At 44.6% G+C, this 144,179-nt stretch overlaps 1 protein-coding gene and 2 long non-coding RNA genes across 3 annotated transcripts in view; all 3 read left to right on the top strand.

Moving 5' to 3' along the window:
• The first annotated feature begins 34,954 nt into the window (after positions 1–34,954).
• Positions 34,955–109,411, top strand: LOC142564850 (uncharacterized). The gene is made up of 8 exons (XM_075676031.1): positions 34,955–35,092; positions 54,429–54,547; positions 61,367–61,429; positions 75,010–75,146; positions 82,391–82,428; positions 99,647–99,755; positions 103,628–103,693; positions 109,270–109,411. Exons 1-8 carry the CDS (start codon positions 35,014–35,016, stop codon positions 109,289–109,291), a joined length of 633 nt encoding a protein of 210 aa, XP_075532146.1. The 5' UTR covers positions 34,955–35,013; the 3' UTR covers positions 109,292–109,411.
• A 721-nt stretch (positions 109,412–110,132) lies between these two features.
• Positions 110,133–120,140, top strand: LOC142564322 (uncharacterized). Its single transcript, XR_012824546.1, has 3 exons — positions 110,133–110,901; positions 114,955–115,095; positions 119,378–120,140. It is a non-coding gene; the product is annotated as an uncharacterized LOC142564322 (long non-coding RNA).
• A 21,554-nt stretch (positions 120,141–141,694) lies between these two features.
• Positions 141,695–144,179, top strand: part of LOC142563704 (uncharacterized) — a 20,089-nt gene continuing 17,604 nt past the window's right edge. Inside the window, exon 1 of the long non-coding RNA XR_012824388.1 lies at positions 141,695–141,809. This is a non-coding gene — a long non-coding RNA (uncharacterized LOC142563704). The remainder of the gene's footprint in view (positions 141,810–144,179) is intronic.

Here is a 144,179-nt window from a genome sequence, read left to right as displayed (position 1 = left end):
AGAGTCGAGGAAAGGGGAGGTCATTCTTATTGTCTTTCCTTGTTTCTCAGAGTGGAATACATGATAGCCGAGAAAGTTCTCAGTGCTTCAACGAAAAAAGATGAACACTCCCTCGGTGCACAATATTTTCTCAGGGAGATCAAGTAGTAGTGTGAAGGAAATACCCATGTATGTGTAGACGTGCAGTTTGCGACAGACACGCCAAACACCCACCATTGAGTGCGACAAATTGACGCTGCGGGGCGTGCAAAAACAGGGTCTGCAAACGGCAATTGTACATTGTCACAACAGCCAAATATGACATAATATTCGTTGCTTACTCAAGCAAGGTTAACAGTTTCTGCCAGGAAGCTCGGAAGTAACAAAGAAATAAGATGGAGCCAGGAAAGATGAAAGTGAGAGAAAGATGAAGGTTGGAGGGAGAGAGAGACAGGAAAACGCAACTACCGATTCACCCCGGGCGGGTCAATCCGCGGTTGCCATCTACGTGAAGCCGAGGCCGAAGTGGGGAGTTGGCTACGCAGAGGCGCCTTAGAGGTGCTGGTAATCGGCGTCAGCTCAAACCCCAGGATGCCCTTTTCCCTGGACATTAGAAAGCCACGCACGGTTAAACGCATGAGGGTCCAATCATCATGTGCTTGGGTACGTGGTGTCGCAACATACCAAACGCCTGCTGACGCAAACACTCCTGCCTGGGGCAAGGAGGCTATTTCGCCGTTCTAGCTTAAGCAATTGCAACGCGAGCGCTTTGTTAGGGTCAGCCAACGCTTGCATGCTTACTCGGCTTACTTTACAACCGAAATAAACACTTTTATATTCATATTTTATATCTTCGGTCTCTGCGGTGCAAAACTACGACGTCGCTATGAAATACGCGGAAGTGCATGACTCCGGAATAATATTTACCATCTAAGAATCTTTAACTTCCACCTAACTATAAGTACTGCAGGATTTCCTTTTTTTTGCACGTCACCTCATCTAACCGCACCTCCTGCGGGTGGGATTAGACCGATGATCTCGAGGTTATCACTAAAATGTCATGGCAACTAACCTACTCCAGGGGTCACCCTAACGTTTGCAAGTACAGGTTTTTAGTTCAGGATCAACAGAATAAGCGATAACGTTTCCTTACACCCGTGCAGTAATCAGTCGAATTTGGTATTGATAAATAGATTTCACTTTTCATATTTTCCCCAAGTCAATAGGGGTGCACAATTGTGAAGCTGTGGAACCAGGTTCCGTAACATTTGCCCAGAAAGCAACACTGCCAGGCGTTTTGCATTTCATCCTATTTCCACTCTCTAAAGCAGAAATTTGTCAAATACTATTATCAAGAAAGTAATGCAAAGCATCCGATTTTCTACGCCTCTGCGAACATTGACAGCCGAATAACTATGTGTCATTCCTCTTCATTATCACCTGTAACTGAGCTGTACATGCATATTCCTTATGTCCCTTCCGCAAAGAATTTATTCTTAAAGTTAATTTAAATGTTAAACTATGTCTCCAATGCAAGGTCCTCGTGTCAGGGTGCAGAGCTGATGACATTTCCGAAGGAGCGAAAGGCATGCAGTGCTGCTGCCAAAAGCGGTGACATTTCAAACTGAAGTGGATGTACTTAATTATTTTGATGAGCTCCTGCATAGAATATTTCACTTAATTATTGGCGTAATTGCTCTGCTACACGGAGACGCGTTCCTCTATTGCTAAATTGCTTGCGTGACACGGGCGAATATGTATTTTACTATAAGTTTTCTAATGCTTTATCTAAGTATGTGTCGGCAGGTAAATTGCAGCCTTTCAATGAAACCATGTCAAATCCTCAGCTACCATCGAATCTTTTTAGTTCAGCTCATTTTATTCTTATCTGCTTCAATTACACCATTACTACTACTTCTACTACACACAGTATGAAGCAGTACGGAAACGTTAGAAATGAAGTCCAATCAATATGATGAAATGAACAATCATCTCTGTAACCCAGGTACCGATATTACAGGTATAACGAACAGAGCGCACACAACAAAAAACCACGCAGCGAAGCTTGAATCAAATTATGTCGGACAAAAGATACATGAAATCGAGCGGTAAAGCAGAAAGTAAGACTAATTTCCACAGTATTCCAGTAGCTCAGTATTAAAATATTTTACAAAAGCTCAATGAAATAGCTCAAAAAATCTGTTTGCCAAAACTCACCGATCCGGACATCTTGTCGATACAAAGGCTTGAAGCTGTGTGTGAGACAGTGCGCGAACTTATAGTTAATTTCGAGAAGCAGTCAGTACAGAAACATTTTTGTAGCAAAAGACTTATGCTGAGAGAATATGTCATACAATGTTGCATTCTTAAGAATTTGGCACAGGCTAACACAATTTTTCTTGGAACTTCGAGAACTTCGGCCCAGGACCATGGCTACACGCATGCGCGGCAGAATACTGGAAAGGTATTCAACCGGAAAAAAGGATGGAAACAGAGCACTTTTTGTGTGCAAGCATGCTGAATTCGATAAAATATATTAATGGCCTGGGCTCCGTATGAGTAACTGCGCTCAATTTCAATCATGGTGTATCCTGTTTACACAAGAATGGAAGTATTCGGAAGATTATGTAAACATGAGCGTTCATATTCTATGAAAATGTTGCATTTGAATAAACAATTTTCTGTACATAGAGGGACACAATCATAGGTACATTTAGGTCAGCTAGACCACAGATTAGATGTTATTATGTTGACGGAAACGCGGTATGTGGAAAAAATCAATGTTTATGTTTCCTCGGTATGAGAGGTTTGTTCAAAATAGAACAGCTAGTCGGAGGAGATGTATGAATAATGGTGAATGGTCAGATTGCTTGTCAAGTGCTACCCGATTTTTGTCGCACTAACACTGATCATTAATGTTCATAACAAATATACAGCCTCCAGAGCCATAAAATATATATTATAATAGTATGAGCTATGCGTACATAAGTATACACTAAGGACAACAAAAACACAATCGGGGTCCTTTCAAGAAATAAGACCTCGCACAATGAAAATATTCTGAGCGAAAATTGAAAATTTTAATTTGGTTAGAATACTTAAAGAAAGCGATCTATACTGCACGTATGAGAGGCTTGTAAATTATTTTTCTCGCGACACAGCGCTTCATTCCCAGGGAAGTTGCGTCGAACGTAAAAACATCGGAAGCCATGCATTACATCGGAATATTTATGCAAGATTAAAATTAAGCATAGGATGTTTAACAAATTCTTAAAACTCATGACGTTGACTTACTCAGACGATACCAAGCGTTTCGGAAAGGCCTAACGCAATAATTTCTTATGGCAAAAGACCCCTATATCTGCGAGCTCGTTGCTGAACTTAAATCGTATGAACATAACATGAAAAAATCAAAATATCACACTAATTCGCTCAACGCGTTCGAATAATTTATCAAAGATAGGTTAGAATTGTGGGTTCATTCGGAAAGCAATCAGATTTAGTCAACGTTTGTATGGTCAATCTGGACACCGGCGAAGCGCTATATACCACTCTGCTCGGAACAATGCGATGAGAAAACTTTTTTCTTTACCCAGTATCAACGCTAATCTTCACTTTTATCAACACACAGCAGTGCTGGCAGCTATGTAGATAATAATAAAATAGAGCCCGTCAAATACGTTATAGACCATTTTGCAGCTTGCCTAAGACATTTTTCTTTATTTATTTAGTGATACGCGCTTTTCTGAAACAAATGGATGCAGCAAAGTTAATCGGGTTCTGTAAAACGGAGAAAAAAATATGATCGTTAACTAGAGGCGAGTGTCCGTATTAAAAAATTGTTGAAAAGGCTTGAAATAAGTAACATTGTCAAGATTGTCTAGCTCGTGCAATAAGTATGAGAATACATACGGCACAAATTAGCTTCATCAAAAAGCACTCAACACAACTCGCTTTACTCAAGCAGAATGAGTTCAATGTTTGTTGAATGCTTCCGAGAAATAACAATACGCCCTGAAGATATATATGTAAATATTGCAAACGCCTTCGAATATATTAGTTATACCTTGTTATTAAAAGAACTAGAAAAGCATGTATTTTTTCTGAAACACCTGGCCCGTCTCCGCTCGTAGATAGGTTGTAGGCACCAGTGATAAATATAACTTGCAATTTATGAGATGTTAGATGAAATTTGTCTGGTGTTCCACAAGGAAGTATTCTAGGTCCACATCTATTTAACCCGTACTTATGTGACATTGCATATACTGATACGTAAAAAGCTTTAATTCTCCAGCATATCGTTATCAGATAATATAAATAAGGGAAACAGAAATATATTGCAGCAAGGTAACTGGACTAATTACAATGCACTAAACATTATTACTACCAAAACACAAGCTTCATACTTTCTAGGGGCCTGATAAGGGCGGCGTATCGGCAAGGTAGAGTGTTGTCGGCTACTATCGCTACTTCGCCAGAGGTGTTAGCCTTGTCACCGTCCTTTTGGAAGATGAAGTAATTGCGAAGAAAATGAGTGTTTGTTGGTTTGAGATGTGTTTCATGACAACACACCAAGTTTGGATTGTGTGTATGCAGCAGTCCTGTAATGTCGTCGTGCTTATGAAGTTCTCTGACATTCCACTGTCGTATTCGTGCCTCCTTATTGATAAATGTGTTTAGTGCAGTTTCTCTAAGAGATAAAGATTAGCTCACGCGCCCATTCCAGGCGCCGTTAAATGTAGTTTGTCTTTTTGGGATATATAGCGAGGATGTCGTCGCTCCTTTGGCGCTTACGGCGTCGTCTGGCTGGTCGTTGTATGCATTGTCATTTGCGAGGCTCTGTGTCTCATTTAAAGTTATAGGGGCGTTGGGCGACACCTTTGAGGCCACGCGCCCTGAAGCCGACGGCCCGTTCTGCGGCGTTGGCGGAGCAGCGCTAGCTGCAACCACATAGGGGGGGGGGGGGGGTGGATTGCTCTACTGCCGACTCACCGCGTGTGGACCGGACAGCCCCCGAAAGCAGTTGTGTCTGCGCCCCCTGACGTGTCACATCGGCAAAGCTGTACTTGGGCAGGTATTGATCCTGCCTGCATGGTTCCTTGAGCGGTAGATTCTCTTTTATTTTGATTGCGATAATTTCTTTCTTTCTATTCCAGGATGGGCAGCACCGCAAGTATGCGGTGTGCTTCCCATCACAGTTAACATAAGATACAGCGTTTTCGCTGGATTCAGCGGAATGTTTGTGTGCACCACATTTTGCCCAGCTCAGACAGCCATGGCAGTTCTGGAACTGCCGTTGCCGTCTGGCCTTCCTCGAAGGGTAATGTAACCCGTATTGACGGTTTTTGGCAGCACACTATAAGTGAATGTGAATATTAGGTGTTTATTGTCAATTTCTTTGGCATCACGGCTCATATTGATTTGTTTAACGTTGGTAATATTTTGTTCTTTCGATTCTTCTAGAAGTTCAGTGGCGCTAATTTCCATCAAATCATCGTCAAACATCGCACCGCAGATGGTGATCTTGGTGCGATGTGGGGTAACTGAAACAGGCTTCCAGTTTCTGAACAAGACAAGGTTGCATAGTATATTGTACTGGCTTTTTGTCATGCAGTTCCAGGAAGAGGTCTACACTTGCTACTTTAGTTGCTTTGTAGCAGGGCCAAATAATTTCAATTAGACATTTAAAGACCGGGAATAGGGAGGTCATTCTTATTGTCTCTCCTTGTTTCTCAGAGTGGACTTCTTGGTAGCCGAGAAAGTTCTCAGGGCCTCGACCAAAAAATTGAAACACTCTCTCGCTACGCCCTCTTTTCTCAGGGCGATCAGGTAGCGGAGGGAAGGAAGTACCCATGTATGTGCAGACGTGCAGTTTTCGGCAGCAACGCCAGCCCGCCATGGCGTCCTACAAATGGACGCTGTAGGGCCTGCAAAAACGGGGCCTGTAAATGCCAGCTGTACGTTGCCACGATAACGAAATATGACATAATATTGGTTGCTTGCTCGAGCAAGGATAACATTTGCTGCCAGGAAACTGGGAAGTAAGTAAGTTAGTTAAATGGGGTTTAATGGCGCAAAAGCGGCTTAGGCTATGCTGCGCCAAACACGAGGTGTTTTAAAATCTAGTTTATGAAGGAAAAGGCTTTGTTAATCTATATTTTATGTAAAAAACCAGTGTCAGTAAGAAATTTGCAAACGTCACATAATGGTACTAGTGGGTCATCACCTAAAATTAGAGCAGGGTGTAAAGTTATGTGTAGTTGATATAGGATAGGATAGGATAGGAATCACTTTAATAAAGTGCCGGCAAACGACGATTTAACGAGTCGTGACGCTGGCCAAGCGTCGACCCGGGGTTATACCCTACACTGCACTAGCCCAGTTGGGCCCGTGTGTAGTGGGTCATGAGGCTTGTGCTTTTCGAGCGCACCCCGGGCCTGCTGGACGGCCCATAGTTGTGGGTTCTTGTCTGCAGACTGCAGTGCACTTTGAAGTTCTGGCGGGTAAGTCCTGGAGGTAGCTGCCGTCGGAAACCTGGTACAGTCCCACATGATGTGCCATTGGTTGATATAATTTGTGGAAAAGTGTTCGTCTGTGTGTTTCAGTCTCCGTACATGTGAGTAATATGTGCATAACTGTTAGTGGCTGTTGACATTTCTCGCATGTTGGTGTGTCTTCTTTCGTAAGTAAGTAATTGTGTGTAAGGTGTGTGTGCCCAATGCGTAGTCGGCATAAAACTACTTCGGTGAACCGCTCCTGATGATAGCATGACTTCCACTCGCCAACTATGGGTTTCGTGAGATGTAGCTTGTTGTCGGCACAACGGTCCCACTCGCGTTGCCATTTTACCGTTAAGGCTTTTCTAATGGCACGTATGCTATCTTTATATGGGAGTGTTGTGTCTGTAATGTCTTTGTGTGCTGCCATCAATGCATATCTATCAGCTGCTTCGACACCCGGTATCCCAACAAGGCTTGGGACCCAGCAGAAACGAATTGACCTCTCGTATTCGTTAAGCACCACCATGTTTAAAATGTCTCCAATCAAGGGTTCACCCTCAGATTTAAAATGTAGAGCCTTTAGTGTGCTTAAAGAATCTGTGTATATGACTGCATTTTTGTGTTTATCAGCGATAATCTTTTCTACAACAATAAATATAGCGAAAACTTCGGCCGTGAAGACCGAGGCGTGTTGTGGCAATCGAATACTTTTTTCCCAATTTTCCGTTACCACACCCACGTGCTCTTTCGTTTTAGAGCCATCAGTAAAATATTGCATGTTATTTTAGTATTTGTCCTCAAGTGTACGGAATTCTTGTGTGATGTGTTCGTGTGGGGTGTCTTTCTTCTTTAAATGTGTCAATGTCCAGTCGCATAGCGGTTCAAGATCGTACCACGGGGGCAAACGCTGTGGCTTTCTGGCAACCTGTAGGACTTCGCAAGGAATGTTATAATCTTGAACATATTCCTCATATCGCAGGACAAGCGGTTTAATCATGTTCGGTTTACTTGTGTAGTGTAGGCGTGAGTTGCAATGTGTGAGGATTTTGTAGCATATGTGTTCTGGTGATGACTGAATTCTTAGTACGTAGGAGAAAGTTAGTAATGCTCTGCGCTGATGTAATGAGGGTTCATTATACTCAACATAAAAACTTTGGACAGGTGACGTTATGTAGGCGCCACTTGCCAGTCGCAGTCCAAGGTTATGTACTGGATCAAGTCGCTTGATGTAGGACTGCCTGGCTGAGCCGTAAAACACGGAGCCGTAGTCTAAAAGGCTACGCACAAGAGACCGGTAAACACGTAAAAGGCACGTTCGGTCGGAACCGCTGTGCTTATGACACAAGATTTTAAGGATATTTAGAGCTTTATTTGCTTTAATCTTTAGTGCTTTTATGAGAGTTAGGAAATTAAGTTTGGTGTCAAAGGCTACTCCTAAAAACTTATGATCTTGTTTCACAGGCAATATGGTGTCGTCCAATTTTAGGACTGGATCGCTGTGTAGCCCTCGTTTCTGAGAGAACAAAACAGTAACTGCCTTCTGTGCGGAGAAACGGAAACCATTTTTGTTAGCCCATTGTGTAAGTTTATTTATTGTCATTTGAAGCTGCCTTTCACAGGTTGGCAAACTTTAGGCGCGGCAAGCTACTTGGAGATCGTCTACGTAAACAGAGTGCATAAAAGATGACGTTATAATCTTATTAATTGAATTCATCTTTACTATAAACAGCGTCGTGCTGAGAACACAGCCTTTCGGAACGCCATTTTCCTGTGTAAATGTATTAGAATGAACTGAACCCAGACGTACCTGAAATGTTCTGTTAGACATAAAATCAGCTAGGCAATTCAGCATTTTACCACGGATGCCGAGGTCAGCCAGGTCTCTTAAAATTGCATATCTCCATGTGGTATCATAGGCTTTTTCTAAATCGAAGAAAACTGCAAGACAGTGTTGTTTCTGTAGAAATGCATGTCGAATTTCATGTTCAAGACGGACAAGATGGTCGGTGGTTGAACAACCCTTTTTATATCCACACTGATGGGGGTCTATGAGGTTTCTTCATTCTAAAATAAATGAGAGTCTTATATTTATAATGCTTTCATATGATTTTGCCTAACAGCTCGTGAGGGCAATGGGTCTGTAGCTGCTTGCGGATGTTGGGGATTTACCGGCTTTTAGAAATGGAACTACTATTGCTTTTTTTCCACTCTTCGGGCATTATACCAGATTCCCATATTATGTTGAAAAATTTAAAGAGAGCGTCTACAGATGCCTGAGATAGATGGGCCACCATGGCGTAGTGAATACGATCGTGACCTGGCGCTGTTGTTTTCCCTGAAAAAAGGACTCTGTTTATTTCTTGTTGTGTCAGGGGGGAATTGTACTGTTCATTCGACGCGCCAGTAGTGGGCAGCTTCTGTTTTTCAGCCGACTGTTTGTATTGTAAAAAATTCTCTGTATAATTCCCTGAACTGGATACATCACGGAAATGTTCGCCAAGGATATCTGCCTGTTCTTGTATTGTTGTTTGTGTGCCTGAACATGTAAGTAGGGGAATTGTGTACGATGAGTACTCTCCTCTAAATTTCCTGACCTGGTCCCACATTCGTTTTGATGTTACTGTACTGTTGATTGAAGATATGTATTTTTGCCATAAAGATTTTTCAGCCTGTCTTCTAATGAATCGCGCTTTGCCTTTGGCTTGTTTGAAGTTTAAGAGGTTGCAATAGTAGGGTACCTCCGTAGGATTCCCCAGGCCATATTTTGTTCTTTTTTGGCGTTGGTACACTCCTTCGTCCACCAGGCGTTTAGCCTTTTGCTCACAATTCCCGATGACTGGGGTATCGCCTTTTCTGCCGCTGAGATTATTACCTCAGTGAATTTTTTGTTCAGTTCATGAACGCTTAGGTCTGGCGAAAAGACATCTTCCAGTTTCGAATTTTCCGTAAAGAGCGGCCAATTAGCGAGCTTTAGTTTCCATCGGCGTGGCCTAGTGGTTAAGGTTGGTGGTGATGATAGGAGTTTAATGACTGCTGGTAAGTGATCACTACCATATGGCGTGTCGAGGGCCTCCCAACTAAGATCATTAAAAAGAGATGGTGAGCAAAAAGCTAAATCTAAACAGCTAAAACTGCGGGCAGTTGGTGAAAAGTACGTTGGGGCACCTGAATTTAAAAGGCAGATATCATTGGATAAGATAAAATCTTAAACCAGCTGTCCTCTTTGGTCAGTTTTGATGCTGCCCCAAAGAGTACAATGAGCATTAAAATCCCCTACTAAAACAAATGGTTCCGGTAATTGATGTGTTAAATTTTCTAATTGTTTAGTAGTGAAGTGGGTGTGGGGTGGAATATACAGTGTGCAAATGGTGATGATTTTGTAAGATAGAATGGGGACAGCCACGGCTTCTAAAGATGTATTCAATTGGACGTTTCGGGTAGGAGTGCCGCCTTGCATGACTATAGCCACTCCGCCTGACAAACGGGTGGAACATTCGCGGTCCCTTTGGATAACGGTGAAACCTTTGAGAATTTGACTATTTTTTGGACCGAGATTTGTTTCCTAAAGACATACAGCAACTGGTGAAAAGATGTTGATGATGTCTTTGATGTCGCCTAGATTGTGCATGAGAGCTCTACAATTCCAATGAATTATGAAAGCCATTTTGAAATTAAAAGGTAAGAATTACCACTACGGAAACAACAAGAGGTGAGATGTTAGGTGACATAGATTTAAAAAGGCTTATACAAATGAGCGATAACCTTTAGGTTATCGCTTTCTTATTTTGAGTGCTTATTGGGATTTTGTCCCTTTTACCGCGCTCAACAGAGCGCTTGTCCTTTGGTGTCGATGACACCGGAGTTTTTGCGTCGAGCTCCATCGCTCTCTCTGAGGCACTGGAGGATCGAGAGTTAGGCGCCGAGACACGTGTCTCGGGCCTTGGGGTTCGCTTGATCTTAGGGCCCTGGGGAACTGGTGTCTACAGGGCGTTTGAAGAGGATGGAGCAGCGTCGGCTGCTTCCATCACGGGGGCGGGAAGGGTCACTGCGGGACCACTACGCGTGGGCACGGAGGAATCCTGAAACCTCTGTGACGCTGCCCCCATCTGCGTCACATCGGTGTAACTTCTTCGCGGAAGGTACGATAGCCGCTTTTTGGCTTCATGGAACGAGATTTTTTTCTGTGACTGTTAAAGCAATTACTTCTTTTTCTTTTTTCCAGCAAGGGCAACTCCGTGAGTAAGCTGGATGATCGCCCTTTCAATTTACACATTTCGCGGGAGCATTGTAGTTATCAGAATGATGGTCATTGGCACTATATTTCGCACATGTTTCTTTGCCTCAGCATGATTGTGATCCATGCCCAAACCTCTGGCACTTGAAACACCGCCTTGGGTTCGGTATATACGGCCTCACGTTGATTTTCAAATATCCTGCGTCGAGTGAACTAGGGACTGTGCTGCTACCAAATGTCAATATCACATGTTTCGTCGGAATCAGTTGGTCATTGCGTCGCAGTGTGATTCTCTGTACCTTAATTACGTTTTGCTCCTGAAATCCTTCGAGGAGCTCTTCATCACTGAGGTTGAGGAAGTCTTCTTCAGATATAACTCCTCTGCTTGTGTTCAGTGAGCGGTGTGGAGCGGTTGTCACTTTGATGTAACCGATAGTGGTAAGTTCGGCGAGTTTTTCTAGTTGATCTTTTTTGGTCAGTTCGAGGTGGAGGTCTCCGCTAGTCATCTTCGAGGCTTTGTAACCAGCTCCAATTGTGTTTGCTAGGCATTTCGAAACTGGGAATGGTGACAGTTTTCTTACGGTTGTGTTGCCTTCACTGTGAAGAACGTGGTATTTTGGAAATGAGTTTTCGGTTGGTTTTAAAAAGAAGTGGAAAGTTGCTTCGGTGCGACCTCTTTTCAGAGGCCGATCTAAAAGTCGCGGGAACGCTTCTGCCATAGGATAGTTTGAAAATTCGGCAGCGGTGGTAGCCAGCCACCACCGTGCCCAACAAGGGGACGCTGCAGGTTCCAAGAAACCTGCAGACGCCAGTTATACACCGCCACTATAACCTAATGTATATACCCAAGGTTGAATATATGACACACGGTTAACCCTTGACGCCCGGAAATACGGAAGTAAGAATAAGTGAGTAGAAGACAGGAAAGATTGAAAGCGAGAGAGAAAGACGAAGAATGGAGAGAGGGAAAGGAAGAGGCAACTGCCGATTTACCCCTGGTGGGTCAGTCAGGGGGTGCCGTCTACGTGAAGCAGAGGCCAAAGAGGTCTGTTGCCTCCACCGGGGGGCCTTAAAGGTCCGAACACCCGGCATTGGCTCAACCCCCAGGATCCCCCTTTCCCCGGACACGGCTCAGCCGCGCACGGCTACACGCGGGAGGGTCCAACCCTCGTGTGCTCGGGTACGTGGTGTCGCCACACACCAAACGCCTGCTGACGCAGACGCCCCTGCGGGGGGATGCGTTGCCTCTGCCGTGGGGCCTCAAATGTCCTTACACTTTGCACCGGCTCAACCCCCAGGATCCCCTTTTCCCCGCGCTCGGCTAAGCCACGCACGGTTAAACGCGGAAGAGTCCAACCCTCATGTGCTCGGGTACGTGTCGCAATACACCAAACGGCTGCTGACGCAGACGCCCCTGCGGGGAAACTGGGAAGTAATAAACAAATGAGAAGGAGATAGGAAAGATAGAAAATGAGAGAAACACGAAGGTTGGAGGGAGAGAGAGGCAGGAAAACGCAACAACCAATTTCCCCCGTGCGGGTCTGTCCGGGGTTGCCGTCTACGTGAAGCCAAGGCCGAAATGGTGTGTTGCCTCCACTGAGACGCCTTAAAGGTGCTGACATGCAGCATCGGCTCAAACACCAGGATCCTATTTTCCCCGAACACGACAAAGCCACGCACTGTTAAACGCATGAAGGTCCAACCAACTTCTGCTTGGGTGCGTGGTGTCGCAATGCACCAAACGCCTGCTGAGGTAGACACCGCTGCAGAAGGAAAGGACGCTGTTTCGCCGTTCTACCTTAAGCTATTGCAACACGACTCCGGAATAATATTGTCCACCTAAGAATCTTTTACTTCCACCTGAATTTAGGTACTGCCGCATTTCCTTTTTTTTGTTGCACTTAACCTCATCTAACCGCACCTCCTGCGGTGGGATCAGACTGATGACCTTGAGGTTATTACTGAAATGCCATGGCAACTAACCTACCCCGGGGTCACCCAAACTTTTCAAAATACAGCTATTCATTGCAGGATCAGCAGAACAAGCGAGTAGGTTTCATTACTCCAGTGCAGTAATCAGCCAAATTTGGTAATGATAAATAAGTTGTACTTTTAATATCTTCCACAAGTCAATAGGAGTGCACAATTGTGAAGCTGAGGGAACAGGTTCCGTAACTTGTGTCCTGAAAGCAACGCTGCCAGGCATTTCGCATTTCATCCTATTTCCACTCTCCAAAGCAGAAATTTGTCAAATATTATTATGAAGAAAGTAATGCAAAGCATTCAATTTCCTGCGCCACTGGGAACATTAACAGACGAATAACTATGTGTCATTCCTCTTCATTATCACCTTTAACTGAGCTGTACATGCAAATTCTTTATGTCCCTTCAGCGAAGAAGTTATTCTTCCAGTTAATTTAAATGTTAAACTATGTCTCCAATGCATGTTCCTCGTGTTAGGGTAAGAGCTGATGACATTTCTTGAGGAATGAAAGGTATGCAGTGCTACTGGCAAAAGCGATGACATTGAAAACTTAAGTGTATGTACCTAATTTTTTTATGTGCTCCTGCAGGGAATATTTCACTTAATTATTGGTGTAATTACTCTGCTACATGGAGACATGTTGCTCCATTGCTTGTTTGCATGCGTGCCACGGGAGATGTGTTTTACTAGAATTTTTTGTAAGCTTTATCTAAGTATGTGTCGGCACATATATTACACCTTTCCAACCGAGCCATGTCAAATCGTTAGCTACTATCGAATCGTTTTCTTCAGCTTATCTTATTCTTAACGGCTTCTACTGCACCATTAAAGAAGGGAATATCAGACAGCCACCCGATCGTAGCAAATGCTACAAAGGAAACGCATACGGGTTCATCGAAAAAAAAAGCCTCGAAGTAGACGAAAAATTCGTTGAGGCCCGGGACTCGAACCAGGAACCACCGCCTTACCGGGGCAGCCGTTCTGCCATTGTATCTAACCAGGCGGCTAGCAGATGACAGGGCAAAGTCGAATTTGGGGACCACACGAAGCAAAGGCAAGAGTGACGTAATCGTTCTGCGGAAAACCGCAAGGTGGAGAGAAATAATTAATGAATGGAAAATCAGACATCCATCCGTTCGTAGCCAATGCTTCAAAGGAAACCCGTACGGGTTCCTCGAAAGAAAAGCCTCGCAATTGAGCAAAAATTCGTCATGGTATTCCCGGGTTCTTGTCCCGGACCAGGACGCGTTGTCGACAAATTTGACTTCGCCCTGCCATCTGCTAGCCGCCTGGTTAGCTCAGATGGTACAGCGGCTGCTACGGAAAGGCGATGGTCCCGGGTTCGAGTCCCTGACCAGGACAAATTTTTCTTCAACTGCGAGGCTTTTCTTTCGAGGAACCCGCACGGATTTCCTTAGTAGCATTTTCTACGAACGGACGGATGTCTGACTTTCCCTTCCTTAATTATTTCTCTCCACCCTGCGGGTTTCCGCAGAACTATTAAATCAAACTCAGCTCCAAAGACTCATCGCATTTAGTGTTGTGTAGCCTTTAAGCGAACTGCTTGCGTTATTTGGCACACCATGGCAGCGGCGATAGCCTGTGGCTGCACGCGTACATTAGCTTTTAGCGTGAATTTTTCAGTTTACTCATCTACAGAACGGCTCGGTGGCGCTCGTACCTCGAGTTCCTAGGGTTATCATGACCGACGGTCGGTGGCGTGGTATCTGCATAATTCCGTGTGACCTATTCCTGCGGCTTCTTTCTTGGTTCAAGTTTCTCACACTTTGGCAAAAGCGGCAGCCTGTGCGTACACGCCTAGTGATAACGTTACTGCCACCTGCGTCTGGGCACCCGCGTTGAGATCTTTGTAGGCAGTTATCAGACTCTCCACTGATATGCCTGCCATTGAAACTGAGATCAGTCCCTGTTACATATGTTCGGGCTCGAGTTAATAAAGCCTTGATCGGTCAAGGGTGTTGCTGTCTACCACTTTGGAATATGTTCCATAGCTCTAAATACTTACAAGTTAAAGCGGGAAGTGTGGCTCAAATCGTGTCGATGTCCGACTGGTAAGTGAACCAAGTTTAGAGATGTTCAGGGTTTCAAGTATAACAGTGACGATGTAGACTTCGCAAGCCTGTTGCTGACTGTTAATAAAATACTTGATGGATTCTGGAGACTTAAGGACACGGAGGAAAGAAGCCAGGTATTGTTAAAAATATTGCCTATTGAATATGATGAAATCGACAATCATATCTGTCACCAGGATACAGAAATTTCAGATATAAAGAACAGAGTGCGGAAAATGCAAAAAAAACATGCAGCGAACCTTGCATCAAGTTATGTCAAACAGAATAGTAATAAACTCGAGCGGCATAGTACAAAAAACACCTTCATTTCCACAGGATTCCAGCTGCTAAAAATGAAAACATTTTACTTATGCCCAATGAAATAGCTTCAGAAATTTGTTTACCTCAACACACCGACAAGCACATCGCGTTGATACATAGACTGTGAGCTGTTGGAGACAGAGTGCTAGGATGAATAGTTCATTTCGTGAAGCAGCCAGTGAAGAAAAATTTTTTTAGCAAAAGACATTGGGCTGAGAGAATCTACGGACCAATGTTACATTCTTAAGAATTTGGCAAATGCTAATAGAATTTTCCTCAACGATGAGAACTTGGGCCTAGGACCATGGCTACAGGCATGCGCGGCACAAGAATGGAAAAATATACTTAAAGAAAGGGACAGAAACAGAGAACCACTGTGTGCAAGGTTGCCGAATTAGGTAAAATAGAATAATGTCCCGGGCTTTGCATGAGTTACTGGGCTGAATTTCAAGCGTGGTGTCTCCTGATTACATGAGACGGGAAGAATTCGAAAGAATATGTAAACATGGGTGTTGACGTTCTATGAAAATGTTTGATTTGAATGCACAATCTGCTTTATATAAGGGGACGCAATTATAGGTACTTTTCGGTCAGCCGGAATACGCATTGGATTTATTATGTCAACTGAAACGTGGTATAAGCAAAAAATCAATGTTTATGTTTCCTGGGTATGAGAACTTTGTTCCAAATAGAACATCTAATAGAGGAGGAGATGTATCTATAATGGTGGATGATCAGGTTGCTTGCGAACTGTTACCCGATTTCTCTCCCATGAACACTGATTAATAATCTTCACAACAAATATACAAATTTCTCGTTCATAATGGTATAAATTATATTCGTGTGAGATATGTTTACATATAAATGCTCTAAAGACAACAAAAACAGAACTGGGTCCTCTCAAGAAATAAGACCACGCAGAGGGAAAACTTTCCCAGGGAAAATTCAAAATTTTCACTTGAGCGGAATATTTCAATAGAGCGATCTTTACTACGCGTATGCTATACTCGTAAATTATTTTATTCGCGATACAGCACTTCATTTCCACACAAGTTCTTGTGAACATCAAGATCATCTGTAAGTCATGGTTTACACCGGAATTGTTACGGAACACTTAGATTAAGGATAGAAAGCTTAAGAAATTCCTAAAACTTCTGATGTTAACTTCCTCAGAGGTTATAAAGTAAGCCTCTCGGAACCACCTCACGGAAGAATTCCTAAAAGAAAAGATAACCATCACTGTAAGCTCGTTTCTATGTCAGCGTGAACAACAGACATAACATAGAAAAAGCAAAATACCACACTAAATCCGTCAACGCTAAATCCACTAAATCCTTCAATGAAAGATAGGTCACAACAATTAAATCACTGGGAAACGACAATCAGATTTAGACAACGAATTTGTCAATCTCGATACCGGAGAAGCGTGCCTGACCCCGTTGCTTGGAACATTGCAATGACAAAGCTTGTTTTTCTTAACCCTTTATCAACGCTGATCTCCGTCTTTTCACAACTTACGTCAGTGCCAGCAGCGACGCAGACACTTTTAAAATAGAGCTCGTCAAATACGTTATAGACCCTTTAGCACCTTGCCTAACGTATTCTTTGAATGTCTATTTAGCGAAACGCTTTTTTCTGAAACAAATGGAAGTCGCAGAGGTAACCGTGTTACATAAAAAAGGAGAAAAGAATGGTATCGTTAACTGCAGGCCAGCGTCACTATTACAAATATTTAAAAGACTCGAAAAAGGTAACATTGTCAACAGATTCATGCTTTTGCAATAAGCCCGGGGTAATACATACTGCACAAATGAGCTCCATGAGAACGTGCTCAACAGATTTAGCTCTACTAAAACAGAAGGAGTTCATTGATGAAAGTTTCTGCGACACAACATTTGGTCCTGAGAATCTATGTAGATATTACAAAAGCATTCGACTTCCTTAATCATAGCTTGTCATTAAAAGAACTACAAAAGCATGGATTTCGTCTCAAACGCGTGCACCTTCTCCGCTTGTATATGCTGTATGCATGCACGAGTTCATAAATATAACTTGCAATGGATCCGATATTAGAACAATGTTATATGGTGTTCCACAAGGAAGTATTCATGGTCTACATCTATTTACCTTGTCCATATATTGTCACGTATACCCTGCTGTAGTATACACGATTAACGAGGATCCAGGCGTTTGCAATTGACGAAACGTAAGCGTCGACGCGCTAAGCCGAGACGAAACTCGTTCTCTTCATCAGTCCCTTCGCTGTGCCACACAGCGTGGCATTACGCACTCTTCAAATAAAGAAGGAAAACATTCATAGTTTCACGTGAGAGTGCCGAGATGGCCAAGGACGAACACATATGGAATAGTCACAATCACTGTGCTGTGCGATATCGTTACAAGGCACTGAGGGACGAGCAATAAAAACTAACCTAAGCGGCTGAAAACGTCGAATATTAGGGGCTATAGTACGGTTTCACAGCACAACATGCACAACTTCAGATTGCGGTTGTCGACGTCGGGGAGGCTGGCTTCCGTCAGGAAGGACTTCGTAATTCACGTCACTAATTCGGTGCAAGACTCTCTAAAGTCCGAACTACCGACTCGAAAGCTGCTCGGAGAGTCCTTTTCGGCACACGGAAGTCCATACCAAAAGTTGATCACCAGATTGGAACTCGACTTGTCGATGGCGGAGTTTGTAACGGTGCGCATCGATGCTCTCTTGTTTCTTTATGTACACTCGGGCAAGCTGAAGGGCTTCTTCCGCGCGTTGCACGAAAATTCGGCATCTTGTACGAGGTCGAGATGATCGATCTTGTCACACGGTAGCACTGCTTATAACATAATGTGCAGTTCACGGTCGTAAACGAGGTGAAGCGTGTTGTTTCTTGCTTAGCAGTGTTACAGGCGACCGTTCGTAAAAGAGTATCTCGTCCCACGTCTTGTGCTGTACGTCTATGTACATAGACAGCATGTCAGTCATCGTTTTGTTCAGTCGTTCGGTCAAGCCGTTTGTGTGCGGTTGATAGCCAGTTGTCCTTCGACGAGTCGTGCAGATGATTTTAAAAACATCTTCAATGAGCTGTGCTGTAAACCCTTTGCCTCGGTCTGTGATGACGTGCGATGGGGTGCCATGCTGCAGGACGATACTCTGTGTGAAAAACTGGGAAACCTCGGAAGCTGTGCCTAGAGGCAGCGCCTTTGCATCAGCATACCGCTATATATCATCTGTGGTGACGATTATCCCCCTTGTTGCCAGAAGATGACAGTGAAACGGGGCCAGGAGATGCATGCCGAACTGGTCGAAAGGTTTGACAGGTTGGTCAGTCCGATTCAGAAATCCCGCAAGCTTCCCAGCTGACGACTTTCGGCGCTAGCATTCACGGCAGGGTTGGACGTACCGCTTAACACACTCGGCAAATTTCGGCCAGTAGTAAGATTAGCGCACTCTATCAAGCGTTCGTGTAAACCCCAAATGGCCAGATGGACACTTGTCATAACAGTCGCACAATACTTCAGCACGGAGGTCTGTTGGAACCACGAAAAGGTAGGTCTTGTTGGTGGCAGCGGAGTTCTTCTTATACAAGCCGCCATGTCGTAGACAAAAGGATGACAATTTTCGAGCGATATACCGCGGTATTGGTGGGTTTCGTCCTTCCAGATGTTCGAATATAGGCCGTAGTGCGCCGTCTACGCGCTGCCATGTGGAGAAATCAGTAAAGCTTACGGCCCCAAAAAACGCGCCGTCGTCCTCAATGTCTTGGTTGGTAGTGTGGATAGGGGCACGCGAGAGTGCGTCAGTGTCTTCGTGTGTGCGGCCCGATTTATACACGATGGTCACGTCGTACTCCTGCAAACGTAGACTCCACCTTGCCAGTCGTCCAGAAGGGTCCCGCAGATTTGCAAGCCAGCGTAACGAGTGATGATCGGTTAGAACTTCGAATGGGGGCCGTTGAGGTATGGTCGAAATTTGGCTAGCGGCCCTACGACAGCAAGAAACTCTTTTTCAGTGGTGGTGCAGTTTGTCTCTGCACGCGATGGTGTGCGAGTGCCACAGGCGATCACTCTTTCAATACATTCCTGCTGTTGTACAAGCACCGCACCAAGACCAACGTTATTGGCGTCTTTATGAACTTCCGTGTCCGCCTCCTCGCCAATGTGGGCCATAACTGGTGCTGACACCAGACGCTGTCGAAGCTCGGCGAAAGGAGTGCCTTGCTCTGAGGCCCAGACGAACAATACACCTTTTCTCGTGAGACGAGTCAGCGGCTCCGCCATCTTCGAAAGATCTTCGGTGAAACGCAGGTAGTATTTGCTAAGGTCCAGGAAGCGCCGTACCCCTTTCTTGTTGGTCAGCGTTGGAAACGTGGCTACGGCGGCAGTTTTCGCGGGTTCGGGGCTAACGCCTTCCGCGCTGACCACGTGTCGCAGAAACATCTGCTCCTTGTAGCCGAAATGATACTTCTGGGGCTTAAGGGTGAGGTTAGCCGATCGAATGGCTTCGAGAACTAGCCGCACTCCTTTCAGGTGCTCGTCCAATGTCGCCGAAAAAACAACCACGTCGTCGAGGTAGACGAGGCAGCTTTGCCACTTCAGACCAGCGAGAACGGTGTCCGTCATTCGCTGGAAAGTCGCTGGTGCCGAACAGAGACCGAAAGGAGGTACTCTGAATTCGTAAAGGCTATCTGGAGTGACGACAGCAGTTGTTTCGCGATCTCTTTCATCTACCTCAATTTTCCAGTAACCGCTCTTTAGATCGAAATAGGAAAATTACTTAGCTCACCGCAACCTGTCTAAAGAGTCATCAATACGTGGTAGTGGGTACACGTCCTTCTTGGTAACATCGTTGAGGCGTCAATAATGAACGCAGAAACGAAGCGTTCCATCTTTTTGCTTGACCAGAACGACCGGGGAGGACCACGGACTGTGCGAAAACTGAATGACATCATCTAGCATCTCCTTGACTTTGGAATTAATGGCCTCACGTTCTTTTGGCGAGACACTTTAGGGCTGTTTTTTGATGGGGCGTGCGTCGGCGGATGTCGTTATTCGGTGCTTCGTGATTGGCGTTTGGCCCACCTTAGTACGCCAAGCGGAGCGCGCGCGGAATTCGTTCAAGTGTTCCCGCAGTGCGCTCTTTTGGTCGTCCATAACCTCGGAGTTTACATCGATGTCTCTCAGCAAGCCGTCGTCTGTGTCCACTTCAGAAGCAAAGCACTCGACGATGTCCGTTGATGGTTCGGCGTAGGCGACGGCAGTGCCACGAAAAATGTGCCGATGTTCAAAGGTAAAGTTGGTAACGGGAACCGCTGTCTGGCTATCCCGAAGTTTCACATGGCTGCGCGCTACACAAATACCTTAGGTAAGCAACACAGAAATGTTGCCTTCTACAATGGTTTCACCGTCTTGTAGCTCGTCGGACTTGACCGGAACCGTAACACTCGCACGAGTGTTACGGTATCCTAATCCTAATGCAGTGTCACATGGCGTCGGCCTGTGTTGTTGCGCTTCGCGTCGAGAAAGTGATGCAGCGCTCGCGGAGTTCAATAATGATGCCATATTCCCGGAGAAAGTCCATCCGAAGAATTAAATCGCAGGGACAGTCGCGTAGAACCACAGAAGTGGCGAGTAAAGGAGCACCGCGACTTTCGACTCTGGCCGTGCATAAGCCGAGCGGTGTGACGAGGGGGCCGCCTGCCGTACGAACTGGTGCGCCATTCCAGTGCAACGTAACTGTTTTCAGAACGGTCGCCAGTTTCCCACAAAGAATGAGTAATTTGCGCCGGTATCTACAAGTGCATTTTTATTCTGCTGTCGATCGACACTGGTATGTCCAGTGAAATCTTGTTCGCAGAAACTGGTTCCCGCGTTATCGTGTTTTCGTCGTTCAGCGGTAGGCACGATCCGAGGTCTTCAACGCATCGAGTATCAGCGGCCCCACCTCGGAAGGTCCCCGGTGTCAGTTTTCCCGGCGTGGACTCGGTGATCTCCCTTGTGTAGTCCTCGAGGTGGTATCACCAGCAGGGAAATGTCGCCGCGGTAAGGGTAAGCGTGACTGCCGTTGTGATGTGTCCGGCCTGCGCTGCTGATCGAGGAATTCTGCGATGTCGGGAGGCTTTTGGCCGAACCTACGTCGAGGCGAATCGAGAGAAAAACCCCGCAGTCCGAGTCGCCGGTAGCGAAACTCTCGATACACATGACCAGCTTCGTCGCAGTCGTAGCACAAGGGTCGTCAATCGGGTGCTCGCCAAACCTCTGATTTCCTGGCGGGTGTTCGGCGGTCGTCTAAGTACGGTAGCGCAGTTGTCGGAGCGGCTTGCGCCGATTGCAACGCGACTGGCGCAACATAAGTAGGTGCAAAAGATTGGGCGGGGCTCAGTAATATTTCTGCGCAAGTCTTGCGCCGGGACTGGCTTGGCATTGGTGGTGCTTCACTGCTGGAAAGAGATACCTGCAGTGCCTGCTGTACTTCGTTGCCTACGACGCTGGCGTGGGAGCTTACTCGAGGTGGCGACGTACCATGGTGCTTCTCCAGCTCGTCGCGAACCACTCAGCGAATCAGCTCGCAAAGCAAGGCGACGTCGCACCCGAAGCCTACCGGCGTATGCGGAGTGCAGGCGGCATTTACTGTACATGTTCGACCGTTGCTGAAGTGTCTTCACTATCGCGCTGGCTTCGGGGAGGAACTCCGCAACCCGCGACAGTCTTGGGTGTATTTCAAACAAGACCCTCAGAGAGCTGTTCCTTTACGCCTCTCATCAGATGACGCACCTTTTTCTTTTCTGACATGCTGGGATCGGCACGCTGAAAGAGACGTGTCATGTCCTCCACGTACATCGTGACGCTCTCATTGGGCTCGCTCCGCTTTTTTGCGGCGATCGGGGCTGGAGTAAGCCTCCAGTAGCTTGTGCTGGGACTCAAGCCAGGATGACAGGGCACTTTCGCGGTTCATAAGCCACGTGCCGCCACCATCCTGGAGGCTGAAGTAGAGGTTTCCGAGTTTGGCGTTGTTGCCCCACTCGTTAAACGCAGCCACGCGCTAGAACTCCGCCAGCCAGTCTTCCACATCTTCAAATGTGTCGCCATGAAAAGCCCTCGGCACTTGGGGGTTCAGCAGCATTAGTTACGTCGGTGTCGCCCTTTACGTAGAAGTCACCGGGGTCGCAATATTCACTTTTTCCTGGATGTTTCCAAATTCTTGGGCGAGGCCTAGGATTCGCCGGCTTGTGCGATGAACTAGAGTCAATTCCAATTGTGGGGTGAGATTCTTGCTGCCCAGTGGGTTCTCTAGCATATGTTGAGGGTACCCAGAAAGCTCCACCAAATTGTCGCTAAACTCTGCTGTATTAAACACGCTTAATGAGGACGCAGGCGTTTGCACTTTACGATATGTAAGCGTCGACGTGCGAAGCCGACGCACCTAGTTGTATTCTTCAGTCTCCTTGCTCTGCCACACCATGTGGCCATATTTCGTTGTAAATACTAACACCAAAAATTTTTTTACTTGCGCAAAAAACATGACTTTGCTATTCTCTAGCATATCATTACTAGACATTAAAAACAGCCAAACAGAACATTATTGCAGCTACGTGGATGGACTGGTTAAATGCACCAAACATAAACACTACAAAAACAAAAGATTTACACGCTCAAGGTGTGTCTCAAGGGCGACGTGTCAGCTATTTACGGACTTGTGGGCTTCTATTGCTACACCGCCAGAGGCACTAGCCTGGTCGCGGTCCTTTCGCAAGATAAAGTTTAGCGAAAAAAAATTTGTGTTTGTAAGATTAAGATTTGTGTCGCCATTGTGATAAATATGTTTAGCGCTGAGCGTCTAAGAGATGCAGCTTAGCTCTCGGCCCCTTTCCAGGCACCGTGACGCGCAGTTTGACTTTTTTGGAGGGATCGAGAGAATCTCGCCGCTCCTTTCGCGCTGACGGTGCACTCTGGCTAGTGGTTGAGTCCATCGACTCTTGCGAGCCGCTGGACACACGCTCTTCAGAGCACCGTGTTTGATCTGAAGGCCTCGGGACGTTGGGCGAGACCTTTGACGCCACCTACCCGGAGTCCGATGGCCCTTTCTGCTGGGGTGGCGGAGCAGCGCTTCCTGCAACCACCAGGCCGGTGTGTGTGTGGGGGGGGGAGATGGCTTCACTGCTGGCTCACTGCGTATGGGCCAGACACCTGCAGGAAGCCATTCTGTCTCAGCCCCCATAGCGTGCCACATAGGCAAAGCTGTTCTCGTGCAGGTACGAAACCCGCCTGCGTGTGTGCTTGGACGATAGATTCTCTTTTACTTTGAGTGTTACAATTTCTTTCCGTCTTTTCCAGGATATGCAGGACCGCGATTATGCGGTGTGCTCCCCACCACAGTTAACACAGTGTAGAGTGTACTGGTAATACACAGCTCTTATACACTTTTCTCTTTAGGAATAATGGCGACCTACTGTTCATGATCTGAGAATGCCGGCCAAACGCACCCCAGCCAATTCTTATTCTTCTGATTATTTCATGGCCTCATGATTCGAATCCGCGCTCAATACCGGCCCTAAGTAGATGCATTCTCTTACAACTTCCAGCGCCTCGCTACCTATGGTAAACTGCGGTTCTCTTTCGAGACTGTTAAACATTACTTTAGTTTTCTGCAGATTAATGTTTAGACCCACCCTTCTGATTTCCCTCTCCAGGTCAGTGAGCATGCATTAAAATTGGTCCCCTGAGTTAGTAAGCAAGGCAATATCATTAGCGAATCGCAAGTTACTAAGGTATTCTCTATTAACTCTTATCCCCAATTCTTCCCAATCCAGGTCTCTGAATACCTCCTGTAAACGCGCTGTGAATATCACTGGAAAGATCGTATCTCCCTGCTTGACACCTTTCTTTATTGGGATTTTCTTGCTTTATTTATGGAGGCCTACGGTGGCTGTGGAACCGCTATAGATATATTTCAGTATTTTTACATACGGCTCGTCTACACCCTGATTCTGCAATGCCTGAGGTGCAACTGCTGAGGTTTCGAATGAGTCAAACGCTTTCTCGTAATCAATGAAAGCTACATATAAGGGTTGGTTATATTCCGCCTATTTCTCTATCACCTGATTGAGCGTGAATATGGTCTTTTGCTGAGTAGCCGTTGCGAAATCCTGCCTGGTCCTTTGGTTGACAGAAGTCTAAGGTGTTCTTTATTCTATTTGCGATTACCTTAGTAAATATTTTGTAGGCAACTAACAGTAAGCTGATCGGTCTTTAAATTTTCAAGTCTTTGAAGTCCGCTTTCTTATGGATTAGTATTGTGTTAGCGTTCTTCCAAGCTTCCGGTACACTCGAGGTCATGAGGCATTTCGTGTACAGGGTGGCCAGTTCTTCTAGAACAATCTGCCCATTATCCTTCAACAAATCTGCTGTTACCTGATCCTCCCCAGCGGCCTTTCCCCTTTGCATAGCTCCGGAGGCTTTATTTACTTCTTCCAGCGTTACTTGTGGCATTTCATATACCTCTAGACTATTCCTTCTTCCATTATCATCGAGGGTGCCACTGGGACTGTATAAATCTCTATAGAACTCCTCAGCCACTTGAATTATCTCATCTATATTAGTAATGATAATGCCGGCTTTGTCTCTTAGCGCAAACATCTGATTTGTGCCTATTCCTAGTTTCTTCTTCACTGCTTTTAGGCTCCCTCTGTTCCTCAGAGCATGTTCTATTCAATCCATATTATAATTCCTTATGCCAGTTGCCTTACGCTAGTTGATTAAGTAGAAAAGTTCTGCCAGTTCTATTCTAGCTGCAGGGTTAGATGCTTTCATACATTGGCGTTTCATGATCAGATCTTTCATCTCCAGCGATAGCGTACTGTCATCCTGTCTAACGGAGTTACCACCGGCTTCAATTGCACACTATTTAATGTTGCCCATAAAATTCTTGTTCATTGCTTCAACACAAAGGTCCTCTTCCTATGTTATAGCCGAATACTTGTTCTGTAGCTTGATGTGGAATTCCTCTATTTTCCCTCTTATCGCTAACTCCTTGATCGGCATCTTATGTACCAATTGTATCAGGCATGCGCTGTCTGCGCTACCTTATCAGGACAGCACTGATATCACGCGTGCGTTTGACTATTTAAGAGCGTGCCAATAAACCCTTCGCTGCTTCTTGTTCTTGCAATCTTGTAGTTGCCTCGATTTTTACCAGACACAAGCCGCACACGTTACAAGGTGTCAGAAGTGGACACTTCGGGTCGGAGCGTGGATCCGGTGGAGCCCCAACGATGGAACTGCTGAAGGCACCGCCACCCTTGCAACTTACCGGCAATCTCTCTGAGCAATGGAAGCGCTTCAAACAGAAGTTTGATTTGTTCATAGTGGCAACCACGACGAAGGAGCAACCCCACACGGAAGCTACAAAAGCGGCACTTCTTCCAAGTGTGGATGGTGACGAAGCACTTGACGCGTTCAACACGTTCAAGTTTGAAGCACAAGAATCCAAGGAAGACTACGCAACAATCGTTGAAAAGTTCGAGTCTGACTGCTTTGAGGTAAACAACGAAGCGCATGAGCGATATCTGTTTCGCTCGAGGAAGCAGGCAGATGGGGAACCGTTCGAAAAATTTCTTCGTGACCTAGAAAAGCAAGCTGGGCAGTGCAATTTCGGAGAACAGCGTGATTCAATGATCCGGGATCAAATAGTGTTTGGCACGAATAACTGAAAGTTGCGCGAAAAAATGCTTGGCGAACAACAGTTGACTCTAGTGAAGGCGGAAGAATTTTGCAAGGTCGCCGAATCTGTGGCGCAACGAAAGGAGGTCCGGCGGGCCACGGACAGCCACATTGACGCTATTGCGGGTCCCGCAACTGCACCGAAAAGCAGAAACGCCCAAGATGGCAACAAGCAGTACCGCTGCACAAAGTGCGGCCGGCGGCACAGACCAAGGCAGTATCCTGCATACGGAAAGAAATGCAACCTATGCCACTTGGCCAATCATTTTGCGGTGTGCTGTCGAGAAACGTCCAAAATTGTCGAAGTCAGCCAAGACGACTTTGACGATAAATTCGACATCCTAGAAGTTAGGAGCAACACACTTAGGAGCAACGCCGCAGGAGGGGACGGTAGGAAATACTTCCGCCACAGTCCTGTTCTTTGTCGTAAAACACGGCAGTCAAGCCATACTTGGACTGGAAGCGAGTGAAGCCTTGGGCCTTTTTCAAAGCACAGTGGCCACTGTAAGCGCCTCGACAGACTACGAAGCAGTGACGAATTTCTAGCACCTCTTCCAGGGATTAGGCTGCTTGAAGCAACCATACAGCATGGTCCTGCAACCAACAGCGGTTCCTGTCGTTCAACCAGCGCGGCGTATTGCCCTGTCCCTGCGGGGCCCTCTTCAGGAAGAGCTGCGACGACTGGAGCGCGAGGCCATCATCGTAAAAGAGAACGACCCCACGGACTGCGTAAGCCCTTTGGTTACCATCAAGAAAAAGAACGGCAGAATTAGAATTTGAATGGACCCCCGGAAAATTAATGAGAACATAAAAAGAGAGCACTTCCAGCTCCCAAGGCGCGAGGATGCGGAAGGGGAGTTGGCCGGCGCAACTGTATTTAGTTGCTTGGACGCAAACTCCGGCTTCCACCAGATCGCACTTGACGAGCAGACATCGAAAATATGCACTTTTGCTACTCCTTTTGGCAGGTACCGTTACCTCCGATTGCCCTTCGGCATCGCCTCAGCGGCTGAAATATTTCAAAGGACGATTACTCATGTATTTGAGGGCCTTCCCGGTGTACATGTGTACATTGACGATATTTCGGTATGGGGAGCAAGCAAACAGTAGCATGACAAGAGACTGGTTGCGGTCTTGAAAGCGGCCGAAAAAGCCGGCTTAACGTTCAACGAAAAAAAATGCCGGTTTGGTGTTACGGAAATACAATTCCTGGGCGATATCATTGGACGTGACGGCATCCCGCCAGGCCCAAAACTTATCAAAAACTTGCTTGAAACGCCGGAACACAAAAGGAAATGTGATGTTCAGCGCATGCTCGGTGTGATCAAATACTTTGCAAAGTACGTGCAACGGCTTTCTGAGTGGACTGCACTTCTCCGAGCGCATATCAAAACACACGCAGTATTTGAGTGAACTGAAAACCACAGAAAAGAGTGGAAAGGTACCACTCAAATTCAAACCATGAAACCCGTACTCGCCATCTTTGATCCCCAAAGGCAGTCTAAAATAACATGTGATGCATCAAAAGATGGCATGGGTACAGCGTTCTTGCAGTGTCACGATGGTGATAAGTGGCACCCAGTGGTATATGCATCTCGTGCGCTAACACAAGCTGAGCAGCGTTACGCGCAGATTGAAAAGGAGACTCAGCATTTCGTTCGGCTGTGCGAAGTTTCACCACTTGGTGTACCGGCACAAAGTTTTTATTGAAACTGGCCATAAACTGTTGCTATCTATTGCTGCGAAAGGGATCTGCGACATGCCTCCCCGCCTTCGGAGATTTTCTTTAGACTTCTTAAGTATGATTTCTTTTTGCAGTACGTACCAGGAAAACAGCTTGGAAATGCTGTCAAGATCGGCTCCGGCTAGTCACGAGGACATCGCTGGCGCCGCTGACGACGTGGAAGTGCACGCAGTGCAAGTCCTGGGCTATTTGGTCACGGGCGCTACGCGACAGAAGCTGGTGCAAGAAACTGCGCGTGGCGGTTACTTGAGCACTTTCATCTCCAATTTTTCAAGCGGTGAGAGCCTGCAGGGTGAACTCAAGCCGTTTTCGTCAGAGCTTTCCGTCATGAACGGTATATTGCTGAAAGGAACAAAAGTGGTCCTACTTAAAAGCATGCGACGTGAAATCCTAGCACGAATTCATACTGGGCACCTAGGATTGCAGCAATGCAAAGAAAGAGCACGACGTTTGGTTTTTTGGCCTGGGCTCAGCAGCGACTTATCTCTGCTGATTCAGAGTTGCTCTACTTGTCGGAAGTTTTCATACAAGCAACCGAAAGAACCGTTACTCATGCGCCCAATCCCATTATGCGCATGGGTTCGAGTTGGCGTAGACATTTTTCCTTTTGGGGAAGTTCGTATGTCGTAGCGTTTGACGCACTTTCAAACTTCCAGGAAGTCCCGAAGCTCCAGGACACCACTGCCAGAGCAACAATTTCCGCACTTAGCGCAATGTTTGCCAGGTATGGCGTACCTCTGGAGGTGTGCACCCACAATGGGCCGCAGTTTTCAAGTCATGAATTTCCAGAATTCACAAGAAAATATGACTTCGCTCATGTCACATCCAGTCAGCGCTTCCTACTGCCCAACGGTCTGGCAGAGAAAGGGGTACATATCATGAACCGCATATTGAAGAAAAGTGAAGACTCACGCAAAGACTTTTGGCTAGGCTTGTTGACCTACCGCTCTACACCGCTTGTGGACGGCCGATCACCTGGAGACTTCTTCAAGGCAGGCGTCTCAGGTCGAATGTACCCGATTTTGGCGACGTGCAGCCTACGCCAGTCGAAAAACATCGTGAGAACAACGGCGGAAAGCATTTGTCACCCTTGCACAAAGAGTCGATCGTATGGCTCAGGGAGACAACATGGTCCCCGAAAGGTATTGTGATGGGTAGAACGCATCCGAGGTCCTACAACGTGGAAACAGAAGGTGGTCGGGTGTTTAGACGTAACAGACGGCATCTCCATACTCGCGAACAGTCGACAGCAGACGAGAGGGATGATGATGACTGCGGTTCGTCTTACAGCTTGTGCACTGACTCTAGTGCAAGTAACTCCATTGATGTTACACCGTGCCAGCCTATACACCCGTATCCTCAGGCGTCGTCCACCGATAGCCCGGCACCAACTACAGTGCACCACGTGCAATCTCCTCCTAGGCCGACGCTAGTCCAAAGAAGGTCGGGTTGCACCAGTGGACCACCGCAGCGGTTTCGGTACGACGCGGTCTTTAATCAAGTAACCTGAACTGTTGTGCTTCTTCGTTACCCATCAGAGGATGTATCGGGCATGCGCTGTCTGCGCTACCTTATCAGGACAGCACTGATATCACGCGTGCATTTGGCTATTTATGAGCGGGCCAATAAACCCTTCCCTGCTTCTTGTTCCTGCCATCGTGTAGTTGCCTCGATCTTTACCAGACACACATCGCACACGTTACGCCAGTTTCTTCCGTTCCCTCCTCAAATCTAGGCTAATTCAAGTACTTACCGTCCTACGGTCTCTGCAGCGTATCTTGCCCAGCACGTCCACATCTTGTATGATGCCAGGGTTAGTGCAGAGTATGAGGCCTATTCATTTCTCGTCTCGCCATTGGGGCTCCTCGACGTCCACTTTCGGCTATCCCGCTTGCGGAAGAAGGTATCAATTATCCGCATATTGTTCTGTTCTGCAAACTACAAATAACTCTCCTCTGCTATTCCAAGATCCTATGCCATATTCCCCCACTGACTTGTACCCATCCTGCTTCTTGCCTACACAGGCATTGAAGTCGCCCATCAGTGTAGTCTATTTTGTTTTGACTTTACGCATCGCCGATTCCACGTGTTCATAAAAGCTTTCGACTTCCTGGTCATCATGCTACGCTTACTGACCTGAAAAAAGAGGGCCTGCAAACAGCAGCTGGACGTTGCCACTACAACCGAATATAACATAACCTGCGTTGGTTACTAACACAGAGTTAACCCTTGCTGCTAGGCAGCTCGGAAGCGTTAAAGAAATGAGAAGGAGACAGGAAAGAGGGAAAGTGAGAGGGAGAATATTGGAGGGTGAGAGGCAGGAAGAGGCAGCTACCAATTTCTCCCGGGTGGGTGAGTCGGGGTTGCCATCTACGCGAAGCCGAGGCCAAAGGAGTTTGTTGCCTTCGCCGAGGGGCCCTAAAAGTCCTGACACTCAGCAGCCGCTCAACCCCCCGGATCCGCTCATTGCCGGAGATGGCAAGCCATGCACGGTTAAACGCGGGAGTGCCCAACACTCATTTGATCGGTACATGGTGTCGCTGCACACCAAACCGCTGTTCACGCAGACGCTCCTGAAGGGGCAACAAGGTCATGTCTTTGTTCTACCCTGAAGCGATTGTAATGTGATTGATTTAATAGGATCGCCCAAGCATGGCTCTTTACTCGGCTTACTTTACAACCAAAATTACCCCTTTCTTATAATTTTACATCTGGGGCCTTACGATGCAAAACTACGGTGTGGCTATGAGAAACGCCGAAGTACGTGGCTCCAGAATAATTTTAACCACCTGGAAACTTTTACCGTCCATCCGAATTTAGGTACCGCAGCAGTTCCTTCATTTTGTATTTCCCTTCATCTAGCTGCACCTAATGCTGGTGGGATGAGACCGATGACGTCGATCTCATTACTGAAACGCCATGGTAACTAACCTCCCGCGGGTTCATCCAAACCTTTGGAAGGACATCTAGTGGTTGCAGGATCCGCCCGCCATAGGAGCACGTTTGATTACTCCAGTCCAGTAATCTGCCCAATTTTGTTATGATAAATAAATTGCAGATATAATATCTTCCACTTTTGAATAGAAGTGCAGAATTGTGAAGCTGCGGAAACACGTGGCGTAACATGTGTCCAGAAAACAGCGCTGCCACATGTTTCTCATTGCATCTCATTTCCACTCTCCCTAGCAGAAATTTCTCAAATACTATAATCAAGAAGACTAAATAAAAACATTCACTTTTTGATGCCACGGAGAACGTTAGCAGCTGAATAACTCGGTGTCATTTCCCTTCAGTATCACGCTCCCTCCCCCCCCCCCCCATTGAGCTGGCTGTACTTTCATATTCCTTATGTCTTTTCAGCCCAGAAGGTAGTCTGTTTGTTAGTTTAAATGTTAAACTATGTCGCCCGTATGTGGACCTCGCATCAGTGTCGTGAGCTGATGATATTTTGTAAGGAATTAAAGGTATGCTGTGCTGCTGACGAAACAGGTGACCTTAAAATCTGAAGTCTATGTACTTTATTACTTCAGTTCACTCCTGCAGAGAATATTTCACTGAATGATTGGTGTAATTTATGTGCCACATGGAGATTCCTCGCTCTATTCCTCTTCTCCGTGCGTGCGACATGAGAAGATGTGTTTTACTATAATTTTGTGAGCGGTCTTTCTAAGTACGTGTTCATACATTAATAACAGCCCTTCAACCAAACAATGTCAGATGGGTAGCTGACCTCGAATCGTTTGGTTATTCTCGTTTTGTTCCGAGCTGCTTCTACTACACCATCCTCCGATAAACTGGTGTTTCTCGAAAGGCACAGCGAACGTGCCGAAAGTGAAACTTTTATATTTTATTTTTTTTAATTTCGAATATTTAGACGCCAGTAAAAGACTGTGCTTGTAAGGTCAATGACGACCATTGTGATCAATTTTAGAAAGACTTTCGTTCAAAAGGGCTTTTTGCCACAAGCCGGCCACATTCGCTGTGGCCAGCGTCACACCTGTCTCACATTTTTCCCGAAGTACAATTCATGCATAAATAGATTAGTAGCTATTACTTTTCTTATATCCCTTAAGCCTACTGTACAGAGTCCATAAGGTATATAACCTCGGCTTAATTTGCGACGTTAGTCAGGCTAATAAATTATAGATACATTTTATAATTTTTCATGAGGTGGTGTTATTTTTAAATATGTTTCTTATGCTGTGCACCAAATAGCACATCATAGCACTGTGATAGGCTAACGGTAGCATGGCTAAACAGACGGCCAATTTTTTTCCGTATTATGGTACTGTAGTGTAGTACTGTATCTTTACCATGAGCTACAGAGAATACTGTATTGTAAATTGTACTGTACTATAAAAAAAACGCATGTATCGAAGCGAGGGAATGGTTTCCACGCATGCGTTATCCCCAGTTTACATAAGAGGAACCTAAACTAAGTCCCGGTATTAAAGTGACCAAGAAGTTTAGCGAGAGCATAAAACAAGTTATCGATAATATTTATCGATAATGGTCTATTGGCAGGGGATGCATCAAATTCTTTTATTAATGTCTTTCACAACAATATTCCAGCTCCTATGTATGAAGAATATTCCCTGGTAATTTTTGGTCGGCTTTAGCGCTTTTACGAAGCTGTCCTACTAACCAAACTGTGGGTAATTGTTGGAAATATGTTTAAACTTTTTCAAAAAGGACAAGCGGAGTGTTCTACAAGGATTCATTTTTGGCCAACTCCTACTTTTTATTTGGTCCTATTATTTATTATATACGTACCCATATTACATACATGAATATGTTTATACATATTCTTGTTAGTTATTATATATATTAATATTTGGGCTTCTCCTGCCGGCTGCTGAAGCACTTTCTGAGACATCAAGCAACGCTACAGATTTAAGAGGTACAAATACCTACCGCCATACGCCGAACTTGTGTTTAATCCATCGGCTCGCAGATTACATTGTCCTATTGAGCAACGCTGCAGACACATTGTAACAAATGATTGATGACATTACCTGAGAAAGCGTAAAAGCATGGTTGAAGATTAGTATGCAGAAAACGAAGCTAATGTTGAATGACGTTTCAAGCGAACAAGAAGAATTCAGGATCGGCGGTCAGCTTTTATAATCTTTGTAGGAGGCCGTTTCTCTGTGTTCAGTTACTCACAGGAGATCCTGATGATGAGGACGAATATAGAGAATGGAAAATGTGTCGCAGCGCATACGCCAGGCATTGCCAAACCATGACCAGGGGCTTGTCGCTGTCGTTAACGAGAATAGTAACCTTTTCAGTTGAAAGGCAATTTCACATTCATTGCATTTTACGGGCGCTTACATATGGGGCACAAAATTTGATGCAGGGAAAGTACCTTGTGAACAACTTAAGAACCGTGAAGTTAGCGATGGAGCGAGAAATGTTAGGTGTAACGTTCAAACACAGGAAGAGAGCGGTGTGAACCAGAGACCAAACGGGGGTAGCCGATATTCTAGTTTACCTTAGGAGCGAAATGTGAAGCTGGGTAGGCCACTTCTTTCGTAAGGTAGATAACGGGTAGTCCATTGGAGTTATATAGTGGCCCTTAAGGGAAGAAAGCGCTGTCAAGGGCGGCAGAAAATTAAGCGTGGTGGTGAAAATAGGGAAATTGCAAACTCAACTTGGAATCTGCTCGTAGAGGCCAGGAGCAATTTGAGATATCAGAGAGAGAGCCTCGTCCTTCAGTTGACACAAAACTACGCTGACGATGTTTTACGATATGGAAAATTTGTCCGCAATTTTAACGCACTGAGCTCTGGAGCAGCTGTTCGCTTCGTTCGGCGAAGCATCATACGCATTTTCAGACAATGGAGTCTGCTGTCGCTTAGTTACCACCATTCCCATCTTGGGATCCTATTATACGAGCAGTGACAACTCCAAACGGAGTTGAAATTTATCTTTGATGCGTCATTAGAACCTCCTCTGCAGCTGCAAGCAGCGCAGTCACATAGTACCCCGATTCACGTTGGGCTGTCGTTGGCTTTGTTTTGAGGCCATATGAATTGTTGTTATGCGGTTTCTTTTTTATCTTTTCCCTAAGTATGATCAAAATTAATACATTTACACGCTTTTTAATATAATAACCGGGGTGATGTAGCTACAAGCAGGAATAGTCTGACAAACCTGGCCAGCACTTGGCCTGCCGGAGCTCCTTCCTTCTCCGCCATATATGTCACCTTAGGTGCATTTGTGCTGTCTCTAAAAGAAATTGGAGAAAAATTATTGGCACCTCCCTTGCCATTCTTCTGACAGTGGGTTTGTGAATGGATGAACTTGGTTGCGCTTGTCAATGCTGTATTAGGCAACGGAAAAAAGAACGCTGTCGAAAATAGTGGTGTGAAGTAATTTGCCGTGAGAATATAACTTTTAGTACATATCGATGATGTGCACTCATGCTATGAGTTGACACGCTTTTTTCTTTACTTGTGCTGAAACAGAGCTTTGCTTACTCTGTATAGCTCATACGACACCGTGAGTTTAGCGCTCTGACACTTCGGTTGTCCCATTATCCTAATTGTTCGGATAAGAAAATCCGTTTAAACGCCACCGCTTAGTCAATTTCGCCTGTAAATTTCCCACACATTTCAAACACGAGTGTAATTTTGAGTGAAACTCTTCTGTACACATAGAAAAATTCCTCTCAACATTAGCTCTATCGGAACAAATGGAAGCTTATCGCCAACGCCGCGACAAAACAACTCGGCCTGAAAGATCACTATGCTTGCGCGCAGGGCACTTGGCTCGTCCACTGCACCGCGAACTTGCAACCAGGACATGGGCAACAATCCCACATTTTTTGAAGCCTTGGGTGGCATGAAGACACTGTTGCAATGCATTGTAACACGTAATAAACTAGGATGTGTACAGATACAGCTAACACGGCGCAATGAATAAAAAAATGCTTTGTAGGGTTTAGCCTTCCAAGTTAAACATATCTAACAGCTACACTCAATCCAAGACAATAAAAAAGCTATCTTTTTTTGTACGGTAAATCCTTCCAAATTAAGCACATCTAACCGCTGCAGTCAATCCAAGGCAATAAAAAAAGCTATCATTTTACGTATCTGAGCGAAACAAAGCTCCGATGTAAGATATATGTTGCCAGAGGAAATGTTCTAGGCAACGCGACTTTGAAACCTTCCCTCCTTCAAAAAAATTGGGAAGGAAACAGTTACATTGCTCAGAAGGTAGTCTGCCGGTCAGAAATCTCTTTTTGTCTGCTTGTTTCTTTTTGCATGCCGTTGTGTTCACATTTACTTTTATTACCTTTTCATTACTACTGATGTCTTCAACCGACAGTCTTCTTGAACTTTACTAAATATCAATTGATGACCTTTTAAATCCTTTCGGTAGGCGGCGTGCTCAAATATATATAAGTAACGTCCATGACAAATGTGTAGTACATTCTCCGGCTTTACGTAGTTTGCACTATGGAGCAGTTCATGAAGACTATTCTGTATCTATGCTTCCTAGTACTTCTCAGTACAGCCCCACCGACTTTTGCTCAAGGTAGTCAGTATATCTCTGCTTTTTCTGTTAATACAATATAAAATTACATTGGACTTGGAAAAAAACGTGCATGCCATTCATTTTAACGTTGTTCTATAAATAAGGTGGGAAAACTGTCTTTCGAATGTTCCAGTGTCAGAAATACGTCTATGCAGTTTATGAAAAGTGTACTCATTAGCATTGTTTGCTCGACGCTTAACGTATATTCTTCGTGATCACAAAATTTGGTAGCCGTGTGCTGTGTTGAAAAATATTGCAACAAATACTTTGTTGCATTTCCCTAGAGCAAAAATGAGTTACGACTCAATATATGCAAAATATTACATTATAAATGCCTCTTTTGCTGCAGTTTAAGCCTACTAAATCATGCAGAAGGGAATATAGAACAAACGTTCTTCAACGAGGTTTATTTTTCGCTTGAGAAACAATGATATTCACAAAGCGAATTGGGCCTTAGTTTTCGAAAAAAAAGGAAAACATGAATGTGCTATCTGCATGCTATTGAAAAGAACGCGTCTAAATTTGCTCTTCTCCATGCACAGTCATTGCTCTTTAGGAGACATACTATGAAGCTGTGTAGCCAAACTTAGTACGCTAGGTCAAGTGTGCCCAAAATGTGCGAGACGAGTCTACTTTGCCTCACACGTAATATATGGAACGGTTCTCTCGAAAAGTATTTGAATACGGTACGCCTGATGCTTGAGAACTGCAAGTGCTCTGTTTTGTGAAGCAATGTTTAGTTGCGTCGCTCAATGCGCAGTACGGTGTTCTACATCCAATGAACATTTCACTAATGTTACCAAATTGAGCAAACTAGACTTCTTTTAATGTTCCGATAACGCCACAGAGTTTACAATCTATGAATCTTGGCCTTGAAAGCGTGCTCAATTTCCAGTCATGCATTTCTTTTGACAATTTAAATATATGCATTCAAATTCGACTGTCTTGTAACGAAATGCAGGAAGCTCTAGCTTACTGTCAGGCATCAGGCGATGCCTTTTCATTGGTTGTGTTATTGTTTTCACATAGGCAACATTGATTATGCGGAACTAGCATGTGAACTTTCCTAGAAATATTGTTACCCACATGAGAAGGTAGACGCAGCCCTAGAAGTGGAAGTAAAGGAGAACTGCGCGCCCTAGTGCCGCCAACTTTGGTGCCATCTATTTTTACTGCATCCTGGCAGTCTGCACGCCTACTCCCGAATCAATGGTGCCATGAGCTAGTGATCAGCCAGGTTATGTAGCGCAACTTAATGATGCTACGAAGCCTATTTAAGGTATATCGCATATGGCCGATTCCTACGGCATTTCAAAATGTGTAGGTGGGAACTTTCTGGTAATATCAGCAAAGCTCTGTCTTAATGCAAGTTTCCAGATGAAAATAGGATTTCTTATAGGGTTATGAACTTCCGTTGCACGTGTAATACGTTTTCTATCATCTTTGTATTCAGATGAAAACAAAATTTACTTTTGTATGAAGCATGTGTGCAAGCGAACGCGCTGGCTACCTGCGTCTAGCAGGTCTCAATATTATTCGTAGCATTTTTAGCTCTGATTGATGTTGTGCAAGCTTGCACAGGTCATCTCATTGGGCAACATATTTTCCCCAAGCTATATGAATACTGAGGTATACCAACCAAACAAAATGTGTCATTATTAGGTCATTACGTTATTATGGGCATGTACACATCCTTGAATCCTTGCGTGTTTTCATTCATTATGCATACACCTTCATCCACGGCAACTTTGTAATTCTACGTGTGACAGTTTCTCCAGCCGATGAAATCTTCACGGGAGATGCGATGTTATTGCAACAACAATCAGATAGCAAACGTGGGAGATGCCATGGCAAAAATCGCAGTCTGTGCTTGACACGGCTAGAGTAGGAGTGGCGGCAGCTGCTCCTTGCCGTCTAACCGCACGCGAGCGGTGAGACACGACTGTGCAGCTGAAGCTGAAGAAAAACTTATGAGATAGATGCACGTTTCTGCAATTGAGTAAGCCCTATAGGAGCAGCACGCATGGTTGAAAACATTTCGCTACATTACAGATGCCGTTTTATTATTGCGATTTATTATAGAAAATTTTGACGCTTCAGGCGTATTTTCACCGTCATTGTTGGCGCCAGCGTTGTGGAGTTGTTTTTCTCTAGACTACAAATGGGTGGCACGGGCGTGACAAAGATTAGAAGGCCACCAGACACACGCCGTGCATTTCGATTAAATAGTGACAAAGACGTCGTGCTCTACTGAATTGTCTCTGTCAAATTGTGGTCAGCGTTCTGGATTCCCCGGCTGCCACGAGCGTCGCGCGCACAAACTCTAACGTTTCTGCTGAGCAGTTGTGCCCTCATAATCGTGGTTAATGCACTTATCTGAGAAAGACGGACAGTAAACGTCGAGATACATACATTTCTGTATTTCCACCTTCGTATACTGACAAAATAAGTGTGAGTCTTTTTCGGTCTTATCTCGCGCACTACCTAGGTGAGACGCCTGCATCAGCACTGGGATACATAGCACAAGAAAGAAACAGGGACAAGCACGTACACGGGAAGGGCGCTATGTATCCCCTTGAGTCCCTGTGTCTTTCTTGCGGTATGTATCCCAGTTCGTATGTATCCCAGCAACACGCCTAAACTTCTTCCCTGCTAAAGCCTGCATCAGCCCTAGTACATTTGACATCGCGATATGGTTTTGAGAGAACTTCAGAGCAGTGCTATAGCTGGGTGTTGGTTTCAGCGCTTCGTTTCTTCGTGTGAAACAGGCACATTTCTCCGGCTTATCATTAACCATGATGAATGCACGAGTATTTAAAAGCCGCTGTTAGTTTTGATGAAGATATACCCTAGCATTAGAAACAAAACATCCGCTAGTAGCTCTGGGAGTTCGTCATCGTTATGTCAATGTTGGCGCTCTATAGCAAGAGCTCTTCAAAGAGAAATACTTGAAGCAATTTTTTTAGTATTTCGGAAAAGAAAGCGAATTATGAATAATATTTTGCCTCACCAATGATGCAAGCCAGACGTACAGAAACAAAGGCGTTTTAAGGAGATAACGACGCTGCCAAGATATTCTTAATATAGCCACTAACTCACAAACATTTCCCTTGATGATTTACACATACTTTTTGACAAATAATCTTTTCAAGAATTCACCACCGGCACGGCTGCTCCACGGCTTATCCTACCGCAAAAAGGCTATTATAGCTTGACTAGTGTAATCATGCGCTCATTGGCACGGAGCGCCCGCGCGAATGCAAAGCTAGAACAATAGCCGTATTTGTTACTTGGAACCCTTTGGGTGGCTTCACGGCGGCCGTCTGTCACGCACAGAGCTAGGGATTCTTACAGCGCGTGGGATCTGCTTTAAAAACTCTGACGAGTCGAGTGACGAGGACGATAGTAAATAGATAAGAGATGAAGCGCGAGCAATGAAAAGAAGAATGATGGGTGTAACGTTAAGAGATAAAAAAAGCAGATTGGATGAGGGAACAAACACGAGTTAATGACATCTTAGTTAAAATCAAGAAAAAGAAAAAGGCATGGTCAGGACATGTAATGAGGAGGGAAGATAACCGATGGTTATTAAGGGCTACGGACAGGATTCCACGGGAAGGGTACCGTTAGCAGGGGCGACAGAAAGTTAGGTGGGTGAGTGAGATTAAGAAGTTGTCAGGGACAACATGGTCACAATTAGTACATGGCCGGGGTTGTTGGAGAAGTATGGGAGAGACCTTGGCCCTCCAGTGGGCGTAACCAGGCTGATGATGATGATGATGAAGAAGGAGAAGAAGAAGAAGGAAAAGGAGAAGAAGAATAAGAAGAAGAAGAAGAAGAAGAAGAAGAAGAAGAAGATGATGATGATGATGATGATGATGATGATGAAATCGTGGGTGCAGACCAAAAGGACAGTGAAAGAAGAGAAGCCGCGCGCGAGGTTTGAGAGCCCGATCCCAAAGAGACAACTGCGCACATTTACGGGCGCGGGTGGAATCACTAACAAGTAAGGGAGGAGGAGGCAAGCTGCGAACCCGTGATGCGCAACCGGCACCGGAATAGTCCAGCACTGCTCCTTGATGATTCGCTATTTCAATGAAGTTACAGTCAGTATACTGCGGATGACGAGCTTCTCTTCGAATTTCTAACTGGGAGGATATAGTACCCTTTGGAATGATTACCTTGCGCTGAGTTTTACAGTGGAAAAAATATATAACAAAGAAGCGGGCAAGGTGCGGACGAAGAAGCGGACGAATGCAGCGAGATTACTATTCGTGTGCTTCCTGATGTGCCTGTAACGTTTTGTGATCTCTTGGTAATCCCTTGGTAAGCAAAATTATTTTTGAGTCCCCGTTACAGCGTACCTCATAATCAAATTGTTGTTTTGGCGCTTAAAACCCCTAAATTGAATTCCAACCGTTTAGGCGATCCGAAGGGCACACAAAGGAGTTGAAAAATTTACGATGAAACCCGAGCCATGTATTTGGCAACAAAACGTCCCGAAGCTCTAACAAGTGATGCGAATGGCTCGCAGTCATTCTTCCTGCACCCGAGAAACCTGCTTCCTTGGAGTTAAGCTTGCCCCTCAAGAAACGCAGTATTTCTTCACGTTTTACTTTCTTCAATGCGTTAACTCGTGGGCGTCGATATTCCCTTTCCGGCGGAAGATGAATAAGGAATCAGTACGCAAGTGTTATTCACAGCAAGAAAGCATTGGCAATGTTAAATGCAGAGAATTGTTCGTTCGATCTGGTTATGCGACCGGTTAGGAGTACAAAGCAGCCTACGAGCGGCACTTACAAACGAATAATACTTATTGTCATAAAATGTCGCGACAGCAAAAATAGCATGAACTATACGTTTAATACTAATGGAGCTGCTAGAAAATATGAGCAGTTGTAAGCTGTGTTCCGTGTGAGTGGAGATCAACTGTGCTCGAACTGATATGATCCAAATTCATATTTTATCAATGCGAAGCTTCTACATTTAGCTACGCAAAAGCGAGTGCCTAGCAAAGATTTTTCTTCATGAGAAGAACTGCTGGCTGTTCCGTGGCTTCCAATCCAAGCAATTGACAAGGATGCTTATGACGGCAGAGCAGAAGCTCCATAATCATAACTAATACTGATGGGTTATGTAAGACGTACGCACTACTGGCTTTTCGAGGCTCTTACTTCTAAATTCTCAAGTTTTTTACGGAAATACTGGTAACAAAATTTTGCTCATATGTCAAGCGTACTGTTGACCAGTGCTACCAACAGGAAGGGCATCATAAAAGTATTTTAATACGTTTTTGTTCTAAATTATTTAGACCAGGTGGAATCTGTAACGTCGTAATTACAGAGGAATGTGTGCCTCTTCTTTCTAATTAGTCCACATTCCTTGAAAAGAAGACAACTCTAAGATTGTAAGAAAATATTTGAATTTTGTATGCTATCTTTCCGATGAACTACTAGTCCGCAGCTGTACATTAGCATTTATAATTATTTATTGTAAGAGCAAGGTTAGGTGACTACCAAGGGATGGATGTAGTAATGTTACAGCTATAGTTGCAACATTTGTTTTGGATGGGTGCCAGCCAGAATATACAGCATCAATGCGATTCGCTCAAGACCAGTATTACTTCCCAAATTCGCTCCAAATAAAACCTTTACATCTAACATTTCGCCCCACATTTTGAAGCCTTGCTTACCTTTGTAAGGAAACCTTCATTTTGGTTAGGCCAGTTTATGTCAATTCTGAAAGCCTCCTTATTGAGGATCTCGTAGTGTAACTTTCTCGGTACTTCATTACCGTAAGTTCAAGCAAGCTTCATGGTTCCTTTAATTGATGCTTTCACGAAATGAGAGTGTGAGGCGTCTTTCTTCTGCTTTCTGGTGCGGAACTAGACAAGCGAGTGAGCTAGCGCAAAGATAGGATAGAAAAATAAAGAGTAATACATGGCGGGAGAAGCCGCAGTTGGGTCTCTCGCAACCACTGAAATAAAGCCGGGAAATTGTTAACTGTCCTTAGTAACGCACAAGAGCTTCTCGGCACTGCCTGTCCTTATTCTAGTTACTTAACGAGGGCTTCTCAGCAATGCATGACCACGTTATGCTCGTCTGCGCATTCTTTTGGCTGGCTGGTTGGTGAGAACAAAAAGGCGACTGCGAGCTTCGCGAGAACCTACGCTATAAAACATTTTACACACTTAGGGTGTGCGCTTGTCCCATGGGTTACAATCCTACCGCGAGGGCTCAAAAACATCTTACACAGCATGACAAACAGCCCTAATTAAGCGTGTAGCGTAAAAAAGCGTGGTTAAAAACTAAAAGTTTCTGACAGCCTTGGGTACACGGAAATATCGGGGAAGATTATTTGACAGCGATAGCTTTCAAACCTATTTTATTGCAATTTTCCAGTCTCCTGTCACAGCTATCCTTATTTTACTGGCTGAAGAAAGGTGGCAAGAATATATCATAATTTGTTCCCAACAATTCAATCTTGCCCTGTAAAGGTGAGGGCGTTAGCAATGAGACAACCGAACGCCCATTAAATATCCACAAAGGTGTAAAAATTTGGAGTTAGCGCAGTCTATACTTCCAAGTACAATCGATGGCCCTTGATCCATTAGGGCAAAACACGTTTCTTGCCGCACGCGCTGCGGTATCTTGGTGCCACGTTTGGCTGATACGGCCTTTCTAGTTAAGCCAACAGTAACATAAAATCGAGTGCCTGTGCTAAAAACAGCACCAAATTGTCTCGAATATCTTGCCGTACAAGCATCACGACACTAATGTAAAGCAAATACATAAGTGAAGAATGTCAGGACAAAACAGTGCAGGACGGTGTCTTGCTCTATCCGAAGCAGCCTGCACCCACTTTGATTTTTACGGCGAAATTGGCCTCCGCAAGGTGTCCTTACCTGCATTGCCATTGAGCGTAAATCCGACTTTTGTGTATACCGCAAGAATTGCAGCCAGTCGGGAAAAGTGGCTGCCGAACGTGAGAGAAAAAACAATAACTTCGTGAAGATAGCAAAGACAGGTGGTCCATTTGTAGCCTCGCGGAAGAGAGTCCATCATGCGTTCAAATGTCGCAGGGGCATTGCATAGGCCAAAGGCATGACTTTGAAGTGATACAAACCATCAGGTGTGTAGAAGGCCGTCTTCTCGCGGTCCATTTCATCAACTGAAATCTGCCTGTCTGCGGATCGACGATCAGTAGACGAGAAGTATTTGGATCCGTGCAAGCAGTCGAAGGCTTAATCGATGCGCAGAAGTGGGTCGACGTCTTTTCGTGTGATCTTGTTTAATTGCCAATAATCGCCGCAAAAAATGCCAGGCGGTTTATTTTTTTTTCACAAGGACGACAAGCGAAGCCCATAGGCTGGCTTATGGTTCGATGACCCCTTTGCGGAGCGTTTTGTCCACTTCTTATTGGATGACTTTACGTTCGGAAGATAAAGGGGCACTTTTTATCATCCCCATAATGCACTTTTACAGGCGAGCTGGCAGGTGGACTGAGCTCAAGCAAACGAAGAAGGAATATCATTCATCCCTGTGCCGGGAAACAAGAACAGGCGGGCCTTCATTGGTTTCCCACTCGTAAACGTCATTGTTAAAAAATGTTTGTTCAAACGAAAACGTACTCTGTCCCCTTCTTTATCCATTGTTTGCAAGAACTATAGAAGTTTCCCTCACTTTTCATGAACAGCTTCCAGGTAACTTCGCGAGATCCCCAAATTAGAGCTGTTAACTTATAGCCTCGGCCCAGAACCAGTTCAGTGGCCTTCTCAACAAAAAATATGGCTATGGTAGGTCGCTTCCTCTAAGACGAAAAGCGGTCCACACGATGTACTCTCATTATTGGCGCCATCCTAAACCCATGTTTTTTTTTTGATGGGGGGAGAAAAATATTTACGAGTCGTTCTGACTTTCCTGGAGTTTCAGACTTCACCGAATCTGTTATGGCATAAAAGAGAACATTAGGCCGCCTGGAGCAATTTTCGAGGTCTTAAATTTTTTCTCGTACAATTACGAGACCGTGGTCACTGTTCACGTTGGACTGGTTGGTCGGGAGTCTCTGAACGGTGGTCGATGGTCGGGGTTGGACTCGGCAAGAAAGGCGTTCGTTAGTTCGCTCGTTCATTCGTCGCTCGTTCTTTGATACTTTTGCTGACTTCTTTGGTATTCAACTGCGGCATTCATTCAGTCTCGTAATCATTCATTCTTTCAGTTGTTCCCTCTTTCGTTCTCACTTTCGTATGTTTAGCTCGTTCGTCACTCGTACTTTTAGGTCCTTTTTGCGTTCGCTCGCTGATTCGTTCATTTGCACAGGCATTCGTTCGTTCGTTCGCTCATTCGCTCACTCAGTCATTCTTTGACTGAGTCACACTGACTGACAATGACAATTACGTAGATAGTTCTCACATACTTCTTCTCTAACCGCCGCTCGTGCCAGATTACGTTAAAAACAGTACCTGTCATGTTTTAATTTCCACTTGGCGCACCCACCAGGAACAGCCTATTACCGGTGATACTGTTCAGTGCCGATAAGACATTCTTAACTGTCGTTGAAGATGTGCAACTGGCGACAGAGATACGTTGTAAAAAATGACAGTTAAGCGGGCTAAGGCATGGTAGCTTCATCCCGGAAAACAGGGCAACAAAAAAAACACTACAACAGGAAAACTTATCGTTGTATCAGTACGTGTGTTATTGTGCAGTTCTTTGTTTTTTGCAGCCTCGAAGTTTGCCAGAAAGTAAAAGTGCACCCTGTGCAGGTTCCCTAGTCGCAGACGCCTGTCGACTGGTGCTACTTGCCCCCTGGGGACTCACTAGTTTTTATTGCGCTATGAATTTTAAGGAAACTAAAGGTGCCTTTGGGCCATCGATGTTTAGCCATAATTTTCGATATCAAGTGTAAGGGTGATAACATAGTCGCAGCGCACGGTGTGATGTAAGTGCGACGGAAAGCGTGAGAGGGTGAACCGGCGAAGGCAGCTCAATCTTGTGTGCGCAAGTGTAAGAAAGCGGGGAGCATGTGCGCCCTCTTCCGTCGCGTGTAAGGCACCGGGGGGGGGGGAGAGGGTAGGGGATGGGGTGGCTGCTGCCTATGGAGCGGCCGCGCGTGCCCGTCTTGCACGCGATCTGCGATGGGGGCAGAGTACAAGCGCTGATAGCTTCATGTGCGCTGTGTTTTCACTCCTTGGTTGGTGTGGAACCGAGAGACATCACGAATTTAAATTCTCTCGCTGCTGCTGCTGCGCTTCCTCACTCCAGTGCTTTGACAGAGAGTTTCCTTGGTATTGAATTATGTTCATACCTGCTTGTCTACGAGTGACACCAGGCTTACAGGGTTAGTAACTATGCGAATGAATACGAGCGCATACTGCCAATTATTGCGCTATCCTTAAGACGTATATTTGTCTACAACTTCGCTATCGCCATCGATGCTTCGTTTTTCAAAGAAATCGGCGACATTTAATTAAATTTAACCTTCTTTTCCGAGGTGAAGTAACTTACTACAAATATCTGGCGAGATATTACCATAGGACTTCATTGAGAAAAAATTGAGAATTGATTGCGGTACGTCGTTTGAGTAAGAATGTACACTGGTAATTACCATTTGCGTTCTCTTCGATCTTGGATTGTGTTGCCAGAAGATGAGGTCAGCGGTGTATATCAGCCTAACATAAAAAGTTGCGCTGTTGGTGTTCTGTACACGTACCGCGTGTTCCGTACACTTCCCGCCTTGTATGTGTTCTCTATCCCTGTAATTTTAAGCTATGTTCTTCCCAATTAGCTACGAAGATTATTATTAAATTCAAGTGCTTTACTCACTTCAGTACTCGAGCAGTACTGCAGTATTAATCACTGCAGTACTCGAGCAGGAATTCATTCTTCTTTTTGTTTGAGTTACCATGTGTAAGAGACGCGCGCTTCAGCGCAGAATCGCGGCACGCCGTATGCTTACCAAGGACTGGCTCAGTGACCTGCTATTGCAGTCTGATAGCGGCCATTTACAAAGTTGAAAAAAGTATGGAGTTTTACGTGCCATAAGTTTTTTCTGATTATCAGGCACGCCGCAGTGGGAGACTCCGAAAATTTCGACCACCTGACGTTCCTTAACGTGCACCTAAATCTAAGTACACGGGTGTTTTCACATTTCGCCCCATCGAAGTTCGGCCCCCGTGGCCGGAACTGGATTCAGCGACCTCGTGCTCAGCAGCCCAAGGCCATAGCCACTAAGCAACCACGTCGGGGCTCAAATGATGAAGATGATTAGCTTAGCATTGAAGCAATATAAGGAAAACCATGTTGTTGGGCTTACTGGTGCATTGTATTTAAGAAAAAAACGAGCCAAAAAGACGTACACAGGGGAGATGGAAGTAGACAGGAAAGACGCCTCTTTCCTTTCTTATGTGTTTCCTGTGTGGGTCTTTTTGGTTGTCTTTTTGGTAATAAATGCAATCTAACGACGCTATGTATTGCCTTGGTGGAAACGCCTTGTATATGAGGCGTGTACTGCACGTCACTCCTGCCCAGAATTTCCCCACTGTGCCATCTGGTGGCGCGGCCACGACGACTGCGCCTGACTTCCGAAATACATAGCACGTCCGGGCATGCGCTGAGCTCATCGTGCTGCCACCGGGCTCCTCCCTTGCGCCCCTTTTGCACACGCTGCGCCATCCAGTAGCGCTGCCAAGAAGTCGGCACATGGCCGCCTTAACGAGCAAAGGCTGTGAATGGTTTTCTTTCTCACCGCAGACTAAAAGCAATAAATACAGGGGAGCAAGTTGGTGCGCAGTTCATCGAAGACCGCACTTAAGCAGTGCATTCATGACACAGTTCACAAAAAGCGTTGGTGTAAAAGACGTTCCTTGAAAAGCGCCACACTCCTGGTGCCTTCGTGGCGCAGCTTGCCAAAGGAAATATTTTCGCCTATGTCTTTTTCATAAGATTTACTGTCAGAGCCCATACCTGTTTTCATTGTTGATACGTTCCGCGTCTTTCATATTAGCGCGCCTCGACCACCGTCAGAAGGTTGATGATCCCAAAAGTAGCACAGTTACCAATTCATTGTCATTTTTGGCTTAGAGTGCAAGACTTTGGAACCAGCTCCCTGGGTATATAACAGGCATGGGCGACCCCTTATGTTTTAAAAAGGCCTCAGTGCTTATCAGCCTGTCTTTAACCATTGTGTAACTCTATTCTCTTTATTGTATTTCCGCGTGTTGTATTACAGATTTACTGTATATATTGCAATACTTAGTTTAGGTAGAGCTGTCACATTTTTCGATCCAAGGTATTTTCTCAGTTATTCCTTGCCTATTATGAGACTAATATAATAATGTTCGATTGCCCGTCCCCGCTTTGATGTACTGCAATGTACCCTCAGGGTAAAATAAATAATTACTTAACTAACCGTCGGGATCTTATTTTTTAGGAGCCCCTTGTGAAATAAGATTGATTATGCTGAGAGCAAGAGAAATTTTACCGGGTTTTTATTGGCACATTCGGCTGGTCGAAATTGCCCATCGGAAGCTCGGCTAGGCCAAGTGCAGCCGGGCTTCGGTCCCGCAGCATTGGCGATACTGTACGCTTATTCCTCCTGGCCACGTTGCGCCGTCTATACGCCGTGCTGTAAGGTCAATGCTCAACGCAGGTTTCAATGCACCGAGTATAGAAGAAATGAAACTGCGTACATTGTCTATTTAGAGGGGCTCTTTCCCAGTCACAATTACCTATTCACATAAGTTGGTATCGAAGAGGTTCGGTGTAGTGCAGCAAATACCGAGTGGCAAATACTGAGTCAGCGCGAAAGATGTGCCACTGCCAAATATTAAAACCCCCTTCCCCAGTAATCTATTAGGCAACATAAAGGTTAGTATCAGAACAAAGCATCACATACCCATGACCCAAGTTGGCCCAACAGTTGTTTCGAACCCTGTTCCCCGAGCACCACAGCCTGAAGCGTTACGTAATCTACTATTGGCTGCCTATTCGTGATAGATAGATAGATAGATAGATAGATAGATAGATAGATAGATAGATAGATAGATAGATAGATAGACAGATAGACAGATAGATAGATAGATAGACAGATAGACAGATAGACAGACAGACAGACAGACAGACAGACAGACAGACAGACAGACAGACAGACAGACAGACAGACAGACAGACAGACAGACAGACAGACAGACAGACAGACAGACAGACAGACAGACAGACAGACAGACAGACAGACAGACAGACAGACAGACAGACAGACAGACAGACAGACAGACAGACAGACAGACAGACAGACAGACAGACAGACAGACAGACAGACAGACAGACAGACAGACAGACAGACAGACAGACAGACAGACAGACAGACAGACAGACAGACAGACAGACAGACAGACAGACAGACAGATAGATAGATAGATAGATAGATAGATAGATAGATAGATAGATAGATAGATAGATAGATAGATAGATAGATAGATAGATAGATAGATAGATAGATAGATAGATAGATAGATAGATAGATAGATAGATAGATAGATAGATAGATAGATAGATAGATAGATAGATAGATAGATAGACAGACAGACAGACAGACAGACAGACAGACAGACAGACAGACAGACAGACAGACAGACAGACAGACAGACAGACAGACAGACAGACAGACAGACAGACAGACAGACAGACAGACAGACAGACAGACAGACAGACAGACAGACAGACAGACAGACAGACAGACAGACAGACAGACAGATAGATAGATAGATAGATAGATAGATAGATAGATAGATAGATAGATAGATAGATAGATAGATAGATAGATAGATAGATAGATAGATAGATAGATAGATAGATAGATAGATAGATAGATAGATAGATAGATAGATAGATAGATAGATAGATAGATAGATAGATGGATGGATGGATGGATGGATGGATGGATGGATGGATGGATGGATGGATGGATGGATGGATGGATGGATGGATGGATGGATGGATGGATGGATGGATGGATGGATGGATGGATGGATGGATGGATGGATGGATAGATAGATAGATAGATAGATAGATAGATAGATAGATAGATAGATAGATAGATAGATAGATAGATAGATAGATAGATAGATAGATAGATAGATAGATAGATAGATAGATAGATAGATAGATAGATTCGCTGTCAAAACGCTGGAGTAAAGCAGCACGGCTGTAGCAGTTAGCCAATTGACTTTCGAGCGGCGCCTCACATCAACGCAAACTAAACTGCGAAACCACAGCGCAGAGTCGACTGTGTCTACTTCAGAAATGACTTTCAAGATACAGCGGCCTGGAAGCGTACTTACAATTGCTAGTGCAATTGCATGAGCGACTGAGATTGGGGGCAAGACAGGAAATGTGGGAACTTTTTCTCCTGAAAATATGACTTTACGTTGGCACTACGGAGCCGTTTCTTAGCCCGTGTTGTATCCGTTTATCCCTAGGCGTGCCGGCAGTAGTCACGAGGCCCGGTAGTGCTGAACTTAACGTCACAAGTTGGCGGCTCGACATAATTATATTTACTTATGCGTGTATTTCCTTATTGAAGAAAACATGTCATTATTTCGCATTTTTGGCGGCGCCTCCAGGACACGAAAGCGGCCACGGGGACACGATAGCCTGAACGCGGACTCGTTCGTGGGTTGGGGCTCTACGAGGCCAGCGCTTGCCAAAGGTGTATAAGATCGGTTCTTCGCGATCGCGGACCGCCAGTTTTGTAGGTGAACACCCCCAGGCACGCTTCGGCCTTCGCTGCCCCAACCCATGGGCGGCCCTGCTTCCAGCTTTTATCCTCCAGCTAACCCTGTGGTGCTCTCGAGGTTCAGCGCCGCCCGCATTATTACAACCTCAGATTTTCTCCTGAGACCTCCATTTCCCTGTAATATGTCCCCTCCTGGAGCAGTGCTTGTAAAAAATGCAGTCTATTCTCGCGATGAAAAAGCGACCCACGACTCATACAACACCACATAGGCTGCGGAACATACACAGTGGCGCATGCGCAGTGACTGAAGTTAGTTAACTAAGTGTGGCACATTCCTTGTGATCAAAATCTGCATTAAAAAAGGGATATTGCAGTGTACTATATATCTAGTTTCTCTTTCGCTGATATCCAAATTAGCGTGACTGTTATAAACAGGGATAAGGTGCCTCAGAAAGGGTGGCCAACGTTTCGATAGGAGGACTTTGTCAAAGGCAGCCTCGTTATCCTCAGCATGTCAGCTTTAAAGGGTTAGTAGAGTTATGTCACATGCGGTTGTTGTAGGTGACGGCTGGTTTTTAAGGGAGAGACTTCCAAGAGAATGAGCACTGTTGCCTGACCTCTGTGAGTGTGGTTCCTAAGACGAGGCGACAAGAGCGGGAGGGTGGGAAGACGGGGAGAAAAAAAGAAAGAAAAGGAGGCAGAAAAAGACACCAAGAGGGGAAAAATACCAAAAAAAGAAAAAGAAGGGCATGGGATTCTGTTGGCGAAGCAGGAGGTTAGAGAGCATTCAGGAGTGTCGTTGGCGGAACGTTGTTGTGGCTTTACAAGAACCCGTAAGGCGGTCAGTGCGCGAGAAACAAAAAAGACCTAAAAATGCATCAGTTGAAAGAATGGCTTTAGTAGCGTAGCAGCAATGCATCGGGTAATTTTGAAGCAGTTAAGATGCCGACAAGAAGTCTGGGGTGAAATGCATGGCGTAGCTAGAAGGCAGCGGCGTGGCCTTTCAAGGGACATATTAGCCCCAGTTGCTCAACGTAGGTGTCGTCACGGCAGCATACAGAAGTGGCGATAAGCTCTGTGGTTCAGGTACCGAAAAAGGTATCCTGGCGTCTGCAACTTTGGAATTTGTGGTAGAGGGTGTGTCAAAAACATATATAATTAAAAAGAGAAAAATGGCGGGGGGAAGGACCGAAACCGGATTCAAATGTGGGAGGGCGACATGAGAAAAAGCGCAGGTGTACATGGGAAAAGGGGTCGTGCATTTAATATGAATGTAAAAGCATGAAAGTATATTAAATTGATTAGTAGGCAGGGGAAAAAGTTGGAAATGGAGCAACAGGTGAAGTTAAGAATTAAGCTTAGCTGGTGCCACAATGTCATTGTGGCTTGGTTGATGATATGAGAATTTCAGGTTTAAGTTACAGCTTTTAAATATTCTAAGTTGGAACGTTCGAAATATATTGCCGTTGGGGTAGGCATCTCAACTTGTGTATGACGCATGATTCCGTATATTTCCTGTTATGAGGTGAACGGAAATTTGTTTCCAGTACATAGAGCCTTGCTTTGTGGAATATTCATTGAACTGGTTTGCTCCTGCATTAGTTAAAGTGTTTTGTATATGCGTGGTGACAATTGAGCCTTGTATGAATTTGTTGTCCAGTATCACGTGTGTATTGTATAAAGGGCGGGGGCAGGCGTTCATGGGAAAGGGGTCCTGCATTTGATATGAATGTAAAAACATGAAAGTGTATTAAATTGATTGGTAGGCAGGGGAAAAAGTTGGAAATGGAGCAACAGGTGAAGTTAAGAATTAAGCTTAGCTGGCGCCACAATGTCATTGTGCCTTGGTTGACTATATGAGAATTTCAGATTTAAGTTACAGCTTTTGAATATTCGAAGTTGCAACGTTCGAAATATATTGCCGTTGGGTGTAGCCATCTCAACTTGTGTTTGACGCATGATTCCGTATATTTCCTGTTATGAGGTGAACGGAAATTTGTTTCCAGTACATGGAGCCTTGCTTTGTCGAATATTCATTGAAGTGGTTTGCTCCTGCATTAGTTAAATTGTTTTGTATATGCGTGGTGACAATTGAGCCTTGTATGAATTTGTTGTCCAGTATCACGTATGTATTGTTTGCTACAAGCGGCATATTCTGGACAGTAGACTACGTTGCTCGATGTGCAGGTGAAACTCGTAGTTACCTTTTGCGAGTAATTGGACGCTGTGCATTTCAGCGTAGTAGTAGATTGTATATGCCTGCATGTAGAGCATCTAGGCCGACCACAGGGACCGGTTCCTAGCTTGGTCTTTGTCCTTAGTTTGGCATGCACAAAAATATCCTTTAAATACAGTTGCATGTGTAGGTTACTCTGGGCGGGTAGGGAAAAATCTGTAGTTTCTGGTTGCTGGTCAGAATTGGGTAGTATTTACTGAGGATATTGTTCACGTTTGGGAGTGCGTTTGAGAATTTAGTAGTAAGAAGAGGCGTTGTTGTTCTTGGGATCTTCGGGTGGGACTTGGGGACCTCGGATTGATCAAGTTTGGTTGCATCAGTGTAAGCTTGTTGGGTGGCATAGTTTGGGTGGTTCCTGTTTGATAGGGATTCTTTAACGTGATCGAGTCTATCTATGTAGTCTTCGTTTTCAACGCAAGTGCGACGTAGTCGTATGGTTGGCCTCTAAATATTCCTTGTTTGGAATGTCTGGGTTGGTGGCTCGTATATTCTACGTACAGTTTGTCGAAAGGTTTCCTATGCAGCGTTTTCTTTACTGTCCCAGTGTCAATGTATATTGTTGTGTCCAGAAAGTCTACGGGCTCCGTTGAAAATTCTGATGTGAATTTTATTGTACGGTGAAAAGAATTTGGAAAAGCTACGTATTTATCTCGACTTTCTCGACCATGTCCCTTTTATATGGATACGTCGTCTATGTATCGTAGGTACGTGTAGGGCTTGGCAGTGCAGCGCCACAGGAAATCTGTTTCTAGAATCCCCATCAATATGTTCGCGTAGGTCGGTGTAAAAGGCGTACGCATACGTGTCACATGTATTTGTAGGTAGTAACTCACGTCACATTTGAAGTATTTGTATGTTAGAACGAATTCAAGGAGAGACAAATAGACTGCAATAGAATGATGTGCATTGTGTTTAGACAGCGTTTGTATTATCAAAGATAAACCATCGGGGATAGGAATGTTGGTGTACAGGGCCGTGACGTCTAGTGTTGCGAGAATTACGTTTTGGCGTTCGTTTAGAAAGTCACCAAGGAAGCGGCTAAGGAATCTGGAGATGCTCTCTGTCGGGCATTGTTGTTTCATATTTACGAGCGCCCTTGGATATTAGCGGTGTATAGTTCAGTGGATGGAATTTTATGAATTTTTGGAAGCAGGAAGGAGCACTCGGCAGTTTTGCTGCTTGGTTTAAGAAATTTCTATTCTGGCGGTGTCATCCATTCATCAGCCAAGAATGATTTCAGCCGCATGATAATTGTCACTGTGTAGGATAATATCGGATTGTTATCCTGGCTAGGGTAATATTCTGGGCTGGTTAGTTGTCCATAGGCCTCGCGCTTCTAGTTTTCTACTGGCCAAATAAGACTACTTCCACCCGTGCTTCGTAATAACGATGTCATTCCGCAACTAAGGTTTGGAATGATACAACCCTCCGACGCAGTTATATTTTATGTCGCTTAGATGTCTTTGATTGGCTTATAGTGTATTTACTAACCATTTCAACGTATAGGTCATGTTTCATGGCTTCTTGTGGCTCGGGAGTCCTATTAGATTGAGCACTAAGTGGTGGTGGCCCCAATGTCTGGTGCGTTGTTAACTGCGAAGAAGTCTCTGATACGTATTCGTCGGGAAAATTCGGAAAGGTCCTTGTGGAGCTGAAATTCATTTACTGTGTTCGTGGGACAAAAGTTTAGGCCCTTGCTGAGCACGCCTAGCGTGCTACTCTATCTGTCAGCCCCTTTCTTAACTTTCAAGTTGCATCAAGGTGAGTGATAAAATAGTACTGGTATTAAACTTTATTACACCTTTAAGAGGTCAAAGATTGGTTCTTCAAAGCGGTCTTAACTCGCTGGTGATAGACTCCTCAGTCCAGAAGGTTAGCACGTCACACGAACTTGACCAGCCGTTAATGGTTTCGCAAGCCTGAGCTGCACAGTTCTGATTCACAACGATTTAGGGCAGGATGAGGAAGTAGTTGCAGGCTGGAGGTGCTTTGGCACGCCAAAGCTGAATGGCATAAGAAGCGTATTGATTGCAGTGCGGGTACTTGTATGAGTATATCGCAGGGTGTATTGCGTGATATAGGACAATGTGTGCATCGAAGTTTGTTTGAAGGCGACGCCGAACTACCGTTTCATCGCGGGAGACTTCGGCGTGAAGAGTGGCACAAGTAGCAGCGGCCTACACTCAATAACGCAAATCGGCGTTAAGCGAATTGACTGAGGAGCTTCACAGAGCTGTCACCAAAGATGGCCGGATGCTTGATTTCGAGCGCTGTTCCATCACCAGAACTACTCTATGCCGCAACCACTCAGACATGGATTACACATCGACTCAAGTGTGCGGACAGATGGTTACACAGGCAGGCAGGCAGACAGATAGACCGACAGAAGATCTCAGAACGTCTGTGGAGTACAAAATAAGTATTGGTTATCTACGGCTCCACAAGCGTTTCAACTGGTTCTAATGTAGCATGTGTATTATGGTCGAGGGAGCACGGTAGCTTACCGTTCAGTGGCGGCGATAACATTAAGAAGGCCGTCGTCGGGACCACTTGTGCACACACCTATGCTACAGCAAGTTTTCGAGGACAGCGAGATAAGTCACTCGCTGAATTAATTTCTAAACATGTGATAACAAGATATTTGCCGTTGACACAGCTTCCAATTGGACTCAACATATTGGTTTCTGAAAAAGACTCCTTTTTCTGTCGCAGGTTGTACTCATACTATGGTCCCCTGTGCGCAGAAAATTCATATTACATTTTAGATAACCGTTTATGCTTTCGTTAAGTACAAAATGCTCATAAAGATATACTTGCTTTCACCTTGTGTTTCTGCACGCTCGATTAAGAGTTTTGAACATTTATTTGTTTGAGGCTGCATATTCTAACAAATCTGTAGTTCCAGGAGATACAGTATGAATGGCAAATTTTGTATGTCTACTTTGATTATGGTGTACTTTATGCAAATGTAGAAGGAAAATTGTGAAGTTATATAGAGCCTTTATTGCGACACAATGATTATGTGATTTCTTAAAGCATGGTGGTGTGTGCGTCATATGTTTTTAGAGATGTGTACAAATTGTTAATAATTATCACCACGACGAATATTTATACTGTGCATAAGTGCAGACTAGCATAATTTCACTTCAGAGAGCGCCGAAGAAAATCATGTTTGCAAAGAAATTTACCTTTTAGCAACAAAATGGTTGGCATGAGTGCCTGTTAAGACTCCTGAGAATTGGCCACGATCAATTGTCAACCTGTTGAAAAAACATAAAGAACTAGTCTTCTATGTTCTACACATTTTGGTTGAACAGTTTCCGACATATCTAAAAAATCTGAGGTCAGCTACACCATTCTTTACAGGAAAACCAAGAGACCCAATAGGCCAAGGAATCACCGTGGATGCTTGTGTATATTATGACAGTCGTTTCAAGAATATGTCTCAAGATCTCCCGACATACTTCAACACAACATTTCGAGAGGTAATATACAATTTTATCCTCTGCAAATCTAGTAAAAACAGAATTTTTGTTGCTTTCCGAATGCACTTCAACTCGTTAGCTTTGGAGACCGTAGTGTTGTTAAATTTTGAACATACAACACGACCTGTGCATTCAACACAATGAGCAACTGGCATATTTATGCGAAACTGAATTCAGAATGGCTTTTCTGTGCTTGTATACAAGTCAAATCTAGCATAAACCCGAAAATATATTGAATGAGAAAAGAGACAATACTTAAAAAAAAAGAAACGCTTGTGGTAAATGGAGACGAACTTCGAAATCTTTTCGATATCAATCATTATCGATACAGGGGAGGTAAAAGAACCGCTTCTATCGCCACATGCTGATGCAGCAAACAACGTTAGCGAGTGAATAAAAGTTATCGGCATTTCCAATACTCCCTAATGCGAAATTTGTGTGCCTGTCCATATGTCTTTCAATTTTGCGGCATATTGAGGCAAAGAATGTGACCGAAAATCACTGCACTGATTAGCATTGGGCAAGTGCCGCCAGCCCCTTCACAGTGGATGGGACAGTAAGGGAACACCGAGGCGATGAGCAGTATCAGAGCCATCTGTTGAAGACGACGACAATGAAAGCATGTGCAGTTGCACGAGCGCGTTCGCGCAGTCACGCCGAAGGACGATGACGCTGAACTCAGGAACGGGTGCCAAGCAGCTGCGCTCTAAAGCTTTATTTCAGACACCAAGCTGTTAGTGCCCAGAGGTGGGCTGCAACCCTATCTTAGGTAGCCGTGATCTCGTTCACTCGCTGTAGCTGGTTCTTAGGACTTCGGCTTGTATTCTGGAAATTCCAGTGGTTCTCTGTAGGTGCTTGGTTCGGCGCAGTCTGTGGGTACTTGTTGCATTCCCAGGTCATGTGGTAGATGGTATTGCAGAATTTGCTGTCTCTTCTATGCGGTGAGCAATACATCGCCTGTAGCACAGAACCGAAAAAGTAAATGCCTATTCGAAGTCGGCGTAATGCGATGGCTTCTTCTCTGTTAAGCTTGCAGTCTGGATCCGGGCATTCCCGCCTCATCTTAGTATAATGTTCTAGAATGTTCGAATAATTGCTTCCACCCTTTCGCCGGGGTCTGGAGCTACACGATGTCCTGATAAGATGGCCCCGCGTGCATGTTGCCGGTCGGCAGCACGAGGCGCTTGAATTTTCAGCAACAGTTCGTCCCAAGGTGCAGATGATGCAATTTTGAGGGATACCTCTAACTCGATGATGTAGAGTGTGGGTTTGCTAATACTTCCTGCAAGGAAAGGATGACTGGTTGCCTGCGACTCTAGTCATAGGCTACAAAAAGCGTCATATTCCTCCACACTAGCAAAATATATGCCTCATCAGGAGCGTAAGCCTTCTAACGAACTACTACTGATTTGTAGGATTGATCGCAACATATCAGCACAATTGTTCGCATTGCTGCGATTAACGAATGTAAGAACTTACTTGTGAAAGTTGCCTTAAGGCCACTCATTCAAAGTATTGCATACCTGCAAGCCTGAAAGTAAAAAAAGAAAAGAAAAGATATTCTGAAAGTGATTTGTGGCGATCGGCTTTAGTGTCTTCACCAATACCGTAAATGATCTACTTATTCTAGTGTACAGCAGGCTACAACAGCACTTCGAATTTCGAAATTGATTTATGAAAGTCGTTTTACCGTTAAACTACAACGATCAAAAATTTCTTGTTGAGAGTAACTGTACCTAATTTTAAAGCTATCACAACTGGCATCGTGAATGCCTTTGTTAATGTATTGCCACAGTTTTCTAAAATCAGACTAAGTTCGGAAGCGTACACTAACATGAAAGAGCCACAAATTATTCCATGAAGGGAAGTTTAAAAACTGTCTTCTAATGTTACCTGTTTTTATTGAACATTGAGCCCGCGTTATATAGGCAAATGCGGGCAATGGTATGGGTTGGTTGTTGCATAGAGCCAACTGCACTAGCGACATCGGTGGCAGCTTTCCTCCCGAGTAGCTATGCGTTGTCTCGGGACGAGTAACTTGACATGCGCCCTTTCCAGATGCCTAGTAGGGCTCAATACATTGACCTTATTACAGTCGCCCTTCTTCCGCTTTCAAAGCAGACAATTCGTTAATGAAGGACGGCGTTGTCGCGCTGAGGGCATCATGTATACTCAGAATATGAACATTGATATAGACTTCCTCTAATATAAGGAAGAATAACGGAGCAATTTAGGTAAAACGAAAGCGTGTAACGATAATTGTTTAATGTTTACTTGCGAACATAGGTGGACGCGTTCACTTGCCAGAAAGCTGCAACGCACCGAAGTACACAGGACGCTGACGCACAATGGTGCAGTAAATATTTGCAATGCGTATAGGTCAAAATATGTATCATTCTTATCAAGGACACTACATGCCACCACTCATAATTACAAAAGACAGACGGAAACATATATTTTCGGAAATATTCATCGCAGACTCTTATACGTGCGGGCACCTAAACACGGCTTCAGGCAGTAATAGCTAACAGCCGGCATCCGTTACATAATCACAGTGTATAATTATGATTCTTTGTTCGAGCAAGTTTATCATTCATGTGCTAAATCCTTGCTTTGGTCTACAGCGCCAGGTTAGAATGAGAATTGGGGCACCTATGTGTTGGGCTCATACTCGAGGCGACAACTGGTTGAACTGAACACTTTGGCGCTGTGACCATCTCCTCATTTTTTCGAATTTGTCTGTCTAGTGAAAAAGTCTGCTTCCACGCCCAAGCGCTTCAGGCGATCATTAAAACAAGGGGCACGGTAAATCCAAATTCAAAATAACGAATTATTCACTTAACGCCACGCGCATGTGATGTCTACATACGCACGCGTTTCCCGATATACAATTCCAACTTTGTCTGGGAGATGGTCCAACAAGTTTTCTCATATGAACATTGTGAGGGAAAGTAGCGACGCCAATGTCACTCTACATACAGAGGGAGTCTCTCATAGCGTATTCTAATTGCTACGGAGCTACCGAAAACCAGATCGGACGTGTTTCACCATCCTCTCTGGCAATCTCTGTTGCAGTAAAGATGCCGCCGACGAATTTTTTCCTTAAATCACTCCTCTGGCGGTAAGGACAGCCTAAACCAGAGAATGCTTGAAGCCACTAAATCGCGCTGCTTGTAGAGTTCAACTTGCGAAAGCAAAGCGGCAGATGACGACCAAGACGCATTTCCGGTTCCTGAAATAGCGTCCGGTGCTTGCTGTGCATAAATGCATGGACGCTGAGATTCGCTTTCATTACTCCGAAGGAGCCGTATCTGAGTTTTTCAAATCTTTCTTGACCAGCATTTTCAAAAAATTATACATTATTATTATTATTATTATTATTATTATTATTATTATTATTATTATTATTATTTATTTATTTATTTATTTATTTATTTACCGTGCCCAGGAACAACCATAAGGCCTTTGTGCTGGCACATGCATCCATTGCCTAATGAACGAAGAAAAAAAATGTAGGCAATAAGCATAAAAAACGATCAATAAAGAGGCATATTTTTAAAAGAGGAGTGCACATAGAACAAGCGTCGAACACAAATGAGGAGAAGGGTAGATGAACAAAAGACCTCGGAAACGAACAAAGCAAACATTCATGAACAATATGGAGTTAAAAAAATAAGCGTTATAGAGACTCAGTATAATGTAGTTCCACAAAAAGAGAGACGTTAAATAATCGAAAAGTTACAGGCCCATAAGTTTTCTCCTAGTATTGTACAAAATATGCACCAAGGTAACTTTCAATGAATAAGGGCAATACTATACTTTGGTCAACCAAGGAAAGAGGCTGGCTTCAGACAGAAATACTCTAATGGATGGCATCCATGTTATTAATCATGTAATCGAGAAATGCGAAGAGAACAATCAGACTCTTTATATGGATTTCATAGATTACGAGAAGGCATTTGATTCACTAGGGATACCACCAGTCATAGAGGCCTTACGTTATCAAGGAGTACGGGCCGCCTACGTAAATATCTTGGAAAATATCTACAGAGATTCCACAGTTGTCTTGATTCTACACAATTAGGAAGATACTTATAAAAAGGTGACAGACAAGGAGCCACAATCTCTACAATGCTGTTCATTACGTGTTTTGAACTAGTATTCAAACTAGAAACTGCAAAGGCTGAAGAGTAATGATCGACAGCGAATATCTCAGGAGTTTGCAGATGACATTGCCCAGTTCAGAAACACTAGAGACGAGTTGCAACAAATGATTGAGGACCTTAACAGAGAGTGTAAGATTGGGGCTGGAAGAATAATGTCTAGAAGACACAGACAATCATGAGTAGCCGGGCAAATGATCAAGAGTTCAGGTTCACCAGTAGCCTCTAGAGTCTGTGAAGGAGTACGTTTACCTAGCTAAATTACTCACTGGGAACCCTGGCCACGAGAAAGGAATTCACAGAAGACTAAAATTGGGTTGGAACCCATACGGCAGACATTGTCAGCTCCTGACAGGACGCTTACAATTATCATTGAAAAGGAAGGTGTACAATCTGTGCATTTTACCAGTCCTGACATATGGGGCGGAAACTTGGCGACTCACAAAGAAACTTGAGATCAATTAAAAGACAGCGCAATTGGCGATCGCAAAACTAATGCTAGGCATAACGTTGAGAGACAGAAAGAGAGCGCTTTGTGTGGGAGAACGAACGAGTATAGCCGATATTCGAATTAATATTAGGAGAAAAAAAATGGAGCTGGGCAGGTCATGCAATGCGCAGGTTAGATAACCCATGCGCCATTACGGTTACAGAATATTCGCCAAGAGAAGGAAAGCGCAGTCGAGGATGGCAGAAGACTAGGTGGGGCGATAAAATTAGGAAATTCGGGGGGAACGTTCGAATCGGTTGACGCAGAACAGAGGTTTTTGGAGATCGCTGGGAGAGGCCATCGTCATAAGAGTGGACGTAAAATAGACTGATGATGAGGATGATGATCGTGTTCATTATTGAGCGTTGTTGAAGACAGTCGTTAGCATGGAATGGTCTAAGTTCTCTGGTGATCTTTCGCGGAACACTAAGCATGATACAACTTAGAACTTCGAAACACGTTAGGATACCGTAAAGCACTTCGCACTGAAACAGAATTTGACCACGATTACGTCTGCAGTGAAGTAAAGGCAACGAAAACCATCCAACATTAATAAAGCGAGGACAAGTGTCGGTGTTCGAAAAGTGTTGATGATATATGCTTAGAAACATTTTTCAAGACTTGATTATATAAATATAACTGTATTCAAGAACAAAACAATGCTAATGATAAAATGATTGAAATAATAATAATACTACTATAAATACCAATAATGAATTGGTAATATCGAACACGCATAAGGTGGAAGCTTAGATTGTAGATTTCGAAAAACCTCATGCAGATTTCCTCTTAACGTTCCACCTTCTATTGCTTTTAGGCGTAGAGGGCCGTGGAAGTAAAATATTTATCTGCAAGCAGGAAGGAAATTATTACCGGAGCTACAAGCCACCTTTTGTCTAGAATTGGCAAGTCTAGCTGGTTTAGGATTTCGAAAAAGAGAACGTACACACGTACTTGCTAAGTTTAAACCTGGATACCGTGCGTGGCACGTCTTGCAATTTATCAATCAATCCAAACTAAACAGTGTCCCATACGACAAATGATTGCATATTGAAGCGTTTGCATCGCATATGTTAGATGTGCCGTCAGTTTCATTGAGTGGGACTCAAGCTGCAGTTTCTCCCTCAATATACAGTGCTTCTTTTCGGCATTATTGCGGACTTCCGTTTTGTTGTTTTTCCAACTTACGTTTTGCGATATATTGGTCCCAAGGTATTTGAATGTGTGAACTGTGAGAAATAGAGCAGGGAGCTATTTTTAAACATGCTCAAGCAAATGCTTTCTGCTAATTTATGTAAATTTTCAATATTTTCCGCCGCTATAATATTTAGCTTGCAGTAAAAAAGTTGTGCAGCTTCATCATAATATAAGAATGTGGTTGGGGAACGTGGAGGCGCAAATCGTTTCCTTTTATAAGGGGGTACCCGCCGCAAACTGGCAGCAATAGCAATGGCATACCGGCCATTCACGATGGCTTGCCGGGTTACTTACCTAGATTTTAAAGAAGCGTGGGCCTGTGTGGTTGCATAGACGGTTCCACAAGTGTAATTACTTTTTATGCATGCCAAAATTGTTTTTCTCTGCCTTTAAACAAAGTGAAAATTTTACACACGTGCATTTCTACTGTAAACGTATTCCTATTTATTCTTGATTTCTTTATTCTCGGAGGGAAGGAATACTTGTTGCGCAATTGCTACAAAAAAGAACAGCTCATGGAGGATGATTTCATTATATGCCATCATAGCGGTTGCATAGAACAGGACTGTATTGCCGAGTCTAAATATCAAGCTCCAAGATTCTAACGCAAATCTACCTTAGATTTCGGAAACATAATGAATAGCAAATGGGATTTTATTGGTGGCTTAACATTACACTTCGCTGCACATCATGACGGGCTCATTCGGACTAAAAACGTTAAGCACGTAAGTGCTCGGCATTTGACTGCAGTGATGCAAGGTACCATCGTTTTTTTCAAGCGTTAGTTCAGAGCAAAGAAGGCTGAATTTAAAACCAAAATTAACTTCTCATTCACTGCCGTCAAACGTAACCAACTGTGTCGCTTTAAGCAAATAATTTTAATGTCCTGAAGTAAATGTCTTCTGCCCTAATTACAGATACCAATATTCGTTACAATAAATATACTTTTCACTTGAACTCTGCTTTCAGATCCAAAACTGGCTACACGAGCGATACATCATGCTGAACTTTACACTGCAATATACTACACTGGTAAATATATCAAAAGTGAAACGTATATACTATAGATGCTTTGCAACGCTCCACAGTCTACGCTGTAATACTTGATCACCGTGTGACGCTTTTATTGCTTGTCTCAGATGGCCTTCGCTGCCTCTGTGTACACAGGAGGTGCATGACGATGGCGGGCCGCGGTGGATCAGTGGTTACGCATTTGTCACTAAAATAACGGCGTGAAGGGCCCAGACATTTGGCCGAAACTTCAGAAGACATTCAAGAGACGCGTATCTATCCATCCGAGATCATTACTCTTTGACCAAATGCTTCTTCACTGCCCCATAATTTGCGAAATTGAAGACACGGCTACAAATTGTTTTCCAAGAAAATGTTGTACTTACCATCAGCCGCTGTATTAGGCCAGCATTAGGGTGATTTCCTTATGGTTACTTCTTTATCTATTACCAAAGGTTTCGATTAGAAGCGACTCGCTCTGAAGTGTTTGGTTCAATAGCGTCTTATGCTGGAAGGTTTTTACGAAACCTTTTGCTATGCCATTACTTATGAACATGGGAATTGCCCTTCATTTGTTTCTGCGCCCTCCAAACTTAAAACATCCTTTTTTAAGGTTTGTACCAGCTCACAAGAAAGACGTATTATGTTTCGCGCTAGTCAACTTTCAGGATTAGGATAAAACTTTCAGCGTCGGACATTCGCGCAGGCCATTTGCAAATCATTTAGTGGTTGAGGTAGTCAATCTAACGCGCTAACTTATATCAACTAGCGGTGACTGTGCCCCTCAGTGCGCAAAAGTAAATGTGTAAATGTGTAAACAGTACCTGCAATCGCGAGCGAGTTTTTTTTAACTAATCACATGGTGCTATCTGGCCATCATGTCTCTCTGGAAACATTGCGTGTATTTGCGCAAAATTAACCCTAATAGTCCTGCTACAGCAATACCTTTTGGTTCGACTTAGATGACAGCTTCACAGTGTTATTACATGGTCCTGGGTTAACAAAAAAAGGAAGCGTGGACGAAGAACGTCTACGAAGACAGTAGGTAAAGTTAAGCATAATTTGCAAGAATGCTTTTAGCTCAAACGTCTATATGGGAATGCCACAGTGCATGCTCAATCCAGTAAATATTGGGCAACCTTAAAGAAGTGTCAACACGTACAGCTTATGATTGCGATGGAAAAAATTGGGGATTTAGCGTAGCCAACGTACACAGTGCGTTATGAGTGATGAGCTTGCGTGGGGGCTTCCGATTTGTTTCAACCGTCTGGTGTTCAGTGACGCGCATGTAGTAATAGGTGCAGGAACGGTTTTGTCTTCTACAAATTTTAAAGCGAAGCTTCCTTCGAGTTTTCCTTCGGATTTCCCACTAGTGCTGCTGCTGTGGCTGCTGCTGTGTGGCACATGGCGTCGGGGGGTGGTTCAGAGCGTGTGTATCAATGACAGGACCAACTGAGAGAGGAAAAGTGACGCGACAAAGTTGCTCGGACCCCGCCGTCTCGAATGTGGACAATTCCCTCTGAAGCTTCCAGGCCGTTGCCACATTCGCCTTTTGACAGCTGTAATGATCCGTGACTGCCTTCAAAAGCCTTGCTAAAAACTACAGCGCTTAAATTTCTACCAACGTGCGAGTCCATAGGGGACGTAGATAGGACTCTAGAGAGGAGAGATGAGAAGAGGCAATTCCCATGCAAGGGCGAGGGGGAAAGCTACGTGAGAAGGCAAAGAAGCCCTATCTTTGTAGGACAGCGGTTGCTGGGAAAATTGGTAAGCTAAAGTTCAAGGTACGGCACAGAACGTTCTCACTCTTTGTAAAAAAATAAACACCATGGAAATTTACCAAGCGGACTAAATTAAGCAGGGCGTGCAGAAGCATAGCCACATTAATGAAAACACACCGTAGGACGCAGGCGACACAACGGAAGCGGTCGACTGTCAAATCAACACTTCTGCGCCCGCAGCGGTAGCTTTGCGGCTGTGGGACCGCTGTAGGCCACGTATTTGAACCCTACCGCAGCAGCCGCATTTCGACGAAGGCGAAATAGAAAACGCACGCGCACTTACATTTTGAGACACGTCAAAGAGCATCAAGGTGTCAAAATTATTCCAGAGTCCACCAATACCGCGCACCACATAAACCGATTGTGCTTTTGGCACGTACAGCTCCGTAATCCAATTCAACTTTAATACTCATGCCACGATGCGATGTGCCATATAACACCATGACAATGCCCCCAACCCTCTCTGAGGTTTCAAAATATTGCTCACTACAAAGCCACAAGCAAACAACTCTCCCAGTGTGTCATGTGTACTACGCAGACAATCAGGAGTGGAGTGCGCAAGGTAACGTTTAACATCAGCTCACCACTCTCATGCAGACTAAACGTTCAGGAAGTTAGGTTTTCGCCGTTAACATTACCGCTAATTTTCGTCAGTCCAAACAACCAGCAGCGACCCCTATGGGGTTACCCATAGCACTGTAGCTCAATTGGTAGAGCATCGCACACTAAATGCGAAGGTTGAGGGATCGTTCCCCACTAGCGGCAAGTTGGTTTTTTATTCACTTTCAGTTCCATTTGCTTGTCGTTTCTTGATTTCATTTAGTAGGCACAAGTAATTTCCAGTATGTTGTCCTCGGTGTAAGTGTTTGTTGGCTACTTATGATATGATTAATAAAAATCCGGCCGATTGGTTAACCCCGCTTCAGCTTGGTATATTATATATGTATATATATATATACACACATATATATATATATATATATATATATATATATATATATATATATATATATATATATATATATATATGATGGTACGGGAAGGAAGAAGCGTTCGTCTATTTACAGATGGCTTTTAATGGCTGAGCCAACAAGCGTAGAGCATCGATCCTGCTATACACTTCCTCGTCGGCTCTAAGACCACCATGAGCGTCGCCTTCTTTCCACATTACCGACTATGACATCAAGCCCGTCGCAACAAGCACCTGATTGGTGCGGCTCATCGGTCTGAGAAAGGGAAGGTTTGAGACGGCTGGTGTGGATGATGTGAGAGAGAGGTGAAGGCACCGTGGAATTCAGCGGAGACACTTCATATGTGACAGGGGTCACCTGGCGAAGGATGCGGTAAGGGCCATAGTATCGCGAGAGGAATTTCTCAGAAAGACCAACATGCCGACTTGGAGATCAAACTAGCACAAGAGCACCTGGTTCGTAGTTCACGTCGTGATGGCGCTCGTCGTAACGGCCCTTCTGGCGTGTCTGCGAAGCAGAAAGACGAATGCGGGCAATCTGGCGTGCTTGGGACGCTCTGGCTATTACATCCCGAGTGTGCTCTATCGGCGAGTAGAGTGTGGTCAAAAGGAGAGTCTCGAAAGGCAAAGTCGGCTCACGGCCCAAGAGGAGATACAAGGGTGAATAGCCAGCTGTGTCGTGGCGCGAGGAATTGTAGGCGAACGTGACAAATGGTAGAGCAATGTCCCAGTCGCGATGATCGGAGGAAACATACATTGCTAGCATGTCAGTAATTGTGCGGTTCAGGCGTTCGGTAAGACCGTTAGTTTGAGGATGGTAAGCGGCAGTAAGTTTGTGTTTAGTAGCACATGATCGAAGTAGGTCGTCTATGACTTTGGCAAAAAAGTATCTGCCGCGATCGCTGAGAAGTTGACGAGGTGCACCGTGGTGCAAGATAACGTCGTGAAGCAAAAAATCAGTGACATCTGTAGCGCAGCTGGTCGGCAGGGCTCTAGTAATGGCATAGCGGGTTGTACAGTCCGTAGTGACGGCAATCCACCTATTTCCTTCCTTGGATATAGAGAATAATCCGAGGAGATCAAGGCCAACGCGAAAGAAAGGGTCGGCCGGTATATCCAAAGGCTGCAGCAGTCCGGCAGGAGGCAAAGCTGGTCTTTTTCAGCGTTGACACGACTCACACGCGGCAACATAGCGCCGGACGGAGCGCTTGAGACGGGGCCAGAAAAACCGTCGCTGAATTCGGTCATAGGTCCGCGTGACGCCAAGGTGTCCAGCGGTGGGAACGTCATGCAGTTGCTGCAGTACAATCTGTTGCAGATGAGACGGAATGACGGTTAGAAGCTCGGGCCCGTCGGGGTGCATGTTGCGGCGATACAGGATGCCATTTTGTAGTACGAACATGCGAAGGGATGGGTCAGATAAAGCAGAGAGCAGGCGTTTGATAATGTGGCGTAACGACTCATCGCGTCGTTGTTCAGCACCAATGTCTTGCAAGGCTGAGAGCGAAAGAACGCAGATTGGTGCAACATCCACTAAACCGTCCGGTACATCGACGGGATTACTAGACAGGCAGTCGGCGTCCTGATGTAGACGACCCAACTTGTAGACCACAGTGTATGTGTATTCTTGCAGCCGTAGGGCCCAGCGACCGAGGCGTCCGGTGGGATGAAAGCCAACAAAGGGCGTGGTGGTCGGTTGTAACTGTAAATGGTCGACCATATATGTAGGGTCGGAACTTACCCACCACCCAAATGAGGGCGAGGCACTCGCGCTCAGGAATCGAGTAATTGCGCTCGGCGGGAGAGAGGAGGCGACTGGCATAGGCGATAACACGGTCGTGCCCACATTGGCGTTGAGCTAAAACTGCGCCGATGCCGTAGCCACTGGCGTCAGTGCGAATTTCTGTCGGAGCGGAGGGGTCAAAATGGGCGAGAACAGGAGGCGTGGTAAGCAGCGTGATGAGCTGCGACAAAGCAGACGCTTGTTCAGAGCCCCAACAGAAAGGAACGTCTTTCTTCAGGAGGTTAGTAAGGGGACGGTAAACATGGGCGAAATTTTCCACAAACCTGCGGAAGTAAGAGCAAAGGCCCATAAAGCTGCGAACATCTTTGGCACAAGTTGGTACGGGGAAATTCTGCACAGCATGAACTTTAGCGGGGTCGGGGCCAATGCCTGACGATTCGACTAGGTGTCCGAGCATGATTATTTGGCGGTGACCGAAGTCGCACTTGGATGAGTTGAGCTGCAAGCCAGCGCTGCGAAAAACAGAAAGATCAGATGAAAGTCTTTCAAGATGAGTCGGAAAAGTTGAAGAGAATACGATGACGTCTTCCAAGTAGCACGAACAGATGGACCATTTCAAACCACGCAAGAGCGTGTCCATCATCCGTTCCAAGGTCGCCGGGGCATTGCACAAGCCAAATGGCATTACTTGGAACTGATATAGGCCGTCTGGTGTGACGAATGCGGTCTTTTCACGGTCCATTTCATCCACGGCAATTTGCCAATATCCAGAGCGAAGGACTATAGATGAAAAATCAGTTGCACCGTGGAGACAATCCAGAGCATCGTCATGCGGGGAGGTGAATATACATCTTTCTTGGTGATCGCGTTTAAATGACGATAGTCAACGCAGAATCGCCAGCTGTTATCCTTCTTTTTGACAAGAGCAACAGGGGACGCCCATGGGCTGGAAGAGTGTTCAAAAATCCCTTTGGCAAGCATCTTGTCAACCTCGCTATGGATAACTTGTCGCTCAGAGGGCGACACCCGGTATGGGCGTCTGCGAACAGGTGCTGCATCGCCGGTATTTATTCGATGCTTCACGACCGTATTTTGACGCAAAGGGCGATCGTTCAGATCGAAAATGTCGGAGTAAGACTCGAGGAGGCCACGGAGCTGTGCGGCTTGTTGGGTTGAGAGGTCCGGTGCAATCAGCTTTGCAAAGTCGTCGGTCGGGACTGATGCAGAAGGCGCAGAATTAGCAGTGGTCGAAGACGGCGCCACAGATGGAGCAGAAATGTGGCACTCGTGCATTGGTGACAACGTGGCAAGAGACATGCCTCGAGGAACTACTTGCGGGCACTGTCCGAAATTTAGGATGGGAAGACATGTCTGATTGTTCGCAAGAGAAACGATGGTGTGTGGGAAGGAGACATTGTGAGAAAGCAGGACTGACGTCGCGGGAATAAGGACATAGTCTCCGTCAGGTACAGGTGTGCTGGCTAAAACAGGGATGAAGGTTGCTGCAAGAGATGGCAAACACTTCTTCGTCGTCTCCAAGAGCACCATCAGTGTCGTCTGCTTTCCACATTACCGACTGTGACAATATATATATATATATATATATATATATATATATATGTGTGTGTGTGTGTGTGTGTGTGTGTGTTTCAACGAGAATAAATAAACCGAGGAGTCCGGTTTTTGTAAGTCATAACGAAATATGGCGAATCTAGTACGATGTGCAGTAAAACATAAGCAGAATTACTTTTTCAAATGCATAGATATTTTTTACTCACTTCTGAATTGAACGTAGAAGAAAAACCTCCCGTAATAGGAAAGTGCGCTACTATTTCAATTATATTGGGATTTATCTCCACATATAAAACCCATTCAAAGACTCACATCTGTAGCAAAAAAGATGAATTTGGCTTAAGCTGTGACAGGTGGAACGGCCTTCGTAAGATCGAATGGCACGGCAGAATACGTTCCTTCTTAAACCGATAAAGAAATGATGGCCTCAAAAGAAGTAGCAATACTGAGTAACTACTCTTGGTTGATTAAAAAAATTATTGCGAAGAAGAGCATTTATCTGAAAAATCGTTTTTCTGTGACGAAAGATCACTGACAATATATATATATATATATATATATATATATATATATATATATATATATATATATATATATATATATATATATATATATATATATATATATATATATATATATATAATGTTACGAAGCTGAAGGTGCCAACTTATAAACAACTATACTTTCGAAAGGCAAGTGGTCAACGGTCAGGGTGGTGCGCAGGTTACAGATCCAGTAGATAATCTAACATTCTCTGCATCGCTCTGTTGGGCGCATGGTCCTTCCCAAATGCACCTTGACACCCATAACGTTACCGTAACCTAATGCCTGAGAATTTTAGGACGTGCCGGTGCTTGTTAGAATCATAGCGAGCTAGTTTCGCAATATCATTTTAAAAGGTATACGTGGGTTACGTCTGCTTTTAACTGGGATGAAGAAGGGGAGTCTTCAGTAGTTGCGATTTCATTATTTAGGTCGATTAGTTGCTGCAACAACTGCTAGGACCATGTATAATAGGCTTTCGAATTGCCCTACGTGGGAGCTTGTAGACCACTGAAGAATTAGATTTCTGTGAGAGAACTGACGGTTCTGGCGGTGCCTGTCATAGCGAGCATTTCATGAACAATGGAATGCTTCAAGACAATCGCAGTCAATCTGGCGAACCACGTGAAGGCGACCAACCGCGTGATGGGCGTATTGCGTCATGTGTTAAGACACCGAAGATAGCAGGGTCTTAAAAGCCATAGCCAAAGCGACGCCCAGAAGATCACCAGGGTAAACACGATCAGAGTTCTCGGACGGTTGCTCGATGCCAGTGGCTGTAATGCCAAAACGATAGTGCCTCTGACCTCGAAAACCGAGAATAGTTTCAGGTTAATCATGAGAGTCTCAAATAAGAAGAGGGAGGGGGCTAGGCGAGAACGCATCGTGCTTTTCTTATGAGCCACATCAACTATGTGGTCTCGGCCCTGCACTAGACTAAGACTGCAAGGGACAAGCTTGATGCCCTGATGCTAAAATGCGCCAAAAAGGTACTGGGTATTCCGGTCATGGCGAGCACGGGCAGGCTAATGCAGCTTGGCGTACACAATACCACCCTCTAACTATTAGAGGCGCGGTGGCCGGCGGAGATCACGAGGCTCTTGGGCTCAAGCGCAGGTAGGCGCCTGCTGGAGGCGGTGGGTTTGTGGCCGAGATATAGTCGGAGAGAAAGTTCTGCTGGACGGGAACCTAATAGGGGCCTACGTCATCGGTCCCTTCCCTAGAAACATTCACTCACTCCACAATGCGGGCAGGCGAGCAGCTCGTGCCCCGGCGATATGAAAGAAAACAGCCTGAATAGAATCCTTCGAGGAAGTAGCTCAATATGGGCGCTCCGGTAAATTCGCCGTCATGGCGGCCAGCGAGAAAGGCGAGCTCCTATCTGCAGCCTAGATAGACGCTAGCACAGCCGACACGCAGCCGAGCAAGTGGCGATTGCGCTGGTGATGCAGCATTCCAAAAGGCTGCAGATATACATTGACTCCCGCGTGGCCGTCAGGGCTTTTGCCTCGGGAATGGTTGCGAGACAGGCGGCGGCAATTCAGGAAAGCAAGTCCAAAACCAATTCCGACCTCGCGCATTACGTTTCCCGCTAGCATAGGCGACGTCACGCTGCCAGGCCGCCCGAACCCCAATGACATTGCTCACCGACGTGCGCGAGAACTCAGGCGCAGCAACGGCGATGGGGCTTCTTTGGATCCGTAGGAGAGCGGCCACAGCAACCCATTACTAACCTTCAATAAGATCGTCTCCCACTATAATGGGGAACGCAGGCGCTTCCCGCCTCCACATCCACAACTGTGTAGATCTCGAGTGATCGAATCTAGGATGCTTCAGAGGAGGTGATATCCCTCGGGAGCTTTCCTAAGCGGGATTAACACAGAAACTGATTCACAGTGCCCAGATTGTGGGGAGGAGTTTAGTACGCTAGCTCATTTGCTATGGCAGTGTCCTGCATTACGGGGTACCACACTCAACAGCGAACCGGTCTGCGACGAGGCCATCTCAAGTACCGGATTCGCATTCCACTCCACGCGCGTCCAACGCCCTGCGAAAGAGCAAAGAGGCTTGGCCTCCTGATTCAGACAAGGCTAGTGGCGAGCCGGCGATCCCAATGAGTCTCTGCCGGCTAGTCCTTCAGGACCTCAGTAAAGTTCTTTGTGTGCCTGTCTTGTCTCATGTGGCATATAAAACCTGATACCAAAAAAGTAAACGTAAAACAAACAAACAGTTAGAATTAAAAAAAGTACAGTTTGTTAGCATGCGTAGAACACCTTTTAACTCACTGAATCAATGCCTTCAGGTCAACCAGGTTGCCTCTGCTAATGCATGACACCGTCATCCACAGCCTTATATTCTTGCGTACCAAGGCGTACTAGATTGTGTAACGTTAGCAATAGCGTCACAGAACTTGTTAGATGAGTTCATATCAGGTTATTAGTGTTCCAAGCCAAACATGGATGCGGGTCGGTATTCTAAATAGCCTGTACGACAGTGTAGTTTCCGCCATGCGCTCTTTGCTAGTTCTTTATCACAGGCTGGGTAATTCTAGGAATGGTTTGCTGCGATAGAGTGGTGGCGACGTTGACATCGTCTTCGTCGCTGACTTTTGGCAGCTTGGAAGCATGCAACTACCTGGGTTTATTCCGGAAAACAAGAAGAATGGAACAGGGACTGTGCCATTGGTCAACCTATTGCTTAAGCATTGGTCCTTGTTTCATCCATATCTGCTCTTTTTGTTTCAGTTGAAGCGTTACCTGGCTTCTCAACCTCGTGTTAATTTCTATTCGCAGCGAAATTTTTATTTCTAAAGAAAGTCCAGAACATGCTAGCCACTGTGTCTCGCACTTTAATAAGCAGCCTCCAGGTATCAAAGCAGATGCTTTTACATGTCATGGACATCGCACGATCGCTGGCAACACTCCGAGAAGCAAGGCCTACAATGGAACAGGGTGAATGCTGGAACCAAGTACACTATACGTGGTCCAACTGAAATGCGATCCATGTGTTTGAAGAATAGAGCATGGTGCACCCAACCAGCAACCAGGAATAGTGAATATAGCTGGGACATTCCTTCGCCTTCATTTATAAGAGGTGCTTAATCTATCCAATGGAAGGCACATTTATACATATGGCCTCGCCTGAGCTGTTTCCTTCAGTACCGTGAAAAGGTTATATACCATGCAATACCCTGCAATATGCAAACGCTGTGGGGAAAGGATGACTGCCATGAATGGTGCCCGACGTGGAAATACGCTGCTATTATTTTGCCGAAGTTCCTTGGAGACGCTCTCAATTACTATTCATCTGCAGGTAGTACCAGCTTGTTCTCGTGAAACTTGACATATTTTATTATAGTACCAAAAGCGCAAGCTCTTTTCTGAACACCTTTACTCTATCGGTGATGAGGAGCTCTAGGGCATCATGACGTAGCAGGTAGTTCTTGACTAAGAATTTCCTTATTTCAGCAGCACTCCCCTTGGTCAGGGCTTCAGTTTTCGTTTAAAGGGTGAAGTAATCAGCAGTGAAGATAATCAACATATTCCGGGATGTTGACGGTGGAAATGACCCCATTCCTTCTTCCGATGTGCTGGAGCAATCGGAGGTTAAAAAAAAAGCCCGGCCATGCACTGTCAGTATGGCCATGCAGATTATAGTCGACGCAATCAGGTGACTTCCTTCTGTCCGGATATGAGGGCCGTACTACGCAACCATTACTTTATTGAATTTGACGTGCGAGACCCAGCGGTGGGATTTGTGCTGTCCCCTGTGCACTAGAGTAATGACTGGCCGGCGAGAAGCATTTCAAACTCAGCGATTATTGGTCTTGCATTGCAATTACATTGGAGCGTATGACGATGACTGTGTCGCTTTTCCCTCCTGTTGTTCCGTCGCATCGTTCGGTCGCATCGTTAGAAAAAAAGAAACACCACATACACAGAGGTGTTTCTTTTTTTCTAGCGACATCAATTACAGAGACGCTCCAGGTGCATTTTTGTCGTCGCCGTAACCGTGATGTTGCGTATGTAGTCCAATTATAATAAACACCATCGCTGCGTATTGTATGCTGTATGTGCGAGTGAAAATAGAGCACGGTATGTGCTCGGGCATACCCGAAAGTAGGGTAGTTTTTACACGGGATCGTGCTGGGCTCACGTACGGCATGTACTTTTCGACCCGCACCCGGGCCGTGCTCGCGTTTTTTGACGCAGACCCGGGGCGCGTTCAGATTTTCTGGTTTTCTGCATGTAACGTGCAGCGAGTAATCCTCGCGTGTCCCGACTCTGACAGAACCTGTTGCCCCGGTGCAGCTGGAACCGAGCAGTAGTACTCCCGTGTACTTCCCTTTTCTTCTTCCGTCGTAGCTTGCGCTGTTTGAACAGCATGTAAAAGTCCAGAAAGAACGAAGTCGCGTCAAAGTAAAGGATGTCATTGCATTGCTTGCCTAAATCAATGTAATTAATGCTGTCAGCGCGTTCTTGACGTATTGATTCTTCAAAGGCGAATTGGTAAAACGATGACATGAGATAATTCGTCACGCGGCCTAAATATAGCGCTCAGTTCATCGATGATCGCAAGCATGTTCTCAACCAACACTCGAAATTCGCTTGCAAGCGCCTTCACGGGTTATAAAATGGACATCGCGAATAAAATTAGGGGAAGCAAATTCAATGAAATCAATTACTCCTTATACACACACTACAAACCTCCAATGATAGTAAAGTGTTAGTATGGAGGAAACTAAATAAGGAATAGCCCTGCCTGGCGGGACTTGTGCTCTGGCAAAATGACTCAATCATACTGAGCCTCGAACCCTGGACCACTGCAGCAAGCGATTATTTTTTTAGCCATGACTTCTCTAACCGTTACAAGACAAAGAGGGGCTCGAAGCCCCCTGCTCCGCCGTTTCCAGAGCCCCGGGTCGCCTCGTATATGCGAAATATATTAGTGTTCCCAGTGAGCGCAGTTTCGCACATGGCGTAGCAATGCTTGACGCTCTATGTCCTTTTCGGTATCGCACTGGGTTCGGGCCGGTTTCAGGCCGGTTTCCAGTCGGTCTCGGGCCAGGCTAGGGCCTAAGGTAAGAGGGTCTAAGGCCTAAGGTAAAGGGCCAGGCTGGGCGGGTAACGCAGATTATTTCCGGGTGCAGGTCGGGCCCTGGTCTCGCCATAACACTTTTGATCGGGCTCGGGTGTGCAGCCAAGCATAAACAGGGGCCCGGGCTGGAAAAATCGGCCTGCGCAGTGCACTAAGTGAAAGCACGCGAGGGAAGCTGACGATTGCAGCTCAATGTGGCGCGCACGAAGAAGAAAACGGAGCGTAAATGCTACGTCTTCCATTGCGCGAAAGTCCGTGGGGCGTTGGGAGGGAAGGAAGAGGGGCGCCCTCGTAATTGGGCAGCAACTGCGCATTTCACCACCAGGCCCAAGGGGAACTGGCGATTTCCGTCTATTCTCGCGTGCCATATAAGGAGGAAAACGGAGAGGCAGCAAGTGAGGTTGGGGTGCCGACTTTGCCTGACTCTGTCAACAATGGCGTACTTTGCTCAGTCGGACGTGTTTGCGCGCGCCGCATGTTGAAAGGAATCTGCAGACGACTCATACTGTTGTGCCCGCTGCGTTCACGCTGCTCTTGTGTAGAAGTGATATACCGTTCACGAAAGTCACTTTGCTCGCAGCTGCTGCCGCACTTGTTCATAGCAGCGCATTGAGAGCGACTGTCCACACCCATCGAGCGTGATCTTTCCATGTTTGCTTGTGCGCGCTGAGACAATGCTTGTTAATTCAGTTCGCAATCGTACGTTTCCAAGCTAGACGGCCGATAAAACTTCTATCCTTACTTCGTTTACCCGCATACTCTTTGATTGCTTCGATGACTCACGTGGAGGGCGGCATGTCGTTGCTGCGTCATCAAGGAGGTTCTCTAAGTATTATTGTTGGTGGAGGAGGATATTCTGAATTCCTAGGAAGCAGAACCGCCCCTCCATCGGTTGTAGCATTCAGTATAGCGGTAGTGGGCTGATGCACCGACGACTAGTAGGGTCAGCTTACGGTCGGCACTGCGGCAAGATATAGTGGCCTAGCGATGGTGACCAACAAGGTCGTGGTCTCCACTGTGGAGTTGCTGGGTAGTCGGCAATATCACGTGGCCAGCTGCCTTGCAGCGGGCGCGATGCATATCGTAGTATAGGCAACGGAAGTACACGTTACCCGCCTCCCCACAGTGCTAGCAGAGCAAGTGTTGCCTTGGAGTGCTCCAACCGTCTGTTCTCCTCTGCGCGCTGCACGGGTCGAGAGGCGAGCAAGCTGGCGGTGGAATGACGAGAATACGGAAGGGAAACATGACCGCGGGCAGTACCGGCAGAGATCATTTCCCGCAGAGGCCACGCCAGTTCAGGAATTCGCAGTGACTGCTGGATCTCTTCGTGGATGGCGCCAGTAGAGGCTGCGACAAAGCTGCAGTTTCTGCAGCTCCTCCAGTGCAACCACTCTAATGGTCTCGCGCCATTCGCGAGAGCCTTGCATTTGAGCGCCGGCATGGGTTGTGGTCAGCTTTCAGCTGTTGTATATATTGAGCAAGGGACACACAAAATTTGTCTTTTAAATACAAGCTACTGTACCCTTTATGCAAATGCTGTGGCCGAAATTACATATTATGGTAAACCTTGCCACCTGAAGAGCAAAGAACAAACACCGGAAATTACAAAACCAATAAAAGCAATGGAGTCCTTGCATGAATATGTTATATAATCAGCTACAATATTAGCGAAGGAGCACAAAAAACACTCTTTCAATATTTTACGAAGCAGCAATAGCTTCTGTAAAATGATTACGAAGAGTTGTGTTAGAAACAAAAAAGAAAGCAAATTTTTCGCATAAGTCCAAGCAATGTGAGATGCAAGCCCTCGCCAGCGTTAGTAACTGAATTAAATAGGAGAAGAAAGGAGTTTGCGCGATAAGGCACGTGCCCTCCTGGGTTTTTTTCTTTTCAGAACGATAGTCTACCGGTGTTTATTAATGATTCAAGCAAGCTGCATTCAGTAAATGGAAGTGCCACACTGGAAGCCCTGAAAGCGTTGGCACAGTCTCAAGCACGAAACCTTACATCAATATATTATTTATTTACTGGGTGAGTAAATAAAATTGTTTTGTTAAGTAACACAATATGGCTAATTTCTACCGAGTAAATAATTATCATAATCATATTGATATTCATAACACAACGATCATACGTAAAGACGTTAGTAGTTTGAAGCAACTGGGCCGGCACACGCTCCACTGCGATTAATAACAAAAATCGCAATAGATGGAAACCAACATGGCTGTCCCTGCAATGAATGGCATTGCTTTTGGCCTCGTTCTCCTGTATAGCAACAATTTCTCATGGATGATAGTCATCGTCACAGATGTAGCAACTCCAATTTCTCCTACTCAGTGCTTGATTCTCCGTCGCCATTCGGTTTGTCTCGTTTGCATTTCGTAGATGACGCGCAAGAAATAAAGTAAAATTTATGATAACAAAACGGTGGTACAAGCGGCAGCTAAGTCTAGGATCAATCTTTGCCAATGCGAGTGTCACCTACCACCACGTCTCGCGGTTTAACGAGCGTGAGGCCAAGGCTCAGCAATAATGCACGCGTCTCCAACTTGTTCGTAAGCCTACAGAAATCATTGACTAAGTCATGCACGGATTATTATAAATATTCTTACTGCGCGCCCTATCATATATATATATATATATATATATATATATATATATATATATATATAATAGGGCGTGCAGTAAGATTAGTTATAATAATCCGTGCATGACTATATATATATATATATATATATATATATATATATTGTTACACACGAGGTGTTTAACGCAGAACCAGATGAATCTGGTTGATAGGCGCGGTTGTTGAAGAGCGGTCTCGCGGCAGCTTGCCCAACGTCGTTCTCTTCTTTCTTCTCGTTGTCTCCGCGGCAGGCGTGGTTCATGACAGCTTGTGACATTTCCCCGCTGGCAGACGAAGCCCGCCGGGCGAGTCCGTCATCTCGTGCGTTGTAACGCCTCAGACGCGCGACGTGCGTCACTTCAGCCTTGGCCGAGCGTCGTCCACTGCTCGTGAGACGTGCAATGCGGTAGTTCACTTCGCTGAGGCGCTCCAGAATAACGTAAGGGCCGACGTAGTGGGCGAGAAACTTCTGGCACAAGCCACGCTTCCGCAACGGCGTCCAGAGCCACACAAGGTCCCCAGGATCGAAGGAAACGTGGCGGTGACGCCCGTCATAGCGGATCTTGGACCGGTCCTGCGATGCTAGGGTGCGTAGCCTAGCGAGGCGTCGCGCTTCTTCTGCTCGACATAGGATCTCATCAATTGATTCGTTGTCATGAGCGAAGTAGGGAAATATGGTGTCGAGGGTGTAGCGCGGCGGACGAGCATACAGAAGGAAAAATGGTGAGTAACCAGTGGTCTCGTGTCTCGCGGTATTGAAGGCATAGGTAATGAAAGGCAAGATACTGTCCCCATTCTTGTGTGCTGAATCGACGTACATGGATAGCATGTTGGCAAGCGTTCTGTTTGTGCGCTCGACCAGACCATTAGTTTGTGGATGGTAGGGCGTAGAATGGCGGAAGCTACATGAACACAGACGAAGGGTTTCTTCAACCACGTCCGCGGTAAACTGTCGCCCACGATCGCTGATTACTATGCGAGGAGGTCCATGTCGGAGTATAACGTTAGCCAGCAAGAAGATAGAAACTTCTGTAGCTGTGGCCGATGGCAATGCGGCGGTCTCACAATAGCGGGTAAGGTGATCTACGCAAACGATAACCCAACGATTACCCTTGGAGGATCGCGGGAAAGGGCCCAGAAGATCTATACCAACTTGCTCAAAGGGGACGCTAGAAGGGGGAACTGGTTGAAGCAGGCCATGTGGCGCTTGTGGCGGACGCTTGTAGCGCTGGCATTGAGAGCAGCTGGCGACGTACCGTTCGATGTCTTTCCGCATCTTAGGCCAGTAAAAACGTTCTTGAGCCCGGTAGAGTGTACGTGTGGAACCAAGATGACCGGAAGTTGGGTCATCGTGCATGGCGTGTAATACTTGGTGGCGAAGGTTCTTGGGGACAACTAAAAGGTAGCGTGCACCGGTGGTCGAGTAGCTCTTCTTATACAGCGCGCCGCCATCACGTAGGCGAAAGCGACTGCCGGCAGGTGACTCCTGTGCTGCCGCGAAGAGCGGTTGTAAGCTCTCGTCCTTGTGCTGCTCGGATATGACGGTACCCATATCCGGAAATTCCGGGGACACAAAAGCGATGTATTCATCAAAATTGTCCGCATCACATTCAGTTGTTTGAAGTGGCATCCGAGAGAGACAATCAGCGTCAGCATGTCGCCGGCCACTTTTGTAGCAAATAACGAAATCGTATTCCTGTAGACGGAGGGCCCAGCGCGCTAGTCGTCCTGAGGGATCCCGCAGATTCACAAGCCAGCATAGCGAATGATGATCTGTTATCACAGTGAAGGGGTGCCCATAGAGATACGAACGAAACCGTTGCACGGCGAAGATGACCGCCAGACACTCTTGTTCGGTGACTGTGTAGTTGCGCTCGGAGCGGCTCAAGGACCGGCTAGCGTAAGAGATCACGTGCTCACTGTCGTCAACACGCTGAACTAGCACAGCGCCGATGCCTACGCCGCTGGCATCGGTGTGAATTTCAGTTGGTGATGAAGGATCAAAGTGCCGAAGAATTGGTTGGGATGTCAACAGGAACTTGAGCTGGCGAAACGATGAGTCGCAATCTGCAGTCCACTCAAAGGGAACGCCTTTTTGGAGAAGGCGTGTAAGGGGATGAGCCATGTCAGCAAACCGGGGAATGAATCGGCGAAAATAGGAGCACAAGCCCAAGAAACTTCTTAACTGCTTGACAGAGTTGGGTACTCTAAATGCTTCTACGGCCGCAGTCTTTTGTGGATCTGGTCGGATGCCTTCTTTAGCGACGAGATGGCCTAGCACAAGAGTTTGTCGTTCCCCAAAACGGCATTTTTTTGAATTGAGCACAAGGCCCGCTTTCTCCAAGCAGTTCAAGACCAAATCCAAACGTTTGTTGTGCTCACTAAACGTTCGCCCGAAGATCACAACGTCGTCTAAGTAGCACATGCAAACTTCCCATTTTAAGCCGCGTAATATCGTGTCCATGAACCTTTCGAACGTTGCAGGTGCGTTACACAACCCGAAAGGCATCACGTTAAACTCGAATAGTCCGTCGGGTGTTACAAATGCTGTCTTTTCTCTGTCGTCCTTGTGTATAGGAATTTGCCAGTAACCTGACCGTAAATCGATTGAGGAAAAGTAAGATGCCGCAAAGAGACAGTCGATGGCGTCGTCAATTCGTGGGAGCGGATATACATCTTTCTTAGTGACGGCGTTTAGGCGACGGTAATCAACACAGAACCGCCACGTACCGTCTTTCTTCTTCACCAATATCACGGGTGCTGCCCAAGGACTAGATGATTCTCGAATGACGCCTTTGCATAGCATTTCTTGGACCTGATCGCTGATTAGCTTGCGTTCTGACGGAGATACACGATAGGGTTTTTGTCGGATTGGCTGGGCGGCTCCTGTGTTGATGCGGTGACGAGTTCTGGACGCAGGAATTGATGGCGGGCCATCGCGCTGCGCAAAGTCGAATACCGAGGTATGTTTCGTAAGCAGGGCCATCAAAAGTCGACGCTCGTGATCGCTGAGTGACTTGTCAATCATGGAAAGTATCTTCGAGCTCCCGGGGCTAGAGACACTGGTTGCTCCTCCATCGGGGAGCTCTGTAAGTACTGCCACCGATACGGGCGAGTCTTCCTGAAACGTGGCAATCTTTAGGCCTTGAGGTAGCACTGCCGCTTCAGTGGAACAGTTTAGCGCCCACAGCCCCGCACATCCATTGGTCACTGAGACTACGCAGTGCGGAACTAACACGTTTTTCTTGAGGCAGTTCCGATGTACAGGTTCCACTGCAGCGTCGAACGAGATAGGAGCCGGAGATGAACAGGCGACGGCAACACGCATCGCGGATAAGGCGGGCACAACTGTATCCTCAGACACGCACAGCATACTCTCCGGGCAAGCTTCACCTTCAAAAAGCACAGGTGAAACACTGGTGTCGACACTGAGTTCTCCCGTCCGGCAGTCAACATTCGCACCACACAATTGCAAAAAGTCAATCCCCAGAATCACGTCATGCGAGGAGCGAGGAAGAACAGTAAACTCTGCATTAAAAACTTTCCCACCCAATGACACATCCACGTTACACACACCAACCGGGTATAATGATTCACCACTGACTCCACGGAAACTTGTGCACTGGTCCCAACGAAACATAACCTTGCGTCCCAGAAGGCCTTTAAACCCCACACTCATGACCGAGACAGTTGCTCCCGTGTCGACTAAAGCCATTGTAGAGACCCCATCAATCAGTACATGAACCTTATTCTTTAGCATGAAAATAGTTGGAGGCAGTTGAGTCGGCAGCACACATTTTCCAGCGACCTCACCTCCATCGGCCGCGCTGGCTAGTTTCCCGGCGGGGGCGACACGAAACGGCGCCGAGGCGATGGTGACGTGAATCGCGGCCGAGGGGATGGTGATCGGGAGGCTCGGAAGGCTGGTGGTGGCGTCAGAGTACGGTCGGAGGCAGGGGAGCGGTAGCGGTTCCGGGTTCTTTCTTCTCCAAGGTAGGTCTCCTGGGCGCTGCATCGGTCCTCTCGAAAGTGGCTTGCTGAAGTGGAGTCTCCTGGCCACTGAGTGCGCAGTGTACGACCGCTAGACCGCATAGTCGGCGCTGACGATCCGTAGTTCGATGCTCGGCGTCGGCTACAGTACCTAGCTATATGGCCAGGCATGCCGCAGCAGTAACACACTGGCGAAGGGCGAACTTCAGAATGCGGGTTGAAGTATTCTGCCGAAGACATCGGTTGAGGGTAACGAGGCTCTTCCCCTTGAAAGTCGTAGGTAGCGGCGAGTCTTCGTGGACGAAAGTTGCGTGGGCGTGGATCAAAACGTTGAGGGGGCGAATCATTGCGTGGTGGTTCGGTCGTAATGTAATGCGGTTCGTCTCTGGAGCCGTAAAGATCCGCGACGTTCACCGAGTGGTTCCAAGTAGCCGAAGGGGGTTCCCAAAGAGTGTCTCGGGAAACGGAGGAGCTGTAACGTGGCGCCGCACAACGTGCCTGTTCGTCATGTCGCTGTAGCTCCTCGCGGACTATCTGGCGGATGGCGGACGATAGGTCTGGGAGCGGAGGACTCGTGTCAACACTTGCTACAGTTGTTACATTGGCCAGCCGTCCAAACTTTGGTGTAATTCGGCGAGTCTTCAGCGCCTCGAACGTACGGCAGTGCCGTATCAGTTCTGATACAGTGTGCAAGTTCTCTTTACCAATGAGGAAGTTGTACACGTCTTCCGCTATTCCTTTTACCACGTGTCCCACTTTATCTTCCTCTGTCATGTGAGGGTTCACGGTTCGGCACAGCTTCAAAATTTCTTCGATATAGGTAGTGCAAGTCTCGCCGGGTACCTGAGCTCTCTGGGCTAATGTGAGTTCCGCACGTTTCCTCTTTGCGTCCGAGTCACCGAAACACTTTTTGATCTCCTCAACGAAGCGTGTCCATGTAGTTAGCATGTCCGCGTGGTTGTCATACCATACCAGCGCCGTGCCGGCCACGAAGAAAACAACGTTCCTAAGCTGACTGGCAGCATTCCAGTTATTGCATTGGCTTACCCTTTCGTAATGGGTTAGCCACTCATCCACATCTTCCTCTGCCTTCGCCGAGAACATGCGTGGCTCTCGGTAGTGCTGGATAGGGACTGGGCTTGCCGAGGCACTGCTGGTGAGGGTATTTTGCTCTGTAGCCATGATTGAGCGCGCCGGCGAAAGTCCGGCGAGGCGACGGCTTCGGCGTAGCTCTAGTGCTGGTGGTTCCGTTGTAGGTCGTGGGAGTTACCCCGCACCTCCACCAAATGTTACACACGAGGTGTTTAACGCAGAACCAGATGAATCTGGTTGATAGGCGCGGTTGTTGAAGAGCGGTCTCGCGGCAGCTTGCCCAACGTCGTTCTCTTCTTTCTTCTCGTTGTCTCCGCGGCAGGCGTGGTTCATGACAGCTTGTGACAATATATATATATATATATATATATATATATATATATATATATATATATATATATATATATATATATATATATATATATATATATATATATATATGTGTGTGTGTGTGTGTGTGTGTGTGTGTGCGTGTGTGTGTTTATTTATTTAAATGAACGAGAAGAAATGACACCCAGGGGCCTGATTTTTATAAAGCGTATGAAAGAATCCAAGAAACAAAGACAACAAGGATAGCGTAGGGGCAAATATTTGCACCGCACAAGCGTCTGGATCCGACCGACTTGGTGTGGCATCATTTCTTTAAGACAGGTAAAGCGCATAAACACCCGCACACGGCGCACAGACAACGGTCATCCTCCAACTTATTGTATTTGCAAGAACCCCCGTGTGTATTATGTATATATGGCTGTATATACATATATTATATATATATATATATATATATATATATATATATATATATATATATATATATATATATATATATATAGCGAATTTATTTTTTCTTACTTCTTGAATTAAGCACCTGATAAAACTTTTTCGCATTACGCGTGCCCTTCTCTTACCAATTGCTACAACGTGGCGCCATTTTCCCGGCCAATTTCAGCAGTATTCACATTTTTCTACCAGAAAAAACCGTGGAAGTGTTAGCCAGCGCCACCACTCACACACTCACTGATATGAAGGCATACTTAAAGAACAGTATATTTGTAGCCGTAGATGGATTGTTAATATTTCTGGAGACGAGGAGCTGTGCAGACGTAATGTTTCAATTACGTAATCTATTTAGGGTATCAGTGCAGGTTATCCAAAATATTTGCAGGTACTGCAGGTCACGAACTGAAGCCCTTTCATTCCTATGAAGTGTTCTTTGGGATCCTTGTTCTTAATGATTCTTCATTTGTATAAACTTATAAAATACCTAGTTTGGAAGGTGGGTAAGCTGGTATGCGGAGTATCTCTACTCTCTATTACATTATCCTATGACATATTTGATTAAGGTAAATAAAGTACGAGCTCTCAAAACAGTGCTAACACGACCAAACGCACCGAAGCCTTTCTTTCTTCCTGCAACTTGCGCGATACCCTATATAAGTTTAACATGTACAACCCACCTAATTTCTAATTCTTTTCAAAGACCTATTTGAATACCTGTGCGTTATAATTCCCAAAATACTATAATTGACAGAAACTGACATGTATGTTTATTCTCCTATTCTTGCAGGTACGACATATTCGCAAACAGTACATATCCGTCAGACGGTAAGATTTCTCATCTTATATTTAAATTAATATTTTAAAATTATCTTTTATAGCTTTTCCTCAAAGAAATATTTGATTCGGCTGTGCTAAAATGTGTATCACTCACATTATATGTTTCGACAAATCACAAAAGTCACAGCCATGCTAAGCTTTAATGAGAAATGTAGACTGCGTGCTGCTTTCCTTATGGTGTTGGTTCTCCAAACACATTTCTAACATTGGGCACCTCTTTTTCAAACAATTTCCAGTGACAATTTGGCTCTAAGTGGCCGGTGGGTGCTGAAGTTATTGGGTATTAGTTCAATTCAATTCAGCTTTATTCAACATCTGCCAGATGTTTGGATCACGGGCAAAAAGCTTGAGAAGGCTTGACTGGCTCGGTGCACGAAAGCACGGGATACAGTGGCATAAATTCTATGCATTTAGAGGACAAAATCAATTTGCACGAAATGCAAAAACTTCAGAAAAATACGAAAACAAAGCAGACAACAGGGAAATATGCGCAGAAAGAAGATCCAAAAATATTCAAAATCATTGTGCAAAGTTTAGTGCTAGCGAAACGAGAAAAAATACACTGAATACAAGTAGTATTTCAACAAAAAATGAAACACTGGAGAGTTATACTTATATGTTGCGTAGCTGATTCAAAGAGATCAATTCTATATCAGTACCAATTTTGGCCAACTCATTTAACAATGTTGGTAATGTGTACCTTTGCATTTTCTTGCCGGAGGTCACGCGGCATCTATCAACTTTTCATGTTTCGGGATATTGTGTGTTTTATGTAGGGGAACTTTTGGCAACCTTGCCAGCGATTTTAGAAGGTAATTTTTCTTATTTTTTCCCAGCTTATGTTGTCGAAGTAGTCGGAAATTGTACATACATTGTACGTTAGCAAACTTACCATGAAAACAAGGCGCATTGCCCACTTCTGAAGTGAAAGGTTTCTTCATATTTTCTTTAGTTGTTGTTCCCCAAACTAGTGTACCGTAGCTTAGCGTAGAAGAAAATAGAGCCTTGTACAAAATATTGGTAACGATAAGAGGGAAAGTAAAGCAATGCCAACGCATAAGACCAATTACATCGGAAAGTTTTTTTACGCAAGGTAATTGATGTGAGCATTCCAGGATAAATTATTGGAGAAAATCACGTCAAACGTTTTAAAATTTTATGCACCTTCTTTTCGAAATCGTGCAGCAATAGTCGGGGAACTTTGCAGAAATAATTTCGTGGGTGAAACAAAACTGCCTTGTTTTACTAATCTTTAGCTTTAATGCAATATTTGTAGCCCCCAAATGAACGCGATGAAGTGTTTCATTTGCGTAGAAAAAATAGGCATGTGACATCTGAGCCGGTAGAAGATAGGTTAGCATCGGCGACGGATAATATATACTTGGTGGTATGATCAATGTTAACAATATCGTTAATCTAAAGAACGAAGCGAAAAGGACCCGAGATGCTGCCCTGTGGAACACCTATATTATCCGCTTTGACTAAAGAAGAGTGACCACTAATCATGAAAAACTGCGACCGACGCATAACCACAATGAAATAAGTGAAAGAGCTCTCCCTCAAATGCCATAGTGCTCCACTGTTTTCAGAAGTATGAAGTGGTTAATAAGACCGAGTGCTCTTGTGAAATCTAGAGAGATGCCAACGACCAAGTTCTGACTTTCAAACATTTCAAGTATGATTTCTTTTTGCATGAGCAATGCCAGCTTGGTAGATTTATCTTTCCTGAAGCCGTACTGCGAGTCACTTAGCATGGTAAGTGACTCGCAGCGATCAGTAAAAGAAATTATATGGGTAAAAAATATTTTTTCAACACATTTTAAGAAGACTGCTAGATTGGAAATTTGACAGTAGTTTGGTAGATCATTTCTATCATCTCTTTGTACATTGCTGTAATTTTTTCGCCTTGCATTTTTCGAGAAAATACCGCACCTTAAATACAATTGTTAATTCTTCGCGATAAGCAATGTGCAATGATGTCAATAACGAAATTTGCTGGTTTTATCTGCCGATTCATCATATCTGTGGCTGCGCTGTTTTTTTAAATTCGCGTACGTTGCGATATTCTCCGATTCAGATACTGGTCGCCGGAACATTGTATGCTCGCAGCTCGGCTGCATGTAAGAGAAGCCGTCAGCTCCTGACGACAAGGGGCGATAAGACAGAAAGGAATCATTAAATGCGTTTGCTAGTTCAGCTCCAGGAATTTTCCCGTTATCCTTAAATTTCTTTGTAATAGGTTCACTACTTTTGCGAAATATCGCATTTATTTTGCGCCGCATCTCACCAGAGCGTTGGCTTGAAGAAATCAAGCAGTTATAATAGCACCTGTTTTTAACAGCACGAAATTCTTTAGTGGTATCATTTCTATGTTTTTGAAGGCACTAAGCATATGAGGACATCTAGTTTGAATGAATGTTTGTTATAGCTGCTCTTATTTTCTTATTAGATGCCAAATGTCAGAAGTTATCCATGGCTTACGAGCTTTGCTCGGGTAAATGTCTTTTGTGGAACGCATGAATCGTAGATATATGCAAACTTATAAGAACGTTTCGTAAGCGATTTCCGGATTACGTTCACTCAGAACATCATCCCAGATTACATGCGCTAGAAATTGACGAAAAGTGGTTAATGGGAGAGTGTTAATTGATCTGACAGAAATATGTGCTACAGGTGTATAGTGGTCAATATTTTATAAGATTAACTTACCGAAAATAATATTCGAAGATGGTCGCTGAGGCAGTAGTTAATGACACCAGAGTGCACACGCCGCAAATCAATGTTTGTAATGAAGAGATCAAGAAGAGTTTCTGTTGTTGTCAGCCTCATCGGTAAAGTCATTACATTTTGGCAGTTGTGTATATCTAAGCGAGACTCAAAGGCAGCTTTATTATGGGCTTCTGCAAGTAAATTAATATTACTATCGCCGCCCATTATTATTTGATATTTACGATAGTTAACAAATTCTAAAATGAATGAATCTAAAAAGCTAGAAAAGGAGGAAACGTCACAGCGAGGTGGGCGACAACACACACAGAATAAAAGTTTCCATGATTTCAGAACAAGTGATTCGTAATGAGGAGTATAACAACAAAATTTAGATAGTAATTCGGAATGCACTTCATTTGAGAGCAAAATGCACACGCCTCCACCGCGCTCCTGAGAGCGGTTTACAAAATAATATTTACATCTGTCCATTTCAAACACAGCGGTGGCGTAGAGTGAAGCAGTGGCGTAGAGGTAGAACACCCGCCTCGCGTGCAAGAGGTCCATGGTTCGAATCCCGGTGCCGGCAATATTCCACCGGATTAAAAAAAAAAGAAAAAATCCGCGTGGTGATAAAATTGCACAAACAGGCCTGGAGTGCGGCCTGATCGCGGTGACCAGAACCGGTAACGCACTCCCTCACCAGAGCAGGATTGGCCACCCTGGTGCAGTACTTGGCCACAACCTCCTATATGAACACAACAATCAAACCCCGGCCCTTAGACCCCAGCAGCTGCGAAGCAACTGATCACGGCGGCAGTCAGACCTGCGACGCAGCAGAGGGTGCTAAGAATCACTGGCTCCGGACAGACCGCCATTGGAATATGAACCTGGCAACGTTTAACGCTAGAACGTTATCTAGTGAGGCGAGTCTAGCAGTGCTGTTGGAGGAATTAGAGGGCAGCAAATGGGATATAATAGGGCTTAGTGAAGTTAGGAGGCCAAAAGAAGCATATACAGTGCTAAAAAGCGGGCACGTCCTGTGCTACCGGGGCTTAGCAGAGAGAAGACAACTAGGAGTCGGATTCCTGATTAATAAGAATATAGCTGGTAACATACAGTAATTCTATAGCATTAACGAGAGGGTGGCAGATCTTGTGAAACTTATTAAGAGGTACAAAATGAAGATTGTACAGGTCTACGGCGCTACATCCAGTCATGATGACCAGGAAGTCGAAAGCTTCTATGAAGACGTGGAATCGGCGATGGGTAGAGTGAAAACTAAATACACTATACTAATGGGCGACTTTAATGCCAAGGTAGGCAAGAAGCAGGCTGGCGACAAGGCAGTGGGGGAATATTGCATAGGCACTAGGAATAGCAGGGGAGAGTTATTAGTAGAGTTTGCGGAGCAGAATAATATGAGGATAATGAATACCTTCTTCCGCAAGCGGGATAGCAGAAAGTGGACGTGGAGGAGCCCGAACGGCGAGACTAGAAATGAAATAGACTTCATACTCTGCGCTAACCCTGGCATCATACAAGATGTGGACGTGCTCGGCAAGGTGCGCTGCAGTGACCACAGGATGGTAAGAACTCGAATTAGCCGAGACCTGAGGAGGGAACGGAAGAAGCTGGTACATAAGAAGCCGATCAATGAGTTAGCGGTAAGAGGGAAAATAGAGGAATTCCAGGTCAAGCTACAGAACAGGTATTCAGCTTTAACTCAGGAAGAGGACCTTAGTGTTGAAGCAATGAACGACAATCTTGTGGGCATCATTAAGGACTGTGCAATGGAAGTTGGTGGTAACTCCGTTAGGCAGGATACCAGCAAACTATCGCAGGAGACGAAAGATCTGATCAAGAAACGCCAATGTATGAAAGCCTCTAACCCTACAGCTAGAATAGGACTGGCAGAACTTTCGAAGTTAATCAACAAGCGTAAGACAGCTGACATAAGGAAGTATAATATGGATAGAATTGAACATGCTCTCAGGGACGGAGGAAGCCTAAAAACAGTGAAGAAGAAACTAGGAATTGGCAAGAACCAGATGTATGCGTTAAGATACAAAGCCGGCAATATCATTACTAATATGGATGAGATAGTTCAAGTGGCTGAGGAGTTCTTTAGAGCTTTATACAGTACCAGTGGCACCCACGACGATAATGGAAGGGAAAATAGTCTAGAGGAATCCGAAATCCCAAAGGTAACCCCGGAAGAAGTAAAGAAAGCCTTGGGAGATATGCAAAGGGGGAAGGCAGCTGGGGAGGATCAGGTAACAGCAGATTTGTTGAAGGATGGTGGACAGATTGTTCTAGAGAAACTGGCCACCCTGTACACTCAATGCCTCATGACCTCGAGCGTACTGGAATCTTGGAAGAACGCTAACATAATCCTAATCCATAACAAAGGGGACGCCAAAGACTTGAAAATTTATAGACCGATCAGGTTACTGTCAGTTGCCTAAAAACTATTTACAAAGGTAATCGCAAATAGAATCAGGAACACCTTAGACTTCTGTCAAGCAAAGGACCAGACAGCATTCCGTAAAGGCTACTCAACATTAGATCATATTGACACTATCAATCAGGTGATAGAGAAATGTGCGGAATATAACCAACCCTTATATATAGCTTTCATTGATTACGAAAAAGCGTTTGATTCTGTCGAAACCTCAGCAGTCATGGAGGCATTACGGAATCAGGGTGTAGACGAGCCCTATGTAAAAATACTGAAAGATATCTATAGCGGCTCCACAGCCACCGTAGTCCTCCATAAAGCAAGCAACAAAATCCCAATAAAGAAAGGCGTCAGGCAGGGAGATACGATCTCTCCTATGCTATTCACAGCGTGTTTACAGGAGGTATTCAGAGACCTGGATTGGGAAGAATTGGTGATAAAAGTTAATGGAGAATACCTTAGTAGCTTGCGATTCACTGATGATATTGCCTTGCTTAGTAATTCAGGGGACCAATTGCAACGCATGCTCACTGACCTGGAGAGGCAAAGCAGAAGAGTGGGTCTAAAAATTAATCTGCAGAAAACTTAAGTAATGTTTAACAGTCTTGGAAGAGAACAGCAAATTACAATAGGCAGAGAGGCACTGGAAGTCGTAAGGGAATACATCTACTTAGGGCAGGTAGTGACGGCGGATCCGGATCATGAGACGGAAATAATCAGAAGAATAAGAATGGGCTAGTGTGCGTTTGGCAGGCATTCTCAGATCATGAACAGCAGCTTGCCACTATCCCTCAAAAGGAAAGTGTATAACAGCTGTGTGTTACCAGTACTCACATATGCGGCAGAAACCTGGAGGCTTACGAAAAGGGTTCTACTCAAATTGAGGACGACGCAACGAGCTATGGAAAGAAGAATGATAGGTGTAACGTTAAGGGATAAGAAAAGAGCAGGTTGGGTGAGGGAACAAACGCGAGTTAATGACATCTTGGTTTAAATCAAGAAAAAGAAATGGACATGGGCTGGACATGTAAGGAGGAGGGAAGATAACCGTTGGTCATTAAGGGTTACGGACTGGATCCCAAGGGAAGGGAAGCGTAGCAGGGGGCGGCAGAAAGTTAGGTGGGCGGATGAGATTAAGAGGTTTTCAGGGACGGCATGGCCACAATTAGTACATGACCGGGGTTGTTGGAGAAGTATGGGAGAGGCCTTTGCCCTGCAGTGGGCGTAACCAGGCTGATGATGATTATGACGATTTCAAACACAACCTCTTCGCAAGTAAACTACGTCTCCATAAATATCACATTAACGAACATAATTTTAACCTCGCTAAAGAAACATTCAGCGTCGTCGTACTTATTGCGATGGGATCTCAAGTTGAAATGGACACACTTACAGCAGTGCCGAAATTCAGTTACTGCTAGGTCATTTAGTTGCATCAGTTTTGTAGCTTTATTTTTCCACAAACCATTGCGACGAAAAAAAACAACACTTTTGTTCTAGCATTCGCTCACTGAAAGCACATATCGACCATAATGTCCCGGCCCCTATTACCGTATATGAACGACCACGCCACGACGGCCGGTTCACGGAAAAGGTCATCAGCATTCTTGTCACCAAAACAATGAGAAACATGGGATTATATGTGACTTCACAGTATATTGACCCGTTCATTTTATTGCCTGTACACAATATCAACCGCATTGCAGCTTGTGAAACTGTCCTCGTCCCTGAATGCGTCTACTATAACATTCGTTGTCAAGTGCCGCTTTCGTATCCATTAAAAAAAGTTTCTAGAAAACAAATTGCGAAAAATTGCGAGGTTTACTTGTCGGTTCGCGCTTTTGTGTTTGAATTAGAACTGCCTGACTGGGTTCAGCACTTTCTCTTATGTGTTTGTTGCTGGTGTGGCGCGGTAATTCGTTGTCTTCGTATTACTTCATTTTGAAGGGTACTCGATGAGTCTGTAGAGCTGGTCATTGGATCTTTTCCTCATTGTGCTCCTGCCTTATGACAATTGAATCTTATCCATCTGACTTTTTCGCAAAATCTTCTAATTACGGCACCCATAAAGCAAATTTTTATGCGGTATTTCCGATCAAATCTGTACGGCTTGCTAAGCGGCTCAAATATTATGCAGCTCAAGAGTATTCGACCCAACGGGCATTTCTCATGAAAAAATAATTTTTTTATTGGCATGTTCTGCCCAGAGTAGTTTAACATAAAGCTTAAAACCACTTTAGAAAAAAATGGTAAGACTCTCCACACAAATATGGTAACGCACATTCCACAGACATGGAGACACATGGAGACACTGACGCGGAGGATTCGCATAGCTATTTGTACACAGATTTGTGCTTCCAAGGCTGCCGCTTTTTGTCAATTCTTAAGCGTCGGCGATCAAGTGTGGTATACGCATACATTGTGCAACTATTTCCGATTCTTGTATAGTTGGTAATAGCAAAATATGCATTTAAATCAGTAGCAGTATACGACTACCGCTTTCAGTAACTGTCATATGCAGAGCAAAGGCTAAAGGAGGTAAAATTATGGGGCATGGGAGCTGCACGAAAAGAAAGACTGCTTGGCCAGGCGAATGTTCTTCAACATTTTGTCTTTATTCACTAGGATGCGGATTGTTTGCTGTGGTCGCTGTTTAACCGGGAGCATGGCTTTTTCTGAGAAACTTTCAACCTCGTTCGCAGGGTTCAGTCAAATATGATCAGCCGCCAACGTGCGCACCTGCAGCTATCGGCAACTGCACTTCCTTGAATGCCGCGCTCTCTAGATGATGTCACGGGAACACGGCTCCGCTAATCTTAGACGTCGAATAAGCTTACGAGGTTTTGCCGGGAAGTCTAAGTGTCTTGAACGGGCAAATATTTAGATTCACTTCCGCTGGCTGCAACAGGTATACCCTGTCAGTAAGACTGCACGATATAGCTTTCGCGAATGCGAGAACAATGCTCTATATCCGTGCCTAAACTGCCGCTCTGTGGTTTTTATTGATTCAGTGTTCGGAAATATCGGAAGCTTCACTGCTTTGCACACGCTAGATTGCTTTCACCTCTTTACCTGCCGGGCACACGTGATGTTGCGAATGCCTACAGTGGCCATAACTGCAGTGCCATCGAGGTTAAAAGAATGAACGTAAGATAGAAATCAAGGCGTGGTTATAGAAATTATGTTGTGGAACTTAGCATCCCGACACTGCTGGGAATTATGAGTGCGGCAGTAATGGAGAGCTCTTGAATAATTGTGACGACCTGGGGTTATATAACGCACGCGGAAAGAATGACACAAGCGTTTTCCGCCTTTCCATCGGACAGGCGGGTTACCGCCTGTCCACCGGGTTACCGTGGCGACTGTCGTGAATAGAACGATTCAGCTGTTTGAAAATGTATCACCAGGCGGGATTTTGCCGGCGTATCGAAGCTGTCAAAGGCTCCTTGCTAAGCGTTGCAAGGAGATGACTTCCGACTGAAAATGAACCTGTAATAACCGCGATTTGCCCATATTGCCTTGTGCTACATTTTTATGACCATAAACCCCGCAATGAGCACTTTCTGCTCTCTGCAATGCAAGCAATTCTCCATGTGGAAGACGAGCAGTGTTCCTGCTCAAATTATTGTAATTATTTCAATATTTATATAAAAAGGAAGAAAAGAAAACCGTGCCGACTACAGTAGAGTGGACGCGCTGTATTAAGTGTCAGGCACAGTAAGGCGTCCCAGAAAGTGGTTGCAAGCAGGCGAGATGTAATGCATGCTTGAATACTTGAGACTCGTGACGGAGAGGATGAATTCGGGCTGAGGTATCTTGTACATTAGTTGAGTGCCTGTTTCTTCGTTATATCAGTTGTGCCCATATACACTTATTAAACCATAGGTTTTTCTTTTACCACCTCAAGTGTGCTTTAGCGCGATGTCCACTTTATCTGTGTACGCAGTCTGAAAGCAGGCTGTACACTCATGCAGACATGTTTATGCAGACTTAGACACAGAACATATTTTTCAAAGGAAAATTATTTATTTAGAATATAACAAAGTGGGCATCATAGTTTAATTGTAGGTTCTTAGCACAGAATGAGGACATATATACCTATGTCTGACTGTAAAAAGTAAAAGATAAATTCCAACAGGAGATACAAAAGCAGATAGGCACGGTCTGCTTCTACAGATCGGGAAATGTGATGAAAACAGAACGCATGAAGTTGCATGCGTTGCAATTCGATGGCTTCGACGGAAAATGAACCTGGAATAACCACGATTTGCCCATATTGTCTTGTGCCACATATGTATGATCAGCACCCCTGCAATGAGCCTTTTCTGCTATATGGAATGCAAGCGATTCTCCATGCGGAAGATGATGTGTGTTCATGCACAAGTTACAGTAATTATTTCAATATCAATATAAAAAGGAAGAAAAAACGTGCCGACTACATTAAAGGGGACGCGCTGTATTAAGGAAGGACGACGTTATTGTGCCGAGTTTCACTGTTTGGTTGTGGCCATACAGTGAAACATAACGCATGAACTTGCATGAACTTCATGCGGTAGTGACCATCAAAAGTTGGGCCGCTCAGTTCGTGGCTTTCTCGTTCATTAAACAAATATTTCTTTACGACGAAAAATACGTAATAGAGCCCACAAGTACAATATGAGGAACGCAACACACATAAGGCCCAAACTTGGTGCAAGGCCCAATTTTGTATAGATAGGTTACCGAATGAGCTCGCAGCTAATGAAAAAATAGCTATCCAAGACTCAGACGAAAAAAGAACGAATGAAGGTACTGCAAAGAATAGTACGTACTTTCATTGAAGAAATTTACTGGGAGAGAAGCAAAATCAGACATATTTTGTCTTAAGGAGCACAGTACCGTCGCAGTGTTTGGGTGAACGTGGAGAGATGCAAGTGAAGTTTTCTTATGGATACACCGTCGATGACCGAAAAAGTATTTTCGAATATGCTTTTCATTTTGACCTGATTGCTTTTTTATCACAAACACACAACAGATCCTTCGTATATCTGCAAATTTATTTGTCTTGACTCTTGGACCTCTTAGTGATCGCCGTACCTGGAAAGAAAACGACAATACCAGAAACTGTTTCAATTTAGCCCTGTTAGGACTATGTTTTGTGCAATAGTTGTTCAAGGCCAATTTAGTAGTCCTCTCGCACTAAGCAGGTCGCAGTGTTAATCGTAAACTTCCAAGGCTGCGAGATAATAATCTGAGATTTCTCATTTGACTGCCCTCATTGTGGTGTGGCTAGAAAACCAAACTCGACCGCACTTATGTGACCTTTTGGGGGAGAGAACCAGTGCCCAGACTGTGCACCACACCCTTGCTTTGCCTTCCTACTTGGCACACGGGCTATTGCTGTAGTACGCTGCATCGCATTGATGTGCACTTATTATTTTCTTTTTTATTTTAAATCATGGCACTCCTGTTTTTTTTAATTCCATCTATACCCTTTTCTCAGCACACAGTAGCTCGCTCGTATTTACACTGACTAACCTGTCTGTCTTTCTATCTTTATTCCCCCTTCCTCCAAGACCACATGTCGGCATTATAAATGTGATTTCATGTTAAAGGCACAAAGACGACGACGGACAATCTAGTCAGTTTAGTCTAGTTAGTCTGGTTAGGGTAGTCAAAGGTAACATTGCTCATATCTGCCTATTGAAAGTTTTCAACAAGCCCTGTCCGTTTCGAGCTGCGGATGGTTTTCTTAAGCCGATGGAACGTCTAGGAGAGGCAGGTTACCACAACGCTAGTTTCTATAGCAAGAAAAAATCCTGGAGAAGTCACGAACCCTCCAACTGGCCCACGAGCCACTCAGGAAAAAGAAAAGGTAGCCGTCATACCTTACATAGACCTGATGTCGCATAATTTGAAGAATATTACCAAGCGAGGTAACGTAAAGGTGATGCTTTCTGCCCCGTGCAAGCTTTCAAGACTCTGCAGAATGACCAATGTTCTTTGCACAAGTCACAAGGCACTAACCTGTGTCATAAATCACGAAAATAAATACGTCGACTGTCAGCCCGGAGCTGCTTATGAAATTCCTTTGACGTGTTGTAGAAAGTACGTGGGACAAACCCAGCAATGCGTGAATGATGGGCCGAGGTAACATAAAAACAATGTTAGCAATAAGGCAGAAGACCACCTGGTAATTCAATTAGAGATTGCAAATGTAAGCCAAATTTTTATGCCTGCACTGTGGTGGCCAGGATCCGTGACAAAGGGGTTAGATTATTAACTGAAATCATAGAGCGAGTTGATAGGTGCCTAAGTGTTTCATCACTCTCTATATAATAAAAATACCTACATTAGCTGAACGCCAATGTGAACAGATGAACTGTGATGGAGCTCGTTATATATATTAGTGGCCTTTTTCCTGGCTAATATTGTTGGAAGTAAAAAATGTGCCCTGTGTGTGTGCATTTCTCTCATTGGCCGTCGTCATCTTTGCGCCTTTCACAAGAGATCATATTCAACCAACGTGCCCAGCTATCCATCCCAACATAATAAAGCTAGGCGTCGATATTTGCTACAGGAAATAGAGCATTCTATATCACAGTTCACGTGTGTTTAACTCGTACAGATTGTGAACGACATGCGAATGTGTCCACCCTTTCAAGTTACAGCACACGATTTGAAATTTCATTGGTGTCTACATTAGTATTAATAAATTAAGTCCATCTGTACATAATCTGACTACAGTGATCGCCTGCATAGTGTAAACAAAGTATTTAAGTGAGGACAATAGATGTACACACGTAATGCTCTAAGCAACCGACTAAAGTCAATAAAATACGCGCAGTTGCTATTTCTACGTTCCGCACAAGCACATTTCACATATTTTCACGTGGTAGTGACGGTGAAGAAAGTTGCCAAACTGGGAATGACGAAACTTGCGTTTTGCTGGGCGAACGTGTGCCCTCAAAACAGACTACACTGAAGAAACGGTGACAGCGGCGAACACAGTCGCCGATCGTCGAAAACCTGATCAGCGGGTCAAGCGCGTGGGCTTTTATACATCAGTCATCGAATGTTCAAGAGTAATCACGGGGACCCGCGTGCCTTCCACAAAGCTCTATATTATTCGCGTCGCGCACACATACAATCCGATTACAAAAGGTTCGGTCACAGACAGCGGTTGGAACCATCGATAACACTCCAGAAACTTCCGATACATGCAGGTGCGACCTGCGCTGTGCCTTAACATTTGTTAGGAGGTAAAACCTGTCGCTGGATAAAGACAACCAAGTACACGACTCAATACCCCCTCTTACAAAACATCGAACCAATGCTGCCAACAAACAAAAGTAATAAAGAAAAACTCCCGTAGCGAAGAAAAAAAACAAAATAAGGAAGTTTGTCAGCGTCCGTCAAAGAGTTTAAGACGCACCACGTACACCACATAGTCCAGTGCACGAAGACGCCGGACGACCTTGCAGGGTCCAGAATAGCGGCGCAGTAGTTTCTCACACAGTCCTCTTCGGCGTATCGGGGCCCAAACCCAAACACGGTCGCCGGGCGGCAGCATGGCATCTAGCGTCAGCGTCGGGATCGTGCCGTAAACCAGCTTAAACGGCGTGATCTTTGTTGTTTCTTGCAGCACCGTATTGTAAGCGAAGGTTACGTACGGCAGAACGGCATCCCAGGTCTTGTGTTCGACGTCGACGTACATTGCAACCTTGTTGGCGAGGGTCTCATTCAGGCGCTCCGTAAGACCATTCGTCTGTGGGCGTTAGGCGGTTGTCCTCCTGTGCCTTGTCTGACCATACTGCAGAATGGCTTGGGTGATCAATGCTGTAAATGCCGTTGTTCTGACGATGATGATGACTTCTGGGGCGCCATATCGTAGCAGGATCTTCTTCACAAAGAATTTCATATTATTTCATTTCAAAATTACATATTGCAAATGATTTGAAATATCTTCTTCGTATGGGCGCAGTGCTTTTCGGAGAAACATCTTGGTTGTTGTTGATCCGGTACCTCGTGCTTAGCCGTGCTACAGCATACCCGCTAAACCACCGCGGCCGGTTTTCCTGCTTTCGCATCATAACCTTAGATGTTAATTTACGTGTGAAGGGCGACCGAAGATGGCTAACGTCAGAAAGGAAAAGCAAACATCATTTTTTAATAGAGTTCATAGTTTCCGGGCCACGTATGCAGACATACGAATAATTTTGACCTGTGCCAACAATTTGTGAGTTCTGAAAAAAAAACATATGATACTTTTAATACACCCACTTGAAGTTAGTGGGAATAGTGAGCACCACAAGGGATTGAGGGAAAATTTTAATATGCTTTCCGTGTAGTTGTGAATTATTGCGCTACATCAATAACGTATGCCTCATTCATCGGTACAACAAAATATTCTGCTTTATGCCCGGAGTAGGTCGCGCCAAATGGTGTCACATACTTATACCGAGGGGAAAATTACGGCCTGCGTTTATTTGATTTCATTTAATTACGTTACTACGTGGCTGTATTTGATTCCAAAGAGAAAGCTGTTCGGAAGCACAGACAATGCTGTTGTTTACACAAGGCATAAAAGAAACATTCGATTCTTTATCAGTGAAACAAGTCCAAGTTAGGAAGCAATATTCATATAGTTTGACCGAAAAACGTGCAAAAATCATCAACGATGATCGAATGTAAGCAAACAGAAGCCTTTTAAAATGAGATTTGCTTGAGTAAAGGAACTCAAGCAAATCCCATCAAGTAAAGGACTTGATGGGAAATATTTGTTACAGTTAGGGCATGGGAAAGCTCATAACTTATATAGTAAGTACACGAAGAATACAGCCGCTAACCAGAAAATGTGTCATGGTAGCATGTGGTAGCATACACGTTCAATCGCTATGCTTGTGCTGTCTCTAGCAGCACCAGGGCCTGAGTAGAGCGCGACTGTCAATGTTCATTCTGGCCGGAGCTGTCAACAGCAGCTGGCACATGGAGACAGCGCGACAGGAGAGCCAGAGGGGTATATATATGTGAAACCTAAACTAGATAATTAAAACTATTAGACGCCACAAAAAAACACACACGACAACGCGGGCGTCTCAAATAGCTGGTTGGCAACGGACCGAACAATGCAGTTATGTGACACTGTGCGCCATTAGTATCGGTGCCTTGGTATTGAAAGCCCGACCAGCGACCGCAGAAAGGGGTGAAGGATCAAAGAAAGCTATTCGCTTTATCAGAAAGTTTACTGTGCCAAAAAAATGCTTCAGTCCATATAGCCTGCAACACCCAGTAGGGCGAATAAAATGCGCAAATATATATATATATATATATATATATATATATATATATATATATATATATATATATATATATATATATATATCCTTGAGACATCGCATTTAGTTTCAACTTCACCTCGCAGGACATGCGAGCAAAAATTTCCGTGATACGAAAACTAGAGCGCAAGAGGTAGAATATAAAAAATGGTACTCTCAAAACTTTACTGAAATGTGCTTCTTTGGTCTAACGCTATATATTTCAGTAATGTATCGCTTTTCTCCACGACTACGCGACTAACATTGCATGTTGAGGATAGACAAGTCATGTTACTTTTCATTGCTGACTGAACGAGATGTGACAAATGTGTTTCAATGTGTTTGCACATCTTTATCGTTTTATATGTTACTGTACATAGCGAAAAACCGCAGCAGCTTTGCTTAACTTAGAATGACGTAACTGAATGTAATATTTAAAAAAAGTACGTTGGCTTCCCGCATTCTGAACTTCACGGGTGTCAAGATAAAAGAAAGTCAACGACGAATAAGCAGTGAATGTCTGAGAAATGCATTAACACTACGTTCCACCTTTTTGAGGCCCAGTATACATGATTTACACAGCGTTCACATTTCACATTGCTGTTGAGGAGCTCACTCAACACTTTTTCACTTCTTTGCGAAGCGATGTGTAAATTATGATCGTGCGGAGCAGACCATCGACAGCGGCGCTATATATGTGCAGGGTCTCCCAACTATTGTACATCAACATTTAAGAATATGCAAATGCCGCGTAGCAAGAAAGAACCAAGATAAGGTTTGCCGTCACTCAGAGATACTCCGATTATTTTTCGCATTCCGCCTAATTACATGATTAGTCCTAATCATTTTACCTCTCAAATGTTATAACTACATAAAAAAGTGCTAATCACAAATATGTAGAACAACATAATAAACTGCCAATGCAACCTTCTGTTGCTCAATACGTGCTGCATAAATGCATTTTTCCGAGCGTGAAGCAAGTCGGCGAATACACGCAAAGTGCCTCACGGCAAATCTAAATACTTGCTAAAAGACTTAGCACCATGAAAAGTTCCAACACGTTACAGCAGCCGTCGCCTCGCTCAAGAAAGCATGCCGCCGACGCTTGCAAGCAAATGCGCACTATGCCTACGCTTCCGTTCAAACAAACGTTGTTTCACACCTACCAAAGTGGTCACAACCATCATCCGATGTTAGGCACGTTAGGCAGACATATGTTGGGTCTAATCCATGCTCCTGAGATAGGGTACGACGACACAGTTCTGCAGGCAGTAACAACGACATTTGCCGCAGCTTTCATGCGCTAATAACTGCTAGCCGAAATGCAGCACAGAGACCGACGAGTGAGTGACAAATCGAGGACGTCTAACTCACCGCAACCGCATAGTGAGCAAGACTGCCGCCTCTTCGTCGACATCGTGGACACCACCACCTAATGGCTTACGCGTAAGGTCACGCGAGCGGTGGCGCATTCAGACGACCGTGCTTCTCCATTCCGGTATTCGCCTGCTACGCCTTTTCTGGGACGGTCCCGCGAAGTCCAAGAGAGAAAGAGCTTACGCCCTGTCGCACCCGACTAACCCTGCCGTTAAGTGTCGCTTGCAGCGTAACAAACGCACCATCTCTCGTAATATGCTGCAACCACACCGACTCCCCAGCGTTTAGCTACGGGGAGAAGCCGGAGAACAGAAAACGTGAAAGCCATGCTGGGAAACCGACATAAGGGGACGCGTGATAGTCGATCGGGTATCCCCACAACACACACGCACACACACACACACACACACACATACAGATACATGCCGTAAGCTCAGGAAAGTTCCGAAACAATAACAGGATTGAAATGATTCCTTCGAAGCGTAACATAGATTCTTTGCTTTCCATCTGCCTCATTTTGGGATGCTATTTGATATCAAATCTTGGAATTTAACAATGAAGACGAAATCTAAGGACTCAGACAAAAGAACCCGCTTAAGCGCTTACACAATAATTGAGAGTGGGAAAGAAAAGAACAGAAAAATGGGGCAAAACATAATACAATACTGTAGGTGCTTGGCCCTATTCATGCCTACAAGAAAATTCGCGCGCTTCCTAAATATACGCAACAAACGTTGACATCTGACAGCTTGAGCGAGCGTTCAGGTATACCTTGTGATAAATACAAGCCCAACCTCTCTTTTGCGTACTTCTTTAATATAAAGGGCCATTTTTTTGGCAGAACAACACAAAAAGGGTGCGAGCATTCTTTGGTTTAAGTGGACCACGTTGATTCAGGCTTTGATTTAGCGCTTCGACAGAGAAACTAGCGTAATATATCTGATGTCAGCAAGAGCTCTCAGAACGCGCAAAACCTTGTATATTATGCAACATAAAATTTGAACAATGCACTTATTTTATAGCATTTTTGTGCGACTGTCAGATGAACAATTTTTTTTTAAGTTTACTACACTTGCGTCATTCTTGAGAAATTATTTGCCATGAGAATACATAATTGAAAACGTATTAATTTTTTTGCTAATCTTACTCTGGGTGCGCAGAATTGAATATGTATAAAATACTTTAAATGTGATCTAAATACATTTAAATGTGTTTTCTTTTGTAATTATCTTAAAGAAGGTAAGTCTGCAAAATGCACAATCACCAGAACTTCTAAATGTCTCCAATGACACCTTCACTTGTTAAAAATGTTGCTTCTTATAAGTTTAAAGCTAATATAGTAACTGAAATATTTATTCCCTTGTAGATTTACACACCAATAATACATTTTGTACCGGTGATCCTGCTGCGACAGTTTTTATGACATATCCCTCAATCAGCTTTCACCAAACCGCCTGCAAAATGACATTATTGACGTGAGTAAAGCTGCTTGTTATTCGAATGCTTTAGTTGATACAAGGTGATACCTTGACCGCAAGATGAACCTTGTCAACGGTAAGATAGCTGCTTTCTTTTCAATGTAATTTTGTGAATTCAGTAGAGCAAAATATTATATTTCACCAATTCCAAAGATTCACGTTCACCAGAACGAACAATATTGTTCATAATTTTAAACTGGGTGCCAATTGGCTTCGTGATTTCTGCGTAGAAGTGCCATGAAATAGTAAATGAATGTGCAAAAAGTATCCGACTCCATAAAAGAGTGGCAATTCCGCGAGAAATCCAAACCATTCATATGTATTGCAAAGTATCAGACAAATTGGCAAAGGTAGGTTCTTACTTTTTTTAGGTAACGTATTACGTAGTAATCATTCCCGCACTAACCAAAAGCAGGAGACATACATGCACAATAACCAGAAATTTTGCGGTGACTATGAACACTCGCTGTCGCAACGTTGGCGCAACGTGCTCTGGCCACGAGCAGAACGCATACATTTAGAACAAGGGCTTCGTGGTACCACTAACTTCAACACGTTTACAATTACACCTTTCCAGGGCGTATTTTTGAGCCCCTCGGATTGCAAAAATAACCTAAATAAATATGAGGGAAACCCGCACCACCAAAGTATAGCAGGTTTAAGCCAATTAAAATTAACAACAAGCCTGCACCAAGACAGCATCAAAAAAAGAAACAGCCACTTTGGCTCACACTTAGCCGTGGCGCTCCCAGCAAACATTCAGGATGCGGTGCTCGGAACAGGCGTGTTCTTGGCTGCCAATAAAAGCCTAGAGGTTGAGAGGCATGCCCTTCGTTTCTCGTCAGTAGTGAATTAGCGTGAGCTTGGTCAGTAGCTTTCCAAGATTTTACGCGTTAAAAGAAAGCATGGATCAAGCCACCATCCGCCTCGGCTGCCCCTTGGTTGCCTCCCGTGTGCCGACTGGTCACGTGACTTCCAAGATAGAACACGCATTCAGTTACATTCTTCTCGCACTTAAACATTATTTGCGACCGCTTAGGTATGGTCACGGCTAAACTGTGGCTGGAATTGCCAGCATATATACTGTCACGATAAAAATTACTTGTACACTAGCAACGAATATAGCAAAGAAATCGCTGAAAGAAGCACTGAAGTGCGATGCTACTCAGTTCTGCATATTTTTAGCGTGTTGAAACGTTACATGACAAGTGTGAGCGATATTTTCAAACCGTAATGCAGAGGTCTTGAGAGGCGAGCGTTAATTTTCTTTTATCATTCGATCTATATCTAGTCAACTGGAATGATAAGTCGCCATAATATTCACTTACGTACCTTCATTAGAATTTAATTATTTATATTGTTAACTACTTCCTGGATGTTATGGCAGCAGTGAGTACAATTTCAGGTAAGATATAAATACGTCCTAGCTCCAACCACCGGCTGCTAGGTTCATAGCGAAAACTGGATTGGTTTGCTTCCTCTACAATCCTTGCCATGCATCGAGACATCGCTGCTTTTGACCTGTGGGCCGGCAGAATGGGTAGCAGTCTATTCACTGCTACCCTCTCTGTGTAAACGCTGCTGGCCTCCTGGGAACGATTACACCATAAAAACTAACACTGAGGTCATGGCTAGCTGGAGCAGGCATTCTGGCACACAGCTGCGACACTAGCAGTCCATAGTAGAACGCGGTCTTACAGGGGCGTTAAGGCCCTTAACTTTACTGGTTCGCAGAACACACTCTTCCAGGCGCTGAAACAATTTATGACTAAGTGTCAAAACGAGGAGCCGGCGACCGAGGTCGTTCCCATGTCACTCCTTTCGCGTAAAACATCCAGATTAACTGAAACACCCTGCTGCGCGGCTCATTGTGTTAGGTGCATAAATTCTTGGTTTCGACGCCACCTCGAGGTGTCGTGGGCGACGACCGCTCTGTCATCGCTTGGTTATCTCCTTCAGAGGGAGGTTTGCCTTGTAGGCACTTGTCTAAATATTTGGAAAATGAGAAATCGTTTTCCTCGGCAACCCATGCACCAACTGCAATGCGGATGGTTGCATCCAAAAGAAAAAGCTAAAGTCTAGTGAGTTTTGGTAGGAGATTTTCAATTACATTGGGAACATTTCTTGAAGACTGTTGAATGTCGCACAATTGCAGTAAACAAAACTATTAAGTTTATAACTCCGTAGCTCAGCGATTAAGAAAGCTATCACAATTTTGTGAATCGCATATATTAGTACATTAAAGCACACAAAATTTCTCTCAAAGGCAGCACTGATAGGTCTGTAAGACTTCGGCAAAGTCGTTGTAAACAATGCACCCGACTCCGGTACGATATCAATTTATACATCCAATCCCTTCGATTTTAATACTCTAGAGGACGCAGTTGACAGAAATGTGATAGTTGCTCTTGCGGCAGGGCTACAAACTTGTAAACTTCTTGCTTCTATGATTTCCAGACTTCCTAAGTTCTTACTTCTTAAATTCAGCCCTAAAATGACAGTTCTCTGAAGACAGTCAGTAGAAATTGCTCTTTTCACTGAAATGGAACAAATGTGCTTCAAATCGGCCCAGTTGTTATATCACAAAAGGGTTTCTGTGTTTTAGAAGTACTTGAAGCGGCGACATCGGAGTAGAGCCAGAGCTAAAGCTTTCCCTTGACCAGGCAGAACACAATGATAATAAAAATTTGTTGTGGACGACTGTGATTTCATGGTCACTGTAGCAGCTAGTTCCTGCCGCTTCATGGCCACGAAAACTATCTGGGTACCTCAAAATCTGCCGTTCGTGATTTGCGACCCATGACACTCTAGTGGTAATTGTCGTGAGCCTTGTGTACGCGCAACCGTATGGCACTAGGGGATGCAAAGAACAGACCTCCCGCTAACCGAGGTTGCCCATTTCGAACCCGGGTGACCGCATATTCTGTATATTGCGGCCCCGGAGCCCAAGCTAAAATTTGCAAGTTCGAAACCGCAGCGTCCGGCCACAACACGAAGAATCATTGCCTGCTTCCATTTTCATCACAAGCTGCGATGTCAATGTTGCTGATCACGTTGCAGGTCCAACACTAGCCTTACTTTTGCGAAAGCAATGGCACTGTCCCACGGTGACCTGGAGTAAAGATACGCCGTCTGAACAGCGGGCGGAATCTTGCACATTGGTGTATCGAACGTCGACACAGTGAAGTAGATATTGTGCTAGTCGCCAAGACCTTTGATGAGCCCGAATTTCCGGAATCTTCATAACCTTATATGCCTAAATTTATGATGGATTCTGCAAACTAGTTGATGGGCCTTCCGAGTTTCCAACGTCCTACTCGAGCCCGCAGTACCCTTGAAGAGGACAGGAACTCTTTCCCAAATTTTGTTGTAAAAGTGCAATAGTAGATAGCCTGAAGGTTCCCACTTCGATGTCACTGGCCAAAAAATTAACAGCCATCTTGGATGCGCTGATAACGAGAGAACAATGGGCATGCGGTAGTCGAGAAATCAAGCCCCTCCAAACACACCCGACTTCTCTAAAGCTGTGGCTTCTTGTCATGTGTACAACGTGAGGCTACAACCAAGAACAAAAAACATCTCCAGGCCGCTGCCAGCAATGTCAATAAAAAATATTTTGCTCTATTAAAAACTCTATTCTGCATTACAAACTCTATTTTGCCAGCAAGTACAAAAGAGTGCGCATTAGAAAGTTTCTATGCTAAACTTTACAGGCCATGTGTAGACAAACCCCACTACGGAGAGCACTATACGAATTGCCCCCCCCCCTTTAGAAGTAAAAAAAGAATTACATCATAATATCCTACTTACATAAATTGTGTTGACCTTTTTCTTTTACTAATTACTCTTGACTGATGTTGATTGCGCAGGCTTGGCTCAACAAACTCGCCATATCCGAACGAAACTGATTACAACAGAATGAACATGACCTTCCAGTACGTAACATCTCTATCAACTTTTTAGGGTGATCTCTGTTTGTGTTTACGTTCGCATTTCAGCGTTTCGCTGCCTACCTGGATTACTGGTCAGTTAGTATTCTCTGGTCTAATACTCAGTTTTCTGAATTATCGAGCTTATGTGGTCAAAGTGGGCCCCTCTCATGTGGAAAATTTTTTCTCTTGGGCAATATTGCGCTGAACTATGTATTAGACTCACTACAAAGCACCAATGTCAGTTCATATATAGTACTGAACGATTGGTAGCCAAACAGTCTACCTCTCAGCTACTGAACCATTACCATTATCTTTGAGATAACCCCCCCTAGTGTGTTGTGATAAATGTAACCTATGCGGCATAAGTTCGATAACAACAGAATCTTGAGAATGACCTTGGAGCAGCAATAACAAGCAAATGAAGGATTCTGGAGGACAACGACATAAACTACCATACAATAATAAATAATATCCTACCTAAAAGAAAGAGCTAAGTGTAGAGTTCATATGCTCATAAACCTTGCGCGAAAGAGGGAGACATGTAGTAGCGGAACAATATTGATTGTCAGTAATGTGAGAGGGTGCCGACAATAGCATATGATTAGATGATACGAAGAGGATTGAGATTGTGCAGGCAAGTAGTAGAATCTGCTGATGCAACGAACGAATGGAATATGATAGCTGTGAAACGACTTTGTAATGAAATATACAGAACTGGATTGTGAAAACATGTTTGAACCTTGCTTTGTTTAGTACCAGACAGCAATAAACAGCCTGAGGTAAAAATAAGCTAAAGATTTGCAGGCTCACGTTGCCATATTTTCTGTCGTGCTCGTGGAAATGTTACGCTGGCCGTACCTGCCAAATTTCAGGCACTTCGCCAACGTGAATCGATCATTCGCCGGACATCTTTAGCAAACAACAATTTCCTACTTTGCAGGAAATACCATGTAGTCATTTGTTCAGTTGCGCAGAAGATTGAGTTGAATACACGTAGAAAAGCTTGCTTGCATTTTAAAGTTAGGTGCACAATGTTTCACAGGAAATGCCTACATCCGACGAAGGGATGACATCATGACTGAAGAAGCGTTATTGCAACCTTAATAGGGCTATTTTAATCTACCCGTAAGCAATCTATGTTGTTAGTTATTCTTTCTTAAATGCAAAAATAAAAAAGAACGTGCCTTTGGCTTATTTTTGATATCTTTCCGAGACCGAACGCAAAGCCATGAGAAACCACCATGAAAGTACTAATTATTTAAAAGATGTGGCAGTTTCGCCCGAAAGTGGAAGCATTCATAGTGATTGCAAATTAGTAGCAGATATATAAAGTAAGGATAGTAGCTTTACTGGCCTTATGATTTCAACATTTATTTTCTCACTAAATCACCGAGCATGCGCGCGCGCACAAGCACACATGAACAGTTGTCACTCGATGATCACGGGAACTCGCTGTCAAAGCGATAGATTGAGGAAGCGCAGCAGCAGTAGCGAGCGAATTGATTTTCGTGTTGAGTCTCTCTTCAACGCGAACATAGCGCCCGGGAAGCTACCAGCCCACGACGCCCTATACACATACTGTAATCAAGTTATATCGCTATCAATATAGGGCCTACGCGGCCCGGCCATACGCAGAAGTCGCTGGAGTTGAACACGCTCCTCCATCCCACCTCCGATAGAGCTGCCATTGTCGGCTCACGTTTGCACGATTCCACTCGTACACACAGCATACGTTACGACGATGGTGCTGTCGGCTTATTGTAGTGATCATAAATGAACAGATCACGAAGAAGGCAAAGGTCGAGAAGAGCATGGAGACATGGAGGATCGTAAAGGCAAGCGACTAGTATAACTAAAGCATCGAAAGATTTTAACGCGCGTCAAAGCATTATATTTGGCGCAGCTGTTGACACAAACCAGATGTCGGTGACTTTCTACCTGGCAAAATAAGACGGCCGTCCCGTCATTGAGCGCCAAGCTTTCGAATGTGAGAACTTTGTCTTGGTGACGGAAGAGCTATCTTCACCTGGGCCACACGAAACCATCGCCAATAAAGCCAAGGTAACGTTGAGCAACGTCACCAAAAGAGGTACCATGAAAATCAACACGGAGCTAACACGACTTGAATGTATGAGGAAGCAAATCGAAAATAATTGTGACGTTCAAGGCGTTACAGATCGGCACGCTTTGCCGGCTGTGTGAGGCATAATAAATACGATAGCACAGTTAACGCAACCGCAAATGCAGTAAATGGAATAACAGCTAACAATTTTGATTGTACTTGCCGCTGGTTCAATAAATCGAGAGACGGTGAATTTGAAAACGTTCGATGGCAGCACAGCCCGTCCTGTCTCTGGCTGAAATTTTTCAGTACACGTGCGAGCAGAACCACTAATTAATTTACTCCGGTCGGATACTTAACATGCCCGCGTACCTAAGTGGTGATGCTAAGTACGATCTGCGACCCACAGAAAACTAGAAAAATTCTCGGAAACGTGGAAAAAAACTTCATCGACGACTACGATACTTTCTCATGCAATATTGTCTTAGTCATGCAAAATGTCATTGAGAATTGTCATACAACATGTCTTTTCATTTCGGGATATATTGGCTGGCGCGAACACACTGTGTACTGCGGCGCATTGCTAGTGTGTCCAAGTGTGGCACGACTGCCTCACTAATCTGGCGAGTGCGAAAGCCAGCGCGTCAGTTACTCGAGGGCGCAATTCGCAGCAGCCGCCACCCACATACCGCCTAGATGACACGCGCTACTCTGGCGCCATCTCGTAGACATCGCCCCCGCTCTAGACTTTTATTCTCATGCTTCTGAAATAAAATCGTCCATTTTCAACCTCCTGGTTCCGCAGCACCTCCCTCTCCCGTTTGGTCTTCGTGTCTTGCATCCCCGTCTCGCTGCACGTTCGCTTTCAACTTTCGCTATTATCTTTCACTCTGCTACGCCGCCACTACCTTCGACGCCGATGCTCACCGCAGGAACGGGCGACTAAGAGCTGCGTGCTAAAAAAGATTTTTTAACCATTTCAACAGAACCCAGTGCGCTTGTCGGATACAGCTATTCTTTTACAAAAAGAGAGCAAAAAATTTGCTGGCCTAATATTTTGAGAAGAGGCGCCTATTGCGATTGCCGGATCCCTGACTTCCAGATTCCTGCGTAGTGCCGCTAGTGATACACATCATGATACAAGACTGCCACAGACAAGTCCAGGTTAAAGCATGGTCCACTTCCGATGAGCTTCCCTACTGCTTAAAATATGTGTCGTTCGAATCCCACCCTCAAAAGCCGCCAATATGAGAGGGCAAAACAAATCGAAAAGGGAATGAACACCGAGTAGAAGGGGAGATTGCTCTGTCCATATGAGTTGTCACATCTCTAGTCAAAGGGAAACCGCTTAAAAATGTTCGGCAAATCCGCCACTGTCCGCAAATCTCAGACGCAGCTGGCAATACACCTTGTCAATCAAAATATTTTGTTTGCGGCCATCATCATGAATAATATAGAGATGCAGGCGGTTACTGATACATGTGCCTCGGTCAGAGTAATCACAAAAGCTTTGACAACAATGAAATCTTTGCCGGAAGAACTGTCAAATTTCAAGGTTTTTACGGAAGATGTCGAGAGCTAGCGAAACGAACAGATGCAAAAGTGAAATTCCGAGATCTAGAGCTCAGCGTGAAAAGCCTTGCCATTGGAAGAGTGTACTTCGATTTTGTCTTATCCCTGCCTTACATGAAGCTGTCCAAGGTTACCATTCTTTGGAACAGCGTTATCACCACCGAGCATTCCAATCTTATGCGATAAAAAATAGGACAATCACAAGCTCCTACAAAGTTTCCTTGAAGTTTCTGAAACTTGTGTGTCGACACTTATTCCTCTGCAAAGGCTGGAACTAGAAAGCGTTTCAAACTATGAAACAAATGTGTTGTGAGCAAGGAAGCCTTTGGGCGAAGCATTGAAACGCAAGTACGGATTAAACGGATGCTACAAGGAACGTTTGATTTTCGTATGAACAGACTTTCGGCCTCTACGTTTGCATCGCTCATTACCATAATACCGAAAGAACAAGGATTCGTTACCTTGTGCACAGATTAGAGGCTTATCAACCAACAGAATCGTTCCCTTTCCAAATGCAACAAATTGACGCTAAAATTTACGAGACCGGAGGGTGTCTATGGTTCGCTAGGCTAGACAACCTTATAGGAAATTCAAAATAACCACTGAAAGAGGGAACATAGGATGTTCGCTGCCTTTATAACACCTTTCCACTTCTACGGATCGAACCATCTACAATTTGCATGGAAAAAAATTGCCGGATCCTACGCACTGTTGGAATCGATATAAGCAAATCTTTTTTTGCTTTTTGTTTTGATTGACGATAGTTAGCGGTGATTCTGGTGGGGAATGTGCAATTTCTTCAGCGTTTAGACCAATACGAGAGTGGTGAGTTGACGCCTCACTTTACTTTTCGTGCACCACGGCTATTTTTCTGCGCAGTATACAGAAGTGATAGAGGGACAAGTTTGCTTGAGGCATTGGGCGTCATCGTTCATAAGGTCTGAGATGGTACAGCATTATAACTGCATCACATAATGCATCGCATCGTGGCAAAAATGTTAAATTTTTTTTAATTATGCGGCTGTACGTATTGCAGCTATATTAATTGTATGTATACATCTTATACATACGCGTAGCGAAGACGCTCCTGTTCCGCGCGACGCTTCTCTCGGGCCTGCGTGTCCTCGACGCTGAGTGCACGCTTTGGAGCCATTTTGCTAGCGCTTGTTTACGGGCTCCTTCTACGTGGCCAGCATGCTGTTGAGGTCCCAGCTCCACGCGCCCTATTCAAGCTTTTATGCAATTGTAATGTTTACAGTCACTGCCCAGCACGCAACCTCAACAGTCCAGCACTTGGATTTTTCTCTCATAGGAAAGAAAGCACAAACTCTGTAACGCAGCCTGCGGCGGTATGCGCGAAGGCCCACACTATCTGGTAGCTTTGCAAAAAACCAAGCTGCGCACGCGACCAGAACTTGGAGGCGAGCGTCACCTGGTGGTGTTGCGAAAAACCGAATGACATGCGCGGCAAGATCATCCCAGCAGCAGCACCCGGAAAGTTGGCAGAAGAGGAAAAGAAGCCTTCAGTTTCAAAGGAGTTCCATGGTAGTGCAGGCATGATAGCAGAATTGCTATAAATGTAAGATATTGTAGTGTAACATTTCGCGGGCACTAACTTTCGGTACACAGGATGTGCAATTTTAGGCTACTAGTCCATATTAGACGCATTTCATCAATTACCCCGTTTCAACGAGATATCAGTTCAACACATTTATTGAACCGGCATATTCCAATGTAAGCTGGAGTTGTGAAAAATATTATTTATATTGCCACGAACACTGGCGAAGACAAAAACATTGTAGTGGGGCTGGGTTAGGGTCTCTCCTGTCGGACTGAAAGACCTGCTAAAACCTGCGCGCCCTGTGCAGTCTTGAGTAGCGAAGTGCCACCCGTTTACTGTCGATAAAATACTGCACGTAACTGTATGGTTGCTTCTATTTTGCAGGCGCTGCTTGATAAAAAAATAAGAAAAGGAAGCCAAGGACACAGGGACTCCCTCCTGTAAAAATGGAATTTGATACAGAGAAGTAGAATCTTTATAGTTTAGAAATGTTTCTGTGATCAGGAAATAAACTCGAGTGAAATCAGTTGGGTGTTACTTTCTTTTCTTGCGCCAAGTGCGTCACAGCTGTTGGCACAACGCACTCTGCGGGATCGGCCATGAATCGGGAGGAAAAAAACTGTCATCAATTTTTTTCGAAACAGATTGAGGTGAAACTATCTTGCAAATGGTATTTAAATTGACTGCTGCTACAGACATGAATAATCAATTACCTAAGTATTACAAAAAAATGAGGCATGGGAACATACGAAGTATTAAGAAGAATTCTAGCATGCAATTTATTTTTCTCATGCAGAAAGATGCGGAGGGCTGTAGCTGTAGCGGAGTACGGTACGCCGAAAGGAAAAAATTACAGGAAGAGTCGAAATTAAGCAAATCTTGTGGAAGGGCTCTTCGAAAAAGAAACTTTTCCGTTGAAAATTGCAACGGAAGCATGTCAAAAATAAATGTTGCAGAGATTTACTCCGATTGGCTAAAGGACAGAATGTGACAGAGCTAGACCAGATCTGTAGAGGCAAAAGTTCTGTGGGGTCACCCTGCACCATAGTCTCGTAATTGTTACTTAAATTTTTTTAATGGAGCACTGTTTGTTGTTTCAAAGAAAATTGAGAGGCGAGAAATCATGTTGACAACAATTACTGCGCGAAGTTACTTGCAGTAGTATATTTCCTAAATCGCGCCGCGATGACAAAAGCGGATGTAAGTAAAAGGAGGATTATACGACAATCGGGGAATGCTACTGTCAGTGTATCTGCATATTCGATTATGGCTAGGCGTTTGTGCCCTGGCACCCACAATATGGTTAAGAGACATGTCTTGACAGACAGAAAATGATAGTTTCTTATAATTCTGACAATCTTAATGTTGTTAGCGAAGAACACACAGACAGGCAATCAGTTAGGATTGAATAAATATTTGATGTTTGATGGCACAAGGGCCATATGTGGCCAAAGAGCGCCATGCTAATGTTGATGAGTTCGGAGTGCCTGATGGGTTCTACGATCTTAATGTGCCCTGGCTGTAAAGGGGCCTAAAAGAGTTGATGTAAATTCCATAAGATGCAAGAGTACTAAAATTATGGGAATGACTATTGGCTTGTACTATGAACAATAAATGCATTGAGAAAAATGATGCAATATATAAAATATGCGATTGTCTACATGCATAAAATTGTCTAGAGCACTACTGCCTCACAGGGGCCCTTGAAACCCAAAGGCCTTGAGGCATGTGCTATACAGAGAATCTATCCTAGCGCTATCCTCTGGAAAGAGGATGCGCTACGAAATGAATCGGCTTGTAACATGTAGCACAACATCTTTTAAGAAAGCGAGGACTGCTTTGGTCTTAAAAAGCGGTTCTACACCAAGAAACATGGCGGGATGCAGAGGTACTTGATGGCTGTATGCAAAAGGAAAATGTTTCCTCCTGTCTCTTTCGGCTTCCCGGCACTCCAGGAAGACGTGGAGGACCGAAAGCCTGTCGCCGCATCTACCACAAGTTGGAGGCTCGTTACCGGTGAGGAGAAAGTTATGAGTGCCGAATGTGTGTCCGATTCTTAGTCTAGCGAACGGGACGTCTGTTCTTCGTGTTTTGATTGTTGGGTGCCAGAAACCTAACTTAGGCTTAACTACGTGAAGCTTATTACTCGTTTCTGCATCCCACAAGCGTTGCCAGTGGTTTCGCAGTTTCTTTTTGAGGAAAGGCTTCATGTCTGTGGCAGGGACTGCAGCAGAACGAATACCCTGCGATGCCGTTGATTTGGCCATCTCGTCAACAAGCACATTTCCCTCGATTCCTCTATGGCCTGGAACCCAACATAATACTATAAGTCTATGTGATAAGTACATGTTACATAAGTGTGTGTACAGTTAATTGAAGACAGGATTTGTATGTTTTTGTAAAGAAATGAGTGCTTTTACAAGGCTTAACGAGTCTGTGAATATGATTACTCTGTCAAGTTTTAGTTTCTTTATGTGTTTTACCGCAGACAGTAGTGCATACGCTTCTGTAGTGAAGATACTTTTTGGGGGTTTGACACGTCACATACAGAAAATGAGGGACCAAGAGCAGCGTAACATACGCCACCATTTGATTTTGACGCGTCTGTGTAGAATTCGCAGCAGGAGTACTTTAATTGGAGTTCACGGAAGTGCATGGCGATTTCGAGGTCAGGAGCATGCTTTGTGACCTCTACAAAGGATATGTCACAGTCTATCACCTGCCACTCCCAGGGTGGTAATAGCTTGGCTGGAGGCATTAGCCGATGTTCGAGAACTGGGACATCCATTTCCGTGCAAAGTTATCTTGCTCGCAGTGAGAAAGGAAGTCTCATAAAGGGTCTATTCCGAAAAAGTGTTTCACACGTCAAGTCGTTAACGGTTGTGAAACACGGATGTTCCCTATTAGAGCGAACCTTGAGAAAATACGTTAAGCTGATGTATGTTCTCTGAAAATGGAGGGACCACTCATCTGACTCGACGTATAGACTTTCTACAGGTCTTGTTCTAAATGCGCCAGTGGCCAGGCTTATACCGAGATGGTGAACGGGGTCTAACATCTTTAGCGCGCTCGGGACGGCGGAGTGATATGCAACGGCACCATAATCTAATCTTGATCGAACTAGGCTCCTGTAAAGATTCAGTAAACACTTCCTGCCGCTACCCCATGTTGTGTGGGATAGTATTTTAAGTAAATTGATTGTTTTTAGACACTTTGCTTTAAGACATTCTGTATGTGAGATGGAACTAAGCCTCGAGTCAAGTTACACCTAGGAATTTGAGTTCATTGCTCACATGTATTAGTTGTCCGCCCAGTTCTACGCAAGGATCTGGGACGAGACCTCTCTTTCTTGTAAAGAGAATGCAAGAATTTTCTGGGGGTTGATTTTAAATCCATTTTCGTCTGCCCACTTGGACACCTTGTTTAAGCCCTGCTGTGCCTGTGTTTCACACACTGTAGGGTTGCAGGATTTGATACCTATCTGTATATCGTCTACGTAGACGGAATAAAAAATCGCTGGTGGCAGTGAAGAACGAAGTGTGTTCGTCTTAACGATAAAGAGAGTGCAACTGAGTATTCCTCTCTGGGGTACTCCTGTTTCTTGGATAAAAGGTCGCGATAGTACGTTGCCGATTTTCACGCGGAAGATACGATTTGACAAATAGCTTTCAATTATGTTCAGCATGTTTGCACGTATGCCCATTTCCGACATGTCTCGCAAGATGCCATAACGCCATGCCGTGTCATACGCTTTCTCCATGTCCAGGAATATCGATAGGAAAAACTGTTTATGTATAAATGCATCGCGGATATTTCCTTCAATGCGCACAAGATGATCGGTTGTCGACCACCCTTCTCTAATGCCACACCGATAAGGATCGAGCATATTGTTGAGCTCAAGGAAATGTATAAGTCTGCGATTTATCATTTTTTCAAAAAGCTTACACAGACAATTTGTTAGAGCTATCGGACGATAACTTGCCGCCAAGGAAGGGTCTTTTCCGAGCTTCAGAACAGGTGCTACGCCCGCTTCCTTCCATGTTTATGGCAGGTATCCCGCAGCCCAAATTATGTTAAAAAGTGCGAATAGTGTGACGTGTGTGTCAGTGTGTAAGTTTCTTATCATGTGATACATGACCCTGTCAGGTCCCGGTGTAGAGCTTTTGCATGTGTTCAAGGCGGCTCTCAGCTCGGCAATACTAAAAGGCCGGTTATACGGTTCATTCTGTCTGCATTTTCGTGTGATTGGCTTTCGTTCCTCTATTTATCTATCTAGTGGATTGAGCTCGACACACGCTCAAACTGCTCCCCTAGGGTGTGTGCCTGTTCTTCTAAACGATTGACTTGATCGTTCACCAAAGGCAACGGATTTATTTGCTGCCCTTTTAGCTTCCTTACACCATTCCAAACTTTCGGCTCCTGTGTCTAACTGATACCTGAAAGGAATCTCACCCAGCTCTCTCTCTTCACCTGACGCCCTATGCGCCTTCCCTGTGAATATGTGTTTAAATTCAATAAGATTTCCTGCATTCGGCGATCTATGCAATATTCCTCATGCCTGATTCTGTCGCTTTCTGGCATTTCTACATTCATCGTTCCACCAGGGAACACGTCTTTTAGGTGAACCACCATTTGTTTGCGGGCTAAACTTTTCAGCAGCATCAATAAGAAAAGCGGTCAAACATGCGACAGCTTCATCAATACTAAAATTGTTTATATAATCGAGTGGTAAATGAGTAGATTCTTTAAAATGCTCCCAGTCAGTCGATACTGATTTCCAAATGGGAAACCGGGGAGGGTTGTCATGCTGCGTTCTTGATATTAAAGTTATAGGGAAGTGGTGACTTCCAAAAGGGTTCTTGATGACATTCCATTCAAGATGAGGCAAAAGGGAAGCAGAGCCTATTGCTAGGTCTATGAATGAATATGAATTGTGTTCAAGGCTGTAATATGTTGGTTCCTTCTTATTAAAAAGGCAGGCATTAGAGGTCAGAATAAAATTTTCAATAAGTCGGCATCTTGCGTCGCAACGCGCGTCTCACCACAACATGTTATAGGCGTTAAAATCACCTACAAGTATGTAGAGTTCCGACAGCTGATTTATCAGACTTTTCGAGATGATCGCTTGGAGGTATATAAATGGAGCAGACGATTACCAACTCCTTGAAAATAATCCCTCTAATTGACACTGCCTCGAGGGGTCTGTAATGCTACTTGGCGACAAGCTACGGACTTGTCTGCAAGGATTGCTACACCGCCGGACGAGGCGTTAGCCTCATCACGGTCCTTGCGGAAGATGGTGCATTGGCAAAGAAAGTTTGTTTGTGTGCGTTTTAGATGTGTCTCTTGAACACACATCAACTTGGGATTGTGTTTGTGTAGTAGCTCTTTAATGTCGTCAAGGTTATGGAGAAGTCCTCTAACGTTCCACTGTAGTATTAGTATATACATTAGGCTATATGTGTTGGGTGCTGTGTGTTTAAGAGACTGAGGTTAGCTCACGGGCCTTTTTCTGGCGCCGTGATGGAAGTTTTGTCTCTTTTGGAGCGATCGAGAGTGTCACGCCGCTCCTTAGGCGCTGATGGCGTCATCTTGCTGGTGGATGTGTCCATCGCCTCTTGCGAGGCGCTGGACATGCACTCTTCCGAGCGCTTTGTTTGGCGTGAAGGACTCGGCACGTTGGACGAGGCTTTTGAGGTCACTTGCCCGGAGGTAGATGGCCCCGTCTGGTGGGTTGGCGTAGCAGTACTAGCTTCATCCGCCGGGGGGGGGGCGGATGGCGTCACTGCCGGCTCACTGGGTGTGGGTCGGGCAGCCACCGGAGACCCTTGTGGCGCTGCCCCCTGACGCGCCACTTCGGCAAAGGTGGTCTTGGGCAGGAAGGATACCCGCCTGCGTGCCTCATTGAAACTTATGCTTTCTTTTACTTTAATTGTAACTATTTCCTTTTCTTTCTTCTACGATGGGCACGATCGCGTTTATGCAGCGTGCTCCCCTTCACAGTTTACACAATGGAGAGAGCTTTCACAAGATTCAGAGGTGGGCTCATGAGCACTGCATTTCCCGCAGGTTTAGTGACCTCGACAGCTCTGTGAACTGTGACCGAAACGCTGGCATTTGAAGCAACGCAGGGGATTTGGAACATATGGGCGAACGCGGAGCTTGATATACCCGGCCTCGATGGACTCGGGCAGAACACTTGTGCCAAAAGTAAGTATCAGGTGTTTGGTCTATATTTCCTTATTATCACGCCTCATCTTAATTCGCTTAACGTTGATGACGTTCTGCTCACTGAAGCCCTCCAAGAGCTCAACCTCAGTCAGCTCCAAGGGATCATCATCGGAGACTACGCCACGGGTTGTATTCATAGTACGCTCCGGAATTGCTGTTACTTTGTCGTCGCCAAATGATACTAGATTGGGTAGATTTTCGTATTGCTTCAGGTTGCGGAGGTACAAGAGGAGATCACCTCTTGCCATTCTGGATGCTTTGTAACCTGTACCAAAAACTTAGGTCCGAGACTTGGACACGTGGAATGGTGAGATTGTTCGCACGGGTTTGTTTGGTGATTCGGAGTGGACTACATGGAAGCGAGGAAAAATTTCTTTTTGACAAGCAAAAAATTCTAAGACATCTTCGGTGCACCCCCTCTTCAGGGAGCGATCAGGTAGTGGGGGAAAAGAAGTAGCCACAGGAGATTGTAATTTCGGCAGTAACGCCAGCCACCCACCGTGGAGTCCTACAAGGGGACGCTGCAGGGCCTGTGAAACACGGCCTGCAAACGCCAGCTGTACATTACCACTATAACCAAATATGAAATATCCTAGGTTGGTTATTCACACAAGGTTAACCCTTGCTGCCTGGAAAAATTGGAAGTAAAGAGAAGCGAGGAGAAGACAGTAAAAATGGAAAGTGAGAGAAAGATGAAGGTTGGAGGGAGAGCCAGAGACAGGAAAAGGCAACTACCGATTTCCGCCAGGTGAGTCAGTCCGGGGGTGCCGTCTACGTGAAGCAGAGGGCAAAGAGGCGCGTTGCCTCTGCTGGGGGGCCTTAAAGGTCCGAACATCCGGCATCTGCTCAACCCCCTGGATCCACCTTTCCCCTGACACGGTTAAGCCGCGCACGGTTAAACGCGGGTGGGTCCAACCCTCGTGTGCTCGGGTACGTGGTGTCGCAACACACCAAACGCCTGCTGACGCAGACGCCCCTGCGGGGAATCGGTTAACATTACGTATGATGACAGAGATGATGACAGTTTGCGTAAACCTAACACAATAGGCGATAGGCATGAAGTCAGATGGTCGAATGGAGAAAGACTAAGTTACATGTGATGATACCATGCCCACACCTGCGTATTCTTCACAGCCATACCCTTGAATTGCTATAACGGTTTTTGTATCCTCTTGTGTGAGGTGGTCTTCTAAAATACTTCTCAGATATTATTTGGGCAAATGTTTAACATTGTTTAGAAACATGTTAGGAAATACGATTTTAGCCACTGAAACACAGCAATTTAGAAGGCCACTCTCCATAGGAGAACATTTTATGGGTCCAATAGTTTTTTTTACGAAAACAACCTGAGGGCAAGCTGAGCGATACCATACATCGATGAGGTCATCAGTAACGTCAGTCGCCTATATTTAAATAGATCATCGATCATACACTATGTCAGCTGCGCCATTAACCTCATTCTTCGCGCTGTGCTAACTCTTATTGCCGAATTTCATACAGCCGCATTCCGAATGTTTAAAGTAGGGGCATATACGCTCATGCGTAAAAAAGGAATGTCTGTACCTGCCTATATAATGTAAACTCGTGGCTGCGACTCGGAGCTCCACCCGGACGCACCGACGCGAGGCAACGATTCACTCTAAAACTAGGGAGGGTATCGCAGGAGTGAAGCGGCCGATTTAATCTTCAAAACGTTGTCTTCTGCCCTTCTGAGAGAGAGTAGAATACCCGTTTTGCTCTTGCGGCAATAGAGAACAAAACGCAGCGTGAGCTTCTACTTCAGTTGTAGGAGGCTGGCCCCGAACATGGCGACGCATCACTCACGCACGCTGAGCAAACAATACGCCGTTTTGCTTCTAAGAGAATAGGCAGCCATAGTGCAAAGGAACGCAGAGCAAGCGCTCTACTTTTTCGCTTGGAGTTGCTCCACCGCGAGCGCGCTCAAAATCGCGGAACACCACAGCACGGAAGAAAGGTGATCAGCCCAGCGAGCAGCAACGAAGACCATACAAGGGAGATCGTGTGTCAGGCATCTCGCGCCGCCGCAAAAATACGACAGTCGTTCGTCATTCGTTAGATATAACAACAAATCCCCCACGGTAAGCCAATTCTAACTTATGTGCAGATTCTTCCTATATGACATGCTATCGCCAGGAAGTAGTCATGGCGCTTAGCCAACGCGATTTAGAACGGCCTAGGCAAGCGCTATTTCTCCCAGCTCTATCGAAAAAGCCAGTCGCCGCGATAACTACATGTGATTTTATCACTTGCCGCTATCCCTAAGAGCTTTGAAAATTACAAACGCTGCCACAACCATCGTTATGGTCAAGAAGATGTGAGGCGAGAGGACGCTTAAAATAGTTTGTTCTCCAGCCCATCATTCCGAGCCCATGTGCAGCGTGCTTAGCATGCGTTTCGTGTGTTTGAAGTTATTCAGTTTGGCAGTCTACTCTGTACGGTACGTTGTTGAATTAAGGAGTCAAATAGCAGATGGCGTCATTTTGCTGACGGCATGCTTTCGTTATAAATAAGCCGCGCTATTGACGGTGCGTCACCCATGGGCTATCTGCGACCACTGAAGTTACGTGCAACGCCAGTGCTAGTTCGAAACATTCCCGCATGCATTCAGCTGCATGCTGCAAGAGGTCACCTAGGCGCGTTATCTTGAACTTACTGAAAACACATGAGGAATACATGTTTTATGCTGAATAAAGTATGAATCCCATACATGCAATCTTGCGTGCGACAGCTACAAGCCATGCGATGGAGATGGCTGTCGCGTTCGCTCGTCGCCTACAAGTCGTACTCTGCGAGCGACGATTTTGAGTGACGTCTCCCCGGTGTTGCCGTATGAGGGCTGCAAATACGCGTCAAAACTGGCTTCACGCGTGCTTTAGTAACTTAAGTTGATGACTTATTCTGCAAAAAGTTCGGCGCGACAATCGGTAGTATTTAGGCGATGTACGTCAAGTTTCGGCTTCGCGCTATTGGCTAGTCACTCATACCACTTCCAGGCGACGATTGACGAATTCGGGATTTCTAGAACCAAGCTATCTGTTCAAGTGACGGCGCGTTTTGTCGCTCGAAGCCGTCGCTCACCGTCGTCGCGCACTAAGTCGCTCTCATGGTGTTTAGCCCTAGGACTGAACTGTTTTGGCTTATCTATTGAAATGGTGTGATTATATCTCTGTTTTTATGTCTCCTGTTGCGCTTTTCGAGCACGGTGCGAATCTGAAAGGGTGCTTATGTCTGCGAACTCGGTGAATTGTCAAGCAGCAAGTTATGCATCGGCGTAGAATATGACGGATGCTGTGTGGAATTACAATTGCAGGGGTGCTTTGCATACGCTTATTGTTTTGTACATACCTGTGCATTTGCTAATACGAGTTGGCGTTTCAGAGTTATGTCATACGAAGAGCTAAATCACCCTTCTTCTGGGGGTTACAAGCGTAATGTGTGCATCTCACTATTGAATGGCAGATTAAGATGTGTTTATCGCTTTATTATTTTAGTAAATAAAACAATGATTTAATTCCGTGTTATCAGTCGTCTGTCGCACACAAAACAAAAAGTTGGTCTAATAAACTAATAGCTGCGGTCTAACTGCAACCTTTAGATGCCTACAAAAATTTGAAGTGCTTGATATCAAACTGCAGCAGTAGTCGAGTCTGTCAAAAAATAAACTCCATTGCGTACCTCATAAATGAAAATAAGTTCATGCTTTTTACTGCGCTTAGATGCAGGCCGCAGTCAACTTTCTTGTTAGTATATAAATGTTGGTAAGCTTGCCATAACAAGCCTTGTTGCCCTTTCTTATAGGCACATCCAGTCATATTCATTGAACTGGAGGACCATATTTTCATCCCTACTGATGATCATGTTTGCAGATAAGATCCTCAAATTATGGCGTGAACTGTGGAAGAACGAGAGATGGGCTCGTGCTTAGGATGTGTCACAAGTGTTGTTTGCGACACACCAGAATAATGAACGACGTATGGCATTTGGCAATGACCAATATGTGATTTATTGGTAGGAGTATTTTTACACTGATGCTTAAAGAGGATGAACTGTCGGTTATTTCTTTTTTGTTTAAATCTAAAAATTGAAGTATGTTTAGCAGTTGACTGTTGTAGTCATTTAGATGTTTTTCATGCGTTTTACTAGAAACACTAAGAGCTAAGACTTTCTTTTAGTGGGATGACCTTACTTTTTGAAGGTCTTGATGTTGTTTTACGCCATGTGGCCATGTTGACTTTTGCAGACGATATTTTTCATGCACCCGCTTTATATAACCCAAGAAGGCAGTTGCAAGGGCACAAAGATGTCAAAGAGCCAGCCCAGCGCGACTCCATGTATTGCAGAGGAGCGCACACCAAGGAATAAAAATACATTACCCTGCCATTTGGACAAAAAACTAGAATGTGGGTATATAGGGTGTGCGATATGACTAAATTTTAAGAAAACTTTCAAAATACAATATGTCACATCAAGCTAGCTAGACATGCGGCCTCACATGAGAATATACAACACTTTTCTAAATGCACTCTACTCTCAGGCAAACCGACACGCTGTACAGGACGTTACCAAATGAGCTGCTGTCTTAGAATATGGTGCACAAAGTTTATTGCGCAGCTTATCTACATTACAAGCCTTATTCTTAGCAGCACATTTGGTAACCTCTGCCATAAAGTGCATGCGTGTTGTGCCAGAAATGCGTTTGCTGGCCAGTAATGTTGTGCGTATTTCTCTTGGATCATAGTGTCAATACTTTGTGAGTTGGCGCACATTTGTTCTATGTTTAAGTTTCCATTCTGTACTTTATTCTTGAAAAGAAGAATTCAATTGAAGTTAAAGGATATTTCTACACTGTAATACTGATGGAAGCTTAGAGAACATACTTATTTTTTATTACAAGATGTGTTCTATGTTCATGGGAATCATTGTATTCTGATATTATGTGTTTCTCAGTATGTTTCTCAAATTATTATTCAGTTTGTCTTGTGACCGATCAATAAAGATTTCGACCTTTTAAGAGAGAAAACGTTTCATTTGAGTAATTCGGCGACTACAGATTACATCCCATTCACCAAGCGTATGTCCAAGAGTTGCTTATGAAGGAATTAAATATTCCCCACATGTAAGTATTGCAAATCCCTTCTAACTGGACCATGGATCTACATCGTGCTTTCACACTATTGGGAAGAGTACTTGCACTCTGTTTGGAGGAGTAGAAACACTCGGCTTGTAGGAGTAGAAGTACTCGGTTTGGAGGAGTAAAAGCACTCGGTCTGAGGAAGTACTATTACCCCTGTGGGGAGACTATTAGCATTCTGCGGTAGAGCACTAGCACTCCCTGGCGATGGAGTAATAAAACCCTGTCGAGAAGAGTCATTCTACTCTTTTCCAAAGAGGGTCGATCTACTCTTGAAAAGAGAGTGAAATATGGGACAAGTAGACACTTCGTCGAAGAGATTGCCCGGAACTCTCTTTGTTTTTAGAGTGTTCTTTGTTGGTAATGGGATTAGGAGTTGTCTTTGCAAGAGCGTACTGAACATATTGTTCCCGGCGGCCAAGTAGAAGTTCGTGAAGTAGGAGAAAAGAAAAAAAGGAGACATTCTGATAGTTCAGTAACCCTAAGCATGCACTTTCAAAAGAGCAAGCTTTTGTTTGTATCTTTGCGAGTTCTTAATCAGCAGTTATTAGAATTACTGACCGTGCCACATGCGATTTGTGCAGCTGCAAAGAGAATATCGAATACTTATTGTTCTACTATCGCTGGTTCGATCTACAAATACAGTTGATGTTCAATGCATTACGGTGACTAGACATTCCGACTAGACTAGTCTCCGACTAGACAGTCGGAGACTAGACTAGACATTACTCACATGTCCGCGTTAGAACCGCTTAACCACCTGTCATTGGCCCATAAGGCATTGATTGCACTTTCATGCTTTTGTTTAATGACGGACCTGCGAACTAAAGGGTGGTGCTTTCTTACGCACCCACACATACTCACAGCATTCTTCTCTTTCTTAACCTTTGATTTCCTTCTCACAAAATAGGGCATCAAACAGACGCTCTTGTGCTCCATAATCTCTATTTATGTTTTTTTTCTCCTTCTCTCCCTCTCCCTCGTAGTTACGCACACCCATCGTGTATAACCGGCGAAGCTTACAAGGGCAGGAAATAGACTGGCAAAATTTAACGAAAATAGGGGGTTTCTGGCAACGCATGTACCCTCGTTCTTTCAAGTAATTTTAAATGGATCGAATGGCAATGAATATGCTTCTCCTGCGTGCAGAAAATAACTTGCAGCATCAGATCTATTTCTAGTCTTCTGTTGCGTATTGCATTTATGCATTTACATTGTGTACTCTCTATAAGTTTTCTTCGCCTCCTGATTTCTTGCTAGCATTATCAGATTGCATGTCAGCGCACGTTAGCGGACTACTAATAATGGCTGAATACTTTTGTGACATCAATTGATTGAGCTTGCAGCCCACATCTCACCTGCTCGGCAAGAAGGTACAAGATATAATTCTGGCAGGTGACTTTGTTCAGGTTGTTCATGAAATCAACCGTGAACCTGAAGGGATTGGTGCAATATTAGATCTTGTATTAGCCAGCAAAAGTATTGTTCATTATATCGTTCGTGTAGAGGATGCTACATCACACCATAAGTTGGTTCTCTTTCTTGCACCCTAAATACCTTCGTGAAGTCTCGGCTTAATAGCAAAACTGTCGAAAACATTAATCAGGCAAAGGATAATGCGATTCTAGACGGGCTGTGGGAGTTAGTACATAACATTCCAAGCCATAATGATATTTCTTTGTGGAATAATTTTGAAGAAACTGTTCTAACCTGCCTGTACAATTTGTTCCTACCAGTGCAATAAGTCAGTTATAATCAGTCGTTCTCGCGGTTTTCGCAGTAAGTTACAATTAGACCTTGATATCTTTTATCGGTCTTTCAACCCGTCAAAATCAATCCAATGGTAAGTCGCCACTGAGGATGTGTTTTGCTCATTGGTCAATCAGTGCAAATGGTAGTTTATGATGGCTCATATGCTGACCTTAACGCTTACGTGAGATTTTTTCAATATTCATCGATTCAGCCGTTAAAATTGCCGGTAAGATGTTTTTGCCGGATGAATAGGCAGAGGCATATGTGTACTAATCGCAAGGTCCAAAGACACGCCTTCTTATGATCTGCGCTTATATTTTGCTGGGCTCGTGCAGCCAAGTATCACCAATTGATGAGGCTTTCATTGCATTGCATTGCAACATGTCACGAGTGCATATATAAAGCCTTGAGTATATGTGTTGCGATGAATACGGGCTGCGCGATTCTGGGTCGCTTCAACGTATTGGGGAAGGGGGGATGTTTGGTACACTGTAAATGAGTGCCCTACGGATAAAACCTATACAAGTTTAGGTTGGATGCCTGTAGGTTACGCAAGGGTCTTAAACTCTGGAGATGATTTTCTTAGGTTACAATAAAGCACCCGAGCAAGCGTGATGCTTCAGATGAGGTGCTTTCGATGTGCGTTACGAATTATAGTGACGTTGTCAAGCGAGCACCAGTAAACTTCTATGATCACGTGCGCGCAACAGAGATTGAGTTGGTGCTGAGGTGGCAGGTATGGTGTCCTAGGATGCGTAAGAGGAAAACATCGTGATTTTACGTTTATTGAAGTTTGACGGCATGGACTACATACCACACCGAGCTGGGAATAAATATACACACCCAGGAAACTAACGCCCTCGGTGGTTGATTTGACGTCGAAACACGTCTTTAGCACCCTTGCTTTTAGTGGAAATATTACTCTGAGCGTACGCGTTCGCAGAACACCCTCACTGCGCCATTTATTATTTATTACATATATAGCTGAACGAGTTGCGCTACCTGTCGCAGCCGCCGGTGTGATCACCACACTGCCTGAAGGTGGAACCACCGCTTTACGCGGTGTGCTTTCGCCAATTCAGGCACAAGTTCACGCAATAAAAATTTCTTTCATGACTCGCTGTTATTGTGTGCTTGTTCCCCGTCACTACAACGCAACACTGTGTGTCTTAAGCTGGCTACTTGTACCGTTCTACCGCAGAGCAAACGTGGTTGTCGTCCGACGTTTGAGTCAATTTTTTCATGTACTTCAAAAAGATGAAAGCACTACGCCGAATGGTATACGTGTGTCAACTCTTAATACCTGAAATCCTTGCATGCAGCGTTCGCTTCACTTTTATGCGTCTAAGTACGCGTGCGTTACTGAGTTCACCTCGGCGCAATGTAACTTTATCACGTGGTGAAGCCTTAAAATATCAGCAATTCGCTTGAGTGAGGGGTGGCTAACCATGCCTTTTGCAGCTACTGCTAGTACCTTTTTCAGTTACGAACACGTTGAAATCTAAACTTCGTTCCTCCTCTGTGCCCATTATTTTCGCCATTAACTACCTGAGCGGGGAAGCGCAGGCTTTGCACCGAACAGCTGATTGGTCGTCGCCATTAGCTTCATTTAAAAACAGACGCGACACCTGTATCACTTGTAAGCGTAGATGCACATGCCCGTCTGCAAAATTGCTGAGAGTATGTAAACCGACGCGAGAGAATTGAGCGCCGGCTAAGGAAGGCGCCTGCAGGCGGAGAAGAAAATCGGGTGCCGTGGAAAGTATGGAGGAGCGCGCTGGACACGCTAGTGTTCTTGTATGTGTTCCCGAAGGGAGCCGAGTTGCGCATAACTTTTCTGGCGCCGCTCGCACCGCTGTTCGCGGAAAGCTATCGCGTGGTACAAAAATGACGTCAAATGTTCCGCTTCCCCGCTGCAAAGCCAACTTTACGGGCGCGGCACTGATTCCTTTCTGTCAGTGCCATCAAAATTGCAATCAGCGGACCGCCGAGCGTGCGTTCCACTCATTGGCTGTGGGTTGAAGGTACGGTATTCGACGATATTATGGTAATAGTTTCAATTAATTGGCACAAAACACATCATTTTGACAATTGTATTTCAATGTGACGGGGCGTAGCGCACCAAACTGCACAAATCGCACGGAAGGTGGCAAAGCTTTTTACGCGGTGCCGGTCGGACGGACGAGACCAGCCAGCTCCGAAAGAGACCAGGATATGCGAAGTGCGTACGCTTTGTTTAAAGAGGCAAGTTCGGCTTATTTACAATAAAACAGCATTTATCTCGAGTAACACTCCTGTGCACGCTGATATGCGTACGCCTGGCATGAGAGGTTGTTCAATTGTCCAATTTTTGGGGTACATGTGCACGACGGTACAGACACGGGATTAAGAATAGACGACACTTCTGTGTCGCACTGCACATATGCGCAAGAATGCTAACTTGCCAACTCGACCAATTCGTTGTGTAGCTTGTACGATTGTTCTGACTACGCGGCTCTATAACAGTGCGTTTAAAACAGAGTCAATAGTAGCAGATGCAATATTCCCGCTACATTCTGGCTTTTGTCTGCTCTGTTTTTTTTTGTCGGTATTCTGCTTTTTAATGTAAGGTCGATTAATGCACTCGTGTACATTGTTTTGTACTATGCGAAAACATCGTGCGCTCCCGCTGATGAGACAGCTGTGATAGCCTAAGCATTCACTGCACGCCATACGTGGCTTGTTCCATCAACCCAAGTCGCCATGAGGAATGCGAAATTTTTCGCACGTTTATAAGCCCAGTGTTCTGGAAAATAACCTGTGTATTATGAAGAGATAAAGAAAATTGTGTTGTCATGTTACAGTCTGCAATGTGTGAAAAATTACTTTGTAGGTTTGCCATCATGTGTGATTGGAGCAATAAAAATAGTCTGTTATTAATAAACTGTTGTTACTCTTAATAACTTGTTGCTTTTCAAGTGGCTTTGAATTCTGTCCCCAAGGCTCCAAGAACTAGCACCAATCCCCTGCTGCCACCAGCCATTGCTCATCGATTCCCTTGTACGAGATAAATTTGATCTAGAAGCTGGTGCATCTTGAATATTTTTCCACTTGGATATTTGCTGCTAAGAAGCAGCTGTTAAGTCTGCGGGATTAATTGTAAAGACAAGCTTTGCATAAAACATGCGCATGTGAAGACTTGAAATGCATTTAAGTCTACGTGTCTGTACCGCATATATCGAATACGTACAGCAGGTGTGAATGACGGTTAGTGATGAATGAGAGTCACTGTTGACGGTCGCTGACATAACGGCAGGCTCGATATTCTCTTGGAATGACCATTATTCGTCTGGTTTCAGCAACCAAAATGGGTTCACATAATTCTCCACCACACGTGTGCGAAATTTTCTTTCAACACCTTTAAAACATTCCGTGCCTTCAGGCCTCCGCGAGAAAACTTCATATGCATGCTGGAAAACAATGCACCGCGTTTTGTGGCAGGAATCAATTCTTGGTCGGCTTCTGTTTTTACTTTATATAAGTGACACTGTGGAACACATTTCTGTAGGCATTAGGTTGTACGCTGATGACTGTGTCCTGTACTAAATATTCCTCTATTGCTGATGAAATAAGACTGAATGATGCTTTTAACAACATAGTAACAGTGGGCAATGAAGGGCAAATGAAAATCAACTACCATAAAACTGTTTTTATAAGGATATCGTTAAAAATAATCCGTTATTGTACAACGACAATGCCAAAAACATCATGCTGTCTTAGATAACCGCATATAAGTACCTTGACCTGTGGATTACTAACACTCTCTTGTGGAACAAACATGTTGACATTGTCACAGCGAACAGAATTCGAAAACTATTTTTCCTAAAACGCTCTCTAGAATTTGTTACACCTCCTGTGCGTTTTCTTTCTTACAACGCCATCATTCGACCAATGTTGGAATACGCGATTGTCATATGGGATTCCTTTACTAAAACAAACATTACAAAACTAAAAAAAGTTCAAAAAAGGGCAGAACAATTCACATATAATTCCCAGCGGCACACTTCAGTTACCGAGCTCCTCAAGAGAAGTGGATTGCCATCTGTGACACAATGGAGCCGAATATGCCATTTAAAATTTTATTTTCCGCTCATAAAAGGGCACTACAACATTGATACATCGCGCTTTATGACTTTTTGTACTGGTTATACTACACGTCATCGACACTCACAGACAATAACACCGTTAACTACTAAAAATAATTGCTTTACATTTTCGTCTCTTTAGAACTATTGTCGAGGAGCAATCTGAGTGATGACGTTGTAACCCAATGCTCACTCCCATTATGTCAGTCGAATCCACGTTTATGTAGTGTGTGGCTTACTGTTTAACTGCTTGCCTTTGCACATAGCGAGGGACCTGTTATGTACCGCTGTATTTAATATTTAGATCTTTCAATTTCACTTTGCAGGCACCCTGCTGAGGTTCTGGAAACAGGACCGCAGTATCAATAAATAAATAAAAAATTTATAGCGCGTTTGCCCGCAAATTTTCGAGCTGTTAGAGCCACGGGCATAGTCAAAATTCTTTTTCGAGGGACCGAGGGGGTCCTACTCCTATATGTACGTCCGTGCTTGTGTTTGCATATGTGCGTGTATATATGCACATACAAACAAAATATTTCGGGGGGTTCGCACCCCTCCGGCTGCACCAATTGTTCGAGCGTAGCCTGCATTGAAAGGTGTCATCTTGCTCATAGGTTGCAAACAATTGCCGCATGTAGCTCATGACCAGCAGAGAACAACGCAAATAGAACACCGCGCGGCATTTGCTCCTGCGCGCTCGAGGAGTGGCTTCACTGCAGAGCGGGAAGACAACGGGGGCCCTATGCGCGACTCTGCTCCCTGCCGGAGCATATACAGGGAGAAAACACGCGGCAAAACAACGCCACCTATAGGAAAGTCTAGGAAGCCTTGAGCGAAGCAGGTAAGTAGTGTTCCAGTAAATGCTCCTACAGGGAGCTCGCATAGGTTCGCCATTATGTTTCAGCTCCGCAGCGAAACCACTGCTCGTGCGCGCAGGAGGCAAATGCCACGCGGTGTTCCATTTGCGTTTTTCATTCCTGGTCGCGAGCTACATGCGGCAGTTGTTCGCAGGATGACACTTTTTAACGCAGGCTACGCTCGAACCATTGGCCTAACTGAAGGCGCGTAGAGTGCAAAACCCCGATATCTTTGCTAGTACATAAATACACCCCCATACACAAACACGCACTAACATACGTGCAGGGGAGTAGGACTCCCCTCCTCCCGAAATAAAATCCTGACTTCGCCCATGGCTTGAACAGCTCAAAAGTTTGCAACAATACGTGGTGAAATATTTTTCAGCATGAATATAGAATTTTCTCGCCGAGTCCAAAAGGCAAGAAAGGTTTTGAAGGAAGTTTAAAGAAACTTTCATACTCGTAAAGCAGACAATTATGCGAGGGTATTTTTGTAGCCGACATCAACAGATTAACACTTGTCGCCAAGAGAGCTGTCATCCTGCATTTACACAAGAGGTCGTTAACAGAGCATCATTTATGCCAGTGTTAATGAGTATGCAGTGTAGTTATGATTTCTATGAAGTGGAGCTGATGCGGTTGTAATGACGCCTGAAAAGTTGTCGCTATAAAGGGCGTAAAAGTTTTGTGTAATAAGATTACGGCGAGGTGAAGGGACGGGTACTATGAGCATTAAGATGCATTGCGAGAGAATGCTACGATATATAAAATATGTCTGACGCTAAAATTGGCGAGAGCACTACTGCCTCATTAGAGCCCTCGAAACACAAGGGTTTGGAAGCATGTTTTATAGAAAACAACTATTACAGCGGCATCCTCTGGCAATAGGATGCCGCGAGAGCCTTCGGACGGGGAGGTATAGTGTCTGTCACCCAACCAGACCTGCGTTGAAGACCTACTGAAATACACTTCCTTCGCTTCCACCCCGGTGAGCGCTTTTATTCCGCCTCACGTTGCGCGCACCGAGGGTCTCGTACGGGACGTAAACTCCAGATTAAGTCCAACTGAAACCCTCGGCAGGCTCTCCACAGCAGGCGTCATTTCTATTTACCGTTGCAATCGACAAGTAAATAAGGAGAGGAACCTAACGGAATCAATAATTGCAACGTTTGTGGGCACATCATGTATGCTAGAAATGAAGGTGTGGCCTCTTGTGTTCCGTGTAGAATCACTCGCAACACATCCAATCCAATGTCATATTTGTTGGAGATTCGGGCACAGGGCAGGAGCATGTAAGTCGAGCTTACGTCTTACGTCTTAGCCAAGGGCTAGTGGCGACAAGGTGTCGAATGAGAAATAAGCATTTTCTTTTGTTCCGTCAAGTCATGCATAATCAGTGTGTACGCATTATATCAGATGGGGAGCTATCGCGGTTTTCTTGACGTCGCGTGAAAGACAGGTGTGGTGGGGTGGGCACAAAAAATTTTTTGACCAATCGCAGAGGGCTGATTGGCGAATTAGAATAGAAAAATATGGAACAGTTTTACGTTACAGCGTCCCTGCACAGAATCTAGAGGCAGACTAGTAATGTCGGCTTCTTCTTCCTTCGCTAGGTCATTGTCGAGAAAGAACATTAAGTCCTACGCTTGCGTTACTCACAATGCTCGGCGTCCACTAGCGGCAGTCGTTTCCCGTAGAAGAGTGCGAATGCATCTGCGGTGGTAGAAGTAGCAGATGCATTTACTGGTTAAACAAGTGAGACAGGGCAGCGTGCGCATGCAGCCTAATTATATCGTGGCGTTCCGGACGTCAGTGTTGGCTCGGCTACGTTATACTGTAAGAGCGGTGCACTTCAGCATGCGCATGACATATAGATTTACACTGGCAATTACTGGTGCGTCGGCTACGTCGGGCCACAAACGACGATTACCAGTTCTTTATAGACAACGTATAATTCATCTCAATGTCACGGAAGCCACCGAGCCCATCATACCACCATGGAAAACATGGTGGTATGATGGAATTCATCGTGGGTATATTGGGTGGATGGTGGGTACATTGGTAGATGGTGGGACGTATTGGTGGGATACATACTGGGTTACTTGTCTCAATGATGGGCGGGCTGGGTGAATGGTAGGTGTAGTGGGTGGATGGTGGGAGGACTACTGGGTGACCTGTGTAAATGGTGGGTGAATGCGGGGCGTGTTGGGAGGATGGTGGGTGGATACTGGGTGAACTGTGGGAATGGTAGGTGAATGATGCATGTGCTAGGTGACATGTAAATGGTGGGTAAATGGTGTGCATGCTGGGTGAATAGTGGGTGTACTCGGTGGTTCATGAAACACATAGGGGAAGAAAAATGAGCGAATATATGTGACAGCCAGAACATGACAGGTGTGTGTGTCAGTGGGTGTAACGTGTGGAGTGATAATGGTGGGTGCCTATTGTGTACACAGTTGTTTGATTTGCCAAATGATACCACTGCATGTAGTCCCATTTTTATGTATATAAACATGGATGCACATATACTTTACTAATATATCATTTATTCTAATATTTCAGCATATTATTTCATGATGCATGCCTAATTATTAACTAAATTATTATCCTGCTAAATTTGTGTCTAGTATTTATAATGCTGTTTTAGTTGTCCTACACATCGAATCATGTGCCCCGCTGTCAAGCTAATCCTGCAGGGTTGCACAATTGCAAAAATGCTCTTTTGAAAGGGAAAGTGCCTACTGAAAGGCAAACCTTGATACTTGATGGCCAAGACTCTAGCCTGTGCACACCTACGGAGCGACAGTCTAATGTGAATTTTGTAATCATTGAATGGGGGCAAGAGTTATAAAGAATTACGCTTGGCCCATTTGTTGAAAGGCTACTTTTCAATGTTAACTGCCACCTAAACACTGAGTGATTGCAGATATGTGCATATGATGTGTTACAGCTTATGTAGCAGAAATTGTAGTATTCATTTTGTAGTACTACATATTTTATTGCACTTAGGTGGTATGTTTCATAAAGGATGAGTAGCCCTATATAAATAATGCAGCCCTGATGAAAACACCAATAATGAAAAATCAAACACCTGTTTTACTATAATAAAGTGGTGGAATTGTTATTACATTCCACAACTAAAAACAGGGGATGTATAAGTAACTGGTAACAAGCCAGCAATGAAAAGAAAAGCAAAGAACAACTTTAATGTAGGCACCATACTTTTCCCTATGTTGCCCATACCATATACATGCGAAAGCGGACCAACAGAATATGAAACACAACGTATTGCTGAAACATCCTGCAGTGACATGAAAAGTGGTGGAAATGACCAAAAGCATCTTGGAGAAAATATTGAAGCAGTGACAGAGAATGAACATGACCCAGTAAAGTATTCCAAAGTTCTGTAGTATGGACAAAAACAATATTTAAATGTTTTGGTGCAGTGATGAGGAAACGTATTCAGGCAGGATGGTGTTAAGTGGATGTGGGTCTAGGAGCTGTGATGAAGCAGCTGAGTAAAGGAAATTGTGGTGAGGTACACCGCATGGAAAAACTTCAATGATTAAATTTGGGGGCAGTAATAGAGAATGGCGAGCTGAAAATTTCAAAGGAAGTAGATATTGCAAAGGAAAAATCGCATGAGAACTGTGCCAGCAACTTACGACAGAAAAATGAGCTGAATTATGGCATCACGTACATTAACTTTAAACAAAAGTTTCAGTGACCACGAAATTACGCATTTGCTTGCAAAAGTGTAGCATACACGACAAAGCTGGCCTATAAATTGATGATACATTCTCTCTCACACACACAAATTGGCAGGGTGTGCGAAATTACAATTCCATTTCCTTTCCCCCTTAAATCTCCTACAATTCAACTTTTCCTACAAGAACGGAAATTATTACTGCATGTTTTCCTTGAAACAAGCAGAAGTTCCATGGGAAGTAGTTAAATGAAATCGAGGGTTCGACGGAAGCCCGTCTGGTCGGGATGAAGCATTGAAGAAATAAAACGAAGGACACCGACCAACATAGAAGTGCTAAAAAATGAAAGAAAGCTAAAAGACGTTTTGGCTTCGCTACGGAAGCCTTGTTCACAATGGGATGACGGAAGGTTCATGGAAGCTTATGTATGCTTTTGAAGGACACCGACCAACATAGAAGTGCTAAAAAATGAAAGAAAGCTAAAAGACGTTTCGGCTTCGCTACGGAAGCCTTGTTCACAATGGGATGACGGAAGGTTCATGGAAGCTTATGTATGCTTTTGTAAGCTTATGTATGCCGAAACGTCTTTTAGCTTTCTTTCATTTTTTAGCATTTCTATGTTGGTCGGTGTCCTTCAAAAAATAAAGCATACATAAGCTTCCATGAACCTTCCGTCATCCCATTGTGAACAAGGCTTCCGTAGCGAAGCCGAAACGTCTTTTAGCTTTCTTTCATTTTTTAGCACTTCTATGTTGGTCGGTGTCCTTCAAAAGCATACATAAGCTTCCATGAACCTTCCGTCATCCCATTGTGAACAAGGCTTCCGTAGCGAAGCCGAAACGTCTTTTAGCTTTCTTTCATTTTTTAGCACTTCTATGTTGGTCGGTGTCCTTCAAAGCATACATAAGCTTCCATGAACCTTCCGTCATCCCATTGTGAACAAGGCTTCCGTAGCGAAGCCGAAACGTCTTTTAGCTTTCTTTCATTTTTTAGCACTTCTATGTTGGTCGGTGTCCTTCGTTTTATTTCTTCGAAGTAGTTAAATAATGGTGGAAAAACAACTACATGTATATTATGCTTGTTTTTCGTAGTGTGCTGCTTCCACGTGGTTGTCTAATAGGAAGCTTTAGAAAACAAGTAGTTTAAAATATCTTAATGTATTGATTAATGAATGCGTACCATTCCTACACTTTGTGAAAATAATAATAATAATATTTGGGGTTTTACGTGCCAAAACCACTTTCTGATTATGAGGCACGCCGTAGTGGAGGACTCCGGAAATTTTGACCACCTGGGGTTCTTTAACGTGCACCTAAATCTAAGCACACGGGTGTTTTCGCATTTCGCCCCCATCGAAATGCGGCCGCCGTGGCTGGGATTCGATCCCGCGACCTACACTTTGTGAAAAGGCATGAAAGGAAGCGGTTATGATAACGACAGTTTCTGCTTGTAGCTTTCATAAAATCAACTTTGAGTGATGTGCTGAAAGCCACTACTTATGCCTAAGATTTGTGTTACATAATGCTTGATTTTACTTGTGTTACACTATACAAAACATTAGGTGAGAACCAGAAAAGAATTCCACGTTGTGATGGGAAGAGTATTTGCTAAACCAAACGCTGTGCTTACAGATGGCTTGGCAGTTCTGTAACACAGAAAAGTAGACACACGTTCGCTCAGTAAATGTGTCATTTTAGCAGTAGTGTTAACTAGGAATTTATTATTTAGTTAGCACATTGTTGCTCATGTCGTATTCTGTGCCATTGTCCAGAAAAATGCACATATACATCCTACATACACAATAATTTGGTGGCAAAGCCAAGTACCAAACTAACAAGATAGTGTAGAATCATAGTTCAGCACACGCTTACATTAATTTCTTTTTTGCTTCATCACATACCAACTACAGGTGATGAAGGAATGAGATCTTGTGTAGTGATATATATATATATATATATATATATATATATATATATATATATATATATATATATATATATATATATATACTTGAACGGAGTAACTATAGACGGCACAACCTATATTACTCGTGAACTCAAGTCGACACAAAGCAACAGCTAGTGTTGAATAATATCTCAAGATGTCTTCTTAACTGGAAAAGGCAACAGTGCACAGATGAAAATTTTGTACTTGGAGCTAATGATATGCAGAAATGGGATACACTACTCCAGAAAAATAAACAAATATGTTTGCCTTTATTATGGTACAAAGTCGCCAGCACTGGCTACATGCTGAAATTTTGATAAATCAACGCGAGATTCGCGTACTGCAACAAGTTGATAATTTTGCGTTATAGTACGATTTATATAGCTGCATTGCTATGACATTTCAACCCCACTAGAGGTATTTTACTGTCAATCAGGAACATCTTTAAAAGAAGACTTATTGAAGAAGGCGAACAAGACAAAATTACACAGTCACGATGTGACGACATGTTCCACTTGAAAAACACAACAGGAAATTTTCAGTCTGTCGTGTTTTGGGATGTTATTTCTGTCATTCTGTTGTCTGTAGTGTGCCGTCCTGTAGTCGAAAGTACTGTAGTTCCTGCTCAATATTTAATTAAAAATTAACAGAGACCTCTTTAAAGATATGTAAATGTATTAGTACAAAAACGAAAAATATAAAAAATCTTTCCGCTCGAGACTCAAACTTGGGACCTGAGGATCACGAGCCTCGCATCTTACCACTGCACCATGCCAAAGATGTCTGCCAGAGTACATTTTGGCTATGTCAACAGTAAAACTCGCTGTCTGCGTTGCTGTCTACATTTGTATGTTAAAGCCCAAGATGCGCGTTCCCTCCACCGCGTCAACTGCCGCATTTCTAGAAGAGCAAGCGTGTTGTTACCATCGACAGGTACATTGTGGAGTGCTAGAACATCGATTTTGCTGTACGAAATCCATATTGAATCAGAAATTCAGAAATAGACAACGGTGACCGGGGACATTAATAGGGTTGTTACTGCTAATTTCGACAGTTGTCTCTCGCTCTTTACACTTTTGAGTGCGCACATAATTCGTGTGTTCAATTCAATACTGCTACATAAACACTCGTGGATGAGTCTTCATTCTTACAGCATACTGGCTTCTCACGGCAGCGCTGTATCAGATTAATGACACCCGAGCGAGACAGCTTTTCACGCAACTTTGTGGAACAACCCAAAACTTCTTTTCCGCTTCGCATAAGCTTCTGCAATATTTTTGGGAAATTAAGTAATGTATCAGTGTAACCGCACATGTAAGTCCGCAGGTCTGTGTGCCACATATTACCAAATAAAACAAAACAGATACGCAGCCATTCCCGCAGATGGTATGACCTTGATCAGCGACCGATTTTGAGGAGGCCGGTAGGGCGTTGCTGGTGCCGCGTTGTCGCGGCACAATTATAACAATGGGCCACGTCGTCTTTAATACCGGTGTCGGTGCTATCAGCATTGCCGGCTTCAGAGAAGCACGATTGAATACCGCGAAAGAGAAAAGTACAGTGTACACCACCAATGCGAAACTGACATACAATTTTAAAGGGCCGCGACGGGAAGCGCTTCTGTTGCGACTTCAGAACTCTTGGCCGTCGCGATCGAATGTTTCTGTTTCGACGTCAGAATTGCTGTCGTAACATCAGAGTAGCTGTCACGATAGAAAGCTGTTGTTCCGACTTCAGAACTCTTGTTGCCGTGACAGAACGTTTCTGTTGCGACTTCAGAGCTCTTGGTCTTTCTGTCGCGACATCAGAATTTCTTTCGTAACGTCAGAAATGTCTATCAACTGCAGAAACATCAGGAACTTCTGTTGCACAACAGAAATTTCTGTAGTTGCGACATGAATTCCTGTAGTCTTTTAAAACTGGGGTACCTTGTGGATTCTATTGCAGATGTAAGTAAATCACAAAGATAATGAAGAAACACTAAATAAAACCGCGCATAAGCAGCCGCGTCTATTCGCTGGAACGCACGGTAGCTCTTGGCTGCCAACACATTGTACACCTCCGCACATTTCTGGCACACACCATATAGGACACATTCAGGCGGCAGAGACATGCGGTTTTTCCGAGAAATATTCGTTAGCCGCACGATAAATACAGAAGGCATGGAAGACAGGGGCAGAATACGCGCATATTCACGAAAGCAATGCGGGTGAGACGGGTCTAACCCGCGCCACACGAGCGATTAATCCTCGTAGGTTTGATGCTTTCGGACTGAATAAGTTTCAACACGCACGGAAATACCGTACACTGGACGTGTACCTCCGCAATCATATCAACAATTTCTAAGGCTACAGTAGAGGCTGACGACAGCAACAAGTCATTTACAACGAAGTGACGGCGCAGGTAGACCGGGCAGTAGCAGAAAGCCTCAGGGATGGGCTTGAAAACAGCTGAAAGTAGCCGCAAAACTTTCCAGAAGGAAGCAATGGGAGACTTGGCTCGCCAGCCTCGACCAGGCACTGCGGACCGCTCAAGCCAGTGGAGTTATGGACTAGGGGCTCCAGCCACTTGCTTTCCACACCTAGTTTTTTTCTTTTTGACTAAACCTTATGATATATATATATAAGTGAAATCACAGCCCAGCGACAGCTTTCTAAGAATAGCATACGCGAATCTCGCAGGCCATCTTTTCGCTGCCCGAATGCGGCGGCAGCTACTGGAAATTTAAAATACGTCATAGAATTTCTTTCTGCGCTAAAGTACAGCGGATAATATAGACTGTGCGATGGTTGCTTTTGTATTGCAACATCTATATGTAGTTGGTCGCCACAAGGTACAAAGTGAATGTGTGCTGGTTATTATTTAAGCATCGCTGAGGCCAGAACAACCTCCCGATTCCACAGGTAGCGCCACACACCGCCCCGCTTCAAAGAGGTTGCTCATAGTACCCATCCAATCTTGTTCCCTTGTTTACATGTGCTGTCGGTCGTACGAGTTGCTACGATGTGCTTGTTTGATCGTGTTTTCGCGTTTGCTGTAATGAACTGTGACTTAGTACGCGTGCACAAAAGTGCCAGAAGATAGCTTGTGTCTCTCTGCAAACTCGTGGTATGCGTGGCGCGCCAGGCAAATGTGAACCAACGATTTTCGTGCTATGGAGTGCATTCCCTTTGTCCCTGGCTGTTGTGGAAAGTTCGGTGGACGTCGCAAATAAATATTGCGTATTGTTACCGTTCCGCAGGTCATCCACTACGCAACGGCATGTATGCGGAAATAACTTTGCAGCTCCGGCAACTTGGAGGGCGCTTTTCGACCGCATCGTACCATATAAAAGGTGAGTACTCGTGCTCGCTAACTACACGCATGTTTGTGCCTGCTTCTCGTGTGTGCATAGAGTGCCTTGCGAGCGTCGGAAACAGAACTCCCACGACGACATTGACTGTGCTGATACGTGCTGAGCGCTGGTTGACATAATTTGGTTGCGCAAGTTTATTGGCTTAATGCTAAATCGAAAATCTTGATGAGCGCTTCCTTCCGGTGAGAGGGATTAGGTTCCGCAACAATACTCATTTGCGCGAGCTGCTGCTTTTCTGCTGAACTTGGATAATAATTACTCATCTGCCCCTTCACCTATTCTTACTGCAATGACGTTTCCTCTCTTAGATACGCTTCGAGGTTGTAAATAATCTACGTTTACGCGGTTGTCGGTTTACGAGCAGTTATAGGGAAAAAGTATAAACACCATGGAAGTGATCTTGCGCACGACAGTGACGCGATGTAGATGGCTGTCGCGCTCGCTCGTTCCCTGCAAGTCGTACCCCATACGAGCGGTCTCGCGCGCGATTGCGACGCAATGTAGATTATTGTAGATGGCTGTCGCGCTCGCTCATTCCCTACAAGTCGTACCCGCTGCGAGCGATCTTGCGCGCGACAGCGACGCGATATAGATGGCGGTCACGCTCGCTCGTTCCCTGCAAGTCGTACTCCATACGAGTAGTCTCGCGCGCGATAGCGACGCGATGTAGATGGCTGTCGCGCTCGCTCGTTCCCTACAAGTCGTACACCATGCGAGCGACGACATTGAGAGCCGTCTCTGCGGTGTTGCCGGTATGAGGGCCGCAAATACGCACCAAAAGTGGTCAAACGTGTGATTTATTAACTTAAGTTGTGTCTTACTCAAAGGAGCAGCGTAAAACATTTCTTTAATGCCTTGCAGCAGGTTCTTAACCTTGCACGTATCAAAATAGTCGTTTGCTCGTTCCGTGCAAAAAGCGGCAGTATCCGACTGATGTACATCCAGTTCCGGCTTCGCGCTATTGTCTAGTCGCTCACAGCACTTCTGGACTGCGAGTGACGAATTCTAGATTTCCAGAACCAGGCGACAAGAACGAGCGATCTGTTCGTGCGACGGCCTGTTTTCTCGCTTAAAGCTGTCGCTCGTCGCTGGAGCGCACAAAATTTCTCTCATAAGGTTTGGGCAAAAAATTTAAGCGATCACGACTTGCTACCTACAGCTTACGTTTTGAGACAAGGTGTGTTGACATAACTTTGACATAACTAGACATGACAAGGGAAAATTGCTTTAAGTATGTGATGGAAAAAATGAATTGTTACGGAAACAAACATTTGTTTGTAATGTACTGTAGCTGCATGTCTTAATTTTACTGTCATGAAGGGGTCCCTATTATCACGATATTCATCACTGACTTCGACCTTGTGCTCTGTTCCCACCCTGCAGTGGTACAAACATTGTTTTCCTGACTTTTTAGGTGCTCCTTGCAGCGTTCACAATGTGACTTCCTTAAAGTGCCACTGCTACAAGTTAACACAGAACTTATCTTGCAGTAGCGATGCCGTGACCAAGCCGTGACCAACAACAGTATGCACGTCAGGGAGGAGCTATGGCTGCAGCAGCACGGTGTGTAATCGGATGATCTGGTCAGGTATGACTGAATTGTATGTGTTTGCAAAAGTAGGATCACGGTACCATTCGTCGATAAGTATCTGGACATATTACTCAGCACTGCTTACTAAATAGGCTAAATATTTGTTGAACTTTATTCTACTTGCTGCTTATTTGTGTTTGTAGACATTATGTACACACTCCCTTGTTCACTTTAATACTAGACGTAACATGTCTTGAGGTTTATTTTTTCTTGCATCCGTCACATGGCTGCACGTTACATATTATTTTGCGTAGTACGCATTATATTTACGTCTGGTTATGTTCTTTTATTGATTTGAAACTTTCCTATGTTGTACCTTTTATATCCACTTTTTTTTCGTTAATGCTACACGCTTGTGCAGTTTCTGCACATGTAAGAATTCAAAATATAATGAGCCGAGTATGTCACTGGTCTAAACATGCAGCACGTTTACCATTGTTTAACATTGATATTTACAATTATTGTGACGGTTACTTGCACGAACAAGACTAATTGAAAAAAGGTGTGACAAGACAGTGCCCTAGACTTCAACTTACAAGCTTTTTCAGAAAAACATGCTAAGAGGCCACCATACGCTCATATATATGAGGAGACAGGTGGATAAGTGAATGTGCCACATGGGAGAAAACCAAAAACGCAACAAAGCCCACAACAAGCCATTACAAAGCATTCACCAGGTTCTTCTCAAGATACAACAAACACTCCTTTATCAGTGAATTCCAGTGAAGGAGTGCTTCCACATTCATCAGCAGCTTTTGAAATGCCGAACACCAAATATTTCCTCATCTAACTGCCTGGCCGACCGTTTGAGTACTTGCTTGTTTTGAAAACACAGGTAGCATTTATGACCACACCTTCGGCAGTGGTCAGCCAAATGGGCAGCGCATGCTAGAGCGTTTACATTGTTCCGGTGCTCCCTAAGCCTCTCATTGAGGCACCTGCCTGTTTGTCCAATACAGCGCTTTCTACGGGGAAGTGAAATCTTGTATACCACCCCCACATTGCAGTTAAGAAAGTGGGTGACAAGCTCCTTAGTGTATGCACCCTTATTGCCGGCTTTGCTTACCAACCTGCACATTCTTGCTAATTTTAGTGGCGCTGAAGAAAACACCTACACTGCACTTGTTTGCCAAGTTGTTTAGGTGGTCGGACACCCCGTGTATATATGACACAGCCACAGGACGCCCACTGGGACGTGCGATATTGCACCGAGCGGCTGCCAGATCAGTTTTTACTTCTTTAGTGAGGCTCCCAGTAACTGACACCAAGGTTTTATCGAGATATCGGGCCCTACATAAATGACTAGCTTGTTGTTGAGCGCTGCAGGAAACCTGGTGTACAAGATTTAACCAGAACAGCTCTCGGGCAGCTAGTAGCAATGCGCATTTTAACATGGAGTGTGCCAAACGGTAGTCGAGCAAGGGCTTCTTTTTCCTAACAGAGTATATATAAGAAAAGAAAGTATCATTTAAAATTTTACGAATATCAAAGGATTGCAGGCGACCACCTTCTGGCAACTCGTGCGTGAACTTGATTCCTACTGAACACTGTTCAAAAACACCCGCAATATTTTTAACAGCAAAGCAAGCACAACAAGAAAGTCATGGGCACTACCTATGTACGCCCACTGGACGTGCAGTAACGCATGTCCCAGTGGTAGCCGTGCAGCTCTGCCATGCATACACACGGTGTCCCATCGTCTAGAAGAAAGCTGGCGAACAAGTGTGGTTTAGGCATTTTTTTCGCACTACTAACACTCACAAGAATGTGCAGGTTGGTAAACAACGCTGGGAGTCAAGGTACATGAACTAAGGAGCATGTCACCCACTTTGTTAACTGAAATGCGGTGGTGGTATACTACATTCTACTTCCCTGTGGAAAGTGGTATATTGAACAAACAGTTGCCTGAATGAGAGGCTTGTGGAGTACCGGAACGCTTTAAGTGCTCTCACAGGCGTTGGCCACTTGAATGACCACTGCTGAAGTAGCCATAAATGCTCCCCATGTCTCCATAACACACAAGTGCTCAGTCAGTGCGCCAGGCAGTTAGATAGGGAAATGTTTGAGGTGTTTTGCAATTCGAAAGCTGCTGATAAATGCGTAAGCACTCCGTCACTGGTACTAGCTGATAAATAAGTGTTGTGTCTTTAGAAGAACCTGGTGAATCCTTTGTACTGGCTTCTTGTGGATGCTTATCAGCTTCTATGTGCATTTGGTTGTCGCCTATGTGGCACATTCGTTTATGCATCTGTCTGCACATTAATTGAGCATGTGGTGGCCTCTTCGCATGTTTCTTCTGAATAAAGCTTCTCAGTTGAAGTCTACCGTTTTGGCTTGTCCGACCTTTATTCCCTTCCCCTTGTTTGTGCGAGTAACCATGTCACAGGAGCTGTGTCAATGCCAACTAGCCCAACCTTCTGCACTAATTTCACAATTATTTCTCTCATGTTCCAAGAACAATGGCCACGAGCTTGAATTTCTTTAAATGGTACATGAAGGCCAGTATTCACTGTGCTTTAGGTACTACAGTACTCAGGAGTTTTCTAGTAAGCTTGCTTTCTTTCTCAACTTCTTTTTATATTCTTTTTAAGCTATACCCATTCAGGCAAGTAGGCATTGTGGCAGAGTTTGTGTCCAGTTGCATCCTTTTTGGCTTTCTGTCTATACAGCATAGACCATATAGTTGGTACATAGTTCAGTCTATTGATGCACTAACATTAAATAAGCATGCAATTTTGCACATGCATGATTGCCTGCTTGCTATTGCTAAAGAATTTGCTGGATATTGCTATGTTGCTCATCAAGTGAACTTGATTTCAACAGCACCACACTGAACATCTGCTTCGCAGTGGTGTAGTTTTATTAGTGATAATCAGCCAACAAGCTCTACAGTCTACAGCTCTAAGTCTACAGCTGTCCAGAAATAATTCTATTACTTAGCGTCTCTTTCCACGTATGTGGTCAGCACAGTGGGCAGTTTTATATTTATTCTGCTTGGTGCTACATAGGTGAGCGTATTTTCAACTAGCAAGTCAAAATTGTAATGCTGTCAAGAGCCTTTAATTACTGGTCAAATAAATTGAAAACATTGTACGTAATCGGAAAAGTATTTTTGACAATATACTAGTGTCAAGAACAAGCATCATATGCACTGCAACTCATGGTGTTATGTTGGTATGCAGGTATCTCTAGCTAAGGATGCTTAATTGTGCATGTATTTTCCACATATTAGCTATTGTTTTAGCTACATGAAATTGCCTATGTTGTGGCTGCTGAAGTCAAATTTGTGGTTGATGAACCTACTTTTTTTTTGCTGTGCACTTACATTTCTGTTGTCTTAAGCGTTGTAGCCGTGTGACAGCTGATGTATTGCAGCAATGTCAAAGGTAGCTTGCGCCCATTATTGCTACAGTATGCCTACAAACACCTGTCGCCGTATTTGTGCATTTTGTGAGAACCAGCCGTATCTTCTAGGTGAAATTTGTAGTGTCGTTTTCAGTTTGCCAGTCAGTTCATCTAACTCTTGAGGACAAAATTTACACAAGGAGGGAAGGGAGACCATACAACAAGACCAGTGATAACGACTATTTTGATGGAAGGATTAAAAATAAGAACACTGAGTGTGTGCTTACATTGTGTACAAGTTCGTTCAGAAGGAAAATGTGAGTTGAAAATGTGAGTTGTGAAATGTGAGGAAATGTGAGCAGATATATATGCAAAACCAGAAGCCAAATATCCACCCAATAAGGCTTTGAGTACAGTTACCATGTGACTAAATTTTGCAGTTAAGCCAACCTCCCGATAAGAAGAGGCGTGGCTTTGGCTAAAACATACAAAAATTCCATGTAAATCAGCAAAACAATGTGATGCATGTGTATGCATTCTCACTGCAAGTAAACATGTGCTGGCTCGCGCACTGGGTAGCATGTTTGTGTGTAACATTTGTTGCATTTTGTTATCTGAAACTTTTGTTGAATCGATCTTTCACTCGAAGTGATTGCAGCAGATTTCCTTCATTCACTTATTGCTACAAATCATTGCAAAAACAATTTACTTCTATATTTATTGCACTCTTCCTTTAGACTGCCTGGGGAAATACATAAGTGACCGTCCAATGGGGCCACCAGCACCACATCCGGAGAACCACCTTGCTTCTCTGCGGAAGCACCTTCGGAGCTAACATTTACAGAAGCAGGTCGCCGGGACAAGTGAGTGCAAAAGTAAATGCAGTATAAGTCCAGTGATGTTTTTTCAATAAAGTGTGATGATATGCTACGTAGTATGGTGCTTTACAAATTGATTCTTTATGGAAAGAAAATAGCCGCATCTTGGCCACATGTATATACAGACTGTACACTGCACAAGACTCAACATCACATAAAGATCCGAACAGCAATGGCTACTCCTTCAATTCATCACACAATTTGCCTTTGATGTGCTGTGCCCACGATGATATCCAACGCAGTGCCCACCGTGCCGCCCAGCACCCACCGTGCCGCCCAGCACCCACCGTGCCGCCCAGCACCCACCGTGCCGCCCAGCACCCACCGTGCCGCCCAGCACCCACCGTGCCACCCAGCACCCACCGTGCCACCCAGCACCCACCGTGCCACCCAGCACCCCCGGTATCGCCCAGCATCCACTGTGCCCAGCAACCACCGTGCCACCCGTCACCCACCGTGCCACCCGTCACCCACCGTGCCACCCAGCACCCACCATGCCACCCGTCACACCCCCCCCCCCCCCGCATGCCACCCATTAGCATAATCCACCATGAAGATGGATGATGGATTCCACTATGCCCAGCATCGGGCAAATTTTCATTGGGGTGGCCACAATTAGTACATGACAGGGGTAGTTGGAGAAGTATGGGAGAGGCCTTTGCGCTGCAGTGGGCGTAACTAGGCTGATGATGATGCGACTACCGGCCACTATGCCGTAAACATAGGCAACATTTATAATTATAACATTTTTAATGTGATAATTACCTTTTCTTAAGTTTCTATAGAACAACTGGTCACCACATTTGAGCTACCTAGCTGTCACTTTGCATATGAGCTAGCTAACAGCCAATAACTGTTCGCACAATCTAGTGATGTCTGCCTGCAATAATATGTGACAACACAACATTATCTCCGCATTAATTTGTCGCGGTTGCTTCTCCACGGCGCCAGTCTGGGACAGTGATATTGCATAAAGCAGGTTAAAAATGGCCCTTTACTGCCGATTGATAAATATCAAGGCCAGATATATATTACAATACCTGGTAACATGTTCGCCATAATATGCGCAATGTTTCTTGTCAGGTAGATTTTTGCAGTAAATTCACATTAGTACCACGTTTCTGTGCATCAGTTGTCGAATTTGTACACGTAAAATCCGAAGTAGGCGTCGCCTTCATTATCACCACTCATATGTTCATGCTTGAACTGCTGCAGAACAGTAGCTGCACCTGCCACAGCACTGGCGATAACAGAGTGTGAGTGTAGTCGTGACAGATGGTGCGTGTACTACTCCGCCGCAGAGGAATTGATACGGACTGGTACTCCTTTCACATCCTTTTACAGTGAACATTCGCTATTCGGCAGTATGCAACATTCTTTGTCTACACAGTTGTTTCTTTATTTATATCGGGCAGAGTCCCAAAGACAAACAACAAAGTGTGTCAATGAAAATGCAAGTCAAACTATAGACGCGAAGAAGCTGTCTGCTCTTCTACCACATCTTTCATATAAAAGCATTATTCCGGATAGTGTTTTAAGTGGAGGGGATCACAACATTGTTTTAATTGTGCACCGTCATTAAAGATGATCTTAGTGCTGCTGTCTCATAGAGGCCACACCAGAGCCTTTTCCGCAGATTTTCTCATATTCACCAAATAGTGTGCATTTTGGTCCTCTACACATTCCTCCTGCAGAAGCCCAAGCACACAAACCACTGTTCAACGCAACTTCACTGGAAGAACGCAGGGGTTACTGCACGTCGATTTCACCCGCCGCTCTCTACAGGGCACCGCACTTCCGATCGCGATGGAGCAGGATTCACATCAAAATTACTGAGCGCGAATGCGACCTTCTGGTAACTTGCGCAAAGGAGCCAATCGCGGTCCAGAATTTCGACACGGATCACGCAACGTGATCAGGCAAATGTGACACCAGTATCAGGCAACGAATGTTAGCGTCAATTGCTACGACTCCGCCATATCCCTGGACGAGCTGAAACCTGCCTTATTTAAAGCTTACGCAGCTGTTTCTCTGTAGGCGACTTCATAATCTTTCGCTACAACATTAATGGTCGGGACAGCACCGTGTACGTTTTAATCCCTACCCACTAGGACGTGCATTCGGACATTTCGCCACCACAGGAGGACACCCTTTTCTGACGGTACTGCGCCAACAACTAAGAGGACGCCATGCAAGCTGTGATCAATAATGTGTCCAACAAGCAAAATCGTTTTCTCCATGGAATGAACGATGCTAGCATTCTGGGCCTGACCTTTTCCGCATTGATCGTTACACGTTAAGTGCGAACACACGGCTCAGTTTTTTGTAAATTTCTGCGTGCACATCGCAATATCT

Source organism: Dermacentor variabilis, chromosome 11, assembly GCF_050947875.1.
Source record: "Dermacentor variabilis isolate Ectoservices chromosome 11, ASM5094787v1, whole genome shotgun sequence".
NCBI classification, from domain to species: Eukaryota; Metazoa; Arthropoda; class Arachnida; order Ixodida; family Ixodidae; genus Dermacentor; species Dermacentor variabilis.
Note: the sequence above shows the minus strand (reverse complement) of the source record. Positions and strands in the feature narration are given on the sequence as shown.

Coding starts and splice junctions, on each gene's coding strand:
- LOC142564850 (XM_075676031.1), top strand. CDS start 35,014: ATGGAGCAGTTCATGAAGACTATTCTGTATCTATGCTTCCTAGTACTT. Junction 54,548..61,366: donor TCAACACAACATTTCGAGAG/GTAATATACAAT, acceptor CTCTGCTTTCAG/ATCCAAAACTGGCTACACGA. Junction 75,147..82,390: donor ATATATTATTTATTTACTGG/GTGAGTAAATAA, acceptor CTATTCTTGCAG/GTACGACATATTCGCAAACA.